Genomic DNA, 129,676 nt, shown 5'->3' on the forward strand with positions numbered 1-129,676 from the left:
TGGGACTCAGTCTTCAAGATGTCTTCTTCTTACCCCCAACATTCGTGCTAGATTTGGCCTTCAAGAAACAATTAAGCAGTCAAAACTAGTCTTGGTTAATCCTAGGGTAAGTGACTGAGAAAGTAATCAAACAAGGTGGATAGCACAGACCCATGTAGTTTTTTTCAATATTGAAAGCTAGAAAAAGGCATTGCCTAGAATAAACCCTATCACTCAGGTGGATCGGAAGTCCCTTCCAGCTGACAGCCACCATCCCAGAAGCACACCGCTTCTGCCTGCATGGTGCCTCTGAGCTTGATCTCACTAAGGTTGGTGGTGGCTATTTAATTGCCAGATCTAGTGGGTACACCAGTCACCCTCCCCTTTACTTTTCGAAATCTTTGAACACCACAGATTAGCGTTTTCTTTTAGAAAGCATTGTTGTCTGAGGTTTCTGTCCTTTCGGGTTCCTGCAATCGTTAGGTCCCAAAGAAATCACACAGAGGTCTACATTAATCGTAAACTGATTGGCCCATTAGCTCAGGCTTCTTATTAACTCTTATAACTTATATTAGCCCATTATTCTTATCTGTGTTAGCCACATGGCTCGGTACCTTTTTCAGCGGGGCAGGTCACATCTTCCTTCTTCTGTGTCTGGGCAGGATTCCAGAGGGAGTGTCCCTCTTCCCAGAATTCTCCTGTTCTCATTGACCCACCTCTACTTCCTGTCTGGTTGTCCCACCTAAACTTCCTGCCTGGCTACTGGCCAATTAGCATTCATTTAAAACATAATTGACAGAATATAGACAATTGTCCTACACCAAAGCATCAAAGAGACTTATTCCTATTATCAGGTAAGCTAAAAATCCCTGCAAATAGAAAATATATCCCACAGTGACTTCGTTAGATAAACTCTAGAAATGGGGGCAGTTCCAGGTTTATTCAGAAGCTCAATGACCCACTCATTCTACTGTTCTTATTATCCCCCAAATGCTCTCTCTATTGCTCCTCATGGCAGCTATAGGCTCGCGTCTGAATTCCTTTCTCTCAGAAAGTGGACAGATGCAGGACAAAAAGACTTTTTCTTCCGGGAAGTAGTGGCACAAGCCTTTAATACCAGCACTTGGGAGGCAGAGGCAGGCTGATCTCTATGAGTTTGAGGCCAGCCTGGTCTACAGAGGGAGTTTCAGGATTGGCTCCATAGCTACTGTGAAACCGTGTCTCAAAAAAGGTGTATATATAAAATATAAGAAAGTGTATGTATAAAATAAAAAAGTGTATATATAAAAATAAAGTGTGTATATATATACACTTTAAATGTATATTTTATGTGTATATAAATATACACAGATATGTATTATATATACATATAAATATACAGACTTTAAATATATACACATACACGGACTTTTTCCTCTCAAAGTGGTTTATTTTTTGACACAGGGTTTCATTTTGTAGCCTGTACTAACTTGATAATCACTATATAGATCAGGCTAGCCTCAGTCCTGTAGTGATTCTCCTGCCTCTGCCTTCTGAATGCCAGGATTATGGATATATACCATCAGGCATGGCCAGTGCTCCACGCAGGGTCTCACTGTGTAGTTCTGGCTGTCCTAGAACTTGATATGTGGACCATGCTGGTCTCCAACTAACATATATTTGACTGCCCCTGTTTTCTGAGTGCTGAGATTAAAAACATGCACTACCATACCCAGTTTTGACCAGTGCTATCTTTTCAGGCGAAAAAAAAAAATCTTCTCCAGGCCAGAGGTGGATCTTATACCCACATTCAGATTTAACTTAGTCTCTGAATTATATGGGGGAACTTGACTTGTCTTCCTTAAAAATCAAACGATCAGCCTGGTGGTGGTAGCACACTTTTAATCCCAGCACTTAGGAGGCAGGTGTGGGTGAACTCTGTGAGTTCAACACCAGCCTGGTCTACAAGAGCAAGTTTCAGGACAGGCTCCAATAGAGAAACCCTGTCCTGAAAAACCAAAACCCAACAAACATCAAAGGATCTTCTACCTTGCAGTTCAGGGATTAGACTGCTAGGAAAGTGCTTTTGGTTCAGAGGCTGGATTTTCCCCTTTAAAACAGTATTTCTTTCCCTGAGCACGTAGGCTCAGCTGTAACACCTTTCACATTAACAGCATCCATACCCTAGAGTTCCCACCACTGAATATGTGCAGAATAGATGTGTCTGTTCATTGCACACAGGCCTGGCCTACAAAATCTTCCCACACTGGCCTGGAGAGATGGCTCAGAGGTTAAAAGCACTTGTTGCTTTTCCAGAAGACCTGGGTTCTGGTCTCAGCACTCACATGGTGGCTCACAGCCATGTAACTGCAGTTCTAGGGGATCTAACATGTTCTGACTTCTGAGGCCATGTGGTGCACACATATACACCCAGGAAAAAAGCACAGGCATAAAATTAAATTGGGGGGCGGGGAGACAGGATTTCATTGTGTAGCTCTGGCTGTTCTGGAGCTCACTGGTGTAGACCAGGCTGGTCTCAACTCACAGAAATAATTTGCTCTGCTTCCTGAGTGCTGGGTTTAAAGACTTGGACTACCACATGCAGTTCCAAAGGAATCTTTTTTTTTTTTTAAATTAAATCCTTACAATCCACATTCTTCCTTTCCTTTTTTGTGCTCAGATAAAGGATTAGGTGGAGAAATGAAAGGCTCTAAAAATAACAAAGATACAGAATCTGGTTGAAAGGTACATGAATCTCTGAATGCCTTCTTGGAGTCAAATCCCCCTCTTACCCCTAGCTGCCCAATGTATTAAATAGAATTTGATAATCTTAAAACACCAAGGTATTTTTTTTCAAGATTGGATATCACTGTGTATCTCTAGGTGGCTTGGTTGGCTCTATATCTACCAGGTTGACCTCAACATCATAGAGGTTATTTTGTCTCTGCCTCCTTGAGCCAGGTGGTGGTGGCACACACCTTTAATCCCAGCACTTGGGAGGCAGTGGATCACTGAGTTCAAGCCCAGCCTGGTTCCAGGAGCGAGTTCCAGGACAGGCTCCAATGCAAAAGAAAGAAAAAAATATATAGAGAGAGACAAAGTCCAAGGCTGTAGTCCAGGCTGGCCTTGAATTCCTGATCTTCCCGCCTCTACCTCCCAAGAGCTGGGGCTGCAGGCCTGTGCCACTAGGTTTGGCTGCAAGTGAGTTCAGACTCTGCTTTGCCCTTCCAGCTTCTGATAGCCCCATCTCCTTTCCAGCTGCTCTGCCCTTGTCTGAGAGGGAGTGCTTCATCTCCCCTCTCCAGTTTTCCTCCACTCCAGCCAGCTGTCTTCCCTACTCCCACTTCTTTCTTATTATTCCTCTGATTAAGCCTCTTCATTAATTTTCAAAATGTGAGTCTACCTGTTTACTAATCCGGCACCCAGCGAGAGGAGCTGTAAACTGCAAGCTCCATTAGTGCATAGGCTGTGCCGTTTCATCTTTACTTTCTAGTGACGTCTGGCACACAGCAGTTACCCTAACTATAGAGATTTGGTGAATGGGTTACGGAATTGTCGCTGCACCAAACTTGGAGTTTTGTTGACTAGTGCATGCTCGAGTATGGTCTTTTCTGATGGAGCTCTCTGACTCCATTATTCAAGTCATGTATATTTGTATTCATTTTTCCTCACTAAACTGAAAACTCTGGGAGGGAAAAGACTGTATCTTACTCATCTTTCCCCTGAGCCAGTGTCTAGGGAATGTCTGGCATAAAGCGGTTTGTTGGAGGAATGAGCAAATGACATTAGCAAGGAAAATACTAGACTTTTAAAAGTTCCCTGAAGATCAGAAAACAAGCAAACAAAACAAAACAAAACAAATCTTGGAAGCTGGGTTGTAGTGGCACACACCTTTAATCCCAGCACTTGGGAGACAGAGGGAGTCGAGTCTCTGAGTTCGAGGCCAGCCTTGTTTACAGAGTTCCAGGATAGCCACGATTACATAGAGAATCCCTGTCTCGAAAAAAACAAAAACCAAAAAACCAAGCAAACAAAAGTTCCCTGAAGAATGTGGCAGATTGGGAAAAGGAGTTAAGAACAGTGAAAACAGAGACTAGTTATTGTTGGTCTAACCTCCAACGGTACAGACAACAGACAGATGACGGCACCGGATTAGACCTGGGGTCAGTCAGAAAAGGCTCTCCACAGGTAAAATCGGAGACGTTTCACACACAAAAGGGACAGCACGAGAGAGTAAATTAGAAGCTGGTTATGGAGTTCTGGTGAAGTATGGCAAAATATGCAATTCATGACTAAAGCCTGCTTTAAAAGCAGGATCTGTTCAACCCCAGGCCTCAAGTTTCTGCCTTTTTCTTGGCTTGCTAAGCAGGCATGCTCATTCATTCTTGTGTCTTGATATTTCCAGGGCCAGGCCAGTGTGGGGACTTTATGTTCTCTAAACAGTCAAGAAGGAAGTTTCTGTGAAAATAAGCAAACAAACCTGTCCTGTGGGACTGAATGCTTTTGCTAACCCTGGCTCTCCAGGGAAATGAACTTCCCTGTTCCAGTGGTAAGAAGAGAAAGTCAAATGACTTTCCTTAAAAGGTATTGTAGGATAGTCTAGAAAAATTTTGTGAGGTGAATTCAAAGAAATCAAGGATGTATATAGTAGGTAAGGTGTCAGAAACATAACAGATAGAAAAGGCTTCCGAGGTCTGCTCCCCTCCTCAGAGAGGACATGTAAATTAAATATCCATGGCAGACAGTCACTTCTTGGATTCAGACTGCTGCTGACTTTAATAATATGTGAGATGGAACACGTGGATTCTCCCCCATCCTCACTTTGTAGACCAAGCTGGCCTTGAACTCAGAGATCCACCTGCTCTGCCTCTTGAATCCTCGGATTAAAAGCAGGAGCCATCACACCCTACTCTCATAAATACTAGTCTCTAAAAATGTTCCCCATTTCAGGCGTCAACATTTTACACGGCAGAAGGCATATCTGAAGACCGACGGCATCGCTTGAGGCTGAGTTGGCAACTGTATATTAGGATAACCCAGTTTTCAGTGTCCGTTTTCTTAGAACTTTGTGCCCAGCGCTCTGTTTCCTGAGTCCTCCGCCTCTCTACCGTCTGTGGAGGTAAGAACATTTTCATTTCCTGCATGCATTTAGGAGCTGAGTTCGGAGTAGTTGTTTTCTTCTTTCCTACCATACCGCAATGGGAGCGGTTCGGTATAGGGAGGCGTCCAAATCCCGTCTGCTGCCAGAAAGTACTCTCCCTGGCAGCGAACCACTGAAGCCTAAACTGAGATAATTCTTCATCCTCGGGGGCTTCTCAGGTAGTCAGTGTCTCCTCGTGCTGCCCAATCGCTAGGATACGCCTGTGTGTGGGGGGAAAATCACACTGGTTTGGGGTGATGTCACACTGGCTGAGATGACATCTAGCAGCGGGAAACCCGACAGCCTACAGACGCCGGTAAACCACCTCGGAGAGTGCTGAGTAGAGGGGGCCGGAGAATCCGGTCCCCACACACAGTTCACGCTGGCTCCCCACGGAGGCCCACCGGCTCCTGCGGCCCGCAGCACGAAGCAATGATCCCGATCCCGACCGGCCCGCTCCTCCGCACTTCCGCCTCAGTAGGTGTCATGGCGCTAGGAGGCTGAATGGTTCCGGCGAGGCGGGGCCGGCCGGATGAGGGCGGGCGCTCGGGGCTCCACTTGTCGGGTCTGGCGACAACGGCAGCTGCGGAGCGAAGGGCCGGGCCGTGGCCCCGGACGGCAGCGGGAGGCCGAGGCGGGAGCGCGCGGCGCTGAGGCGGCGGCGGCGGCGGCGGGAAGGGGCCGGGCGGCGGGGCAGGCGGGAGGCTGGCGAGGCTCCGGCCGCGGGACGGGCGCGGGGACGGCTCCGGGGGGCGGGGGCCGGGGCCCGGGCCGGCTCGTGCGGGGGGTATGATGACCCGGCGGCGGGGCCCCGGATCGCGTCTCCTCCGCCGCCTCCTCGCGGCGGCCCCGGCTCGCGGCTGAGAACTACACACACCGGCGGTGAGTCAGGCCGGGCGAGGATGGATGGGGTCCGGGCGCCCCGGGGTGGGCGCCCCGAGGTGGCGCCGAGCGGGCCGCGGGCTGCCGGGGGGCGGGCGGCTTGCACCGGGAGCCTCTCTGGGCAGGCCCCGCGCGGCCCCGGGAGCCACGTCCCGCTGCCTGATCGCGAGCGGCGGGACGCGACCGTGTGCCCGGGAAACTCCCCCTGCCTCCTGCCACTTCCCTCCCGAGCGTGCTGTTGTCCTCAGGTGACAGGGGCCCGGCTGGCGTCTCCCCACCCTTGGGTTCCCCGCCCCTACCCCTGGCTGCGGTAGCAGGTTCCCTATGAGAAGCTTCTGCGTGTGCATGTCACCCCACTGCCTGTCGCTGTAGTTCGGGCTTATTTGTGCTTTGGGGAACCGGGAAGCCGTGTCTAGAGAACATTGTGATGGTCGGGTTGGTGTGGAAGCTTTTCTGTTCTCTTCGCTCATGTTCTGTAATCGTTGAGTTTGTAGTTTGTGATGGTGGTGAGGCTATGTGAGGACCAGCCACTCAGACGGTTTTTTTCTTTTTCTTTTTTCTTTTCAAGACAAAGCTAGAGGTCTTTTTCAAAAGAAACTTTTGCAGCCTGTCGTTACTTTCAAAGCCAAAACCAACAAAACCCCCAAACGGTTAAAGGAAAAGGTGGAAACAACCAAAATGCCTTGGGTAGGGCCCGCGCTATAAACAGCTCTGTGGGGAAGAACCCCCTTTGTGCTTGGCAGCCGAGACCTGAAACTTGGTCTCCAGGAGCGTCGGTCTAACCTCCAGTTTGTTGTGGTGACGAACCATGAGCAATGGCCTGTGTGTTTATGCTGGGCGCGCTTTCTTTCCTGTTTGGGGATGGGTACTGGGAATGGAAGGGGGGTGGGGTGGACAACCCCAAGCTCCAGTAAGTAAATCTTTACGTAACCACTGACTCGGTTGTGGATACTCATCTTAAGATGCTCATTCCTGTCTAGTTAGTGACACTGAGAAGTCTCAGTAGTGTAGTGCGGCCACATACGAGTTTCAAGAGTAGATTCTCCTGCCAGAGACCGCCGTTTTTATCTTGTTTCTTGGTAACTCAGAAAACAGCAGTATGGCTTCCTGCTCTAGATGAAGTGGGGTTAAATTAAGTGGCTGTTGTCCTCTGCAGAACCTACAATTTTGCTCTTGTTTGTGTAAAGCTATTTTTGATTCGTGGTCTGTAAAATTTTTTGTTGTTGTGCTTAAGATGAGAGAGAATGCAAACCATTGTCAGCTCTTCTTTTTTTTTTCCGTTTAAAAACCTAAAGCTTTCTGTAAAGCAAAAACTTAACTCATTTTACCTAATCATTGTTATTCACCTGGTTATTTTGGGTATTTGCATGCAATTTCCATAGGAGTCGGTGTTACCATATGATGAAGGCTTTAAGATACGCTTCTCAACTTGAAGGGTATTTTGTTTAAGTATTTGAGATCGAAGCTGGAGGCTTCCAAACTGGTAAAGCATCTAACAGAAACGGTGACTGCGATCTTGTTTGTGTGCCAGCTCTGGTGGACTAGTAGTTTGTGGTAGTCTCATGGCCAGTTGATCTCTGGACATTGTATTATATTTTACAGATTTTAGACCAAGCTGATTGGTAATGAGATTTAAAATCAAACCAGATCTTCCTCCTGAACAAAAAAATAAGTCAAAGTTCACATTTCTCCGAAAAACAGAATTCTTTCCTTCTTTGTTTTTGTTTTTATAAGCCCAGATCTACGATCCACCAGTGATTTGTTGGTAGAAATCAGTGAGCCAAACCTGCCTGTGAACTTCTTAGACTTGGAACTTGTGCAGCTTGTTGGTTATGTATTTTAACTGGGCCTTTCGTAATTTGAATAATTTTGTAAGCCTGAGCAGTCTGATCTGTCAGCTGCCCTTTTCTGGACTGTGTGACAACCATCTATGTTTTGTTAGGCCTTTCTCTACTAGTTCCTCTCCAGTTTCTTCCCTTGTAATTCATGTTATTTCGCACACAGGTTAAAATCGTTTTCCTGAACTAACTCTTAATTTTCTTCTTTTTGTTTGTTACTAATGCTTAGTTGACCAGGCTGACCTCACACTCCTGACCTGAAGGGATGGTTGGTTCTGTGTTAGCTTCACTGAAACATCATGGTGCCTGGTGTGGGTCTATTTTTGGCTTTGATTTTTGCCTTTTTGTCCTTTTTTAATTGTAGAAATTCAGCTAGTGTATGTATAATGTATTTCTATAGTACATACTTTGTTACATTTACTTATTCAGTGTGTGTGCAGGAGAGGACAAATTGCAGGAATTGGTTTTCTGTCATGCCATGCATGTTTTCAGGCTTAGCAGCAAGTGCCTCTACCCACTGAGCCATTTTGCAGGCCCTCTAGTCCCTTTTATAGTTTCTTTTTCCTTTTAGGGTGCATATTACTTCAGCAGTCTTCTAAGGTTATTGAATAAAATGTTCTATTTCTTTGGATTCTTTAAAGTCACCTGGTACCATGTTTTCCTTGCTGCTTAATGAAAAGGAACCAGGAGACCTGAATTCTTTGCCAGTATTTTGCTCATTAGCTTTGTGTAAAACTTATTTGGCCTTCTTGGGTTCCTTTTTTTTTTCCATATTAGAACTAGAGGATGTTAGAAAGATTCTTTTTAAAGTCTGTTAGCTATAAAAGTCCAGTCCTTTTTTTCTCTTTCTTTTTACTTCTCCAGTCAAATATATTTCCTTCCTCTACACAGTTTCCCATTTTTCCATAGCCCTTGGATCCTGGCAAAAGTCACCCCATTCTTCTTGAAACAACCTCATCTCCTCCCATCTGCCAAGCCATTGTTACCTTCCTTAAGCCCTCCTTCCATTTCATCTTTGCTGACTGATCTGAACTGGGCCCTCACTTGGTGGTGTTTGTGTTTTGTAGTGATCTCTTCTTTGTTCTTATGTTGGGAACTCTTTGTGCTGTTGTTTTCTTTATCTAACTTTATAAATCTTGTTGATTTTCTCTCTTACATATAAAATAATACACGTTTCTAACACAAAGGACCTATTTTCTTTTGTTCTGTTGCGATAGATTTGTTATGCAGAACCAGTCTAAGCAGATATTGAAACTCAGGAAAACATCCTACCTAGGAGGAAAGCATCCTTTTTGTTTTGTTTTGTTTTTGTTTGTGTTTGTGTTTTGAGACAAGGTTTTTCTGTAGCTTTGGTGCCTGTCCTGGAACTAGCTCTTGTAGACAAGGCTGGCCTCAGATTCACAGAAATCCGCCTGCCTCTGCCTCCTGAGTGCTGGGATTAAAGGCGTGCGCCACCACCGCCCAGCAAGGAAAGCCTCCTTTAGCTAGCTAGCTTACCAAAACTTGTCAGGGCATTTGTTTTAAATGGCTGAAGGTACACAGAGTTGTAGATGCTCTCCTGGCAGCTAACATCACCTTTCCCACACCCTGTTTTGCAACACCAGTTGGGAAACTGGTTTGTCACTGGTTTGTCTTACACAGTCCTATATGAAGGAAGGAAGTACTGCCAAGCGGTGGCAAACTTTGATTCAAATGTTGTTCTTTAGGGTTTCAAGCTTACTTTTTTACTTCAATGTTACTATGCTTAGAACAGTAATATAGTATTACTGACAAAAGACTATAATTTCTGTTACATCATGTATTTCTCTAATTCAGTCATAATTATTTCTTAGATTCCTCTACATTTATGTATGGAGCAATAGTGTGATGTCTTTATAGTTGGTCATGCTAGGAAACACTTGGCACATACAGTATGCCAGCCATTATAATGGGTGCTAGTGATAACAGAAAAGAGGAAAACTGGTGTCTCACTACCCTGATGTTCAGGATCATCCTTACAGAATGTAAACTTGAGAAAAGAAGCTGGCTTTTATTTTTAAATTATGTACATGCACATACACACATGTGTCATGACAGTTCTCTTCTAGTGTAGTTCTGGGGATTAAGCTCAGGTAGTCTTGGCTTGTGCACCAAATGCTTGTATCTGCTCAGTTATGGTGCTGAACCACTACTAGTCAACTTTAAAATATTTTCTTAGGTTTATTTATTTTATGTATATCAGTATTTTGCTTGAATGTATATGTGCACCACATGTGTGCCTAGTACCTGAGATCAGAAGAGGAGGAGATCAGAAGAGAGTGTCAGCTCCACTAAACTGGAGTTGCATGTTTGTGAGCCACCATGTGAGAGCTGGGAACTGAACCTTGGGTCACCTGCCAGAGCAATAAGCGAGCCAACCGTGGAGCCACCTGTCTAACCCTTCCCCCCATCTCCAGAGTTAACTTTTAAATAAATAAGTCTAAATAGTGATACTTAAACTGCAGAGTGGCCTCTAAGTTATGTGAACTGTCCCTACTTTCTTTGGATCCTACATTTGCTTTCTCTAGTCTTCCCTGTCGTTTGAATCTCAGTTCAGTTGCCAGCATCATACAAGGCTTTAATACGAACACCATGCAAGGCTTTTCCTGATGCCATCTCTATTATATTGTATTCTCTTCATAGCTTACCACTAGTTGCATTTCTCTCTCTCTCGTCTCTCTCTCTCTCTCTCTCTCTCTCTCTCTCTGTGTACATTAATTGCATTTCTCTTTCTTTCTTTGTGAGTGTGTAGAGAGAGAAGGGGTGGTATGGGAGAAAGAACAAACTATCCCCAGTTGAATATAAGCTCTAAGAGATAAAAGGTCATACCTATCTTTAATACCACTGTGTCCCTTGTGTCTAGAACAGTTTCTGGCAGACAGGTATCAGGTCCTCAATACATGTTTGTTAAGGGACTAAATTAAACAAGTGTAACTGTAAAGAAAGTAGCGTGTGCTTTGGGAGTATTTATCAGGAGCCTGACCTACTATAAAGTAGCCCTAGGGAAGACTTCTGAGTATTTTTGTCTGATTAAATAATTTAGTAGAAGGAAAAATGTTTTTGTTTTATGTAACAGCCTAAGGTCAATGTTCTGTGTCAAAGTGGTGTTCCAGGTTAGTAGTCTGCTCCCTGCTCCGTGGACACTTCAAACCCATGCTTCCATCTTGTTACTCTGCCATCGCTTGGATGTTGTCTCAGGGTAGAAGCTTGGGGCTCTGCAAACCTTAGCCACTCAGTGTTCTCTGCTGGTGAGGAAGACTGTTCAACATAGTCTAGTCTTGCGTCTAATAAAGGAGAAAGTAGATTGTCTTCAAATAAAAATCAACAAGCTCTAACACACTGAAGTGAGATTTAAATGGGGCCTAGGGCACGTAGACATTAGAGAAAGGAAAGGCTAGGAAAGGAAATGGAGTTCAGTTCAGAAAAGCACATTGTATATGAAGGAACTTGGACTGGAGAAGTCAAGGCCCAGGTGTCCTGGGAAAGGAGTGGGTAAAACAAGTCTATAAAAGTAACCCTAGGCCAGACTCTGCAAGGTCTACTGATAAACACTGGGGCTTTAGCTCTTTCCTGAAGCTTTAAATGGGGGCGGGAGATGTATATTGTTTTTCCAGACGTACATTTTTAAAGCAAGCTTCAGCTAGGAGGTGAAGAGTGAATTGGGGAAGTGAGCATGGGCAGGGTGCTTACAAGTACAGTTTGGGGAGACCAGTCAGAATTTAAGTTTTAAGTGGCTAGTGCAGGAGGACTGAGGAAAACGTGAGTGGAGTAGAAAGATGAGGTTTCTGGCAAAAGAATTTTCTTAAATTTTTATTTTAAGTTTATATGTGTAGGTGAACACATCCATGTATGCCAATGGGGAGACCACATTGGTGTTATGTGTCCCTGTTTACTGGTACCCATTTTATTTTTTGAGACAGGGTCATCTCTCACTGAACCTGAAGCTTAAAAATTGGGCAAAGAGCGCCAAGGACCCACCAGTTTCTGCCCTCTAGCACCGGCATGCACCCAGCACCTAACTTTTATGTGGGTGCTAGGGATCTGAACTCAGGTCCTCTCGATTGTACACTTTATTCCCCAAGCCACCTCCCTAGCGCTTGTTTTACTTTTACAAAACATGTGTTCTTGGGCCGGGAAGATGGTCAGTGGGGGAAGGTGCTTGTTGTCCATGCCTGGCCACCTGGGCTTGATCCCTAGGTCCTCCGTAAAGGCAGAAGGAGAGAACAGATTCCACAGAGTTGTTTTCTGATCTTACATCACATCATGCCACACACACTCACTAATAACAAAGATAATAAATAAAGCATGTTCTTTTACTTACCCATCTAATATTTTGATAAGAATGTATGTCAGAATGTATATTGGAGAATATACGTTCTGCAAGCCAGAACAGATACATGGGAGAACTCAGTATAAAGTATTTATTGGTTTTAGTTATTTAGGTCATCAGTTGTTAAATTGTGTCAGAGAAGAAAGATGACACTGAAAACCCGAATTTGTTATAGGTACATTGGGGGAAAATGGAAGTTATGTACGCCTCTAATCCCAGCACTTGGGAAGCAGAGGCAGGGGGATCTCTGAAACTAGTTTGGTCTACAGAGCAAGTCTCAGGACAACAAGGGCTACACAGTGAGACAAAAACTTTGAAAATGATTATCTTGCCTGTGGTCCCCAACCATTCCATGCAGTGTTATGTTTTAGTTGCTGCAGGGTCACCTGCCTGTGGTGAAAGCAGTGTGCAGTACATGCCAGGGAGTAGAGATGCTCTTAAAGAGCATGTTTGAAAGCCTTTCATTCCAGCAAGGCACCGTTCTCTTGAGTAGTAGATACAAGTACTAAACAGCCTTTGCCTATTAGTTCTAGTTTGAAATTATTGAGGGGAGCAAATTGTGTCACGTTAGTTAAGTCTTTGGAAAGTGAATTTTGAAATAAAAAACTTTGTTCATTGCTGGAGCCAAGAGGTGAAATGCTTCAGGAAGTCAAAAATATTTGATTTATCTTCATTTATATTGAAAAGATTTGTGATTTCTTTAACAGAGCATTATATACAGTAAAATACAGTCATTAATTCTGCCCCATATTTTTGTTTGACAAGTCTTGCCTAGAAAAATGATTGATCCCCATTTGCAAAGGCAGATTTGTAGGACAGTATCTGTGTCTAGAAATGGCCTTTTAAAGCCTTATTTCAGAGTGGATTTATAAATAACAGTGTTAGTTTTTCTAGGCCACTTTGATTCTGTGTTATCTTCTCACCTTGTTACTGAGGTCTGAGTGAGTGTCAGCCATATGAAGAATCCTGGTGCTAAAATATGTACGTGTGAGAAAGGCTAGTGAAATCCTGCTTGTTTTTTCCCCTTGCATGGACTAGGTTTGTTTTTCTGAGTATGTTATATTCAAAATGTCCTAGGACATGTTCTCTTTCCTCTCTTTTTTTGGGGGGTGGGGTCAAGTAACGTTGAGTGAAAATTTGAAGTCATTAGTATTTGTTATTTTGTTATAGGGTCAAAAGTTGTCAATAACATCACTCTGGCAAATGTAGTGTTTTAAAAGACTATCTGGTAATGAATGCTACAAAAAAAAAAAAAAACCCAAAAAACAAAAACAAAAAAACAGTGGCCAAGAGTGGTGGTGCACGCCTCAGAAGAGAGAGGGAGGAGGAAGGAGGGGTTCAAGATCATCTTCAACTAAATAGTTAAGTTTGAGGCTAGTCTGGACTCAGAAAGAAACTGTCTTAAAACTCAGGTAATAAACAAATGGGTATTTCATGAATTCTGATATTACTTTATGACCTTGTCTTTTGATTTTGGGTTTTGTGAGGTAGGGTCATAAAGCCTAGGCTAGTCTCACACTTCCCTAAGGCTAGCCTTGAGCTTCTGACCCCCTGTTCCTACCGTCTCAAGTGCTAATATGACAAGTGTGCCACCACTGGCCCACAACCCCTTGTCCTTTACAATTGCTTCAAACTGTACATTTTATAATAAAACTTTTTTTTTACTACTTTTAATTACATAAATATTGTGCTCCATGTTTTTTGGATGAATTGTTAAATTTATATTTCAATAGGGAAAGCAAATTTGAAACATTTCTTTTTAAGTTTGGCTCAATTTTATGATGGCAAGTAATACTTTGTATTTATTTTAATAGGCAAAATTTGTAAAGGAACTCCAAATTTAGTTTTGTTTTCTTTTAGAATTTTTTTAAAGATTTATTATTTTTATGTTCATTGGTGTTTTGCCTGCATGTATGTCTGTGTGAAGGTGACAGATCTGGAACGAGTTAGAGGCAGTTGTAAGCCGCTATGTAGGTGCTGGGAATTGAACCCAGGTCCTCTTGAAGAGCAGTCAGTGCTCTTAACTACTGAGCCATTTCTCCAGCCCCAAGACTTTTATTAATTTGGTTTTACATTGGTGATGTAGGTAGGCCAAAATACTTTGTATATTCATGACCTCCTGAGCTGAAGTGCACTGGCCTTAGCTTTTAATTTGTACTTTTTTCTCCTTGAGGTTCATATAAATTATGGAAACTTGCTTAAAGTAAAGCCAAACCACATTTTAGAAATTGAAGGTTGAAGATACATTTCTTCTTTGCAGCTGACTACAGTGCAGATAGTTTTAAGTTGTAATCAGGCACAAAGAAGTGCACATATTTCTCCCCTCCCTCTTTCCTCTAAATCAGTGCCAGGGATCAAATCCAAGGCCCTGTGCATTCTAGGCAGACACAATCTGTGACCTCCACTCCAGCCCTACACAATGCTTTTTCGTGTTCTGTAACATCCGTTGTCATGTTTCCTTCCTTTCTAATCGTATGTTTATTTCCTTGTGACTTGTAAAATTGTACTATGAGGGTTGGAGTGGAGACTTCACCCATATCTTAAGAACCATGCAAACAAAAGAGAAGGATGTGTAGAGAAAACAAAACCAAAGCCAAAGCATTTGAAAGTACTACAGTTTGTGTATTAGTGTTAGTGAGTTGTAGGTAATGAACTTGGTAGGGGTCAAGTCTTTCTTCCAACAAATGTTGTGTTTGTATTGCAAAACAGAATCTGGAAGGGGCTGGGTGATAGAAGTGAGGAAGAAAACAGATGGTACCTGTTTTATGGAATTTGTACTGTGGGAAGGGATGTGGCAGTAAATAATTTAAAATTATAGGAGAAGAACAGCAACTTCGTAATGAAAGGAACAAAGGGATGTGTGTGTGGGTGTGTGCGTGTGTGCTCGCTGAGGGAGGGAAGAGGTTTGTATTAGGGGCTGATGTTGAGAGCCTTACAGGAACTGATGAGCATATGCCTGTAGTCTCTCTCAACCCCTAGGAGGCAGAGGCAGGAGGAGATGGATCAAAGTAGGGAAGCTGGTCAGCAAGAACATTTTGAGAATATTTTGGTGAGGCTTTTGAGTCTGTGGGCATGTGAGTATGTTTGCAGGAACAGGGTATGTGTGTGTGTAGGCTACAGGCTAATGTCATATCTTTCTCAATTGTTCTCCATTTTTTTTTTTTTTTGAGACAGGGTCTCTCACTGAACTTGGAGCTTACTGATTCAGCTAGACTGGATGGCCACCAAGCCTCAGGAATTCTGTCTCCATCTCCCCAGTGTTGGAATTATAGGTGCATACTGCTGTGCCTGGCTTTTATGTGGGTGCAAGGGATCTTAACTCAGGTCCTCATGTTTGCATGGCAAACACCTACTGGTCGAGCCATCTTGCTAGCTCCTTGGTGAAGATTTTTCTCCACCCCATGTACTGAGGATTATATCAGTGCTTTGCACATGTTAAGTAACTTGTGGCTATAACATCCTACCATCGAGCTATCTCCCTAGCTACTGCCACCCCCCCCCCCCTCGGTTGTTGTTTTTTGACTTTATTTTGAAGCAGGGTCTCTCACTAAGTTATCTAGCCTGGACTTAAACTCAGCTGGCCTTCAACCTGTGGATTCTCCCATCTCTCAACAAGACCTGTTTTGAAAGTTTTTAACTTTATGCCCAAAGTAATGGAAAACTTCTTGGTGGTGGTGGGGGAGTAGGAGGAGAGATGATTAAGAAAAGAGAACAGTTATCCATCTAGTTTGCTGTTTAAAAGCAAAGATGTAAAAGTTCAAGGTCCACCTCAGCTACATAGCAAGCTTGAGGGTAGATTGGATACTAAAGGTCCTGTCTCAAAACCAAAACAACAACAAATAAAAGCAATTCTTTGGAATTGAGTGTGTTTGAGGCAGTTCTTTGGAGGCTGTTTACACTGTGAACTAGAATGCCGACTTGAACTGTAGTTAGGTACAGATCAGACAGGTAGTAGTTTGAGAAGACAGGGAGAGGTGTGCGTGCAGGTAATGAGTGTGCCAGGAGCCACCGCTTTCCCTGCGTTAATACCAAATTCTCAGAAGAGCTTCGGACATGGCTGTGTTGTTACCATTATAGAGATGAGGAAGCCGAGGCTCATTGCTCCCTGATTCTTGGCTTGAGTCGGTGGCTGTTTGGTGCCATATCCTAACTGAGATAGGAAATTGAGAGTGGAGTGGATGCTTAAATTGGATTTTGGACATGTTGAACTGAGGTGTCTTATAGTCAAGTGGGCACTTGGATCAAATGTATAGATTTGGTGGGAGGGGTGGAAGGAGGAGGAGAGAGAGGAGGGGGGGTCTCCATTTGAAATAGAAGTTTTAGGGTTGTTGTTTTTATTTTGAAGATGACATATTGGATTATAAAGAGGGAAAGTACAGAGCTAGGAAAGGAGTTTGCTGTAGAGCCCCAAGGCCTCTGAAAGGAAGACCCAGCTGGTAAGAAGAGAGCAGATAAAGATGACGTGGCATGTGTTCTGTGCTAAGTGTTTGGGCTTTATTCTTAAGAACATGGTTTTTGAGGGTTTAATCTTTTGGCTTACTGAACTTTAGGTGTCTGTGGGATATTCAGGACGGCCGGACTCTTATTTCCTCTCCCCTTATCTTTACATTTTTCCCCCTCTTTCTCCCTCTCCCTTTCTCTCTCTGCCTTATTCTGTCTCCATCTCCCTGTGTAGTCCAGCATGATTTCATGTGCACGATGTGCATGTATGTATCTGGTGTGTATGTCATATTCAGACTGTGGAGGTCAGAGGACAACTTGTGGGAGTCACCTGTCTCCTTCCTCCGTGAGCGTCTTGGAAGAAAGGTCACATTGCTGGCACTTGTCTTTGCCCACTGGGCTATTTTACCTCCTGATCCTGTCTAAGGATAGCTTTCTGTAGAAAGTCCTCTTCAGAAGATTCTTTCGCCTTGTCAACCTGGGTGACTTCTGGTCGGTGGCAGTCTCTCCAGGGCTTGTGCAGAGGAGTCAGTGAGACTTCGCTTTGGTGTGTTATGGACCCTGTATCTGTGAATGTCGGTTAGGACTGAATTAGCCTTTGAGAGGCGGGAAACAGCGCGGTTTCAGTCTTTTATCAGCTACAAGTGTTTTCATATATGCTGGTGGTCAGCTTTGCAACCCGAACCCTTGTGGTCTCATTCTTGCGTTCTTTCCATGTAGGTATGGCATCACAGCTGCAGGTGTTTTCCCCCCCATCAGTGTCGTCGAGTGCCTTCTGCAGTGCGAAGAAACTGAAAATAGAGCCCTCTGGCTGGGATGTTTCAGGACAGAGCAGCAACGACAAATATTATACCCACAGCAAAACCCTCCCAGCCACACAAGGGCAAGCCAGCTCCTCTCACCAGGTAGCAAATTTCAATATTCCTGCTTACGACCAGGGCCTCCTCCTCCCAGCTCCTGCAGTGGAGCATATTGTGGTAACAGCTGCTGATAGCTCAGGCAGTGCCGCTACGGCAACCTTCCAAAGCAGCCAGACCCTGACTCACAGGAGCAACGTTTCTTTGCTTGAGCCATATCAAAAATGTGGATTGAAAAGAAAAAGTGAGGAAGTCGACAGCAACGGTAGTGTGCAGATCATAGAAGAACATCCCCCTCTCATGCTGCAAAACAGAACTGTGGTGGGTGCTGCTGCCACGACCACCACTGTGACCACGAAGAGCAGTAGTTCTAGCGGAGAAGGGGATTACCAGCTGGTCCAGCATGAGATTCTCTGCTCTATGACCAACAGCTATGAAGTCTTGGAGTTCCTAGGCCGAGGGACATTTGGACAGGTGGCAAAGTGCTGGAAGCGGAGCACCAAGGAAATTGTGGCGATTAAGATCTTGAAGAACCACCCCTCCTATGCCAGACAAGGACAGATTGAAGTGAGCATCCTTTCCCGCCTAAGCAGTGAAAATGCTGATGAGTATAATTTTGTCCGTTCTTACGAGTGTTTTCAGCACAAGAATCACACCTGCCTTGTGTTTGAGATGTTGGAGCAGAACTTGTATGATTTCCTAAAGCAGAACAAGTTCAGCCCGCTGCCACTCAAGTACATCAGGCCAATCTTGCAGCAGGTGGCCACAGCCTTGATGAAGCTGAAGAGTCTGGGTCTGATTCATGCGGACCTCAAACCTGAAAACATAATGCTGGTTGATCCAGTTCGCCAGCCCTACCGAGTGAAGGTCATTGACTTTGGTTCTGCTAGTCACGTTTCCAAAGCTGTGTGTTCAACCTACCTGCAGTCACGCTACTACAGGCAAGTGCAAGATCCTGGAGAACTGTCCTTGTGTTTAACATGCATAGCATAGAAATCTAACTATATTACCCAGGAGTCTACTTATTTCTAGATTCCAAGATGGGAGCAGGGTTTGTTTTAGCTCCTTACATGTATATGTGCCATTCCTATAAGTAACATGCTTTTCTTGCTGAAGTCCTACTTAGTACTAGCAAAGTGAGCTCAAATTTCATTCTGAAGGTTGTTGCTAGCTGAATTGTGCTAGTATCTGGTTCATTCTTGACTACCATTACACCTGACTTCCCCCTTGAAGGACTGACTGTACAAGATGCTCCACCTGGGCAGATGCTGCAGGGTTTTCTTTAGCTTATACCTTGGCATGGAAATGTCTTGGGAGCACCTTTAGATTGAACCTAGCACAGTTTATTCTTATTAGATGATTGCTGTTATCTTCTGTGTGAACATCTCTACAATATTTTGAACTTATTTAGTTATCCTAGGATAGTCTGACCTAAGTACGTTAGTGATTTTTCTTTCTAGAGTAGTACTTCTAATACAAGGCTCTTTTATTATATTAAATTCTTGTAACAGTACTTATGTTGGTATACACAATTTTGTGTGTTTTATAACCAAGGCTTTAAAAATGTGCTCTTACTTCGTAGATCTTTATTTTACCTAGTTATTGATCTTAAGAATCTGATAATTAATTTCATAACATAAATAGCATATTGATTGTACAACCATTCAGTCAAGAAATGAAGCATGAACTAGGGTATGTAGCTCAAACACAGGACTTGCCTAGCCTGCATGAGGCTGAGTTTAATGCCTCCCCACACCAGAAATAGGTAACTATAAAATATATATTTATGTGTATTTTCTTAGGGGCACACGTGCGCGCGCATGTGTATGTTTGTGTGTGTGTGTGTTTGTGTCTTTTATTTTTGTCGGGGCGGGGACAAGGTCTTACTATATAGCCTTGTTTGGCCTGGAACTTGCTGTGTAGATCAGGCTTGAATTGAACTCACAGCCTATTAGGATTAATAGATTTGTTATCTTTTTTCTTTGAATTTTATTTATTTTATGTGTATGGGTGTTGTTAGTATGTATGTCTGTGTACCAAGAGTGTGCCTGGTCCCCACAGAAGCTAGATCCAGTCCTCTGCAATGAAGTTCCAGATGGGTGTGAGCTGCCATGTAGGAACTGGGAATTGAATCCAGGTCCTCTAGAAGAATAGTCAGGACTCTTAACCACAGAGTCATCTCTTCAGCTCCATCCCTAGATCTTAATGGTTTGTGATTTTGAGGTTAATCTATTCTGTAGCACCCAGCAAGGATATCATTCCTTCTTATGTTGAGAAATGTCTCATTGTATGTATATGCCACATTTTGTTTATCCATTTGTTGATAGGCATTTGGGTGGTTATTACCTACAGCTCTTGTGAATAATGCTGCTTTGAACACTGCTGTACATGCATCTAAATTCATATTTTTAGGCTTTTCAGTTGAAGACTTGGGGTAGACTTGCTAGGTCTTAGGGACTTGTGAGTAGCTTTAATAAGCTATTAACTTGCATGGAGGCTGTGCTCCTATATTCCTCCCAGCAGTGAAGGAAAGTTCCAGTTTCTCCATGTTTCCTCCAACACTTGTTATTTTCTATATATTTTTAAAGTAACTATCTTTATGGGTATAAAGTGGTATCTCGGGTAGTTTTGATTTATGTTTTCCTAATCAGTGATACTGACATTTTTCATGTCCTTATTTTATACCTATATTTTTTTGGAGAGATACTTAATTCAAGTCCTCCGCCCAGATTTTCAGTTGATTTTGTTACGTTTTAGAAATTAAAAAATATATATTCTAGGCATTAAGAGGTATGATTTGCAAATATCTTGTATCCTTTTATAGTTTTTGACTCTCTTGCTAGTATTTGATATACAAATCTTTTGACCCTTGATGAAGTCTGGTTTGTCTGCTTTTTCCCTTGTTTATTCTTCAGGTGTCATGAATTACAAACCCATCATTGTGGAGTTTATCTCCTGTTTTCTTCTACAGATCTTAGACTTTTAGCTTCTACATTTATCTATTTAAGTTTGAGTTAATTTATTTTTGGTACAAGGTTTTTGCTATATAACTCTGGTTGACCTGGCGCTCACTTGGTAGCTTAAGCTGGCTTTGAACTCAGCAGTCTCCTTCCTGGCTCAGCCTCCTTGGATTGCAAGCATGGGCTACCACCCCTTGTTTTTTTTTTGTGTGTGTGTGTGTGTGTGTGTGTTTTTAGGTTTTTTGAGACAGGGTTTCTCTGTAGCTTTGGGACCTGTCCTGGAACTAGCTCTTGTAGACCAGGCTGGACTCGAACTCACAGAGGCCGCCTGCTTCTGCCTTCCGAGTGCTGGGATTAAAGGTGTGCGCCACCACCGCCAACTCCCTTGTTCAATTTTTATTGTTTAAAGTAATGCCTAATTTAATTCTTTTGCATGTGACTATTTCACACAAGGTCCTTTGCTCTAAAGACTGTCGGTTCCCTCAGTGTATGGTCTTGGCACCTTAGTCAAGTTAATCGACCATATATTTAAGAGTTTATTTCTGTATCCCATACTTTTAATCTCTGTATGTCTGTCTAAGCAGTGGTTCTCAACCTGTGGGGCACGACCCCTTGGATATTCGAATGACCCTTTCACAGGGGTCATTTATCAGATAGTTTGCATATCAGAAATTTATAACAGTTGAAAAATTACAGTTGTGAAATAGCAGTGAAAATAATTTTATGGTTGGGGTCAGCACAACATGAGAAACCGTATTAAAGGTCACAGCATTAGAGAGATGGAGAATCCTGGTCTGTAGGATAGATTTTTCTGTTTTTTCCTTCTAATCATGGGATTTAATGAAAATAACATTGACATTGCAAATTTTTTTTGGGTAGTGCAGTACTGACAGCTTAATGATAGTCTTTTAATCCATCCTCATTTTAAAAAATCTTTATGGTTTTATAAAACTCTGACATGTTTTGCTTGAAATGAGGCAGAGGACTCGTAGGGCCTGTGGTTTCCAGTGTCCTTCTGCTCCTGGCAACCCAGGCGGATTTAGAAATTTTTCACTTCAGTTTACTTATTTATGACTTGGGCGATGTAGGCTCCAACTGCATTTGCTTCTGATGCTCCCCTTTGAGCACCCCTTCCCCATGTAGTACAAAGGCACCGAATGCTCAGGTGTGCTGAAGAGCTCCCAGCCTCACTTCCATTCTCTGAAGCCCGGGAGGGGAGAGCCCATCAGCTCAGGCAGGAGCTTTGCAGCCCAGCTCCTTGGTGTGCAGGTGTTCATTAACTGTTTGTGCGCCCTCTCAGAGATAGCCAGGCAGTTTTAAAACAAAAAGGCAGAACAAAAGGAGATGCAGGATATTTTATGAAATCATTTTTGATAGGATCTTTACTTAGAGATTAAAAGTGATTTTTGGGACAGATTATTCTGCCGAGCCTTCTAATTTGCAATCCATGTGATTGATTTTTAGTATTAGGCTACTAAATCTGTACACTTTTTCCTTTTGGTTTTGATCTTACAAAAAATAAACTTTTCTAAGTTTTAAAGTATTGTACAAAGCTACTTATGAATTTGGTTGTTGGTTTTAAGAATAATTTCAAGGGGAAGTAAGTGTTTTCTGTTCCCAGCTATCACTGCAAGCAGCTCGGCATCCAGGGGTTGTGGCTTGACCTAGGATTCACCTGCGTGCTGTGTTGTCTCATAGTAATACTTGATAACAAGCATGAACAGGTAGAAGAGCTGTGCAGGCGGCCCTCCCTCATCCCTGGTTTTGTCCTCAGTGGGCCTTGAGCATCCTCATATCTCTTTGTTGCCACCTTTAGCTGGGGAAGCTGCTTTCAAATCCAACCTTCTTATCATTCTTTTAAGTTTACATTGCTTTGTCCCAATGTTAAACATACCCAGATATTGCCATTTGGCAGAAATTTGCCACACTTAGCCATAGGCATGGCTAAATGATCCAGGCAGTGGAAATGTTTGAAAGCTGCTGTCTCTGGGGCTGGAGTTTTAGGGACAGAGGTCTGAGACACTTGCAGCTGCAGGGCTTTGCTCTTCTGTACAAACTAGCCAGCATTTGTTTCAAGCTTAGATCACTTTGTTATTTATGGATGGATACTGTAGAGAAGAAAAGTATAGCTTAATTTATCCTACACAAACAATCTAATTTCCTGTAACCGTGAAACTACAGTTTCAATCTAAGCCACAGATGCAGGAAGTTGGACTTTATGTAACATCTCTAATCTGGTAAATAAGTAGGTTTGGTGCCTCAGCTAAGGGAAGAAAGAAACTGAATGTTCATGAAAACAACCAAAGAATGATTTGTACTCAGCTTGCTGTGGGTGCCAGTGAACTGGGGCTTTATGACCTTGGAGGAGCTTTTCAAAATTGGGAAATGAACGCGCAGGGACTGCTGTTTCTGCCATTTGGCTATTTTAATTAGTACCTTTAGTGTTTATGCTGTAAGGATGGGGCTGTACCCTCTAAGGCAGTGGCTCTCTCTGTCCTACTGCTGTGACTAAAAATACCATTCCTCATGTGGTAGTGACCCTCAGCCATAAGATTATATGTTGTTGCAGCCTGGAGAAGTGGCTCAGCCATTAAAGGCTAGGCTCACAACCAAAAATATAAGAGTTCGGTTCCCAGCCTCCACGGTACCTTATTTTTTTTAAAAAAAATTATGTTGTTGCTACTTCATAACTATAGTCTTGCTACTGTTATGAATCATAAATATCTCTTATGCAGATATCCAACATGCAAATCCTGTAGGGGTTGAGACTCACAGGGTGAGAACCACTGTTAGAGAGACCCATTACTTCAAAGCACAATTAGTAGCATTTTCCTATTGAAATAAATACTGCCGAGTTTGGTTGGTTAGTGATGTAACTCAGTGGTAGAGCAGCTGCCCAGCGAATGCAAGGCCCTGGGTTCAGTCTTCATGGGGAGGGGCAACAAAAACAAAAAACAGTTGTGTTTTCAGGCGGATCTCTGAGTTCGAAGCCAGCCTGGTTTACAAAGCAAGTTCCAGGAGGGGCTCCAAAGCTACAGAGAGAAACCATGTCTCGAAAAACCAAAACAAACAAAATATTGCCAAGTTTGTTATCTCTAGCTTTCTCCTACACCTGTACGTAGTCTTTTTATTGCCTTATGTTTATTACAATGTCATGACTGGAAGCAGACCAGATAAGTAATTATCTAACTCATCCTTCATTTTTTCCCCTTCCTTTCTTCCTCTTTTATTTAACTTTGGGACAGCACTTCAGGTGTAGCATGGGCTGGCCATGAACCTTCAGTCTTTGTGCTTCTGTTTCTTAAGTGCTAGGGTAACAGTGTGTGCCTGGTTTGGCCTTCTTACACACATAGCAGAACCAGGGTTTCCATGTCCGTAGACTTTACCCAGTACTGAGGATCAGATTCAGTACTAACACATGTTAAAAATGCCCCCTACACCGAACTACCCCTCCAACTTCTCCAAAGACTTTATATTAAGACTGGAGAGTCTAAAGGAGGCCTAGAGGAAAATACAGTGAGAATTTCAACAATTGTAATCTCAATTTAGAGGTGCTGTCATTGTTTGGTAAAGGGGGTCATTCACTAACTAGAGGTTAAGATGAATATGTTTAGGCCCAGTGAGGAGAAGCCCCCACAGCAGCTTTCTTTTCTTTCCTCCTTACCTCCTCACCCCCTTTCTTCTTTCCTCTTCCTCCTCCTTCCGCCCCTCCATCCACTTTTTTATTTGTTTACTTGTCATTAGTTTAAATCCATGAAGTTTTCTTTAGTACTTGCCTTTGTGTAAGGGAAGAGTTGCTATCTTGTGTGAATTTTCTCTGAGAGCTGATAGATGCTTTTGTCATTCCAGAACCAGGGGACCCGAGGGAAAACAGATTGCAGCCAACCTTCACTGTTTTGTTTTGCTTTTTTTTTTTTTTTTTTTTTTAATGAGGCTGGAATTGGTGTTTTCCTTAATTTCTTTGACACTTCAAGCTGTGTTATTTTAAAGAAGTTTAAAACTGGACTGGCCCACTATTCCCTCCTGATCTTCCTTTTCAAAAAAGTCTTTCTGTAAGGTAGGGCTGCTAAAACCTCCGGGTTCTCAGTTGATGCTTTGGAATGTTCTCAGCCCAGTTTTTATTTCGGCACCAAGCCATGTGCGCTCTCCCTGCCAGCTATTTCTGGCGCTGTCGTGAACTGGGAAATTGATGTTGCTGCTCACTGAAAGTAAGACATTTTTTTCCCTTTTTTTTTTTTTCAATTTTAGAAAAGCTTTTATATTTTTTCTGGGTACTCCTATTCTCAGCTTTATTCTCCTAAGAACATGCCATAGTGGTTGGAATTTAATTGAATTTTGGAATTCCGTCAGTCGTAAACAGCTGCAGTTACTTTCAACATCACACATCACTTTTCTTCCTTCTTACTTCTTTTTCTTTTGTAAGACAGTTTCTGGAACTGCCCTGTAGACCAGGGGGGCCTCAGGTTTGCAGTGGTCATCTTGATGGATCACTGTATGAGTGCAGGTGTGACGACTGAGGGTTGAGTTCCTATCAGATGCACGAAAACTGGTAATATTTGCTCTACTCTAGCCATCTAGCGGAATGAGTCTGAACAGGCCTAAATTTTCTACTATTTCAGGGTAAGGATCAGAAAATGTTTTAGAATCTGTGGAGTCGTATAACCTACCTGTTTCCTAAGGGTGTTGATGTTTAATTACCTGTAGAAGCTATTTTTTTTGGGGGGAAAAATACCCTAGGCAAAGGCATGGTGATGCTTGCCTGTAGTTCTAGGGCTTGGGAGACCAAGATAGGAGAATCCCAAATTCAAGGTCAGCCTGAATTCAAGGCCAAGTGGGACTACCTCTGTATGAGACCCTGTCTCAGAATACTAAAACAGCAGACAGCCAAAACCCAGCAACAGTATAACCAATGAATCTTTTCTCAAGCAACTCAACACACACATACACTGCATAACAATAATCATGTATTACCTAAAACCAAAAATTGGAAAACGTAGGCAATCTGTGAGGATACATGTCCTGTTAGATGGCTCTTCGTGGAGGGATCTGCTTTTTTGTTTCCTCTTACATGAGGGAGTTGTATCATGAATATATTTTCAGACCCCAAATTCTTAGATTTATTGGAAGGAAAGGACATTTTTAGAGAAAGTGATGAAGGTATCAGAGTTCAGATTGTAGATCCAGTCTGCCCAGGTGCCATCATTTAGTAGTGTAGCCTCAGACAAGTAATTAACCTCTCAGTTTCTTCATCTGTCAGATGAAGATAGTGTTTTATCTCATCGATCCTAAAATGCTCTGATTGGCTCCAAGATGTAGCATTATGTGCCACATGACAGGACCAGCATCGCCACTCACCTAAGATATATCTTCATTTGTTAGAAAACGAAAACATAGCCAGGCAGTAGTGACACACACCCTTAATCCCAGCACTCTGGGGCAGGTGGATCTCTGTGAGTTCGAGGCCAGCCTGGTCTACTGAGCAAGTTCCAGGACAGGCTCTAAGCTACAGAGAAATCCTGACTTGAAAAAAAAAAAAAGTGAAAACATGTGCAACTTAAGAGTTGCTGATATGCAGCAATGCTTATGATTCAGCATTTCTGAAGACTTAGAAGTACACAGCGTGTAGTATGTGCTGTCGTTTATCATCGTCACTAGTATTCATGTTTCCTGTTGTCCTGCACTGCTCAGCCTTTGTTGTTTGAGAATCAAATCAACCCATTGCATATGTTCTACCCCTGAGGTCTACTCTTAAACTTTATCATGTCTTTTTACATCTATTTTCTCCTAATTTTATTTTTCAATATTTGGGAGTTGAGATTTTAGTGTTTTGTTTGTTTTTCATTTTTTTTTGTGGGGGAAATATAAATATGGAGGTCATAGGATGACTTTTTCAGGTTGGTTCTTTCCTTCTACCATGTGGATTTTGGGGTTAGAACTCAGGTCCACAGGCTTGGTTTTACCCTTTTATCCATTGCATATAGTCTTTTAGTCATATTTTGAGAAAAGACCACTTATGCATGCCACCATTCCAAATAAGTTAATGAAGGTGAGGATGTAGCTAGTGTGTGTTTAATTCGGGGGTGCGCTGAGAGCCATCCTTGCTCTATCACTTACTGTAGTTTTAGGCAAGTCTCTCCCTGTCTCAGTTTCCTATTCTATCAGTGGGAATAGTAATCTCATTTCAGATGTGTTTGCCTATAGAGTACTCTTAGTTTATGGATTATTGGACTTGAAGCATTAATGAAAGTCAAATTTCTAAGAAAAAAAAAGGAGAGTTTTAAGACTCAAAATAATGATGCTGAAATAATAATAATTTTTATTCCTAACATTTACATATTCTTTTTATGTGCCAAGTACTGACCCAAGATTTTATTCATTTATTTCAACTTTGTACCAACCTTGTGTGATAGGTACTCCCACTGTCTGCATTGTGTATCAGAAACCCAAGGCACAGAGCTGGCGTTAGATGGTGATAGTTACTAAGTAATGGGCCTGAGGGTCAAACTCCCACAGGTCGGCTCTTGAGTCTGCTGCAAATAATCAGTTTTTCAGAAGTCATTTTTGTCATGAAGGTGTAAAACAACTAAGATGCTCAGAGAAGAATATCTTCATGATCTTTTATTTGTAATTATAATATTTAAAAAGCTCTCAAAACAGACATTTTCCTCTAAGTTCAATATAAACTTCTTTATCATCAGGACCCGTCTTGAACCAATACAAGATTGCTTAATGTCTTTATTTAGCCAATTTAATATGCTTACTTAGAGTATTATCACTAATGTATCAATTGTGGGCACTATCATGAACTCTGGGGTTGTTGGATACATGGATTATGTTTTGTATTACCTTTCTGCAGTTCGAAACTTCTGAATTTTTTTTTCAAGAGGGTATTCCTCTGTTTTGTTCTGACCATCCTGGAACTCGCTCTGTAGATTAGAGACCTGCCTGTCTCTGAGTGCTGGATTAAAGACATGTGCCACCACTGCCTGGCTAAAGCTTCTGAATTCAAGTTGTGACTGAGTAGTTATGTACTGATGGTTTTCATTTCAAATCTTGTTGCTGATACTGCAGCTGATTTAGTCACCATCCATAGTTAATTTCTCCAATTAATGTCTGCTATTTTACCTTATGTCTTTGTATTTTGCTAGAGCCCCGGAAATTATTCTTGGATTACCATTCTGTGAAGCTATTGACATGTGGTCACTGGGCTGTGTGATAGCGGAGCTGTTCCTGGGATGGCCTCTTTATCCTGGTGCTTCAGAGTACGATCAGGTAAGAGTGCTTGTTTGAATGAACTTGGAGAGCAACACAAACTCAGGCTGCACAGGTCCACACACACATACACAGAGTGCTTCTGTAACAACTTGAAAAAACAGACCACACAGTGTAGAAATATTGGAAAAAAATTAAGGGTGTCGTAAATCTAAAATATAGATGTGGACAAATAGTCTATTATCGATACCTACCAAAATATGTATAAATCTATTCTTTTAAAATAGTTCTTTTATTAATAGAATTATAATCCTCCCCCTTACAAATCTATTCTGTCATTCCCTCTTTTTGGTTTTTCGAGACAGTGTTTCTCTTTGTAACAGCTTTGTAGAACAGGTTAGCCTTGAAATCAGAGAGCTCTACCTGCTTCTGCCTCTGGTGTGTGTCCTTCCTGGACCCTTCTGAGAGGCTAACGAAGCTGAGATTCCCCACCCCCGAAATATATACATGTTGGGGGCTGTGGACCCCCAGACCCCGAATTTCTTGTAAACAACTTATTTTGCTTGCAGCTGCTCTGAGCACGAGACCCTCAGGAATTCCAGGGGAATGGCAGGGGAGTGGTTTCTGGTGGTTTGGGTTGGGTATAGCTGTCCGTTAAGGATCCTTATATAAGCTGCCTGGAACACAATAAAGGGGGCATTCTTGGCATTCTTGTTTCATATGTATTTAAACCTCCAGCTGCAAATGGTCCTGTAGTACAGGTGTTATGCTACAGGCGTGGTACACGTAGTAGTACACGGACAGCACACACACATTGTCTTTATAAAACTTGAGGGGACTCATGGATCCTGCTCCAACCAATCACAGCCTCCAGGAATGCAGTTCTTAGTCCAGCTATTCAGTTGCACTGGTTCTAGCTTAGCAGCAGATCAGTGTAAATTTCCTAGGAAGTGGAAGCAAGTACAATTGGCTTTAGAAGCTGAGATAGCTATCAGAGCATTCCTTGTAAAGAAAAAGGATATGGTCCTTTTGGAAATGTGTGTGTAATATGTTGATGGGTGATAGGAGAAGTGGTTTGCCTGTGCTGAGCAGATAGGATGCTACTGGGAGCAGGACTGGGGCTAGTTTATCTTGGTGCATCTGGGTAATAAAAAAGGATTCATGCCATAGGGTCTAGCTAAGGTTTTTTTGTTGTTGTTGTTATGTTTTGTTTTTATAAAAGTAACTTTATAGAGTTAGAATTCACATACTATACATATCAACCATTTGAAGTGTACAGATTGATGGGTTTTTAGTATGTTTACAGGAATGTACAATAGTTAGCAATTTTAGAACCTTCTATAACACCTAGTATCAATGCCTGTTTCCCTCCAAACTCCTCAGTTCCTCTTACCTCTACACAAATACTAAGATATTTTTTCTCTATGTAAATTTGCCCTCTTTGGCATGTCATAATATTCACAGAAAGTGTGGCGCTCTGTGATAGACTTATTTTACTTGTATCAGAACATCACTTTTATGGCTAAATGATGTTCCATTGTGTATAAACCACCTTTTGTTTATCTGTTAGTAGCAATATACATGGTGACTTTTTTTTGCCTATCGTGAATAATGCTTCTGTGAACATTGGTATACAAATATCAAAATCTAGCGCTGAGGGGCGGCCCAGAGGTTAGGAACACTGGCTGCTCTGGCTAGAGTGGATCTCAGTATAAAAGCTTTTGATATATTTTTCCACTTGAAATTGACGTTTGATGATTTTGATTTTTCCAGATTCGTTATATTTCACAAACACAAGGCCTGCCAGCTGAATATCTTCTCAGTGCTGGAACCAAAACAACCAGGTTCTTCAACAGAGATCCTAATTTGGGGTACCCACTGTGGAGGCTAAAGGTGTGTCTTCCTTACAACTTTAAAATTAGGTTTTAGTTAATAATTTCTTGACTTAGAAGAAGGAAAATGTGGGAAGGGGGTATATTTGTAGGAGAAACCCCTTTGGAAAATGATGTTATTTTATCTATTATGCCTTATACGTGTGTAAAAATCAAGATAATGAGCCGGTTCAGCTGGTTGAGATTGTGTTGCATATTTAGGACCAGCAGTTGAGGGGAGTGCAGAGAATCATGCTCAGTAAGTGTGGGAGCTAGAGAAACATAGTGACTGTTATGGGGAAATCTCACCAGCACAGGAAGACAACCTTGTTTTCTAACTGTTCACATTCAGGCCTGAGAGATTTTCCTGAAATAAGAGTCTGCTTTTAATACTGAGCTTTCTCCTTCAGTGTGAGAAATCAATTAACCTCCTGACACTCTGCCTCTGAGCCTGTTAAACAGTATTGGGGTCTGTGTCCATGTCCAAGAATCTGTGAGAGGAAATGGTTACATCCCATTCACCTGACCGTAAACACTGTGTGGCATCACTGCCGCCATGCCTGTTTCTCACTGTTGAAAGGACTCCCCTTAGTAAGGTGGCGTCTCTCCACTGCAGGATTCTCAGGTTCTACCTTTGCCATCTATAGTTGACAAGGCAACAGTACAATCTCTTTGTATTCTGCCTTCAGATTAAAATAAAAATATGAAAATAATGTAGTTTTTAAAAAATTTGTGTTTTATAGACACCTGAAGAACATGAATTGGAGACTGGAATAAAGTCAAAAGAAGCCCGAAAGTACATTTTTAACTGCTTAGATGACATGGCTCAGGTAAGTGGACAGGGTTGGTGTGGTGTTTCAGTCAGAGACACATGTCTGAGGATTATACATGCTAACATTTTGCTACGTGTTAAATGAACATTTGAATCCTAGTAGTGCATACTCTAAAGATACTTGATTGAGCTTCTATAGCCCAAATACACCAAACTAAAACAATATTCTCAGATCTGAAGCTCTTTGTGTGCATCAAGTGATATTAAAATTGTCCAGATTTTGGATTTCAGTTGTGGTTTTGCTGTCAGGGCTGTTCAACTAGTAAAGTCTGTGCAAGTATTCCAAATCTTTTTGGTTTTTAAGACAGGGTTTCTCTGTGTAAAAGTCCTGGCTGTCCTGGAACTTGCTCTGTAGACCAGGCTGGCTTCAAATTTACAGAGATTTATCTGCCTCTGCCTCCCGAGTGCTCAGAGTAAAGGCATGCACCACTGGCTATCAATATTCCAAAATCTTAAGGCTCTAAAATAGGCCCAAGCATTGTCAGCCTGTGTCTGTTTCTCCCTTGCTTTTGCTCACTGGGTCTTGTTTCATGCCATTATTTTAGAGTAATATTTATAAAGGTTTCTTTCTTGTCCCATTTCTCTACCAAATTAAAAATTGCATAAGATCTCACATTTACTGAAAATGCTTATTATGTTCCAAATTTACACACTTTGTACTGTGCCATTTAATCTTTTCAATGATAGAAACTTGTATATTTCAATAATTTTTTGCTTAACCTATTATGAAATTTTAATGCCATGAATTAGTTCAGCTCTGTTGTACCACACACACAGAGGCGTTTCTGCCTGTGGAAATTATTATTCTGTAATCAAACTTCATTTCCCCGGGTTTTTCTTTTCTGAAATGCTAGTATTAAATATCTGTTTTCTCTGTTTTGGAGAGAAAAGCAGACACAGTAAATCTTTAATCTACTATTAAACTTAAGTGAAGGAATATGTTTCTAATTTTCTTTGGAAGGTAAATATGTCTACGGACTTAGAGGGAACAGACATGTTGGCAGAGAAGGCAGATCGGAGAGAATACATTGATCTCTTAAAGAAGATGCTGACAATTGATGCAGATAAGAGAATCACCCCTCTGAAGACTCTTAACCATCAGTTTGTGACAATGACTCACCTTCTGGATTTTCCACACAGTAACCAGTGAGTATGGTACCATCTGGGGACTTTTACCATGATGTGGCTCTTGGTTTAACTCCCATTCCATATAGGGAGCTATCAAGTTGGCTGTAACTTTGGCCTGTGTATTTGGTTCACTGATGCTTTTCTTTCATACTGAAAAGTTGTGTGGCTTAAAGAAAAGTCTTTATTTTTCTTCTTGTTACCATAAAAAGCCTTTTTTTTCTTGAAAATATTTGTAAAAAATACTTTGTTCCATGTTTGTCTTGAGTTTTTTGTTATTTAAATTTCAGCATTCATTCAATCATCTTTTAATCTTTTTCAGTGTTAAGTCTTGTTTCCAGAACATGGAGATCTGCAAGCGGAGGGTTCACATGTATGACACAGTGAGTCAGATCAAGAGTCCCTTCACTACACATGTTGCTCCAAATACAAGCACAAATCTAACCATGAGCTTCAGCAACCAGCTCAACACAGTGCACAATCAGGTACTCAGGGAATTATTGGGGAGCTCAAGCCGAAATAGGGCAGAAGGCAGTAAGGCAAAGAGTCCAGTCCTTGGGTTGTTTTTTGTTTGTTTGTTTGTTTTTTGGGTTTTTTTGTGTTTTTGTTGTTTTGTTACTTCTTAAGCATTTTCTATTTGAGGGCCTGAGCAAGGTGGCTCAGCAGGTAAAAGTACTTTCTTGCAAGCCTGTGACCTCTGTTTCATCATGAGAATTCACAGTTGAAGGAGAAAACTGATTTCCCAAAGTTTCCTCAGACTGTGGAATACACATACCCACACTCACAAGTATTACTATGCACTTACACATTCAATAATAATGAAGGTCAGTTCTGAGATTCAGTCTCCTCTATTAAAGAAGAAAAAAGAAATTTCTACTTGGCAAATGTAACAAACATCCAACTAGACTGCCTTCCTTGTCAGTCACGGGCTGATAGTATTTAACTAGGCTTACCTCGTACCCTCAAGTCTTTGCATGTATGGGCTCTGAATATTGAGTTAATTGTTGCTGCTAGTTTTACTAAGTTTAATCAGATAACCCACTCTTTCCAATAGTTTATTTTTTTCAAGGGTTCTTTGAACAATAATCTTAAAAGGGTGGTATTGTATTTGCTTGCCGATGAATACTTAGTCTTTTGTTGTTTGTAAAGACGAAAGTTTCTCCATTTCTTAGTTTGGTCTACTTTTTAAATAGAAAAGCTTATGAATTTTAGTAGAATTCCTATGAAGCAAATTTTGTGCAGAAGGAGCTGAGTTTTATATAGTTAAAACCAGTCCAGCACCTAAGAGTAACCACTTGCCCCTCTTTGTGCTTACTCACCTTTGTAGTATTTCTTTATTGTTATCTGATTTTGTTCTGGAGCTCGAAACTCAGACCTCTTGTTTGCTAGGCAAGTGCTTATTACTGACCTGTGTATTCCCAGGCCTGGAAATCTTCTTAAGTAGCCTTCCTTCCTTCCTTCTTCCATTTATTTTGAGATAGGGTTTCTCTGTAGCTTTGGAACCTGTCCTGGAAGTAGCTCTTATAGAGCAGGCTGGCCTCGAGGAGAGATGAGCCTGCCTCTGCTGCCCAAGTACTGGGATTAAAGGCATGCACCACCACTGCCCGTCTGAGAGTTATTTCAAAGATAGCTAAAGTTTTGTTCTGGGCTAGCAAGATTACTCTATCATGAGTAAGGGTGCTTACTGCCAAGTTTGAAACCCTGAGTTTGATCCCCAGAACTCATATAGTAGAAGAGCTCCAAGTCTCCCTCAAATTGTCCTCTGACTTTGCTTGCATGTGGTGCAATACATAAATTAAAACAAAACAAAAACACTGAATATAGTGGTGCACACCTTTAATCCCAGTTAAAGGTAGATAGGCCTTTGTGAGTTTCAGGCCATCCAGGACTACACAGGGAGACCTTGTCTCAAAGAACAAAAATATAAAATAAACAAACAGATCCTTTGTTCCAAGTTTCTTTTTTGAGGCTAGGGATATAGCGCAGTTGTCAGAGTGCTTGTCAATATGCATAAAGCCCCTGTGTTATATCCCCAACATTGCATAAGCAAGTCTGGTGGGACATGCCTAGAAGTCCCACACTCAGTTCATATGCCACTCTTGAATGCATAAAGAGTTTGGTGCCAGCCTGGGCTACCTGAGACCCAGCCTCTAAAGTTTTTTTTTCTTAAAAAAAAAAAAAGAAGAAGAAGAAATGAATATTGTTTATCTCTATCTTATACTGATGAATGTATATAATTTTTTTTTTTTTTAGGCCAGTGTTCTAGCTTCCAGTTCTACTGCAGCAGCTGCTACCCTTTCTCTGGCTAATTCAGATGTCTCACTGCTAAACTACCAGTCAGCTTTGTACCCATCGTCTGCTGCACCAGTTCCTGGAGTTGCCCAGCAAGGTGTTTCTTTACAACCTGGAACCACCCAGATCTGTACTCAGACAGATCCGTTCCAACAAACTTTTATAGTGTGTCCACCTGCTTTCCAGAGTAAGTGTGGAAACTCACTCCTGTTCTTACTAAGTAGGACTTTGGACTTTCCCACTGTAGGCAGGTCTAGTTGTTTAGTTCTGCTTTTTGACAAGTTTAAACTCTGATGATGAAGACAGCTGGAATTGGGAGCTGTAACAAAGTAATTTTCCCTTTACGTTGATTTTTCTCTAATAATATTCCCTAATGGATTAGAGGAGCTCAGTTTATGCTTCCTTAACTTAATTCCCTCATAATGTGTTTGTGCCACTGAAGCAGAATAATACCATTTATCTTGTAGAAGCATATATATGTCTCAGTATGTAGAATATGTACATCTTTAAATTACCGAAATCAGAATTGTTATGTATTGAATCTAACTTCATTCTATTTTAAACTAAAATAAAATGTTATTTTATTATAGGATATAAACAGTTAAGAATATAGAAACTATAAAATTTATTCAGTAATATAGACCGTTGTTTTTGAAGTGAAATTCTGCAAGCAAGCTGAAGTTCTTGTGGGGAAGGCATTAAGACATCTGCTTCAGCCTGACTCATAGTCTTCAGACTCCCATTCCAAAAAATTAATATTCACATTCCCATGCTTTCTTATTGTTTTCATTATTATTTTCTAATCCAGTCTGCTTAATTCTTTCCCACCCCCTCCCTAAAATATGGGAAATGTGTGTTGATTGTTTTGGTAAGCTATTTGGAAGGCTAAATTATTTTGAGTCTTTTGTAACAACACACTTGGCTTTCCCTTAAAAGTCTGTCAGACCAGTGTAGTGGCTCACACTTCTAATTCTGACAGGAAGATTGTGGAGCCATTCAGGCAGTATAATAAGATGGCATCTTCCAAAAAAAAAAAAGTAAAAGTAAAAATAATAAATAAGCTAGACTCACAACAAACACCACATTCTCTTATGTGTGGACCCTGGGTTTAACACATACCCTGCCCTGTCCTCACCCCACTTCTCTCCATGTAAGTGTATTTATACATGTGTTTGTAGGTCTTGAAATCAGAAAGAGGATGGTGGTGGGGAGAAGAGATCTTAGAGGAGGTGGGAAATAAAGAAGGGTAATGGAGTACATGTAATTGGAAAGCAGAAGGGAAACTAGCTGGGAGAATAAAGAGAACCACCTGCAGGGGGAGTGGGGAGGAGCAGGACCATGGAGGGGACAAGCAAGAGAAAAGCACCATGGTGTGTGTATGAGGATGCTGTACACATGTATGCAAGCCTAAAACACCATGGCGCGTATGTGAGGATGCTGTACACGTATGCAAGCCTAAAACACTAAGTTTGAAAAAAAGAGAAAGAAAAACTTGGTATCACTGTGGGAATGAACTAGGATCTAGACTTCACAGAGCTTTTTATATAGAAGCAGGTAGCATTTTTATCTTTTTACTTCGGTTAAATATTGATTGTGACTTTTGTTTGTTTGGTTTCTGACAGAGTCGGAGCAAGCGGAAGGAAATGAGGGGCTGGGGGAGACTGAGAGCTTACCGGGAGGCCAGGAGAGCGATAGCGATGTAAACCAGGGAGAGACCGCAGGGAGAGCGGAGGAGCAGATTCACAATCCGTAAATGCAAATTTAGCCTAACTTACCAAATTATTTTCTATATGTACCTTATAGGAGTAATTCTATACTTTGGGCTTTCACAAACTGATGCTTCTATAGAACTTAGCAAATTAGCCACCCCTTCTCCCACCCTTTCCAAAGTAAATTCTGCGGGAATAGCACTCAAATATGAGATTCTGAGATCCTCTGCTGCTTCTCAGATGATTCTTAGATAAAAGAACTCTTGAGTGTTTCTTTTTAATAGAATAAGATGTAAGCTAAAGCAATAGAGGGGGAGTGTGGGGGAACTCCTTTTGGTATAATTTGATAAATATAAGCTTTAGGGGAAAAATTCTGTCTAAAACTCTAGATAACTTAAGGAAACTATAAAATAGAGCAGATTTTAAATGTTTGGACCAGAGGGAGCTTACAAATAAGGTAGTGATGGTGATACCTGAAATACACCATTACATATGCCAAGCAGTCCTACAGTTATCAGTTTATCCTTATGTATATTTGGCTCTAGGAGATGGGTAATATCACCCCGATATATAAATGATGAAACCTTCTTATGACCAAAGTGTTCTAGTCATTTATGATTGACAGTTTGAAACCTAGGCAGTGGGGTCTGTCACATAGGCATTGAAATATTCCATACTGCCAGATAGTTGTTGGTTGGCTTACCAGCTTCTGCTCTGTGCTGGTTTCTACCCAGCAGTCCTCTACTTGAGGTTGCTCACATTTCTCTCTCTTTCAAAATGGCCTCAGTGGAAGTGCAGCAGTCAAGCATTTATAGCTCAGTACTGTAAATTACTTCCCGTACTGTTACAGTTGACAAGTGGTCATATTTTGCCCAGTAGTAACTAGTCTGTAATTTTTCCTTCACTTTATCTCTCTGGAGCCATAGATGAGCTACTGTAGTGAGCATCTCCTCCCAAAGTTTGCCTCAGTCCTTTCATGTTTGGGAAGCTCTTACAGCACTGCCTGGTGTTGGTCATGCACTAGAGTTTTGCATGGCTTAGCTTTCCTGTTAGATAATGAATGCATAAGGCAGCATGGCTGACAACTTTTAAATTTTAATATCGTTATTAGTTGTTTCTATATAAGTAGCATTTTTTTAAGAAAGCATTTTTTTCAGCAGTTTTAAATCTGCTTTTACTAGTCCCCCTCTTAACATTCCTAGAATGCTTTTTTCTTAGTCAACATTTGTTACTAAATTCCTCACAAATTACTCACACAGAAAATTAGAAGACTGACTGAAAATAGCATTATTATGTTCTATAAATTATGCTCACTTGACACTTCTATAGTAAAGTTAAAGCAACAGTAAGGCCAGGGATAGTGGCACACAACTGTAATCCCAACATTTGGAAGATTGAAATAGTAAGATCATAGAGTTGTAGCTAGTCAGGGCTGCATAAGAAGACATTGCTGAGTAGGAGTGGACAAAAATGCGGAGAGAGATTAAGATTGGTAATAGTTTTAGCATCTTCTAATTGAAATGTTTATGTCTTCACTTAGCAGACTGCATGTATTAGTAGACAGGAGGCATGACAGAAACTCAGAGTCTGTAGTGAGAGTGCTGATAGGAGGAGGGTAGGGCATAAGAGATCTCTGGGCTCTTTAGTCTCCACAGAAAGAACCGTGTTGGCCCTTTCCCTCAGCTCAAGACATTGCCATTTATAGGAGCCATTTGATATTTGTGCCAGCATAGTAAGTTGAGATAAGTAAGACACAGGGAGTGTTTTCCAGCAGTAGGTTCATTTTCCCAGCTGCCCCTGAACTGTAAAAGAGTCAGATGAGGAAGCTGCCAACAAGAACAGGTTTCTAGAATAAGAAGTAGATTTCTATAAGCTAACATGCCTGTTATTTTTGTATAATTTCTTCATTTTCTGTTGACTCTACTCTTATCTTTAGATACAACATGTGACTGATTTTTGAACTAGGTTGTATTTTTTTGAGTAAGAAAAGATTCTTTAAGTCATTCTACACAAGAAGGTAATGGGTTATAAATTACTGAGTTAGAGTTATGTTCAGTTATCTGTTTTTGATAGATTACAGTCTGAAAAGCACTTTCTTCCTCACCCACTTCCCTAGTGACTGAGAGATAAATGTGACTTAGAGTGGAGATTGTTTGGCTTTTGCCTGTACTGATAATAGGGATGTAATCATTTTGTGACATTAAGACTTTACATTCCCTTAAGCCACCTTCCCTATATGAAATGCCTTTGCACTAAGTTAACCTGAAGGGAATAGAGCCTCCTTTTTTTAATTTCTGTGAATGAAGGGCTTTGTCTTAAGTGTCTAGAGTGAAAACCTGAGCAATAGAATAAAGCTAGAAGTACCCCCCCCCATGACAACCCACGCACAGTATTCTTAGACCCAGTGAAGCAACCTAAATATGATGTTTTTCCTACCAGCTGGACTGCAAGCAACAACAAAACATTCTGGATTCCCTGTGAGGATGGATAATGCTGTGCCAATTGTACCCCAGGCGCCTGCTGCTCAGCCACTACAGATACAGTCAGGAGTACTTACTCAGGTAAAAGCCAGAACAACATGCTCAATATTGCTGAAGCACTATTGAGAATCAGATATTTTATCCTGAAAAAAAAAATTTGCTTTGAGTATAAAATCCTTCTTGCACATGATTCAGAGGTTTTAAAATGAAACATCTATAATAGAACAGATTACTTATTCCTGTCTTTCGTGGCTCTTCTATTACCTCCTTAGACTTACAGAGGTGACATTTTAGACCTCGAGAAATGGTTAAGGTAGTACACATGCATTTTTTTTTTTTTTTTGCTGTAAATTTAGGGTTTCATCCTTGCCCTTTGGTGTCCTTTTTTGTTTAGTCTTGGAGTTTTCTAAGAGTTAAGGCTAGGTCACACCATGCTACTTCTTCAACTATAATCCTTCATTTTATGTGTTTAGTAGAAAAACTTTAAAATGTTATTTTTCCAGATGATTGAGAAACTAAGGTCATAGACAAAATCATGAAGGTTTTGTATGGTATACAACATTATACTTTGAATTCTATATGTTAGTGTTTGTGGCCTGTGATATACAAGAAATTCTGAAATCCCAAACTTATTGTGTGAGTAGGAGGAAAATTTCTTCATAAATGAAATGCCTATGTTTTATAGAATGGATGCTCTGAATCTGGTCCAACAAAGAGTCCTATACTTTTTTTGCCTGATACCATTGACTTGACATAGTGGGCCAAAGCCATTCACAGCTGAAAGGGAAAAGTTGTGTTTGGTGTGTGTTTTAGGTGCCATGAAATTAGTTCATTGTCAGTAATAACTTGGGGGGAGTGAGAACCCTTCTGAACCCAGATAACCTGCCTCGGTGCTGATTTCACTCACCTGCCTAATCTACATTTCAGGGAAGCTGTACACCACTAATGGTAGCAACTCTCCACCCTCAAGTAGCCACCATCACACCGCAGTATGCGGTGCCCTTTACCCTGAGCTGCGCAGCCGGCCGGCCGGCGCTGGTTGAACAGACTGCTGCTGTACTGGTAATTCCCCTCACTTGATTGTGTTACTAACGGAGTTTCTTTGGTTTCTTTCTTTTTTATTTTTTTTCCTATTTGTTTTGTTCTGTTCTGGTTTTCTCATTTAAACAAAGAAACAAACAAACAAACTAGCTTAGTCTTTGCAGAGGGCATGGAAGCATGTGCCATCTTGTGGCTGTGTTCTTGCTACATCTTTAATGTCTCATTACTTCCTCCCCAACATTTGCTGAAGCACTGTTTGACTCTGAGGATCAGCCTAGTGTGGTTAAAGCTCTCTGTGTAGCCTCAGGAGAGCTTTAATACTCTCACCTTTCTGCCTTTCTTATCCTTGGCCCTTGAGATTGAAGAATATGGCCTTCCATTTGGCCCTGCCACAGGTATCCAGATGCCAAACTTTGAACTCCCTACCAAGCTAGCTGCCCCCCTTTTGTTATCTTCATCTTGTAAAACTTCTGTGTATATATATATATATATATATATGGAAATGTTTAAAATGGTCTTAAGGTATTGCTTTATCATTAATACCAACTTCTGTCTGTGATTGAAGATAGTAGTTTTGGCATTCATGATCGGTGGTACCTTTTATCTTCCATTTAAAGATATTCCCTTTAAAATACACTTAGATTATATTGTTGGTCGAAATTAAAGATGAACTTATTTGTAGGAATGTTTTTGAGAAAATATTTTACAAATAAATTCTAATACAAAGAAGGAAATATGGCTGACAAACTTGCAAATACAGTATCTTTGTTATTAGAAGTCTTGAGGGAGAAGTCAGTGCTGATAGCTGCAGTTTCCAGCGCAGAGCTGGGAAAAACAAATATGGCTTGCTTTGAAGTGTACTTCAGGATTTGTAACCTTCAGAGTGAGTTTGGATGTGTTTGGTTTGGTTTATTTGGGCAAGTTAGAATTGTTTATTTTAAATCCAGCATTTCATTATTTGAAATGTACAATTAGGTAAGCCTCTCCAAGCCAAATGATACTACTGAATTCCTTGTATTTCTTACTTTCACAGTGGATTTAAATTTCTTCACCTGTGAATTGTTTCTCATACGCATAGAACCCAAATGCTAGGGAGTCAGATATAATTCCAACGTAGTTGGTCCACATTTTAAACTTGCATACCTGTAGTTGTGAGACTGGAAATGTCAGTTGACCCCTCACCTTCGCTGCTCTCTTTAAGTTTGCTCTAGCCATTTGTTAAGCTTTGCATATTTTTTGTTTTTCCTCTGTCAAAACAGTTCGTCGCTTGGAACGCCCGATTTCTGCCTCACATTGGAATGTTATTTCTTGCTTTGTATTAAACTACATGCTTTGTCTTGTGCAGGTGTTGGCTTATGGAAAGACGCATGGTGTGACTTAACATCTTCTCTTGTTTTCTGTTCTGTTCTGTTTCGTTCTAAATTCTACGTATGGTAGCAGACGTGTTGCAGTTTCTCTGCTCAGAGGGCTTCTTGTTTGGAACCAGTATTTGTAACAGGTGGATCTGTTACTTGCAGAAATATTTTTAAAACTGTTTTGATAGCCTTTCAATTTGAAATTCATGAAATAGAACCATATGTACCCTAGTAGGTAATTGAACTACTGAACTCAGGTTTAAAAAAGAAACTTCCAAATCTTTTATATATTTTTCCAGAAATTTTTGACAACTTTTAAGAATAATGTGGTGCTTTAAAAATTATTTTGAAAAGTATTTGCTCATTGACTTAATTTTTAATTCTATCACATGACTATAAATAATGTTGTTAGCTCTTTTGCCGGCAGAAGTTTATTTACCAAGGGATTTGGTATTTGTCATCCATGTCTGCTGCGTTTTCTACCCTTCTAATAAAGGGAGCAACTCTCCCCTATATTTTAAGGGTTGAATTGATCTGGTGTCTTATCTGATTGGCCTTCAAGTTTTGGAATTTTTATTTTTCTATCTCAAGAGAGTCCTCTTAACTCTTTCTAAAGGATGTATTTTAGAGGCTTTTATTCACCAGGGTATACCTGAACCTTCAGCTTCCTTTTCTCGACACACAGAGACTCATATTGCAGGGACCCTTGTTTCTTAGTGCCCTGCTGGTCAGGTTATGGTGACAGCCAAAGGAGAGCAGTTTGCTTCTTCTCTTCCCACAACTCTTGCAGCTATGAGTAAGCCCTCTGTACTGTCTTTCTTTTTTTCTCTTATCTCTGCAAGTTAACAGTCTACAAACTTTTTTTAAGATATATATTTTTCTTTCATCTGAAAACCAAAATCAAAAGCTAAGAATGAGTCAAGTCTGGACCTTTCTATGTGTTTCCTTGCAGCAAGCCTGGCCTGGAGGAACACAACAAATTCTCCTACCTTCAACTTGGCAGCAGTTGCCCGGGGTGGCTCTACATAACTCTGTCCAGCCTACAGCAGTGATTCCAGAGGCCATGGGGAGCAGCCAGCAGCTAGCAGACTGGAGGTAGCACTCTCTCTTTCTCTGGGAAATGTGTACGGGTAGGAGCCTGTGATGTGAAGAGACTGGAAAGAAAATTAGGGAAAATTTTATATTTGAAATCCTTTGAGAAAAAGACTCATTAGTCTAGAAAAGGAGTCATAAGGAAATTTGGAATATATGAAAATGCAGGCTCTGTGGTCAGGAATCATTTACTTCCCATTTAAACAAAGCCTTAAGTGATTAGAGAGAACATAGTGAGATCTTAAAGCCTTAAAATCCCAGTGACTGGTCGTAAAAGTAAAACACAGCTGTGCTTAATCTCTTCATCTCTAATAGCAGTTCGCTCCTGAACTTCAGAGGTTTGGAGAGTCACTCTTCTGTTTCTTTATGTTGGTACAGGAATGCCCACTCTCATGGCAACCAGTACAGCACTATCATGCAGCAGCCTTCTTTGCTAACTAACCATGTAACGCTGGCCACTGCTCAGCCTCTGAATGTTGGTGTTGCCCATGTTGTCAGACAACAACAATCTAGTTCCCTCCCTTCAAAGAAGAATAAGCAATCTGCTCCAGTCTCATCCAAGTAAGTCTGTGTTACAGCTTGTGGTTAAGACTTTGAGAGTTACATTGTCCAGCATTCAGGGTGTTACAGTGTAGGTATTTTGGGTATGAAGCAAGTGCTTGCCAGATTGAACTTAAACTGACCTCCTCGTCTGGGCAGGTGCATCCTCAATGTGCTCCTCCTTCATCTCCGCTGTCACTTTGAACCCGGGCCCCTTTACATTGTTTTCATTTTTTGTTACTTTCCTTGTTTGTATGGTGTGACGTGGGGTGTGTGCTCGTGAGTGCAGTGCACATGCCTTGGCAGGTGTCTGTAGGTTAGAGGACAGTGTGCAGGAGGCAGTTCTCTCCTACCTATCAGCTCCTGCAGTTGAGCTCAGGTCATCAGGCTTGCTGAGCACCTTAACCTGGAGACAAAGGTGCATAAAAATGTAAATTCTTTTATATTTTGCTGTTCTTATCTTTGGAAGCACTAGCCAGAATCATTAATTTTTCATTAGAACTTTTATAACTAAATGTGTTATCGTAATGATTAGGTAAAAAAGAACCAGAAAGCAGTTAGAAAGTCAAAGGAAAAGATGCACAGTTGGGAGGGTAGGGGCAAGGACCAAATAATCTGAACTTGTGAACTTTCCCTACAGATCCTCTCTGGAAGTTCTGCCTTCCCAAGTTTATTCTCTGGTTGGCAGCAGTCCGCTGCGTACCACATCTTCTTACAATTCTCTCGTCCCTGTCCAAGATCAGCACCAGCCAATCATCATTCCAGACACCCCCAGTCCTCCTGTGAGCGTCATCACTATCCGCAGTGACACTGATGAGGAAGAGGACAACAAATATAAGCCCAACAGGTAAGGCTGGGCAGACGGTTGCCAGGCGTTGTCTTGTCTCTGACTGTTAATATTAGTATACCTTTGCTCAGTTTTGACTGAAAAAACAAAAAGAACAAGCAGAAAAATAATTTGTAAGCATGTCAGTCAAACTCAGAAGTGCTTGCAACTGAGCCCTGTCAAGTTTTCAGTAATGTTATTCATCAAATAAATCAGTCTTTCAGACACATTAGAGAGCAATTTGATATGGCTATCCTGAAAATAGCCATAACAGGATTATATAAAGAACAGTTCATCATAATCAATAGACAGATAAATTATTTGAAACTCAATATATATCTTAATCTGGGAAGGCTTTGTTGGGAAGGGCGGGACCCTAACCCTTATGATCTGAAAGGTGAAGAACTGAAAATCAGCTTGTTTCCTTCCATCCTAGCATTTTTGCAAGCGCATTAGTTATTTTTATGTTGTTGTATTAAATACCGTGACAGAAAGCAACTTAGGGATGAAATGGTACGTTTTGGTTTAGAGTTTTAGAGAGGATAGCTATGATCTTCCTTCATGGTGGGGAAGACATGGATGCAGGAGCATGAGTCTGGACTGACAGGAAGCTGGCTGATCATACTTGATTCACAGAGAGGAAGCAGAGCGAAACAGAGAGTAAGGCCAGGCTATAAAATCCCCAAACTGCTCCAGTGGTCTGCTTTCTCTAGCACAGCAGTACTCCTAACGGTTCCACACCCTTCCCACACATTGCCACCAACTGGGAACCAAGTGAGCTTATGGGGGACACCTCACTTAAGTCACATCATCAAGTGGGCAGCTTATACTGAGAGGGAACCCGGGAGTTTAGGAACTATGTGCCATACCTTTCTCTTAGTGTGAATGGCTAATGCCCTGGTTGGTCTGTGTTATGTTCTTCCATGAGCTTTTGGTGTTAGGTGTGACCTTTTACCTACGATTCACATGTGAAATTAAATTAAGAAGTGTTACAGAATTATAGCTGAGGGTTAAAGCTTTATTTCTGGATGTGGTGCCACATGTCTTTAATCACAGCACTTAGGAGCCAGAGGCAGGCAGATCTCTATGAGGAGTTCAAAGCCAACCTGGTCTACATTGCAATTTTTAGGCCAGCCAAAGGGCTACTACTCAGTGAGACCCTGCCTTAAAAATCTATGAATAAAAAAAATAAGTAAATGAAATAAAAATTTTATATTTCTGCTCAGGTTCCTCTGGAGGCTGGAGGAGCCATGGGACCCCTTGAAGCTAGAGTTCCAGTGGTTAAGGCTGCCTGACTTCAGTGCTGGAAACCCCCAGACCTCAGAGAGAGCAGCACTCACTCTTAATGGGCCATAGCCCCAGCCTATTAAGTGAAATTTGAATAAACTTAGAAAAGCAAAATTAGAAAGCATTTTGGGCCTTTGTTCAAAAGTACTATATGAGAGATGATAAACTTGCAAGTCTGATTTTGAAGGTGACCATTGTAATGCTTTGGGGAAGAGAAAACAGAGTAATGGCAAAAATTATGTATGAAATATAGCCAGTATGATTTCTTTGACTGAAGCCAATTCTATTAAAAAATAAGGAAGCTGAAAATGGCAAAGTGAGAATCACAAAGGAATCTTTTTCAAAAACATAGTGAAGCTGGCCATGGTAGTACAGTTCACGCCTGTTATTCCAATATTTGGGAAGCAGAGGCAAGAGGATTCTGAGTTTCCGGCTATACTCTGCTACATAACAAGACTCTATCTCAAAGAAACAAAAACAAAACCTAAAGTAAAAAGGCAGAGTAAAGATAACATCAGGAACATTTCAGTCTAAGAAAACGATAAAGGAGAAAAAGCAGTGCTTGAAGAATATTATTGAGAGAAAATAAACAAGAATAGCTAAGAAGCGTCATGGATTAGTTGTAGACTTTAAAATCTTTGCATTCTGGGTCTGAGTGCTATCTTTACCATTTATTCTTTGTGTGACCTTTATGAATCCCTGGACTATGTTTTAATTTCCATATCTACAAAATGGGGTTAATAATGCCAATTGTTGAGGGTTGGAAAGATTCGCTGGTTTGTATAGTATGCGAAAATACAGAATAAATGCTTCTTAGCCATTTGCTGCTGTGGTTACTGCTGTTACCATTAGGAGAGAACCATGTAGGACACATTGCCAAAACGAGCAGTTATAATTGTCTGCATTTTCTTCTCCTCAGCTCGAGCCTGAAGGCGAGGTCTAATGTCATCAGTTATGTTACTGTCAATGATTCTCCAGACTCTGACTCTTCCCTGAGCAGCCCGTATTCCACGGACACTCTAAGTGCTCTCCGGGGCAACAGTGGGTCACTTCTGGAAGGACCTGGCAGAACTGCCACAGACGGCACTGGCACCCGGACCATCATTGTGCCTCCACTGAAAACTCAACTTGGCGACTGCACTGTAGCAACCCAGACCTCAGGTAAAAAGGGTCTTAGCTGTTAGAGTTGAATTTTCCTTGGATGTTTATATGTTTACTATTTAGTTGAACTATGCCAGTGGTTAAGACTAAGCATAGGTATTCTTAAACAGTGATTAATTCAGAAATCAGTTATTCATAATAGCAGAGTTTGTTTGCATCAATTTATCTTCCTACATTTATTTGCTTGGATTAATATGAAAATAAGGTTGTGTTTGGTGCCAGTATAATATCTTAGATATATTCATCTCTAGTGGGAAAAGTTGATAAGACATATCTTAAGTAGCAGGAAGAACCGAGTAAATAGTTTGGCCTGCTACATGTGATTTGAATTTGATGATCTAGAATAGGTTTAATTTATAAGAATTTAGTAATACTAATGATGACCATGAGCTGGAGACGGCTTAATGGTTAAGGATATTTGCTGTTCTACCAGAATCCTGAATTTGATTCCCAGCCCCACATCAAGGAACATACAACTACCTATTTATCTCCAGCTGTAGGGGAAATCACCACCTTCTGGACTCTGGGCACCCTCAAACATAGACATACATACACATGCTTAAAAATAAAATAAATCTCTTAAAAATGACTTTAACATGCCCTTTAGACTTTCAGTCATAGCGGTGATACTTTGTTAGTTTCATTTTTACCTAATTACTTCCATCGATTTTTGCTGTTGGGTACTGTGTTAGTTGTTCAGTAACAAATCCTGATTTCATAACAGAAGCTTACTTATATTCATATGACTTCCCACTGCAAGTGTCCCTGATTGCTAGGCTTGCATGGAAATAGGACCAGAACCTTGGAATTCTTAGCATCCTATGAGAAGTTTGCAGGAGACAAACCTGTCTTAACCTCTAGATGCAGAGAGGCCCAGGAAAGGTAGTCTTGTTAGGCAACAACTTCCTATGGGCAACTTCATTGCAAAGGAAGGGTGTTGTTTTAGCTTCGGCACAGTGACTGGGCCTTAATCTATTGCTGTTTCAGCCAGCATTGCAACTCCACAGCCTGCTTCTCTAGCAGCGGCCTGGCTGCTCAGACCCAGCCTTCCGGGAAGTTTGTTCCCGCTGGCACTGGCTCTGTTGCTGCAGCTAAAGGTAGCTTTGACTAAAAATCTATCCTTCTGTTTATAAATAAGACTCAAAATTCAAAGGCTGTGGTGAAAACCTGCGAGCCCAGAGGCTGACCTTTTCTCCTTGCCAGCATCTCCGATAGCCCCTTGCTTCCACTCCACCAAACCAGAAAAACCTGTGCCACTCCAAACTCCACCCTACTACTTCCTGTATGTTTCTCTCTCTCCTGGATGCCCTCTGCTCTATGCCCTCTGTCAGCTGGTTGCTAACTCAGCCTCCTGACCCAAGGTCAATTTTATTTAATCAACACAAATGCAAACTTGAGGTTCAAAGTGTGATCAAATATCCCACAGCAGAATGGGAGGGATGGCTTTTGGTGTTAGAATAGCCATCTGTGTCCTACACACAAATAGTATTTATGGGTTATGCTACCTACTGCTTATAGGCCTTAAAAGGGTTCTAATTTAAGAACTTGTGTTAAGTCAGTATGCTTCTCCTCCATAGGGGTAGTCAGCTGCCTTGAGACAAGGTAGAACATACTGATACCAGGTTTCTGAATGTAATTATTAGGAATATAAATGCTATACATGAATAATATTAATTCCTAATAATATAATCCACAGTCCAGTTTTCCTACCAGAAACACAGAAAAAAGCCAACTTTTATATTCTATCATTCTTTAATCTCTTGCAGTGTGAAGGCAGTACATACCCCAAAGGATAGAATTTTGCCTTCATCTTAGACCCTTTGAACCTTTAAATATCTTTCTGAGTTCCCCATTGTCATTTTTATTTAACCCCATTCCTGCATAAAAGTATAGGTTTATTGTGGATACCGTGTGCGCCCTCTGTGTAATAGGAGACTAAATAATTTTACTTAAGTGACCATTTAAGGGTCTTTGTGGGCTTTGTGGAAAGACAGAGAAGGGATGGAAAGTACAGTTTGTTGTTGTGGCACAACTGTAATTGAGGAAATAAGGATACTGAGACCTTAACTCTTACAAACTACAAATGTGGACTTACAGGATACCCTAAGGTTAGGGCAATGATGCTAATGCTTGATCCATTTTTTAGGTCTCCTTAGCAGTAAGACCAAGCCAGTGGCCTCAGTGAGTGGGCAATCATCTGGATGCTGTATCACCCCCACAGGGTACCGAGCTCAACGAGGGGGCACCAGCGCAGTGCAGCCACTCAACCTTAGCCAGGTAAGCGCTAGGGGCTGCTACCTTCTGTTTGAGTTCTCCCCTGTTGTTACTCTCTGGAGAACCTTGCTTCTGGCTGGACTGCTGAATAAAGCCAAATGAAGCTCCTTTTGTGTCGACCACCTGGTGTTCTGTGCCTGCGTCATACCTGCATGTGCTGTGTCTCTCATTTGATCTGTGAGTGCGTTGGCGATGCACTGCACCACCATCCATGCTTTGGACCAAATTCTCTTCCGTGTCTCCAGGCCATATATAACTGGAGCCTTATACTGTTTACCTGAGTCAAGACAGAGAAGCCACTTAAGTCAGCTGGGTCTAACCCTGCCTGTTCCTAGAGTTTGGAACATCTCCTGCCCTGCCATGTGATCTTCTGATGGGATAGTAAGGGGTACTCTATTCCATTTCTCACCTAAAACTTTGGTGTTCATGTGGTATCAGCATGAGGTTTAGCTGTGTGTGGGAGAGAGTGGAGAACACATGGAGGTGCAAATGGAAATGGAGTCAGTGTGTGCACGCAAGGTTCCACACTTTAAGAGGCCTGTGGAGATCTTAGAGGAGAGCAAAAGAAAACAGCAAGGCAGGTTAAAGAAAAACCACTGATTCCAGGATAGGGCGTGTTAAGTTACTAACATGCAGGCATTGACACCCCTGTGAACTTGATTCTCCACTTCCTCTCATACTGTCATACGTAGGAGCAAACCGTTGCTTTCTTGAACAGAGTTAGGATCTGTTCTTCCAAAAGGCAGAGGCATAGTTGGCTATCTTCTAACAGCATTGATTGCCAGTTTGTTCCAAGGCAGTCCTGAAACAGTACACATCAGAACCTCAAGGCCTTTGGTGCCGTGAACCAGACTGACCTCAAGATTCCTCATTCCCTTCTTCCTCCTTCCAGAACCAGCAGTCATCGTCAGCTCCAACCTCGCAGGAAAGAAGCAGCAACCCTGCTCCCCGCAGACAGCAGGCATTTGTGGCCCCACTCTCCCAAGCCCCCTACGCCTTCCAGCATGGCAGCCCACTGCACTCGACGGGGCACCCACACTTGGCCCCAGCCCCTGCTCACCTGCCAAGCCAGCCTCACCTGTATACGTATGCTGCTCCTACTTCTGCCGCTGCACTTGGTTCCACAAGTTCCATTGCTCATCTTTTCTCCCCGCAGGGCTCCTCAAGGCATGCTGCAGCTTATACCACCCACCCTAGCACTCTGGTGCACCAGGTTCCTGTCAGTGTTGGGCCTAGCCTCCTCACTTCTGCCAGCGTGGCCCCTGCTCAGTACCAACACCAGTTTGCTACTCAGTCCTACATTGGGTCTTCCCGAGGCTCAACAATTTACACTGGATACCCGCTGAGTCCTACCAAGATCAGTCAGTATTCTTATTTGTAGTTGATGAGCACCAGGGAGGCTTTCATGGCTGCCTGCTCCTGGCCCTGAGTTCTTAATGGGCTCATAAACACCTCCATTGTCTTCTTATGGAGGTTCCTAGCCCGCAGCTTGTTCTGCAGGGCCCACTGGAGCAGAAGGCTTTGCTCTCGGTGTTGACTGCTTTGTTGTCATCTCCCAAGTCTGCCCTGTTTTTTAATTCTTTATTCTTGTGACAGCATTTTTGGACTTTGGAAGAGCTGAGAAGCCCATCTTCTGCAGTCACCAAGGAAGAAAGATCATTCTGATGTTATCCTCTGACATACATTTAGTCTCTTTAACTTTATTTCTATAAATGCTTTTAAAACAAGTGAAGCGTTTCTTTACTTAACTTTGTTTTATTAAGATTGCTGGTCAGAGGAAAAATACTAATAGAAAGATTTGAAATGTAACAGATGAGAAAAGTCATTACTTTTTGTTTGTTTAAAAACCAAGACTTCTTGCCTTTTATTTTACAAGCAGCCTTTTCAAGGCTGTACTTCTGTCATTTTTACTCAAAAATTGGTCTTTGCTAATGGCATATTGAAACTTAAAGTGATTTAGTTTTTTTTTTTTTTCATGTTGTATTTCATTATTGGGCAATTATTACTACTTTTGGCAAAAGTGGCTAAGTATTGAAATGTTTGCAGTTGCTTCTGTGTTCGTTGCAGAGTAATGTTAAAAAAGGCAGCCCACCACTTTCTGAACCTCGGTGTGAGAGGGCCTATGTCCACCAAGGATTCTTTTTCAACGAAGCACCATAAATTCTTTCTTGGATTATTTTTTAAAGTCCTCCTCTCTATGGTTCAACTTAATTCTTAAATTCTACTAGAAAAGCCAGTGAAATGTGCATGGTGGATTTTTTGTTTTGTTTTGTTTTGCATACAATAGTATGAAGAATCTCTCTCTAGGAAGAGATACTGGCACTGGTGAGCTTTGCCCAAGATTTCTATGAATTTTCAATAACACACCTCTGTGTTTTTCTCATCTCTTCCTTCTGTTTCATGTGACTTATCTGAGGGGAAAGCTAAAGAACTAAAATCAGATAAGTTGTGTATAGCTTTTATACTTTCAAGTAGCTTCCTTTGTATGCCAACAGCAAATTGAATGCTCTCTTACTAAGACTTATATAATAAGTGCATGTAGGAACTGCAAAAAATATTTTAAAAGTTTATTACTGAATTTAAAGATATTTTAGAAGTTTTGTAATGGTGGTGTTTTAATATTTTGCATAATTAAATATGTACATATTGATTAGAAAAATATAACAATTTTTCCTCTAACCCAAAATGTTATTTGTAATCGACTGTGTAGTGATTACACTTGAATTGTGTATTTAGTGTGTATCTGATCCTCCAGTGTTACCCCGGAGATGGATTATGTCTCCATTGTATTTAAACCAAAATGAACTGATACTTGTTGGAATGTATGTGAACTAATTGCAATTATATTAGAGCATATTACTGTAGTGCTGAGTGAGCAGGGGCATTGCCTGCAAGGAGAGGAGACCCTTGGGATTGTTTTGCACAGGTGTGTCTGGTGAGGAGTTGTTCAGTGTGTGTCTTTTCCTTCCTCTACTCCTCTCTTCCCTTATTGTAGTGCCTTATATGATAATGTAGTGGTTAATAGAGTTTACAGTGAGCTTGCCTTAGGATGGACCAGCAAGCCCCAGAGGACCCCACGCTGTTCACTGGGATTTAACAGAACAGGTTTAGTAGCTGTGTTGTGTAAATGCATTGTTCTCAGTCTCCCTGCCAACAGAGAAAAATAAAACAGCAGCCTTCCTTCTTTACTGCCACTTCTGTCCCGTTTCATTTTGGATCCTTAGCTCAGTTCTCATGGAAGCATTCCCCTATGTGGCTCTCTCTCTGTGCCTTGCTACCTGGCTTCCGTAAGAGTTCAGGGAGCAGGGGAGACAGTGAAGCCAGTACTAAATATGCATATTTGAAAGTACGTGCAATCACTTAGGATGGGATTTCTTTTTCTCTTTTCCCATGCAGTAGACCTTCCTGTGCATAGGTGACATTACTAGTAAACTAGTAAACATTACTAGTAAACTTGTTTTTTTTTTTTAAAGGATGTAACAGATGTGTTTATACCAAAGAGCCTGTTGTAATGCTTAACATGTCCCCATATTATGAGGAGGCTTTTGTAGAAACCACTGGTGACAAGAAGCTCACAGAAAGGCTTCTGAATCAGTGAAGAATATTAAATAGAAACCAAAGCCTCTTGAATCACCAAGGTTTTTGAGGTTTCTTTGTAACAACATGTACATTCTTGGGGCCCTTCAAGCTGTGAGATTGTCCTAGTATTCAACTCCTCCATGGATTAGGGTCAGGTTGAAGGTACTGGGGATGAGGACATCCCTGCCCATGAAGGATTGGCAGGGAGAAGGTTAACCCTGAGCTACAGATGTGTTCCACCTGAATCGAAGATTACATTTGAGTAATAAGTCTGGGATTGGTTCTGTAAGGAGATGGTGTCAGGAAGGTGCAGGATGGAGATGGGAGATTTCATGGAGCCTGGTCAGCAATCTCTGAACCGGGTGAAACATCGAGGAGCTGTCAGCGAATTTGGAGTTTCTTCATCATGGGGAGTAGGGGTTTCCAGGACGGGGCAGGTAGTCAGTACAGCCTGCCAGGAACATGGTGTATTTTCTGTCTGTTCTTTAGTTATCATATTAAGCTGTACATTCAGCAGTCTGTTGTTGAGACAACCACGCGTTCGTGTAGTTTGTCACTAGTGTTAAACAGTGTAAGTCAGTGTGTGTGATTTTTGTGCCTCCTTTTCCCCCAAGCATTCTGGTCTTCTTGTTTAAATACAGTTCTGGTTTCTAATCGGAACATTTTTGTACTTTATATTTCCTCTCTACAAGGGACAAAATTTATTGGTTTTATAGGAATGAGATGCAGGGGGAAAAACAGACCAACCCCCAGCCTGTCCCCTCATCCAATAAGCAGTTACTGAAGATGGGTGTCTTCAATCCACGGGAAAAGAGAACGCCTAAGTGTTCACATCATCGCCTTTAACATCTGGCTAGCAGTGTGACTTGACAGGCTTTGAGGTTGTCAGTCTGCTGAGTGTGTATGCTGGATGTGGTTTTACATCCATTCTGTCCCGGGGCTTAAACATTGACTGTCTGCCCTGCTGGCATGGAAGGAAGCCCCATGAATATAGTGAGCCTCTGACCTGGGTCAGTATTGCCTGACCTTGGACTAGCTTAAGGCTTTAAACCCTCTTTTAGAACTTGCATTTCCAGCTTCTCCCTTTCCAGATGAGAGGAATTGGAAAGGGTTCCTAGAGCCACCCAGGCACACCAGGACGCATAATCACTCCAGAGTTCCCAGTCTCTCGTTGGAGCTCGTTGTCAGGTTCCGCTGAGATGCCAAACCCAGGAAGAAGCACCCCATTTCAAACAATTCTGGCCATTCGGAGCCTGCCTTTGTGGTTGCTCATCCACCATCCTCCACTAGAGGGGCTTAGCTCGACTGCCCTTCGCCAGGCAAGCACAGAAACGTGTGCTTTATTCTGCATTATTTATTATGCAGAGATCTATTAGTTGAGATGGTTTGTTTTAGGATAGGAAATGAAGTTGCCTCTCAGTGACAGGAATGGCCAAGCCTGCTTTGTATTTTGACTTTTTTTTTTTAACTGATGGATGGTGCAGCATGTCTCCATGTCTCCATGGTTGTGTTGCTAAACTTTATATAATGTGTGGTTTCAATTGAGCTTAAAAAATAATCTCACTATATGTAGCAGTACATTATATGTACATTATATGTAATGTTAGTATTTCTGCTTTGAATCCTTGATATTGCAATGGAATTCCTACTTTATTAAATGTATTTGATATGCTAGTTACTGTGTGTGATTTAAACTTGTTTTGTTTTGTTTTCCCTTTCCTGGTTGTGTGCTTCCTTTTACAACAAGCTTCTAGAAACAGGTAGTTCTGAGAATTACTGAGCTTTGTTTGTAATGCAGGTGTACTTAGGGAGTATGTAAAATAATCATTTTAACAAAAGAAATAGCTATTTAAAATTTAATACTAACTATGGGAAAAGGGTCCATTGTGTAAAACATAGTTTATCTTTGGATTCAATGTCTGTCTTTGGTTTTACAAAGTAGCTTGTATTTTCAGTATTTTCTACATAATATGGTAAAAAAGTAGAGCAATTGCAATGCATCAATAAAATGGGTAAATTTTCTGACTGTGGCTGTTTTTACTTCCTAGTTAGGGCGTAAAGGGGTTCGATTAATGACATGTTTGGAGTGACTAAACATTCTGTTTGAGCATGAGTAGGATGCTCTTACATTAGGAAATCTTTGTACAGGACTCTGTGATGGAAATGAATACAGTTTTGTGAGAAATACTTCCCAAGAGTAAAGTGTCTCCAGGGCCCTGGACTCCTAACTCTGGCAGATGGCTTTTGAGATGAGCTACCTAACTTCTCTCCCAGTGTGTGTCACCAAACGTTTAGAGCAGGAGAGTGAAAGCAAGAGCTGCAGAAAGATTTTTTTGTTTCCCTCCCGTGGCTGGGTTGGAGCTTGACCGCTCTGTAAGAACAACCTGGGCCTTGAGAGGTGACTCAGCGGTAAAGCACTTGCTGCTCTTAGGGAGGAATGGGTTCCATTCCCAGCACCCACATCAGATGCCTCACAGTTGGTTTTAACTCTAGCTGTAGGGGTTCTGGCCTCTTTAGGCACATGCATGCACACCTATATAGAAATATAAAAATATAAATTTTAAAAACAAGGCAAACCTCTGATCAAAAACAAAAAATTTCTCTTGGATCCCAAAGTTTTCTCATGCAAAGAAATAGGAATCTGTCTAGATTAATCACTGCAGGTCCCTGAGTAAATTATGTTTATTTGTCTTCTTTTGATGTATGTTCCTGCCTAACTTTACACTGGCCCATTAATTTACTTTGGGCAGATTTGCAGTTTTAGCTGGGTAGACGTGAGAAACCCTGGGGCTGGTGAGGCGGCTTAGCAGTTGAGGGTGGAAAGCTCTTGTAGAGTTCAGTTCTCAGCACCCATGTCAGGCCCCTCTCAGTCTCCTGTAACTCAGTGCTCACAGTCTCCTGTAACTCAGCTCTGCAAGATCTGGTGCCCTCCTCTGGTCCCCACAGGCACCTGTATCACAGGCACATACCTGTATACAGCCATCCAAAAGTATACATAACATTAAAAATAAGAAAAAAAGAAATGAGAATACTTAGAAATACCCTACTGAACCCTAACCAAGAGAGGCGACTAAAAGTCTGTCTCTTCTGGTGATAGGAAAGTCAGAATGTTCTGACTTAGCTACATTGTATTTTTTCAGATTACGCTCCCTGTATCCATGAATGTAAACTAGCTTGTCCCTGCTGTACCCTCCCGTTTTGGCAAGGGAATACCTGGAAAGTCATGTTGAATAGCTCTCAGGTCTTAATTTAAGTCCTCTAGTTAAACAAAACAACCTCGGGTTTTATTGTTGCTTTATCTTCTGCATTTCTTTCCTTGGGCTAAATCAGAGACACAGTACTCTATAGAGAGTCCTGTATTCTAAAGAAAAGCCTTCAAATTCAACCCACTTGGCTTGCTTGGGTAGTTTTTCCACATGGGTGAAGTCCTACTCTGATTTTTCTATTTATCATGAACAATGGCCTTAGGTGCTTAGCACAAGGTGGCGCCAATGAGCTGTGGAAATTTGACTTCACGTTGCCCTCCTCCCCCAGCCCGGGGCCCCCCTCCCCAAACCTCTTCTGTGTTTCTGGCTTCACTGAACAAGGCAGAAAATTCATTCTGTTATTGCTGGAGAAGGGAAGGATTAATGAAGGTTGTCGGGCTCTTACTAAGCCAGCACTGGGAGCCCTCTCCTAAAACTAGTGGAGTTTGCTGAGTTTTCCCGGGGTCTCAGCCTCCCACCGCTTCCTCCTTTCCCCTGTGACTGTCCAGAAGGCCTCTGCCTTCAGATTGCCATCTCTTTCCCTTCCCGAGGAGCTTCCAAACCTAAGCTGCTGCTGGTTAAGGCTTCTGGCGACCATGCAAAGGGGCCATCTGTGTTTGATCAATCCGGGCGGGAAGGAGGGGGTGGGGGGTTGTAAAGAGACTGAACGCATTCCAGAGTAGTGAGAGACACCCGGAGATCAGAAAGAGGAGGCGCCGCCCCCCACCCCGCCCCCAAAGCTAACGGGCTGGAGGGAAAGAGGCCGAAGGCACACTCCTACTCTGGCCCCACTTAAGGCTGCCATGGGGCCCAGTGCTCCTCTGCTGCTTTTCTTCTTGTTGTCATGGACGGGACCCCTTCAGGGACAGCAGCACCACCTTGTGGAGTACATGGAACGCCGACTAGCTGCCTTAGAGGTGAGGGATACGTTTCTCTTCTAGCCTAGCCCAGAAGGATTCCACATCTGTTGGTGCAACTAGTTATCAGGGCTCCGGGAGTGACAAGATCGGGCTCTGGGAAGAGGCTGCAGAGAATACACAGCTTAGTGCCGAGGACTCTCCTAATTACAGACGCCTGTTTCCCCCAACATCAAACAGTTGCACAGCAAATAAATGCAACACTTTTCCCTCGGCACTAGATGGAATAAGGGGACAGTGGAATAAGGGGACAGAATTGGGCTACATTTCGGAACTAACTGGCTATAGTGTTCAAGTTTCCCCAGGTAAAATCTGCCTCCAACTTCCTGTCCGTCTCTTCCCGGCACCCCATGTCCACCCCCTTTAAAACAGTTTGAAGTCTGTAGCATCTTGATTTCCTGGAGGCTCAGATCACAGACAGCACAGGCTGAATGAAGACTCTTAGGTGAATTAAGCCAGGTTCCTTGGATGGGTTAGCGCCTGACGACTTTGCTGTGGGAGCACAGAGCCCGGCTAAGTGCTCCTTTTCCAAGTCTTGTCTCCCTGGTTGGGCCTCTGCTTGCCTGGGAGTTTTAACCCCGCAGCCTGCCTTCCCTCTGATTCCCCCATCCCTTCAGGAACGGCTGGCCCAGTGCCAGGACCAGAGTAGCCGGCAGGCTGCCGAGCTGCGGGACTTCAAGAACAAGATGCTGCCCCTACTGGAGGTGGCAGAGAAGGAGCGCGAAGCACTCAGAACTGAGGCAGACACCATCTCGGGGAGAGTGGACCGTCTGGAACGGGAAGTGGACTATCTGGAGACCCAGAACCCCGCTTTGCCCTGTGTGGAGCTGGATGAGAAGGCGACTGGAGGCCCTGGGGCCAAAGGCAAGAGCCGAAGAAACGAGAAGTATGACATGGTGACAGGTAAGAGATCTCAGAAGAGACCCAATCTCAGAACTCCTCTTCCCTGCTTCTCTCCTTGTCCAAAGCCGCCGTGGCTCCGTCTTCCAGAATACATTTTGAGGAAACCCCTAACGACAAGTCTATAAAGAGTTTCTAGAGGCCCATGCCTTATTGGTCCCCTACGTCTTAACCCTCCATGAGTGAACCCACACATAGGGACATGTCTCCCTGTTCTTCAGATGGCCCGCCCTCGGGTGTCCTGATATAGATTATCTAACTCTTGGCCTCTGTATCCTCCTGTGCCTCTCTTCTTTCTCACCAGACTGTGGCTACACCATCTCTCAGGTGAGGTCAATGAAGATCCTGAAGCGGTTTGGTGGCACCTCTGGTCTATGGACCAAGGATCCACTGGGGCCAGCAGAGAAGATCTACGTGTTAGATGGTACACAGAATGACACAGCTTTCGTCTTCCCAAGGCTGCGAGACTTCACTCTTGCCATGGCTGCCCGGAAAGCTTCCCGAATTCGGGTGCCCTTCCCCTGGGTAGGCACAGGACAGCTGGTGTATGGCGGCTTCCTGTATTATGCTCGAAGGCCTCCTGGAGGGCCCGGCGGGGGTGCTGAATTGGAGGATACTCTTCAGCTGATCAAATTTCACCTGGCAAACCGAACCGTGGTGGACAGCTCGGTGTTCCCTGCGGAGAAGCTGATACCCCCCTATGGGCTGACAGGAGACACCTATATTGACCTGGCAGCTGACGAGGAGGGCCTTTGGGCTGTCTATGCCACTCGGGACGATGACAGGCATTTGTGTCTAGCCAAGTTAGATCCGCAAACGCTTGACACGGAGCAGCAGTGGGACACGCCATGTCCCCGAGAGAACGCAGAGGCGGCGTTTGTCATCTGCGGGACCCTGTACGTAGTCTACAACACCCGCCCAGCCAGCCGGGCCCGCATTCAGTGCTCCTTTGACGCCAGCGGTACGCTGACCCCTGAACGGGCCGCACTCTCTTACTTTCCACGCCGTTATGGTGCCCATGCCAGCCTTCGCTATAACCCCCGTGAGCGCCAGCTGTATGCCTGGGATGATGGCTACCAGATCGTCTACAAGCTGGAGATGAGGAAGAAAGAGGAGGAAGTGTAAGCACCTTGTGCTTTTGGTTCTCCTATCCCCACACATTTATATTCTTATTAAATCTCCTGCTGGCCTTTCTTCAAATGAAGGCCAGTGGTGGCTCATACCCCCTAATTTTTTAAACAACAACAACAACCAAATTTTCCTAGCCCCCTTGTTTTATGCAGAACTCCAGATCTTGAGTAACCTTTTAGAACCAAAACAGCAAACACCCTAAAGCTTCACTCCTGCTCTGTGTCCATAAATTTTAGTCCCAAACCCAGAACCCTGACCTTTGGATAGGGTCAACCCCAGACAGGAGAATGACCCAAGGGAGAGAAGAACTCAAGGAGACAACTTTTCTCTCCTTCATTCACCCTTCCAGTGTGGGGAAGAAGGGGGCTTTCCCCAAATCACTTTGTATGGCAACATTTTGCATTAAAAGGAAAACCCACCGTTCCTCTCCTGTGTGTGTTTGGGGCAGCTCTCAGATCAGAGTCCCTGTGGCTGTTTTCTGCCTCCTGTTGCGTTAGGGATTGACTGGGCTCCCCTCGCTCCCTCGGGAACTTCTCTAGTTACACATTTTACTGTGGGGCGCTTTAGAAGGTTGGACGAAATGCCTCCTTCTCCACGCCCACCGTACAGCACAGCAGCCACAGCAAACCACCAATGGCACAGCCCCTCTGACTGCTGGACACCGGAGCCCAGGAGCAAAAGCAAGGCTTCCAGTTCCAGCTCTTGGTAGATTTTGAACCAGAAAGTGAATCTTACTGGCTTTGAAGCCTAGTGCAGGAACCTGCCTGCAGCATACAAGAGGGTCTAGTCTCACCTCTGAAGTGGGTTCTGTCTCTGAGCCCAAGTCCCCACTCCCACCTCCAGCACTGGCTCTTCCCGGGTCTGGGTTGCACAATCCTTGGTCTGAACCGCTCTGATTTTCCTGCTGCCACAGCGTCTGCGGTTTGGGCAAGGAGGAGGGGCAGTGACCATCCCAGATGTTGGTCTCACCAGTTACCCAACATATCCCTTTCTCTTCACCCTCGTCTTCCCACCCTCTTGCCCCAGTCCTGGAAGCCACTAAAGTCAGCCCTGGAGTCCTGGAAACTTAACCCTTGCTGGTCCTGATAGCTTAACTATATGCACCAGCTTGCAGGAGGCAATCCGGGAGGCACTGTAGGAACCAGACTTTGGATTGTCTCTGGGGGCCTGCCGGTCTCTGCATAAGATCCCTCTCCCAGGCCCCATCCAATGTTCAACTCACAGGCTTAAGGCTGGCTGATGGATGGAAGCCCTGGCGTCTGTGGGGGAGTTTACCTCAGGCAGCCCTCTGGATTATTTACCAGGCGGAAGGAGAGACAGGAACACAGCCGCCTCTCCAAAGTACAGCCCTCCCTCCACCCCAGAATGGGGTGGATCAGTCAGGGCCCGTGATCCTCCTTTTGTCTTTCTTCTCTCCTCAGGCAGAGCTGCTCCTGACGTAGGTTGGTTAGGAAGAGGAAAGGCAGGCAGCGAAGCACCTCACAAAGGCGCTATTGTAGGGAGCCTAAGGCGGGAGGGGGCTCTCTCCCATTCAATTCTCTCCTAATGTGGGGCTGGCAACAGTAATCACTGCCTGTCAGCCCATAGAGGGGTCTGCCCACGGAACATCTGGCTGCAATGCAGGGCACGCAGGAGGGGAGGGTTGTGGAGGAGGGAGCTAGCTCTCTGTGGAGGCCTCGAGCGCAGGACCAGGGGATGGAAGGTGCAGTGTGGTACTGTGGCTTGTGTGATGTGCTCGTGTGCCTCTCTGCATGGCTGTGAGTCTGAGCAAGTGTGAGACGGCCTGGGCTATTAGGCTGCATGCAACTGTGTGCGATTATGTGTGTGAGAGAGACGGAGGAGGGCACTGTCTGGAACTCTGTGTTGTGTAACTGTCTGCGCGTGTATAAGAAGTTGTCTCCTTCCCGGTGTGACCGTGTGCCTGGAGGGAAACCACAGAGGGTGCAGCTGGGTCTGTGGGGTTTCCTTGATATAGGAGTGGCTTTCTGATGACCCTAATGAGAATAGCTCAGATGGTGTATGTCAATATCAGCCGGAACAATTGCGTGGATTGTATTTTTAATGCTTCATCCATTTTCTACAGACTGGTCCTCCTGTCCCACACAGGTGTGTACTTGTGACATCTTTCTTTGCCCAGAATCCTTAATGGGAAAGAAAAAAAAAAGCAGCTGGCTTTTGCATTTGTTGATTTATCTTAAAATTTCCTTGGAAAAGCTTGCATAGACTTATTTGAAAGGGCAGAGGCCTCTGGGGCCTTTTCACTTGGTCCTTTTTCTTTTTCTTTCTTTCTTTCTTTTTTTTTTTTCATTTTTGTCTCTTGCACGGTGGGTGGACCTATTTTGGAAGTCTTTCAGAAGGTGAGATGTACTGCGTGGGCAGATTCTGTGAACTGACCAAATTCATTAAACTAAACTCCTGTTGCTCAAGGATACAGTCTGGCAGCTGAACCCCATCAGAAACAGCCTTACTTCCTCCCATCCCCCAGACCTCCTGGGCCTTCCCTTGGCTGGAACAGGCCATGACCTCTGTAGCTGACCAAAAGAGCATGGAGGTCAAAGACCCTAGTGGAGAAGAGCGAGGCTGCAAGCTTGCAGAGAAGTTCCACATCTTCCCATATCCCAGGACACAGGAGAGTGCCCCCTGAAAACCAGGAAGGGCTGCAGTCTCGAGACACTGTCCTTCCAACTGTTGGTCCAGCTGTGCTCTGCCACCATGAGTCGGGGTTGGGAGGGTCTTCTCATCCCACCCCAGGCCCCCAAACTCCCTGCCTTACCGGTCAAGCTCTCCTGTTTGTTTTCAATGTGCTTGCCTCCTTGGTGCCTGCCAGAGAAGTTGGAATGCTTGTCTGTTTCTGCTAATGGAGGCCCATGAGTCCCAGGTGGTGGGGAGGGGCAGGGCAAAGATAGAGGGATGACATTGATCGAGCTGTCACTGCCTCCTCCGCGATGGGGCTCTGAGCTAAACAGAGCCCCATAACAGCCTCAGATTTTCCAGACCCCTTTGTGACTCCTGTCCCTGTACAAGCGCCTGTTCCTGAGGCTTCTCACGGCTCCCTGTTTGTCTAGCTGGCTTCGTTCAAAACACATTCATTTTGAGAACTGCTGAGCCTGCCCTAGTGTGCCTCCTGGCCTTTAGATTAGGGTCTCTTGGGCTTTCTATCTGGCCTGTCTAGCTGCTTTGCAGCATGCTCTTGGCAAGCTTACCATTTCAGCAGGAGGATGAGACCTGTTCAGCTTGTTGGCATCCTCTTGGTCCCAGCAGCCTGGGAGAGGAAAAGACCATCTCTGCTGCAGCCACCAAGGCTGGTAAATGCTCTCTCTCTCTCTCTCTCTCTCTCTCTCTCTCTCTCTCTCTCTCTCTCTCTCCTTTTAATTTCTGTTGTGTGTATGTGTGTTTTGTCTGTGTGTACATCTGTGCACCAGTTACATGCCTGGTGCCCACAGAATCCAAAAGAGGGAGCTGGATCCCTGGAACCGGAGTTAGAAATGGTTCTAAGCACCCATGTGGGTGCTGGGAATTGAATCCAGGTTCTCTGAAAGAGCAGCCAGTGCTCTAACTGCGGAGGCATCTCTCCTGCCCCCTCCTCCACCTCTTTAACATCTACACTCTCGGGACAGAGCTTCAGAGATTAAGTCATTATTTATGGATTTAATAAGAGCATAGAAGGATGAAACATAGATGCCAGTGTATCATCTAAGGGGCAGCAGAGTGAGACAGGAAGGAAAAAGGAAGTGCTCCCAGCCCCAGCTCACCAGAACTACCAATAACTCTCCAGAACAGTGCATGGGGTCTCTGGCATCTACTACCCTGAATATTTGCCTCTCTGAGATTAGACTCCCTTACTCCCTGCCCACAGCTGTGATGCTCAGGGAGGAACAAGTCAGGTTCTCTTTCCTGGGCATCTTAGAAATGACGGATCAGAGAAGTTAGATCCAAGGAAGTCTTTGGACACTCTCCCTCCCCACTTAAAATGTCTTCTCTTTGGAGGCACTTTTATACAGAGAGGTGGTGAAAGCCAGACTTCAGGCCAGGTGGACATTTGTAGAGAAGCAGGCAGGGAAGAGAGGCTGTCCCTAATCAGTGTTCACAGCCTGTCTACATTCATCCCTGGGGGTCAGGAAGAGTATGACACACATTCTGCCTCATAGTTCCCATAAAATGTCAGAATCCCCACATGCCTCCTTGTTTGGGTTTGCTGGCTTTTTTTTTTTTTAACCCCGTGTGACTGGGTTTCTGTTTCCTGCAATCCAGTGACTTCTTATCTTCACCTTGGCTCCCAAACAAAACAGTTGTACCATGCCTGAGCTACTAGGAAAAGAACCATGCCCCTGTAGGGTTTTCTTCCCCGAGCACGACTCAGGAGGTGTACTAGAATGCCTGAGCTACTAGGAAAAGAGCCATACCCCTGTAGGGTTTTCTTCCCTGAGCATGACTCAGGAGGTGTACTGGAATAATGAAAGAACCCTTGCTAGGCCTGCGGCTCTTCATTGAAGCCTCCTCCTCTTCCACATTGCCCGGTCACTTCAGTTCTTTCATGGTTGATCCATCTTGTTTTGTTTTATGTGTATGGCTGTTTTTCCTGCATGCTTGTCTGTGTACACTTTTGTGCCTGCTGCCCTTGAAACCAGAAGAGGGTGTTGTATCCCCTGGAATTGAACTTATAGGAGGTTGTGAGCCACCGTGCGGGTGCTGGGAATTTGACTCCTCTAGAAGAGCAGTCACTGAGCCACCACTCTGACCCATGTTTGCACCTTGAATGCCCCTGCAAAGTGCTGAAGGCTTGGTCCCCAAGGAGTCAGTCCTTGGAGGGAGTTTAGCTCCTAGCCCCTTCCTCTCTCTTCTAGGCCACTATAGGACAGCGCTTTACTCCACCACATGCTCCCAGCATGATGCTCACCTTGTCACGGGCTCAAAGCAGCCAGGCTAGCTTATGATGGATGGAAGCCTCGTGTATTTGATCAAAGTGACAAAATCTAATACAACTGTGTGTTTTTCTGTCCCATCGTTGTAATAGGCTTCTTTTGGGGCCACCAGCCAGCTCCCAAATCATGACATAGAGACTTATTATTAGTTCCAAGTGCTCAGCCTTATCCTATGCTTGTCCCACTAGCTCTTATAACTTAGTTTGACCTGTTTGTCTTCATCTACATTTTGCCTTGGTACTTTTTTACCTTTCTTCTGTATGTCATACTCTGTGTCTGTCAGTCAACTGTCTAGCCCCTGATGCCTCCCTCTCTCCCACATTCTCTTTCTTCTTTTCCTCCTGAGCCTAGATTCTTTCTCCTATTTATTCTCTTTGCCCACCAGGCCCTCCTATCCTTCTACCATCTAGCTATTGACCATTCAGCTTTTTATTAGACCAATCAGGTGCCTTGGGCAGGCACAACACATCTTTACATCACTAAACAAATGCAGCATAAACAAATGTAACATACTTTTACATGGTGAAAGTAATATTCCACAACATTTCCCCCCTTTGTCTAAATAAGAAAGGGTTTTAATTTTAGCATAGTAAAACTATATATAATAAGAACAGTTATCAAGTAAGGATTACATTTACAATAAGTAGTTCATTTATATTTGACAAATTCAAAGAAAATACTCCATTATTTATCCTATCTTGGTGAATCCAAAGTTTTGTATTTAATATACCTTCATCATAACTAAGGAAAACTGAAGCTATAACTATCAAGTCTTCAACTCCATCAAAGAACCCAGAAGGATATAATATTACCTGAGTAAACAGGAAGTGAAATGCAAGCCACTTCCAAAACTATAGAAATGCTAGAGACATCTGGTTGCCTAAAAAGTCACCCCAGGTTCCTCTGTAGCACTGGGGCATCCATCTTCGGCCTACAGGCCTAGAATATCTGACAGCAGAAATTCTGAAGGACTGCCCCACCTTGTCTTGTACAACATACTATCAGCAGTCAAGGCAAGGGCTGTTTCTTGCCCAAATGGCTAGCTTTGCCATATTGAAAGCAAACTCGAGATAGAGGTTCTTTGATGCCAATTTTCTTTTTTGAAGTAGATTGGCGCTGCCAGGAGCAGACGTGTCTCACTGTCATGAAAAGCCTTATGTTAACAAAACATTTTAAATGCCATATTCTGTAGGTCTTTGAAGTGTTAGAAGACCATCTATTGTAGTGGGTTAGTTTTTTGTTTTTGAACTGTTTGCTCTTTAGGGCCCTACCTCTCAGCTCCCAAATAAACACACAGAGACTTTTTCTTACTTATGAATACCTGGCCTTATCTTGGCTTATTGCTAGCCAGCTTTTCTTACCTTAAATTATCCTGTCTACCTTTTGCCCTTGGACTTTTACCTTTCTCTATTTTATATACCTTTCTTTACTTCTTACTCTGAGGCTGGCTATGTGGCTGAGTGGCTAGCCCCTGACTTCCTCCTCTCCTTCTCTTGTTCTCACTCCTTCTTCTCTATTTATCCTCTCTGCCTGGCAGCCCTGCCTATCCCTCTAATGCCAAGCTATTGGCTATTCAGCTCTTTATTAGATCAATCAGGTGTTTTAGGTAGGCATAGTAACACAGCTTCACAGAGTTAAACAAATGCAACATAAAAGAATGCAACATATCTTTTCATCATTAAATAAATGTTCCATAGCAAAAACAAATTTTTTAAACAAAACAAACATCTTAAACTAATATTCCATAACAATCTTTCTAAAATATATCTGTTCGTCCTTGATAACATACCTAATATGGCTACAAGTTTGACTATTATAGATGAGTACTTGCTATCCTGTATTTTAAAATTATACATTACATTTTTTTTTGGCATGAGTGCTCTGTCTGCATGTATGTCTGCACGACAGAAGAGGGTATCAGATTCCATTATAGATGGTGGCTGGGAATTGAACCCAGAACCTCTGGAAGAACAGCAAGTGCTCTTAACTGCTGACCCATCTCTCCAGCTCCCTATACATCACATTTTAAATGAGCTACACAAGCACAATACTCCAAATAAGAGTAGAAACATACATATAGTATAACAAAAATAACTTTAAATTTTTACCACTATACCAAATTCCATACCAATGTAAAATATTTGAGGTTAATAGTGTCTTTTTTTATCCTATATTCCTATATTCCTCCCTAAATGATGATGAAAGACCTGGATAAATCCAGATCCCCCTAGCAGGAAAATAGAGCCAAAAATCTGGCAGGAAGAGAAGAATCAGAAATCTAGGATTAGCCAGTTTCAGGGTTTCAGGAACTAGCTGAAGATAAAGGTAGATTGTAATCTTGAGAGTAATCTTGAGAAACAGGGAGATTCCCCCTAGTAATTATCACCCCCTAGTAATTATCATTGGTATTTTTAGAATGGGAACTAGCTGATTATGACCTTGAGAATGATCTTGAGAGGCAGGGAGTTGCCCCCTTGTAATCATCACTGGAATTTTCGGAATTTTCTGTGGCACCCTCCCTGCCCCCCTTTCGGATTACTGGGCTGTGTGGTTTCTTCCTATAAAAACTACTTCTCCCCGGTCACTCAGGGTCGAACTCTTCTCCTGCATGGGTTCTGAGTCTCGGCCCCAGTGCACTGGTTCCCGTCTTGTCGTCTTGTCATTAAACCTCGTGTGATTGCAGCAAGGATGGTCTCTCGTGAGTTACTGGGGGTGGGGGGGTTGCGTCATCCCGAGGCTTGAGTGAGAGTCTTCCAATATCGGGGGTCTTTCAATGACATACATCCATAACCCACTGAATGACCAAAAACTACCCACCCCATCTCTTGTGAATGTAAATGTTCTGTTCTCTAGACTGCTTCCTGTTGTCTGAGGACAATGGCATCTTTAGGGAACCTTGAGAAAGTTGAGACAACGGTCAAGTTCTGGGAAAACTACTTGTAGCATTGTTGTCTAATCGCAGAACTGTTCCTATGCAGAGGGATCAGTGTATTTGTAGTTTTTCTTGGTTCATTTCTTTATGTCTATAGCCAAGATTTTCAGAATATCTCACCCAATCAAACCTGATCTCTAATAATCTTGAAGGAATCCATAGCCTTTCATTTCCTGCAGAAACAAAAGCATAACCTCTTCCCTAACGCAATACATTTTCTGAATTCTCTTTTAAAGTTAAGACATCCCTAAAGTATCTAGTCTGGTTTAATTCAACAGTTCATTTTACAGTCTCATGTCTCTCAGCAGCTGCCATTCACTCATCAGCCTTCAAACAATTCAAAGCATCTCAACACCACACACAATCCATACTCCCTGTGTCATCCATACTTCCACTTTTTATGTGGCTTTTTTTCTTTTATATTACTTCTCTCTTTAAATGCCTTAATATTTTCAACACTTATTTTTCCCTATGACTGTCTAGTGCTGTTTTCTTCCTTAAACACCTATGCATACTGTTTAAAGGGGTTTTTGTTGTTGTTGTTTCCAACCTGAACCTGTCCTTACTGCATGTTTCTAGCCCTTTGTGACCACGTGAGTCAAACCTTAAGCTGCTAGGCAGCTTTGCACTGCTGGTTGGCTCTGTTCCATTTGGTCCATGTGAAAGATCCCCGAGGGATGTCTTCCTTTCGAGAGAGGCCCCCGTACCCATGAATCAAACGAAACCACACTTACGGATGCAAACAGCAAGAGGTTTATTCGAATACACAGGTACCTGGGGCGACAAGGTCTCTCGGAAGACTTGCGCGCCCGTCAGGCTGGGGTGAGGGGTTTTTATAGGAGAGCAAAAGCGCGGGAACAGAAGCGAAAAGTGTGGTTATGGGGATTCATTCCATTGGTCAATTCAAATAAGGCTAAGAGTGTGCGCTCAGTGGCAAATTCTTGACCTTTCACCTAAATACCAAGGAGGGGGTTGTCCAGGAGCTTCACCTAAATACCAAGGAGGGGGTTGTTCAGGAGCTTCACAGGACAAAAGGCCTCCTCCCCCTTATTCTAATGCCTTTCATTCCAACATTCAGGGTGGTATCTTTTCTTTTTTTCCTTTTCACATGAAAGCTGAGCTTTACACCCTGTGAGTCTGGCTAAGAGCTGTGTTCAGCTGGGTACTGGGTCTAACCGGGAGCTGCATTCAACTCCCCAGTTCTAGGATGTTGGTGCCTGCAATGTGACAGGCTAAGTTTTACTTAGCTTTTTGTTTCTACTTAGTATGCCAGCTAGTCAAGTGCTTGCTGCATGACAAAACCTCTTAAAGGAGCCATTTTTTTTTTCCAGCTTTCTCAGGCCCTATGTGGAAATCTGGGCCCATATTGGGTGAAATGTAGTAGGCTTCCTTTTGGGCCATCAAAAATCTCCCAAATCATTAATTGGAAATTTCTTATTAGTTAAGAGTGTTCGGCCTTATCCTATGCTTGTCTCACCTACTCTTACAACTTAATTTAACCTATTTCTCTTCATCTACGTTTTACCTTGGAGCTTTTTCCATTTGTTTCATTCTGTGTGTCCTACTCTGTGCCTGCTGTCTGGCCCCAGATGTCTCCCTTTTTTTCTCCCTCATCCTCTTGCTCCTATTAATTCTCTCTGCCTCCAGCCCCACCTGTCTCTCTACTGCCTAGCTATTGGCCATTTAGCTTTCTATTAGACCAAATCAGGTGCCTTAGGCAGGCGCAACACATCTTTACATTGTTAAACAAATGTAGCATAAACAAATGTAACACATCTTGTCGGTGTCTGTGGCCCCAACATAGAAACTATTTTTCCCTAATTTGACTGGTACAGACGCGCGGGAACTAATGAGACACACTTTACACAGCAATATCGGAAGGGCATCTCAGGCTTCCCCCATTCCTGAAGACCTACTGCATTTATTCTTCAAACACCTTTTATTCCCCAAGTAAACCAAGGTAGAGGAAACTCATTAATATTCTCTTTCCAGGGGACATGGGAGACTGAAACACCTGCAACTTAAGTCACCAATTTGGAATCAACACCCCTCCCCAGGCGATCTACATTTTAACAAAAGAGAAGGAGCCATACCTCCTGAGTCTTTGTTAGGTGGCTAGCTTGTTTGGCAGGATTGCAGCTGCCTTGGAAATTAAGCATGGCCAGAGAAGCTGGCTGCAAATATCTTGTATGAAATGTGGGCCTACAACATCATCACATAGTTAAAGTAAGGTTCCACAGAACATCATAGCTGGAGTTTATTGCCTTCAGAGGCAACCTACATATTATAGAGGGTTTCAGATTCTGCCCTCTAATACGAATTATTAAATCCATAAAATAGTATCTACTCAGTAGGATTCTTACTGTTGCATAAATACAACATATGCAAACTTAGATGATCCAGACAAAATGTGGTGGTTCTCAGTTATCACCTCCTGTGGCATTTTTTCCGATCCTTTCCACGATCAGGCACACGGGGTCAGGTGCCTTGGCTACGAGCACCTATTCACCCTGAGCATGTTATCACAGCTATTTGGTTCATCTTTGTGTCCTCAAAGCCTAGTGCAGAGCCCAGAGGAGGGATCAGTAAGTACTTACTGAATGAGTAAATGTTGGTACGTATGTATTTAACATTCACAACACACCGTGAGCCTTTGAGAAGAGTTCCCCGAGGAGCATGCTGTGCCCAGAACTCAGAACCTGACTCTGAGGTGGCACACAGTGGGCTGACAGTAAATGCTCTTGATTTTTTTTTTCTGTTCAATTAGACAAAGACAAGCAGTACAGACACACTGAAAGTGGTCCTAGTTCAACTGCAGGGCTGTCCAGTCTTCCCATGGTGATGACATCTCAGGCAGGGCTAGTCTGTCTACGCTCATCTATGTCCTGTGACTCCAAAGGAGGAAAACATTGAAATGACAGAAGAGAGTGGGAAGCCTTGGCTCTAGAGGGGTTAAGCCTGGCTTCCTGGCACTCTCCTTCCCCTCGCTAGAGTATGCCTTTGGAGCAAGTTATTGCATCCGCGTCTTCTTCATCCACACAGGGAGACGTAATTCCTGCGTGACAGACTGTCGTGAGAATTGAGTGAAGCAGTCTGTGGAACAGTGAGTTCAGGACCCTGCACATAGATGTCACTTTCATTCTATATGGCTTTCTTCGTTGAGCCTCGCCATAATCCCAGGAGACAGGCAGATCCTAAGAAGCTAGGGACTATAGGAATTAACGTAATTTGTTATATAAAGATTATATGGCTGAGAACCATGGTGACTGGACTCTGTCTTGAAGGTGGTGTGGTGGAGTGTGAACATCCGGGAGCTGTGAATGTGGGTTGAACTCGTATCTTCCTCCACCATGAACTAGTCATATACTCCTGTACAAACCAGCTCTCTGAGCGTCATTGGCCATTTTTTGTCTCGGAGATTGGTTGCAAGGTGTGGATGAGATAGTATGTACTAAATATCCAGGAGATCACCTGGTAGGTGCTCAATGAGTGTTCATCCCCGGGCTTATGTCTCTTGCTGTCTCGATGCTGGGCAGTATGCTTTTGGTCATCTCTGTGTGGCATTATACACCATCTGCTTTGAGTCAGTGGCTTTCAAGTTGCTGTCCTTCTCCATTTACACACTGTTGGGTCCAAAGACAGGGTACCTGTTCCCGTCATAGATCTCTGTAACAGTGGAGGTGATGACATTTGGCGCCAGCCATCAGGGAAGAAAGCAAGGCTGCTGGGATGGCTCAGTGTTATGCTTTGAAGTGGAATGCCCTCCTCCATAAGCTCATGTTTTGAATGGTTGTTCATCAGCTGGTGATACTATTTGGGGAAAGTTGTAAAGGCTTTAGGGGGTGGGGCTTAGCTAGTGGTAGTTGGTCACCAGGGGTAGACCACTGAAGATTAAGAGCCTGCCCCCTAGTTTGGACCGCTCTCTGGTTTTTGCTCTGCTGCACTATGAACACGAGCTGATCCTACTGAAACAGTGAGCCAAGTCAGTCTTTCCAGCCTTAAGGTGTTTCTGCTAAGTATTTTGGTCACAGTAATGTAAAAGTAACTACTATATTATGTTTCAAGTCCCAGTGCCTGAAACATCCAAAACTCTTGGGAAGGGCTCTTAGGGATCATCTGCTTTGACTCCCTCATTCTTTTGTGGTTGAAACTGAAGTCCGCAAAGCCTTTGGGGGGCAGGAACCAGGCTTCAGCTATCATTCTAGCTCTAGGGTTCAGACAGAATCAGGTGCAATCAGGTGAATAGTGTTTTGTCAATGACTCGATGTCCCACTCCCTGTGACATAGCCACAATTTAACTTCTCCTGATGACTCAGTTATTGCCAAGTTCAATTACTGTCCTGTGCCACCATGCCAAAACGCCATCAGAACCAATTATACCATGCAGGATGCAGCTTCTTCCACTTCTGCTTTGCCGCTTCGAGCTTCCTCTTGCTCTCCCTGTTGCCTGGCAGCTCTCCCTGTAATCAGCAGATAAACTTTGAGGAACCTGTCTCACGGCTCTAAACCAACTGTCCACTCTAGCCTGCAGCGGAACTGAAGTGAGAAGGACTTGAAAGATTGACAGTTGGCGTGTGTGCCAGGTGCCTTTATTGGTCACAAGAAGACTGGCAGAACTTTCCAGAGACAAAGGCACCACCTGTTTTAAGCCCTCAAAGTCATCTGGTCCACCCCTTCCCACCTTGAAGTCATGGGAGTGTATCCTAGCTCTCACACCCTGTCTGGTTCCTTCTATGTGTGGCATTCATTCACTCTTGACTTATGAGGCAGGTGCATGTTTTATGAAGGCAGTGACTGAGGACACAATCGTTTCTAGGCCCTGGAATTGCTACTCAGTGACCTGAATTTGTAAGCATCTTTTCCTCCCAGCACGGGGGAGATAAATATATACAGATGTGAATTCTCCACTGGTTTCTAATTATGACCCAGCAAATTTGCTTCTCTTCCCCATTCTGTCCTTTCCAACCCTCTTTAGTCGTAATTGAAGTGAAATATTTTTACTGTCACATGTTTGTTAGACATCTATGGCAAGCTTAAAAAAAATGCAAACTGGAAACACTTAGGCTAATTAAGTAGTAAGGAGAGACATGGGGGAAATACTAATTGTGTCAGTGGATTTTAAATTGAGATAGGAATAATCTCATTTAAGCCCAACTTCACTATTCATTTGAAAGCCTGTAAATTACAGACAAATTATTGGCCGTAAGTTGTGATTTATGTTCTGAGGGTTTTTAATGAGGGCAAGCGAGGCAGAAAAACACTCTTAGCCGCTTGCATCCTGGAAAAGACCAGGCTGATTTTCCTCTCTGAGGGCTGTGTAGTTGGAGGACCACTGGAGCCTGGAGATTGTGGTCAGCCTGGGCAACATAGGAAACACTCTGCTTCAGAAGAAAAAGGAGGAGGAGGAGCAGGAGGAAGAAGAGGAAGAACAGGAGGAGGAGGAGGAGGAGGAGGAGAAGGAAGAAGAAGAAGAAGAAGAAGAAGAAGAAGAAGAAGAAGAAGAAGAAGAAGAAGAAGAAGAAGAAGAAGAAGAATCCAACACTGAATTATTGACTTCTCTCCATATCTATGGGATGTGCTAGTGGCACAATACGTCACAAAGTGTGACAGGTGTGGCAGGACAATGTGTTGCCTGAAGGGACGGAATGTATCACTGAAGGCCCCTTAGCCCAAACTGAGGAACCCACGAAGACTCTTTGTTCATGTTCACGCCATTGTTGTGAACTGGGCTACTGCAGGAGCTCCGGCTTGACCTTGCCAAGAGTTTCACCTGGCATCGACACATGAGTTCTTGTCTCATATGTCACTATTTGTTTACAGATACAATTTTGCAGACTAGACTGGGACTTTGTCCTTTTCTGTGGGGAGCCAGTCTCTTGCAGTCTGGGACAATGAAATGCTTTTCAGCCTTTGGTGCCCAGTGGTCTGGCTCATTAGAGAGTGGATAAATAGGACAGAAAAGGACTGGGTGGGGGGCACAAAGGGAGGAAGGTCTTTGGCTCCCCAGGGCTGTCCTTCCCCTCTGAGGATGCTCTCCATGAGTGTGGGAGGTGAGTGCCTGGCACCGTGTCTGTCTCCAGGTCTGTGTTCTTCCAGAAGCACTTGTTTCTCCCCTGGGCATAGAACCGTGTCAGTGGGCAGCAGCCAGCAAGCCAGGAAACAATAGGAATAGAGCCCATTTGCTGTTGCATAGTGGTTTTTTTTTCCCCTTTATTTTGTTTGGTTCTTTTTTTTCCATATTTACCGCTCCCCCTGGACATCCTGAATTCACCTGTGAATTCTTCTTTGCCTGGAGTCTACAGCTTCTGCAGGACACTCACCCCTGGCCCCAGTCACTCAGAGAGACAACGAACAACATCACTGCTGGGCTTCTGGAAATCCTGCTGTGGGCATCCTGCTGTGGGGCAGGCCTTGGCTCAATCCTCCAACCAGCAGATCCCCGGCTGCAAACGTTTGACAAGAGCCAGGCTTTGTGCGGGGCTGGGGGGGGGGTGAGGGGTGCTGAGTTCTCTGCCTTCAAAAGCCTACAGCTCACAGAGAACGGGTGGGTTCAAAGGCTCAGAGTGGGATGGTTAGAAAAAAAAATGTTGTCTCCCTCTGCTAATTAAGTCCACCTCAGTGGTTTAAGACAAGTGTCCTGAGAAAGACACGGCGTGTGGCGAGGATTCTAAGGAGGAAGAGGTTGAACACCAGGGAGGGACATTTGAAGAGGGGGGGATCTGAGGAAAGGACAGGGTATTCAGGAGGAAGGATGAGTACGTGCATGCCAGGGGGATGGGTTAGGACAGCATGGTAACTCAGGTCTGAGTTAATTTTGTGAGACTGGAAGTGGCCTCTAAGGTGGTAGAAAGAAATATCCCAGCAAACAGCAGCAAATGAACAAATAGCCATCAAGGCTGCATTGCTGTGGGGACTCACTTGAATGAAGGTAAACACATTAAAACTGAATATCAATGAATTAACAGTGAGTAACTTGCCTTGTTTAATACCACAAGCCTACAGATGAGGGTGCAGAGGTGTGAACTTGCCATATATCCAGGGCCACACATCCATTGCCTCTCACAAGGGCTCCCTCATGAGCCAGAAGCCTGGGATACTTAGCCAGCACAGGCATACAGACTACTGAGAGCTAAAGAGTGTAGGGGCCAGCCATGATAAGCTAAATATGAACAGATCACCCAAAGGAAGTTCTTTACTTCCAACCATTATCACCTGCCAGAGTAGGACTCAGCCATCGATAAATTTAACGGAGGCCTGAGTCTCAGTAGTTTACCCTGAAGTAATACCTGGTTGTAAGAAGAACCACAAACTGAGATTACCCAAGCATCACCCAAGAACAGACCATCCAAAGGAAATGCCTAACGTTCCAGCCGCTATAGATAGGACCACCTGCCAGCACACACTCACCAGAACACCCCTAGACAAATGTCAGCCAATCAGGGGTTCTGAACCTCAGAAACCCCTCACCCCCACCTTTACAACTATAAAAATCCTTCTCTAACTGAGCTCGGGGCTCTCCGATTATTCCAATACGTTGAACGTGTGGAGAGACCGAATTTGCAAACTTGCATCAAAAGAAGGTTCTTTGCTTTTACATTCGGGTCTGCTTGTTGCCTTTTGGGGGACTTTGAGGATTTGGGCATAACAAAGAGGAGGCAGAGGAGGCAGTGAAGCTATCAGGAAGAAAAGGTGATTCACGGGTGCCCAGAGAGGGCCCAGGAAGCAAGAGAGGAGAACTAGGGTGGAGTGGCGTTTTTAATTATGAACTATTTTGCATGTGCAGAAAATAACAAAATGAGACTTGGAGCCACCACTCAGCCTTATTGTGTTGGGCTCGTGATCTTGCTGCAGATCTTTATCTTAAACAGAGATAGCAATATCTAGATATAGCTAACCTCTTCCTTACTCCCACTCTCTTTGCCAAAGGTCTTTCAATCAATGTCATTTGGGGATGATACCTTTCGCATGGGGCGTGTGTGGTGTGTGAGTATGTGTCCATCAAAAGTTGACATCAGTTGCTGTAGTCCCGTATGTAAAAGCAAAGAGCCTTTATTTTATGCAAGTTTGCAAACTCGGTCTCTCCGCATGCCCAACGTATTGGAATAAACAGAGAGTCCCGAGCTCAGTTAGAATTGGGTGGGGGTGGGGGGTTTCTGAGATTTAGGATTTTTGATTGGTGGACATTTGTCTAGGGGTGTCCTGGTGAGTGTGTGCTGGCAGGAGGTCCTATCTACAGCAGTTGGAATGCTAGGCATTTCCTTTGGATGGTCTGTTTTGGGGCAAGAGTTTAACAAAAGCTCAGCACTACACTATTAGGTAGGACGAGAACCAGGAAAAACCAAAACAAAGAATATTTTTAAAAATCTGAATCAAAGTCCACTAAAATCCCTCCATATGCTCACAAGAGTATTTTCCAATGCCTTTTTTATTGGACTCCTTTTTTTCCTCTGGCCTCCAAAGGACTCAAAAGTGATGAAATCAGAGTCCACTATTAGGCACTTTTATAGCTATTGGGTTGGCTAGACTCATAGTGTGAGGCCCTTTCCCGGTGGGATACCCCCCCCCCACACACACACATGACTCAGTCAACCATGTTAAGCTTAATAGGAACAAACCACTCAAAAGAGTCTCAGTAGTTTACCCTGAGGTAATACCTGGTTGCAGGAAAGACCACAAACTGAGATTACCTAGCACCACCCAAGAACAGACCCTCCAAAGGAAATTACTAATGTTCCAACTGTTGTAGATAGGGCACACTCACCAGGAGACCCCTAGACAAATGTCAGCCAATCAGGGGTCTTGAACCTTAGAAATCCCTCACCCCGACCTTTACTGCAATAAAAACCCAGTTCTAACTGAGCTCAGGGCTCTCCGGTTATTCCAATACATTGAACACACGGAGAGATCCTGTTTGTATTATATAAAATAAAGGTTCTTTGCTTTTACATATGGGACTTGGTCTCCTTGTTGGTTTTGAGGGGACTGCGTGGATCTGGGCATAACAACATACAGTTCAGTTATTGTGCTCTGTAAGTTCACAGGCAAACCACATAACAAACACAACACAGCCAAAGTCTTCTTGTTTCGTATAGAGAATGATCTACTGTAGCTGGCTGTGCTCACCTGTTCTGTTCTCAGAGGCTTGTCTGTAGGGTCTCTTCATGGTCACATGTTACTTGACACATGGGGAGTCCCATATTGGGCACCATATGTTACCAAGGAAACTAGGGTTCTTTCTTTGCATTTTTTGGTCCCATAAATAGGCGAATTTAGAAATGGATTTGGGAGGAAGCTCAAGGAGTTTGAGAGAAAATGCAGAGGTCAGGAAAGCTGTACACCTCAGCAGCAGGGAGGAATGGGAGATGGAGAATAGCGAAAGCCCTAGCATTTGAGTTCCGCTGGTACATCCAGCAGGGGTGGTCAACAAGCAGCCCCAGGGCAGATGAGGCAGGGGTTGCTTCAGAGAAAGAGGGAGAAAACCTAGAGCCTCGGGGAGAGCATGTTCAGACTTCCAGCAAATACCTGAAAGGAAAGCATAGGAAGAAGAAAAAAGACAAGTTAGGTTTTTCCAAGCAACTCAGGAAAGTGGGCACACAGAAGTTCTGTGTGAAGAAAGCTCCGCAAGCAGTTAACAGCCCTAATTCTTGATTTCCTGCCTCTACCTCCTGGTAACACTGTGTCTTGAATTCATAGACAAAGTATTCATAAACACATTTGTGAATTTTTTTATCATGATATTTTTGAGATTACCTATAATGACACATATAGCCTGCTTCATATGTCACTTTTAAAAAACGTTATTATTACTATTATTATTATTTAGTGGTGGTAGGTGTGTGTGTGTGGGGTGTGTGTTTGCACGTGCACACGCGTGCATGTTTAGGTCAGAGGGTAACTTTCTGGAGTTTGTTCTCTCCTTCTACCTTTATGTGGCTTCTGGGACTCAAGTCCAGGTATCCAAGGACTTTTACCTGCTGAGCCATCTCTCTGGTCCCTGGTTCACTGTCTTTAGCCACCAGTGTATTAATAAACCAGCTCTCTCTTCAGCTGCCATCATTTCAGTCATTACTGTTTCTTCCGGTTCTCAAGCGCTGAATTAACCGCCTTGTCTGTCTCCAGCGCCCCCAGGGTCAATCCTCGGCCCTTGTTCAGATGGGTTTCTGTTGCAGGGATAATATACTTGGACAAAAGCAACTCACAAAGGGTTTATGCCGCCTCGCACTCCAGGGGACAGTCTGTCATGTCAGGGAAGCCATGGCAGGAGCTTGAAGCAGTTGGTCAGTCACCCTGCACCCACAATCAGGAGTAGAGAGCAATGAATGCACACTGTTGCTCAGCTTCCTTTCTCCTTTGTAGATTCAGGGGATTCCGGTGAGAGAACGGCCCCATCCCCGGTGGGTGGGTCATCCCACCTCAGTGAACATTAGATAAACTCCCCACAGACGATTCCAGATTTTGTCCAGTTGACAACCAACACTAACTATGAAAACCCCCAAGAAGTGGAAGCGAGCCTGTGGCATAGGTGTGTCCGCCTGTGGCTTCCCTGGGCACTACCACAAGATGAGAGCACCGCTGCTTGCCTGACTCTGTGCCCCCAGTCCTCCTTCACTTGGTGTTATGTGTTGATTTTCACCAACCTGGTGAATGTGACATGCTACTATTATTATTATACTAATTATCAGAAGAGGGAAAGTTTTTTTGTTGTTTTGTGTTTTGAGACAGGTTGGTCTTGAACTCATGGCAACCTTCCTGCCTCAGCCTCCCAAAGCTAGAGGACAAGCAAGGGATGCAGAAAGCACCTGGACCAGAGAGACCTTGCCTTGGAAAATCCCAGGGATGCTGGGAAAACAACAGGGAAATAACAGAACCGCTGGAGCAAAGAGGGAACAGCTCACAGTGTAAGACAGAGAAACAGCTACCTTTGGGCTGAATGGAGGGGAGAGGCTATGCATCTGCGGTGGGCCCTTCTCGAGTCTCCTCCTCCTCTTGAACTGTCAACTGGACATGCTAGCTTCATTCTCGGCCAATATCGTCTTGTGAAGGACCTGAGTTCAGTTCTCAGCACCACATGAGGCGACTCACAAATACAACATCCAGCTCTAGAGGGATCTAGCACCTCTGACTTCCATAGCCATCTACACACACATGCTCATAACTGCACATAGACATACATATTTAAAATCTTTACAAAAAGACTTAAAGCCACACATGTAATCCTGGCACTCTGGGAACATAAGTAAGAAAGATCAAGAGTTCAAGGCCAGTGTCCACCACAAAATAAGTTTGAACTACCCAAGGTCCTGTTTAATTAAGGAGAAGAGGAAGAGGAAGAAAGAAAAGAAGAGGGAAAAAAAGCAAAGAAAAGGAAAGAAAGGTAGGTTCGGTCTGTTTAAGTCAGCCGTACGCCCAGTTGCTTTGCTACATGTTGGGAGTACACCTCCTGGTGTTGGGGGTGCTCCAGCAAAGGCTGGACGAATGCTAGACAGAGCAGTATAGAGGACACACCTGTGAGTTAAGGAAGAAGTTTCAGTTGGGATTTCTATTGCTGTGATAAAACACCAGGACTGGGGGCTGGAGAGATGGCTCAGAGGTTAAGAGCACTCACTGGCTGCTCTTCCAGAGGTCCTGAGTTCAATTCCCAGCAACCACATGGTGGCTCACAGCCAACTGTAATGAGATCTGGTGCCCTCTTCTGGCCTGCAGGCATACATGGAGGTAGAATGTTGTATACATAATAAATAAATAAATCTTTAAAAAAATAAAATAAAACACTAGGACCTGAGAGCAGCTCGAGAGGAAAGAATTCATTTCATCTTACACTTCTAGAGAATCACCCATCACTGAGATAAGTCAAGGCTGGAACCCAAACAGGGCAGAATCCTGGGAGGGGTGCTGCTTACTGGCGTGACCCTCGTGGATTCCTTTACCCGCTTTCTCACAGAACCTAGGACCACCAGCCCAGGGATGGTACTGCCTTCTGTGGGATGGGCCACTCACATCAGTCATCAGTCAGACTGTACCAAAGCCTTGCCAACAGGCCAGTTTGGAGAGCCGTTTTCTTAAGTGAGGTTCCTTCTTTTAAAATAACTCTTGTTTGTGTCGAGCTGATATAAAACTGGCCAGCACAGAGAGAAACTAGATGTCCTTTACAATATTTTCCAGAAATCCGTTTTCCTCCAGCTTTCAGTAAGATGAAAAAAACTGAAGGCCAAGAGTGGAAAGGAGGCTCAGTGGGAGATGGCTCAGCTGGAAAGCATGCTTGCTCTGAGAGCAAGTCAGAGTGCATACAACCCCAGCACTGGGAGATGAGAGACAGCTAGATTCCAGGAGCCTGCTAGACAGTTGTCCTAGTTTCCTTCTACTGCTATGGTAAACACCATGACCAAAAGCAACTTGAAGAGGAGCGGGTTTAGTTCATCTCACAGTGCAGCTTACATAAAGGGAAGTCAGGGCAGGAGCTCAGGGCAGGAACCTGAAGGCAGGAACTAATGCAGACCCACAAAGGAATGCTGCTGATTGGCTCTCTGTTGATGGCTCACTCAACCAGTTTTCTGTACCACCCAGACCCACCTTCCCAGGGTTGGCACCAGGCGTGGCAATCTGAGCCCTCTCACGTCAATCTTAAGAAAAAACCTCTACAGACTTGCCTGCAGGCAATCTGATGGAAGCAATTCCTCAGCTAAAGTTTTCTCTTTCCAAAACGCTAGGTTTGTGTCAGATTGACAAACCAGCCAAGCCAATGCAGAGAGCTGCAAGCTCAGTTAGATTACCTGTCTCAAAAAAATAAGTCAGAGCTGGTGTAGTACCATACAGCTTTCATCCCAGCACCCGGGGAGAGGGGAGGAGCAGGCGTGGAGAGATCTCTGTGAGTTCAAGGCCAGCCTGGTCTACTCAGTGAGTTTCACAGCAGCAAAGTTGCATAGAGAGACCGTGCAGAGAGAGAGAGAGAGAGAGAGAGAGAGAGAGAGAGAGAGAGAGAGAGAGAGAGAGCAGGTACTAGACCACAAACCTGAACATGCTGCGGGACTATCTTCCGCTGCTTCAGCCAATAGTCGCTGAAGCACAAGCCCACAGTGCTGTGGGAGCACCCTCCGCTCTGTCAGGAAGGGAGCCTAGTCGCTGGAGCAGGAGCCAGGACCAAGCGCCGGAACCAAGAGGCCCGATCCGAGATCTGTGGCTGTTTTTAAAAGAGTGGGCTGGTATTTCAGCGGCTATTGGCTGACGGAGCAGAAGGTGCTCCCGCAGCACCGTGGGCTCGTGCTTCAGCGACTATTGACTGAAGCAGCAGAAGATACTCCCACAGCATGAACACACATGGGCATGTCTATAACACGCACACAGCAGACAGAGAGACAGAAGGAAACAGACATACAGAGACAGAGAGAGGGAAGATTCACAGGCATTGGAATGGCGGTCACCAGGCAAAACTCCAGTGTTGCCTTTAAGCAGTGATTCTCAACGTTCCTGATGTTGCAACCCTTGGTGACCTCAACCATAAAATTATTTTCATTGTTACTTCTTAGCTGTAACTTTGCTACTGCTATGTATTGTAATGGAAACATCTGTGTTTTCGGGTGGTCTTAGGTGACTCCTGTGGAAAGGTCTTTCAGTCCCCCCTCAAGGGGTCACAATCCATATGTTGAGAACCACTGTCTTTTGTTTGTTTGTTTTTTTTCTTGATAAACATTTAGCCAAATTTACTGAAAGACAGATATTCAAATTAATAAAATTAGAGATGAAAAGGGCTACATCTTAATAGACCCTGAAGAAATCCAGAGAATCTTAAAGATATACTTTAAAAATACGTACTCCACCAGACCTGGTGGTACATGCCTATTTATTTATTTATTTATTTATATTTTATATTTTATTGAACTATACATTTTTCTCTGCTCCCTTTCCTGCCTTCCCCCTCCCCTTCAACCCTCCCCCAAAGTCCCCATGCTCCCAATTTACTTGGGAGATCTTGACGTTTTCTACTTCCCATGTAGATTAGATCCATGTATGTCTCTCTTAGGGTCCTCATTGTTGTCTAGGTTCTCTGGGATTATGATTTGTAGGCTGGTTTTCTTTGCTTTATGTTTAAAATACACTTATGAGTGAGTACATGTGATAATTGTCTTTCTGGGTCTGGGTTACCTCACTCAATATGATGTTTTCTAGTTCCATCCATTTGCCTACAAATTTCAAGATGTCAGTCTTTTTTTCTGTTGTGTAGTACTCCATTGCGGAAAAGTACAACATTTTCCTTAAAACCTGGTGTGGTGGCACATGCCTTTAATCTCAGCGCTCGGGAGGCAGAGGCAGGCGGATCTCTGAGTATGAGGCCAACCTGGCCTAAAAAATGAGTCCAGAACAGAACAGCCAGGGCTACACAGAGAAACTCTGTCTTGGTTCCCTCCCCTCTCCCCGCCTCCCCCCCCCACCCGAAAGAAAGAAAGAAAGAAAGGAAGGAAGGAAGAAAAGAAGAAAGGAAGGAAGGAAGGAAGGAAGAAAGAAGAAAGAAAAAAGAAAGAAACAAAAGGAGAGAGAGAGAGGACGAGACGATTCTGGCTGTTAGGGTCAGGATAACATGGAGGCTCTGTCTGACCTGACCCTGTGCTCGACCTCAGGTGAATCTTTCTGGCGAAGCCACAGAGTAAGTCCGGTGTCCGCATTTCTGCCTAAGCATCTCCTATTCCTTTATTCCTTTCTCACCAGCCCTGGCTGGGTTTGAAGCTGATTTGTTTGCATTTCTGCAGCATGCAGTATCTCACTGGGCTGCAGAAGGAGAGATTTGCTTTGCACATGATTTAATCTAGGAGTGAGGTAATGAGTTTGCTCCCCTTAGACGAGAGTCGTCCTCCAGCCTCGCCGAGCAGGGTTAGGAGCCGGGAAGCTGCCCTCTGGACCTTGTTAGATGGCTCTCCTGCTCACGTGATCACAGCGCAGAGGTGATTTACTGGAACTCCTAATATTAAAAACCTCTCACTGAGACAACACAAATGAATAATGCTCTGTGGTGAATTTGTTAATGAATTTCTCTACTAAACACAGGGCTGGGGGTGGGGATTGTCATGGGGGAAACAAGACGGTGTTGGCCAGAAAAAGACCATGAAACTATATAGATCAAGGTTCTTGAGAACTCTGGAGAGAAAAATAATCAAACCACTTGGAAAAAAAAAAAGAAAAAAGAAAAGAAACACAGCCTGTTCTCAGCTAAAGACAGTCCTTAATTTCAAGGTAGAAAAATGACTTGACATCCTTTTGGTATTCTTAAAATAAATAAGCAACTGCTAAAAAAAAAAAAAAAAGGAGGTTAAAGCAATCTCACTGACCCAGGTTTAAGCAATCTCACTGGCTCTGATTTGCATGTATATGATAAAGCATGGCCCTGTTCTGGAGGTTGATTGCTGGAAAGTTGGTCTTGTGCCGATACAGATGTGTGCGCTAGAAATATGAGGAGGCCCTGAGGCAGCAGGTCAGCATCTCTGGATGCTGTATACACCCCATCCAGCATCTCTGGATGCTGCACCCGCCCCATCCAGCATCTCCGGATGCTGTACCCGCCCCATCCACAACCCTTGCCTGCTGGGCCAGGTTGTTCTGTGCTAGGCCAGTGGCCAAGGCTGGTTTCCTGGGAATGTGATCCACACAGTTACATGCATACAGAGCCTCCCAGCTTGCAAGGACTCCAAGCTGTTGCTGTTGGAATTCTTCGTTTCTGAACATGGAAACCCATCTTCTTACTTTGCACTGATGCTAATAGCTGGCCCTGCCAGGGCTCTTGTGTCAACATGTATCCCTTGACTTCTGCCAGCTCCAGCCTCTTCTCAGGAAGCAACGTAACGAAAAGTTTGCCTTCAAAGGATAAATATATATAGGAAAAAATTTGTCTGCTTTTTAGGAAGACAGACAAGTTATTGTTTTTTAAAAATTATATCTTAATTAGAATTACAACATGCTAGCTATGGAAAATGTAGAAGAAAAAAGTCACCCCCATACAACAATATGCCTTTCTAATCATTATATACTTATTTTTGTTTTATTTGCATATATACCATTGGATATATCCAGAAACGATGTCTTAGAAGATGTTTTTAGATTTCTCTGTACACGGGGAGAAAATTTCCCATATCAGTCATCTTCCTTTGAGAGAGTTTTATGGCTGCTTAGTGTTCTGCTGCATAAAAACCCCATCATTTCCTCAGCCCATCCCTGGTTGTCGGGGCATTTGTGTTTATTGCAAATAACACTCTGTATTAGTTACTTTTCTCATGCTGTGACAAAATGCGAACAAAAGCAACTTTGAGAAAGACAAGGTCCATCCTGGGCCCCATCCTGGAGGGGAAAGCTTGGTGGCAGGTCACACTGTGTCTGCCGTCCGGAGACAGACACTAGTGCTAGTTTTTGCTCTGGGACTCCAGCCAATGGGACGGTGGTACTCACATTTAAGATTAGCCTTTCTTTCTCAAGCCTCTCTGGAAATACCCTCCCAGAAACACCCAGAGATGAACCAGTCAAGTTGACAATGGGGAGTGAGCGCCAATGCCGAAGAGAGCACATCCATCCAAAGCAGACAAACCGGGTTGTCGACTGGGGTTAAATTCCTACAAGTCAAATCTAGGAAGGCCTCTGCCATGCATGGCCTAGCTGCCCCCTGGAAACGCTTCCCATTTGTAGTAGGAAGGAAGCTGCGGGGTTCTGCTTGGTTCTCTGAACTCTGTCAGTCAACATGGTAGTTTCTCCCTTTCTGTGGTGGTTTAGTCAATTCATCCACTAACCTCACTCTTTTCTGGGGGTGGCTTGGCCCTAGCCTGTCTCCACCAGTGCTATTGCAGGTCAACCCAGGCCCTCTGATAGGCTCCCAAGAGCAGTTCCATTCAGTAGCTGAGGGGACAGCAGCTCTGTGTCTCTGCAGAGAGTCACCACTGGGTACATTCTAGAATGCTGGGCTTGGTTGAAATCCTTTCTTTTTCTTTCTTTCTTTCTTTCTTTCTTTCTTTCTTTCTATCTTTCATTCATCCTTCCTTCCTTCCGTTCTCCTTCCTCCTCCTCTTCTTCCTCCTCCTCCTCTTCCTCTTCTTTGTCGTCATTGTTGTCCTCATTGTCTCCTGGGACGAGAGAAATAACCTTCAAGCTCTACAGCTCTGTCTACTGCATCTCCAATAGAGAAAGAGCTTCCGGGAAGCACCCCCAAGGCAAGCTGCTGCTGTCTCCCGGATTATTGCCACATGTCACCAGTCCCTGTGCATGCTTGCAGAATGACTGTGCTAATTTCCTTATGATCGTTTAGGCCTGTTCTTAGGTTTGGAAAAAAGAGAATGGTGGGAAGCTAAGTTGTTTACTACCGAGACCTGTGTGTGTGTGTGTGTGTGTGTGTGTGTGTGTGTGTGAGAGAGAGAGAGAGAGAGAGAGAGAGAGAGAGAGAGAGAGAGAGAGAGAGAGAGAAGCTGCCACATGCTACTGGTGGGAGGGAGCCCTGGAGATCTTGAAACCAACAATGGAAATATCTGGATGGTTTTTCTGGGTCTGTGGCCAGGGTGACTCCCAGGAGCTGGCTTCTGCTAGGGAAGAAGAGAGATCAGACTTGAGGTTGGAGGCTAGGCTAAAAGCTGTCTGTAAAGACAGGCTCTGCAGCAAACCCCAAAGGCTCCTCAGGTTGAACACTTTTGCCACTGTGGTCCTGGGGCAGTGGTAGAAGCAGATACAGACCATTTTTCTGTCTGACTGCTAGGTCTTGTCTGCTGGGGCTGGCCCTCTCTTGGGTAGTGATTTCCCCATCTGCTAAAGATGTAAGGTTTGGCGTTAGGTTGTTAGATTGTTTCCCCTGAACTACATCTCTCTCTCTGCCCAGAAGGCCTCCTGTTGCCACAGTCTGCTCCCCTCCATCTTGCGCAAAGCATTGTGGCTTTTGGGGAGGGGTGAAGGATGCATACAGCAACTGGCTGGCCAATACCAGGCAGAGTCACCAGGGACAAAGCCGTGGCCTCTAGCTCTACCTCACATGCCTCCCACAGACATCATGGGAGAACAAAAGTCTGAGGTCTCTGCAGCCTACCACATGAAGAAAGCCTTTTACAGGGACACTCAAGGGCCGTGAGGACAACGGCCTTTGGCCCCTGTTCATCTTCCAGCGTAGTAAACTAGAGCTTCTCCCACTGGGGGTAGAGGACATGTCTCAGGCTCTGCAAGTTCTCCAGAACTTTGCTTCAAGTTTGAATTCTCAGTGTAGGATATGCTGGGCAAAAATTCTTACACCTTTTGTAACACGAAACTTACTGCTGGCCAGGGTTTCCGTATAGGCATCCTGGGGGAGCCTAGGGAAAAACTCCCTCTTTAAGAGGACTGAATTTCACTCAAGTTTGTGGAATGTTTCACAGTGATTCTGATGGGAACAACTGCCTTTCCAGAACTTTTCATCGGTGGCAAATGCTGGGTAGCGGCTCATTTCACTTCAGTGGCACCAAGAGCTAGGCAGCATATTGCCAGCTCCACTGGGCAAAGTAAGAGAGAGAGGCCTAGAGGCCAAGTGACTAACCAATGCCACATGGGACAGTTAGCCGTGACCAACAAGCCAATCTGATCCCAAAGCCCATGCCCTTGGATCTGTAAGCATGAGAGGCATCATTGCAGATGAGGAGACAAGAACGGAATGTGGTTACACAAATGCATCCCAATGTTTTAGTTTACACACCAGGAAGGGACTTAGCTTGCACACACAGAATCAGCAAAGACTGGACTGAAGCTATGAGCAGGGAGTATGCCTGTAACCCCAGTACAGGGGAGGCTAAAGTAGGAGAACTGTGAGCTCCAGGCTAGTCTAGGCTATATAACAAGATTCTGTCTCAAAAGAATAAACCAAACAAAAAAGACCAGGCCGTGCCGATGGCCAGGGAAATGCAGAAGTGTGGTGGCAAGACCATCTCTAGTTTAATGGTTTGGATTTTACAAAGGCAAGAAAGACAGAATTCCCTCCTGAAGAGATATTTCATTGAATTTCTAGTATGTTCTTTACTGAATGCTAGCCATACCAAGAAAAAGGCACAGGCCTACTTTTCAAGAGCTCTTCTGGAGCAGTCTGGGTAACCCATGAGACATTCAGCCTGGGTCAGTGCGAGGGCTGAGAAAGCTGGGGATGCCTTGGTCCGTCTGAGAATGAGGATCGGTCCTTCGTATTTCTCAGGGCAGAGAGGGTTGCTTTGATGGTGTGTCTGTCTAAGAAAAGTCTGAACGGCCAGCCTAAGCCTACACCATAGACTTTTACAGTTTCTCCGCGAGAAACCTGCATACCTTCTGGCATCCCATGGAAGGTGTTAAGAACAGGCATTGTAGTTTTTGAAAGCTGGATCTGGCAGCTGACGGTGGGTCAGAGGCTCCAGAGAGCTGGAGAATAGTTAGTTACTGCAGCGACAGTGACGGGAATGGGATTGTGCAGCTGAGAGTCTCCCGGCTCGAGCCAGGCCACACACACAGCTTGTAAGCAGAGAGAAGTGTGATTCCTGAACCCAAGAGAAAACGCACAACTACGAACTGGTGAGGATAAAGAACGGTCTTCAGAGATATGGGGGTAAGGGCTCCCCGCCACCGTACTGCATCGGCACACACCCAGCTGTAAACGACGGTAGTTAGCCATCGGTTCATTCGCCAATCAGAAAGGAGGGAGGAGCCAGAGGGGGCAGGCCCTCGGGAAGGCCCCGCCCACTCATGCTCAGGTCTCCGCAAGTGCAGAAACTTGTGTTTTGTTTCACAAGGATGAGGCTTTGCTTCCATGGCGAAGTCCACTACTAGGCCAAAGGCCTTCCAAACAATGCTGAACTGATAAAGACTGATTGCTGGGGAAGCAACATCTTCCGGTGTATGAAGATCACAAACAAAAGACATAAATTGGGGTGGAGCAGCCGAGTCATCAAAAACAAATTAGGTCCGGGTGGGGGACCATGCAGCGCCATGCCCCAGCTGAAAGGCAGCTGTCGTCCGTAGCTTGCCAATTCGCCCCACCGGGGAATCCGGGCTCAGGGCTGTCTTATTTCCCCAAGTATTTTAAAAGCCACAAATCTGATTTTGTGTGTGTGAAATCTTCTGACTTCTAAAGGTTGGCAAACACGTCCAGTGCACAGTGAGGTCCAAACAATACCCTTGGAGGGCCACATCTAGCTTGTAGGCCGTGATTTGTGTTCCTTTGCAAAGATTTCTAACCTCCTGAGGTCCTGAGAATCTGATGGAACGCTGAGGCAGTTTTCAGAGGCACGGGAAGCAAACAGCAAACTACATGAAAATCTTTACTGTAATTTCTGGTTGTTCCCTTGCCTCTGTAACCTTCTTTTCCAAAGGTGCAGTTTACAATGACAAAAGGTACAAGGGCTTCTAGACAGGAGAGCTGAAATCCCGGAAGGTACAAGCTGAGCTGCTGGCAAGTGGCTACAGCGTGGGCTATGTTTGAAGGAGAACATGGGGTTCATGTGGGTTCAGTCGGTTTACCCGAGTCCTCTTGACACTCGCTTTTTCTTTCCTATTTGATTGTTGGTTAATTATTTTTGTGACAGGGTCCTACTAAGTGGTCCAGGCTGACCTCTAACTTAAGATCCTCCTGCCTCAGACTCCTACACACTGGTATTACTGGTGTGCAGTACCACATACAGATTTGCCTCCATGAGTCTCCTCTGTAAATAAACCCAGGCTGGAAAGGTTCCACAGGGAAGCAGGGGGTAGTCTGAGAGGCTGGGACATGGGCTTCCATGGTGAAGAACAGGGACGTGGAGGCTGTGTGAGCACCAGAGTTTGGAGGGTTCATTGAAATTAACCAGAGGGGATGAATTGGTTTTCTGTTCTTGGCTAAAGAAGAGGGGTGTGGATTTAGAGTTGGAACATCCTAAATGCCAAGACTGTCTGTATGGAAGACAGGTATTCCTTGGAAAAGGTTCTCCTGCCAGCCAAACAGATGCCCTAGCCAGGCTCCTGAACTTTCATAGATGGCTGACAGCCCATCTCCAGCTCAGTCTATTAAAGAATATTGGTCTGCCCTTAACCGCTAGCAAGGAGGAGCTGAACTCCATGTACTTGTCAGACAGCAGAACATTGAGATCCCTACAGCTCAACATTCACCAAATGCTCATTTGAAAAAAAAAAAAAAGCAGTGTTATTGGGGGTAAAAGCTATGCATTCCCATTATTCTTCTACAGTCCGTAAATTGAATCCATTAAAAAGAAGAAGACAGCCCCTAAGAGAATTGGGTGCCTATACACATACTTTGGGTCTCTGTTTAGCTGGGTCTTTTGATTACGATTTCTGTTATGTAATTGTCCTACCTCCTCATGTCATTAAGAGTGTTCAGAATGGGGGCTGGAGATGGATCAGTGGGTAAGAGCACTTGGTGCTCTTGCAGAGATTTGGTTCCCAGAGCCTGCATGGCCAGGAAACGAACATACAGTTCCTGTTTACAAAGGTTAACTGTTGTTTCAATTGCATGTTTAACTTCCACGTATTTATCACTCACGGTGGTGGTTTCAATAGGTATGCCCTCCCATAGACTCATGTGTTTGAATGTGTGGCACTTAGGGCGTGACACTATTAGGAGGTGTGGCTTTGTTGGAATGAGTGTGACCTTGCTAGAGGAAATATGTCCACTGTGGAAGTAGGCTTTGAGGTCTCACATGCTCAAGTCACACCCAGTGTGGTACACAGTCTCTTTCTGCTGCTTGTTGATCAAGATATAAAACTCTCAGCTCCTTTTCCATCATATCTGTCTGCATGCCACCATGTTTCACAATCAGGAAAACCTAAACCTTTGAAACTATAAGCCAGCACCAATTAAATGTTTTCTTTTATAAGATTTGTCATGAAGCAGGGTGTGGTGACACACACCTTCAATCACAGCATTTGGGAGGCAGAGGCAGAGGCAGAGGCAGAGGCAGAGGCAGAGGCAGAGGCAGAGGCAGAGGCAGAGGCAGAGGCAGAGGCAGAGGCAGAGGCAGAGGCAGAGGCAGAGGCAGAGGCAGAGGCAGAGGCAGAGGCAGAGGCAGGTGGATCTCTGTAGGTTTGAAGCCAGGCTAGCTTATAGATTCAGTTTCAGGACAGCCAGAGCTACACAGAGAAGCCCTGTTTCAAAAAACAAAACAGATAACAACAACAAAATAGTTGCCATGGTCATAGTGTCTCTTTACAGCAATAGAAATTCTAACTAGAACACTCACTTACGCTCAACTTTCTAAATCTGAATACTTTAATTTTATTAAATATTCTTTTTAAAAAATATTTATTTATTATGTATACTACATTCTGCCTCCATATATGCCTGCAGGCCAGAAGAGGGTACCAGATCTCATTACAGATGGCTGTAAGCCACCATGTGGTTGCTGGGAATTGAACTCAGGACCTCTAGAAGAGTAGTCAGTGCTCTTAACCACTGAGTCATCTCTCCAGACCCCCCCCCTTTTAAATATAAATGTTCTATCAGTTTCCTCCAAATGTTGGCAGCTATTCAGAGGTTTCTAGCATGGTTCTGCTGTTCAAGGACTGGGACTAATCAAGGTACTTATTCATGGGGTTTTCGGAGCTGGAGAGATGGCTCAGTGGTTAAGAACACTGGCTACTCTTCCAAAGGTCCTGAGTTCAATTCCCAGCAACCACATGGTGGCTCACAACCATCTGTAATGAGATCTGGTGCCCTTCTCTGGCGTGCGGGCATACATGGAGGCAGAATGTTGTATGCATAATAAATAAATAAATCTTAAAAAAAAATCATGGGGTTTTCCTTCACTCACACCCTAGAGGTTCTCTTTGTCTCTCTTATTTTTAATTTCCTGGTTCTTGTGTTTCAGTGCTTTAAAAAAATGTAAAGGAACTATGAACTGCATACATCACCATCTCTCTTTCCCCACAGCGCCTGTTAGGAAGCTTTGAACTCATGTAAGACTATTTAAAATGAAATGTACAGAAGCTAATGGAATGCGTTCTTGGTATTTTTACCTTACCATTGGATATATCATTTTTTTCCTTTAGTTTCGCTTTTATTTCTATTCATTATCTCATTTTTAGGAACTCTGATACCACAGTGTCTTAGGGTTACTAATGCTGTGATAAAGCACCATGGCCAAAAGCAACTTTGGGAAGAGAGGCTTATTTGGCTTACACTTCCACATCACTGCTCATGATCTAAGGAAGTCAGGACAGGAACTCAAGCAGGGCAGGAACCTGGAGGCAGGAGCTGATGCAGAGGCCATGGAGGGGTGCTTCCTGGCTTGCTCAGCCTGCTTTCTCAGAGAACCCAGAACCCCCAGCCCATGGGTACTACCACCCACAATTGACTGGATTCTACTCCATCAACCACTAACATAAAAAATGCTCTCACTTTCTTCATCGAGGTTGTATCATGTTGACATAAAACTAGCCAGCACACACAGTCAGTATTTCTTTGTTAACTAACTCGAGTCCATTTTTAAATCAGGAAGGGGCGTTTATACCCGAATGTGTCCCATGACCATCAGAAGCAATGGTATAAGACAACACAAGACAAAACTCGTAAGCAGGAGCCAAGAATGAGAACTCAGAAACGAGGAAAGGACCCTTGAGTACCAAAGTCGGTTAAGTGAATAACTGAGAGGCGAGGAGCTGGGCAGGTGGCCCCGTAGAAAAGTGCTTGCTGTATAAGTCTAAGGACCACAGTTAAGACCCCAGCACCAGTGTAAATGCTGGGCAGTTGTGGTGGCACACGGCCTATAATCCCAGCACATGAGGTAGAGATGGGATCCCCAGAGCAAGCTGGCTAGCGAGACTAGCCAACCTGGCAAACTATGGGCTTAAGCAACAAGTCATGATTCAATATAAAAGATGGAGAACAACCAAACGAGACTCAATGTCAACTCAGCCCCTGCATATGTATGCTCATGCACATGTGTCTACACACATGAGAAGATGCATACACATGTTCGTGTGAGTACACACACGTGCACGCACAGTTGAGAGGTGGATCCAGAGTTGGGAACTGGAGACAAGGAGAACAGGTTTAAACTACAAAACCAGGACAGTTTCTAGGCTAGTGGCCTCATGGTTCTGTGGAGCACTGAGTTGAATTTGGAAGGTTGTGGACACCTGTGTCCATGCAATCTGGCCTCCCTTCCCTGTTCCCACTTCTATAGCTTTCCATTTTGGCCCTCCTTCCTGGTTCCTGGGCAGACAGTGTTCTTGCCACTATTGGAGGAAGTCTGGGAGAGGAAACGGGGAAATGAGGGAGTGGAATCTCCTCAGTGGTGCCTGTCTTGTGTCAGAGTGAGTAGCTGTGGATGGAGTATTGTAAAAGGAGACCGTTCATTTCCCGGTCATCCAGACCTGAATAATCACACAGAAACTATATTAATTCCAACACTATTTGGCCAATGCTTCATGCATATTTCCAGCTAGCTCTTACATCTTAAATTAACCCATTCCTATTAATCTGTGTATCACCACGAGGATGTAGCCTACTGGTAAGGTTCCAGTGTCTTTCTGGTTTGGTAGCTACAATGGTGTCTGTTTGACTCCACCTTCTTTTTCCCTGCATTTTAGTTTTCCTGCTTAGTTCTATTCTGCCCTGCCATAGGTGGAAAAAGCTTCTTTATTAACCAATGATAATAAAACATATTCACAGCATAAAGGGGACATCCCACATCAGAGTATCATTTTAGGAAAGCTCTCATTACATCCAGGGGAGAAGAGTTCCTCTTCCGTCCACACAAATCCCTTCAGCAGGGCCATTCTGGGTTCCTTCCCAGTACCTCCTTCCATCCACCGTTCCTTCTTACCCTAGTCCTCTCCTGTGGATCGATACAAGGTATTCTCATCCTTTAAAATATCCCTTTTGGATCCTCTAGCCATGTATCTGTCACAAAGGACCCTTCTTGGAATTTTTTTTCTGCTCCTGTATCATCTACTTTGTTTCTCAACACTCTGAGATGGAAGCCACTTCCTACTGTGACTGGAGATGGAAGCCACTTCCTACTGTGACTGGTGACTTTTGAGTTCTTATAACTTTAGTCTTGATGATCGCATGGATTAAATGCATCAGTGGTTAATGCCAAGCCACCAATAATGCATCAGTGTCATATTAAAGGAAGAAATAAAAGTGCTTCCCCTTGGAGTCATTTAACCAAGTGTGAGCCCAGATTTTAAATCTCTACTTCAGGCTCCCTGTGTCTTCTGTTCTAATAAAGGACTCGGCTCTGTATCTATTGAATTGCATGGAAAGCATCACATGAGGGAGGAATGAGATACTTTACAGAAATCTTGAACTGAGGCTTACAAGGGATTAAGTCACTTGCTCCAACTGACCCAGACAGCAACCAATTTGTTATCAACCAATATCCAGATGTTGTGTTCAACATTTATGGTGGATATTCATCTTAGATTATTGCTTTCAAACTCTGCATTTGCAGCTTTCAGCAAGTGATGCACGTGCATTGTTCTAGGCCAGGGATGTGGAAGAGTAAGGAATTTAATATAACAGCTCTGCATCAATTTAGGTTGTAAAAGCTGATTACATGGGAAATCCAAGGCAGGTAAGGTTTTTTGTCACACTTGAAAGCAGGTTCAACAAGCAAGCTGAGCACACAATAAGATAGCAGTCATAAATGAATTCAAGGTGAATTATTAACTCTTGCTATGAAGTTCAGCAAAAAACTCCAGTCTCTTAGAATGTAAGAGATATTTTTTTATCCTAATGCATGCCACAGGTGTTGTCTGGCTTGTCTGTGTTACCTGTTGACCCTGGTTCCTCATTAAACCTTTCTCCTTGATCTGATTGATTAACTCATTTATTCAGTAAGAACTGGGTCCAGGCTGACCTTCAACTCTTGGACTCAAGTGATCCTGTCACCTTGTAAGTGTCAGGGTGACAAATGTGTGCAGCTCCACCTGCCTCATTCCTTCTGATTTTCTTCTCTGAATGCCTCCCTCTTCCCCCTCTTCTTTCCTTTCTTTCGAGAGTTCCTATTTCTCCATGGCTTTATGTCACAGGGCTCCAGGTTCAATTATTCCAGCGCAGAGTCCTCTCTAGTTGTACGTGTGTCTACCACCCCTGCTCTCCAAACCCAGTCCCTCCCAAACTGCTTTCAGCGTCTCACCCACACGGTTCTTCCTCCTGCATTTCTTATTCTGAGGAACATTTGGAAGACAAGCAGCCAGACACCATGAACACGATTTTAAATTCTGCTTCTTACCCTCGTGCACTTCTCTATCTCCAACCTTACACATGAGCGTGCTGGTCAGAGCTCCTACAGCTCCTAGTGGGCTCCCCAACCCCGGACTCCCCTCTTTGAATTGTTCTGCACACAGCGCCTAGAGTGGAGGCTCAATAAGCATGGCGTTTTTATTAGTTAGCTGCAACTTTCTCTGTATTTGGGGAAAATCAAACTTCCTGTCTTGTTCTCCTAGGTCCCTCCCCATGGGCTTCTGCCTGCATCCCTGGCCCAGCTTGTCTAGGTTCCATGGTGGGGGTGGGGTAGTCACGGGCCTGCTCTGAGACACCACTTTTCATCTCAGTACCCCTGGACTTGTGGTTTTCATTTTGTGGTGTTTCCCCCAGTACTGTTCAAATATCTCATTTCCCAGCCCCCTCTTTTCCCAGGCTAGGGCAGCATCTGTTCCTGTGGCTGTTTCTCTGGACCCCAGACTGTTATGGTTAGAATCTCTAATGTCTCCCATGAACTCACACATGGATGATTTCCCCCTGGTTGGTGAGGATGTTTTCAGAGACTCTGGAACCTTTCGGAGGTGGCCCTAGCTGGCAGAAATAGGTTACAGGGGGTGACCTTTATTAGCTTCCCACTCCTACTTCCCGTGCCATGCTTTCCGCTTCTAGGTCTGTTCCCACAGGAATAGCTCTTCTCCCCACAGCACCTGCCACCGTGGTCTGAGCCGCTTCTCCCTGCCATCGCCACTAAGATGGAATGAAGCCATGAGCCAAGCTAAACCCTTCCTTCGTTATGTTATTCTGTCAGGCGTTATATCACGCGGATACAAAGGACTCTACTACTGAAAACAGGCGCAGGGAATGGTTGTTAGTTAGACCCAACCATGTGATTTCTAGGTCTTTGGACCTGATGGGCAGAAAGAGTATGAAAAACTGTGGACATGTGGGTTGCGAAGCCCTTGAAGTGAAGTGGAGCTTAGAATTCCCATGGGAATTTGGAAGTCCCAGATGCCAATAGACACGTGGCTAGTTAAGACTGTTCACGAGGTTGACAGCTAAGACTATAGGAATTTTCACCCCTAATATTTATTTCTATGTTAGATATATAGGAATGCTTTCTCTGCACATATGTACATGCAACACATGTGTGCCTGGTACCTTTGGAGGCCAGAAGAGGGTGTCTGACCACCGCCCCCCTCCCGCCCCCAGAACTGGAGTTACAGACTGTTGTGAGCTGCCATGTGGGTGCTAGAAACTGAATCCAGGTCCTTTGCAAGAGCAGCCAGTGTTCTTGACCTCTGAGCATCTCTCCAGCCCCAATGGGAACTCTGTAAGTTCTACTAACTTTACTTTTTTTGCATTATAAAAAGGCTGTGAACCTTTGGGGTCAGGGGTGGACCATCAGGGCTTGGTTCCAAAATATTCCCCGCAGGCTCATGCTTGAATTCTTGTTTTTAGCTGGTGGTGCTGTTTGGGGAGGCTATGGGACTTTGGGGGAGGTGGCAGAAGTAGATCGGTGTCGGTGGTCTTTGAACATTAGCTCCCACCTCTAGTTCCTGCCAGCATTCCCCGTTTCTCGGGCTGCTGCTATGTGAACAGCTCTGCTCCACCTCATCCTCCTGCTGCCAGGGACTGAGCTGCCCCACCCTGCCTTTCCCACCACACTCAACTGTAACTTCTGAAACCACAAGGCAGAGCGACTCATCCTCCCCACACGATTCCTGCCAGGGATTCTGTCGCAGCGACGTCGTGCACACAGAGACGCTACCTTCTGCATTGTGATTTATTTGTACCTTTGTCTTCAAACAAGCAAATGTAAAGAAGGGATTTCAAAACAAAACAAAACTCCACCCTCCTGGTAGCTGGCATGCAGCCTCCTGCCCCAGATGCTGAGCAAATGTGTACTCAGTGGATAAGTAAGTGAATGGCTACATCCCAACAGACTGTCCATTCTCTCTGACCTTATAAAGCTGATATTCAATAATACAGATAGCTTTTTTCCTTGGGTCTCAGGTATGCAAGATTGGGTTAACCTGTGCTTCATGTCGCATTACGCCATTGGTCCATGCAAGACCCCTGCCATTCACTCATTCATTTTTAAACCAAGTCTTCACCCCGTCTCTATTGTATTTATTTAATGTTAAATTTTCAAAAAAAAAATGACTGTTTTATAAGCCCATGTTTTAATTCCTGTGAATAGTATTGTGATATAACTCACAGTGTTATTTTATGTGTATGAGTGTGGCTACATGTGAGTAGGTCACACGTGTGTGGGTGCCCACAGAGCCCAGACGAGAGCCTTGGACCCCTGGAGTTAGTGTTACAGGCAGCTGTTAGCTGCCCGGCGTGGGTACTGGGAACCAAGCTCAGATCCTCTAGATGAGCAGAAGGTACTCTTGACTGCTGAGCCATCTCTCCAGCTCTTTATTATGTCTTTGGAATTTTCTATTCACGGCCATACTTTTAAAACACAACTTCTTTTCTTTGGGTATGGCTGTCAGTGGGCTTCTTTGCCACTGTCACAAAACACCAACCAAAAGCAACGTGGGGAGGAAAGGGTTCAGGGTTCATTTCATGCTATGGGTATGGTCCAGGACTGAAAGAAGCCAAGGCAGGAACTTATGGCAGGAGCTGAAACAAAGACCATGGGGCAACACTGCTTACTTCCTTGTTTGCAGGCTCAAGTTCAGGGATCACTTTTAAATAGGTCAAGGTCACAGTATGCTGGGCCCTCCTCCATCAACGACCAATCAAGAAATGCTGCTACAAACTTGTTTTTGGGCCGTCTGATGGAGGCTGTTCTTCAAGTGAGGTTCCCTCTTCCAGGTGATTCGATTTGGGGTTAAGTTGACTGTAGTGAGGAGCTGCGGGCAGGCCTGCTTTTCGTCCCACACGGCTCCCGCATGGCTAGCTTAGCCCCGGAAATAACAACACACAAATTGTACTCATTTAAGCACTGCCTGGCCCATTATCTCTAGAGAGTTAGTTACTGACTAACTCTCACATCTTGATTAGCCCATTTCTAATAATCTGTTTAGCACCACAAGGTGGTGGCTTACCGGAAAAGATTCAGCATGTCTGACCTGGTGGCTGACTCCATGGCGTCTTTATTTGTGCAGGTATACCTATGGTGGCCATAACTTCCAATAAATGTGTGATTACCGAATCAGCCTTTTCTGAGCTCAGGGCAGTTGCCCATTGAAAACCTGAATATGTGTCTATGGTGTGGTGTACATATTTTAATTTACCAAATTCCATAAAGTGGAACACATCCATCTGCCAGATTTCATTCCTTTGAGTACCCTTTGGGTTACTCCCTGCAGGCAACGGTGTTTGATTATAGGACCGTTATAAAGACATCTCTTTATAATGACCGTTATAGGACATCTCTTTATAATGTCCTTAGCTTGTTGCCATGTAATGGAAAACTCTTTCTTTAAGCCTTTACTATTGACGTGATTTTTTTTATGAAATTCTGAGGCCTGCAGAACGCTTCCAATCAATAATTGGTCAATTTCAGCGTTACCTTGTGCCAGAGGGCCAGGCAGACCGGTATGGGACCGGAAGTGTGTTATGTACATTGGACAAAGCCTATTCCTAATTATGTCCTGTACCTGGATAAACAATGAAGTCAACTCTGTGTCATCTGGTATGAATTCAGCGGTTTCAATATGCAAGATAACTCTTTCTGCATATTGTGAATCTGTAACTATATTAAGAGGTTCTTTAAAATCCCTTAGCACCATAAGAATGGCATATAATTCTGCCTTCTGAACAGAATTATAAGGGCTTTTTTCCACCGTACTCAATTCTTCCGATTTATTACCTGCTTTCCCTGATTTATTTGCATCGGTATAAAATGTCCGGGCTCCAGTTATTGGAGCATCACGTACAATTCTAGGAAGAATCCAAGAAGTTCTCTTTATGAGGTTAAGTCTATCACTTTTGGGATAGTTGCTGTTAATTTCTCCCAAAAAATTAGCACAAGCTCTTTGCCATGGTTCATTATCTTCCCATAACTTTCTTATTTCTCAGTAGTAAAAGGCATTATAATTTCTGCTGGGTCTATACCTGCTAGTTGACGAAGTCTCAGTTTACCTTTTATAATTAATTCAGAGACCTTTTCTACATAAGTTTTTAATTTTTTACTTGGTTTATGAGGTATAAATATCCACTCTAAAATAATATCTTTCCTCTGCATTAAAATCCCTGTAGGAGAAATTCTGGAAGGCAGTATGACTAGGATGGAACTAAGATTTGGGTTCACCCTATCCACATGTGCCTCCTGTAATTTTTCCTCAATCATTGTCAGTTCCTTTTCTGCTTCAACTGTCAATTTTCTGGAACTATTCAAATCTTTGTCACCATCTAAGGTTTTGTTTAAATGAACTATTAGATCAGGTGTTGTCCCAACAGCTGGTCATAGACTGGAAATGTCTCCTAACAATCTTTGAAAGTCATTAAGAGTCCGTAACCAGTCTCTCCTAATTTGTGCCTTTTGCGTTCGAATTTTCTCTAACCCTATTCTGTAACCTAGGTAATTAATAGAATCTCCTGTTTGAATCTTTTCAGGGGCAATTTGTAATCCCCACCTAGGCAAGACTTTCTTTACTTCTTCAAACATACTTTCCAAAATATCTTTATTTGAATCAGATAATAAAATGTCATCCATGTAATGATAAATTATGGACTTGGGAAATTGCTTACGAATTATTTCCAATGGCTTATTAACAAAATTTGACACAATGTGGGACTATTGAGCATCCCCTGTGGGAGGACAGTCCATTGATATCTCCTAGTAGGCTGAGGTCTCCTACTTTTGTCATTCCCAGAGGAAATACTATTCCTAGAATTTCTTTGCCTGCAATCCCTTTTCAGATGTCCTAATTTACCACAATTAAAACACCTGGTGGTTTGATGTCTCCTCATAGCTTTGGAAATCGCTTCTCCTACCCAGGATTCATCATTATAGCTAAATGTCTCAACATTCATCTTATGTTGTATCCATTCTTCCATAGGTGTTGATCTAGAGCTTAAAGGCCCAATTATCTTTTTACATTCGGTATTTGCATTTTCAAAAGCTAGAGATTCAAGAAGTATTCGTCTAGCTTCTGGGTCTGTTACTCCTATGTCCAGAAAACATGCTGTACTCTATTCTTTTCCAAGCTTTCTCAAGCTTTCTGTGGATGCAGTTATCCACGTGGGCGCCATCTGTATTATGTGAGGCCAGCTTGTTGGGGTACTGGGCGGGAACAGATACCCCAACAAGCTGGCCCCACATGATACAGTTGACAAAACTAACCTATGTGTGGTGATATACTTTTTTGATAATATCTCTTGACCCCAAAGAGACTGAACTTTCTTCCTCTATCTTGTCATCAAATTAATAATCTGCCTGGAGATCATTTTAAACTATGTACTCAACATGATATCCTCCTACTGTGTGTTCGGCCTGTTTAAGTTTAACCTGCCTTGAGGAGAGCAATGTAACCAATCTCGCTGTGCCTTAGATTTCCCATGTAATCAGTCAGACTTTGCAATTTAAGCCAAATGAATGGCTTTAATCTTAAGTTATGTGCACTTAATATCCCTGACCCAGAATAATGTATGTGTGGGTGGATGTGGATGTAGCTGAGGATGGCCAATGGGTTGAAAGCAATATTAAACAAAACAAGAATCTTATAAATGTTAAAAGTAACATGTGGATACAGGTCGGTTACATCTATGTAGAATTTTGCGTGCTGTTCAGGGTCAATGAGATAACTTCTCTTGTAAAACTCTTAGAGATTTTTGTAAAGAATTCTCATACTGTGCTGTCTATGCTGTTCGATAAACACAGAGCAAAGCTCTTTGTTAGGGACAAACCCAGGTCACAGGCTTCAGGCACAGACACACACAACAGAATGCAGGCAGGACAGTAACTACAGAATCCAGACAGGAGGGAGAAGTGTTGTGGAAGATTAGCTGAAGATGTGTTCCATTTGTTTATGCTGTGGAACATTTGTTTAATGATTCAAAGAGGATTTGCATTCTTTTATGTTGCATTTGTTTAACTCAGGGAAGCTGTGTTACTATGCCTGCCTAAAACACCTGATTGGTCTAATAAAGAGCTGAATAAGCCAATAGCTAGGCAGGAAAGGATAGGCAGGGCTGGCAGACAGAGAGAATAAATGGGGGAAAGGAAAGATAGAGGAGCAAGAAAAGGAGAAGGAGGGGAGGACACCAGGGGCCAGCCACCCAGTTACCCAGCAAGCCGTGGAGTAAGAAGTAAAGGATGATATTTGAATAGAGGAAGATGAAAACCCAGAGGTAAAAGATAGACACAATAATTTAAGAAAAGTTGGAAGCTGGGAGGTGGTGGCACACGCCTTTAATCACAGCACTCAGGAGGCAGAGGTAGGCGGATCTCTGTGAGTTCTCGGCCAGCCTGGTCTACAAAAGCTAGGTCCAGGATAGGTTCCAAAGCTACAGAGAAACCCTGTCTCGAAAAACCAAAGGAAAAAAAAAGAAAGAGAGAGAGAAAAGTTGATTAGAAACAAGCCAAACTAAGCTGGGCATGCAGAAGAAAGAATAGACTCTGTGTGATTATTTGGGAGCTGGGAGGCAGTCCCCCAAAGTGCCAAAGAGCAAAAAGAATAAGAGGTGAAAAACAAACAAACAGCTACAGAGAAGCGGAGAATTCAAGTTTGGGGCAAAAAGAATTCAAGTTTGGAGCAAAAAGAATAAGAGGTGAAAAACAAACAGCTACAGAGAAGTGGAGAATTCAAGTTTGGGTCCACTGCTGCCAAGCGAATCCAAGAAGAACCTGACTTGTTTTCATCATTTAACGCATTATTGGCCCTGTACACTAGCCTGCCACTTTTATCTGTCTCACCGGTTCCCTAACACCAGACATTAAATAGCATCTTTGTTCTCAGGGTTTTTGGATTGTTCTTGTTTTAAAAGTCCATCTTCACATCACCAGCATAAGGAGGTCAGGGAAAATGGTAGTTTCTCCTTTTTACTGAGAAGGAAAATGAGGCTCCAGGAGACTGACTTGCCATAAGTGATCTGCATTTTTGTGGCAGACTGTGTTTCAGGTTGTGACTGATCTGGTTAATCTCCAGTCACATCTAATGACGGGTTATCTTGATCAGGTTCGTGGAGGTGGGAAGACTCCCTCCAGCAGTGGGTGGCACCATTCCCTAGGTTTGGGTCCTGGGCTGCACATACAGGACGAAGCTAGCTGAGTATGAGTGGTTGTTGTTTCCTGCTTCCTAACTGCCCATGGAACCTGACAGGTTACCCCAAGCTCCTCCTACCAGGGCTTCCCTGCATGAGGGACTGTACCGTGAAATATGAGCCATATTAAACCCTTTCTCCTTTAAGCTACTTTTGTCGTTTTTTTTTTTAATTAATTAATTAATTTATTTATTTTTATCATACCCATTGGAAAAGTAGCCGGGACACTGGTGTTCTAATACTAAGTTCTGGGTTAACTGGCGACCATGCTGGCTTCTGAGTATAAGTGTGGTCTGACAGGGAGCTAGGGCTGTGCAGGTCTGTGGTTACCTCTGTAGTGCAGGCTCCCAGGGCTCCTAGGCAATTCTCACTCAGTGTCTTAGTGTCCTCTTTCTACCAGCCTTCTTGCATCTCTGTGTTCAGGTTACAGGAAGTGGATGAGCCGCTGGGAATGAGCTTGGGCGTGGGATTCATGTGGGTTGGGTTGTGGGATGATTGCTGTCTCTGGTTGATGGACTCTAACCCCTTCCTCCTTCTGTTAGCTTCGTGGGTGGCCCACAGAGGATGACTCTGTCTCCACAGAGCCCAGGCCAGACTCTCGGCCTTTCACGTTTGTCTAACACCATTGCTGCCTCTTTCTCTGGTGCGCATGCCATCCTGAAATTCTGCTCAGTGATGCGTGTGGTTTTCCTGTTTTGTCTTTTTGTCGTTGTTGTTTGTTTTCTGTTTTGTTCTTTTTTGGGTTTTCAAGACAAACTCTCTGCATAGCCCGGCCTGTCCTGGGAACTCACTCTGTAGATCAGGCTGGCCTTGAACTCAGACACCTTCCTGCCTTAGCCTTCTGAGTTCTGGGAATAAAGGCATGTTCCTGCCTGCATATTTTTTCTTCTTTATTTTGATTGATGAAAACTCTGAGGGACCTTGAGTGAGTGTCCTAAAGCAAGCAGATGAGGGGCTGGAGAGATGGCTCATGTTTGAGAGCACTGACTGCTCTTCCAGAGGACCCAGGTTCAATTCCCAGTAACCACATGGCATTTTACAACTGTCTGTAACTCCAGTTCCAGGGGACCCAACACCCATGGCAAAATGCCAATGCACATCTTAAAATAAATAAATACATAAAGTTATATTAAAAAAATAGGTGTTCTGTATGTTCCACTCCAGAACATCTCCAGGGGCTCACTCCACTGGCTTTCACCTCTGTTCTCTCCCCACTACTAGAAAAAGCACACACGTAATCACAACTAATGTTTGTGATCAATCACACATTGTGTGCAAAGTACCCATTACCGAAATTCATACATCTCCCACCCATTAGTTCCGCTAGCATCTTCTTATAGATGAGAAAATCGAGGCTCAGAGAAGGTAAATCACTTTCTCAAGGTTGCAGAGCAAAACACCGCGAGTCAGATAGAGCCCTTCTGATCACAGGTGCCACGACTTTAATGCATCACACCCCACTGAGGGCAGATGTCCTAGGTCTCTGTAGAATCCCAGTTTGGTGTCCCAGACACAGCAGGAAAATGATTCCATAAAGAGAAACGGCTCCTATTTAGCCAGCGAACACTCTACCTGGAGCAACGGTGTCATTGATCATTAGCAGCCGTGCCCTGAGCCCCTGCTGGGTGTGCAGCCAGCTCTGGGTAAGTGAGAAACTTCTAAGTCTCCTTCTCGCTCCGGAGGGACAAAGTCATTTCCAGTGATTCATCGGTGACTAACTAAAATGCAGGCTCTCCTGAGCTCTCGGGTTAATCCTTTCCCAAAACAAGCACTGGCTGGGGGTGGAGTTGCTGCAGTATAAACAGAAAGAGGGGGACTAGGAAAGAGATGGGAGTGGAAGGGGGAAGGGGGAGGAAAATAAATAGAAGGGAGAAAAGAAGGAAGGAGGGAAATGGAGAGTGAGGGAGGGAAGAGAGAACCTCAAGGAGAGTAGACGTTTTGTCTAACAATTGCACGGAGTATCGCTTTGTGTTGTATGGTATTTGTGTGTGATTCTGTTCAGTCACACAAAGACTCTCTGTCCCAAGTCTATATGGCTTTTTTGTGGTCCCCACAGCCTGAAGCATGTTTGCTGCATGACCTACGGACCCACACTCCCCGTCTGGCCAAGTAAAATATTATTACCCACCCTCTTTTAAATTTTTTAATGATGGAAACAAAAATATACCTAAAATTGAAGTTTCTAGAAAAACCACTTGTTCTTCTTCTCTGTCTTTTACCTTTCCTCAAACTTGACTTTGGCCTCCTGCCTGGCTTTGGGTTTCAGAACTCTTAAAGGGTCTATAAGACATCCTTGTTGACAACGGTTTCGTCCCAGGGACTGCCCAGAGAGTACCTTGTGGGCATGAGGGGCTGGGTAGTTAGATATTTCACAAAGGATTCAATCTTCGATCTCTCGGTGGTTTTCTTCTTGCCCATGGCAGCTGTCACACTTTGGGGATAGCGGTCAGTTCCAGCCACCAGAGCATGGCTGTGAGGGCGAAGGCCTAGGGTACCATCATCCACGTTCTTCACTACAGCAGATTTGCATCTAGCAATCCAGCCCGGGACGAGCACCATTTCTCCAGGTTTCTTGAACTTGCCCATTTCCACAGCAGGTTCTGGCACCCAGCAGAAAGAAACAAAGGCTTATTTTTTAATCCCACTTTACAAACGAGGGAGCCGAGATCCTGGAGATGAAAGATTATTTAACCTTGGAGATAATAATAAGTCAGACTCTGTGATTACCAACACGACCATCCGCAGGCATCTCAAAGCTCTGTCTTCTTCCTTTGAGATGCAAAGCACTCATCCTTTGGGGTCAGGATGAGGATTAAACACAAGGCCTATAGAAAGGGCTTCATAGATGCGAGCTGTGTCTGCCTTACTGTTACAAAGCACCTGTCAGTGTTAGTTCTTAAGGCATCTAACAAACACCAGTAGCCTCTACCCAGTCTCACGCGCAGCTTGCCTAAGGGTCAGGATCAATTGCTCTCTCAGACAAGCTGGCCCCAGCATGTCGATCTGTGATCCGCACACCTCCACAGTGTCTCATCTCTCTATTTAGCATATTAAAACTGTCATTGGGTAGAGTATAGTGTGTGTCTTCATCCCAAAGTCTCTCCACCTTGAAAAGGCTATCTAGATATTTTTCTTCAAATTTTTAATCCTTTATTTTTATTTTATGTGTATGCATGTTTTGCCAGCATGCATGTCTGTGCACCCTGTTCCTGCAGTGCACAGAGGCCAGAGGAGGGTGCTAAGTCTCCTAGTACTGGGGTTACAAATGGTTGTGAGCTGCCATGTGGGTGCTGGGAATTGAACCAGGGTCCTCTGTTAGAGCAGTCACTGCTCTTAATCACTGGGTCCTCCCACCAATCCCAATATTTATGTATCTTTAGAGCTGTTCAGAATCCCCAGCTGTCCTCCCTTCTGGGGGAAGGCTGTGTGAATCATTTGTATTCTAGCCTGGTGTCTCGGGAGATGATGTTCCTCCTAATTCTTCTTAAGTTTGAGTACACAATCAATTCCGTACATACAACAAAGGAGCCTGAACCAAAAAAAAAATATGCAGAAGTTTAATGTTGAAATTAATCTTCAAGCGAAGTTAATCAACACATAATCATCTTTGTGCTACATGGTGATTAGCTATAAATGAAAGCTATTTGTGTAAATGAAAATAATCAGTAATATTTTGTATAATCAAGCTAAGCACTCACAGAAGTCAAGCCCTTCTAGGGCGATCAGCAGTCCTGAGTGTGGGTGGGTAGCACAGTTACAGCTTCCAGGGTCCCTAAATCGCTTGTGGAAAGGGTTGACCTGAGTCCCTCCGATGCTTACTGCAATGCCTTGTGACTGTGAGTGCAGTAATCCGTTCTCCTCCTCTTCCATGTCCGTTTCTTCTTTACTGTCCCTCTCACAACGTAGTAGCTTAGCCTTAATCCAGACAGTCTCAGGACCACCCGTCCAGTGCTCAGTGCCCGAGAGTAAACATTAAGATCTAGTGGCCTAGGGCCATCCGTCTTCTAGGTACTTTTAACATTAACAAGGTTAGAGGCATGGGAACAGAATAGCTATCATGGCAGAGTGAAAAAAAATAAATGGCCGAAAGTGGGGCTGGAGAAATGGCTCAGTGGTTAGGAACACTTGCTGCTCTTGCAGAGAACCAGAGTTCAGTGCTCAGCACCCAAGTCGGGTGGTTCTGTAAGACCACCTTGTAAGCCCGGCCTGCCCAAGGAGCAGGTAACTTCCTGGAAAGCTGTGAGTTTTACGAAGCCCTATGGGAAATACTGTGGCCACATGATTTTGTCCTTATAAGCCTCTACAACATGTGTCTCAGGGCCACTCACCAGGAAATCAGGAGTGGTCCTGACCAAAGTCCATCCTGGACAGTATTTAATTAAAGCTTGCTTCAGATTTGGCTCAAAATTGTGGAATCGATTTTTCTCAGGATTAATAGTTCGCCGCTGCCTGTAACTCCAACTCCAAGAGACCTACCACCTCCTTCTGGCCTCTGTGGGCATCTGCATGTATGTGTGCGTTTGTGCACGCATACACACAAACAAATAAATAATAAAATGAGGTTTTATTTAGTGGCGGTATGTCTAGCATGGTAATGCTATTCGGGAGAGTGATCTCAGTAACCTTGGCCTGAGACACCTCCCTGTCTGGTTGGTCTAGTCACTGGGAAAGCTACTGAATACATACACATGTTTGTTTACTGGGACAGCAGTGGATTAGATCAGGAGTTGATTCATACTCAAGCTGAGACCGCCAGAGTCTTCTTCCTCCGCACAGAACTGTGGTTCACAGAGAGAGACCATGGGAGGACTTAGAAACAGGACCTCTGACCTTGGGCGCTGATGCTAAAGCTGCAGGGAGAAGCACAGGCAGGAGTCCACATTACTTTTCTCACCACCTGACAAGAAACAATTTAAGGGATTAAGGATTTACATCCGCTCACAGTTTGCGGTACAGGACAGCATGGCAGGAAAGGCATGGTCACAGGGATGTGTTTTCTCATACTTCCCTGGACCAGGAAACAGAAACCAGACAGAAGCTTGGCCTGGCTACAGAATCCAAAGCCTTCATCTAAAGGCTCCATAGCCTTTACTATGTCACCAGCTACCAGGGACCTGGAATTCATACATATGAAAATGAAGGGAACATGTCATATCTAAACCCACAAAAGGGTTAATATGATCCAGCCTGAAAGACAGAGCAGGGATGGGTTGGTTGGGTTCCTGGTGGACTTCTGGAACTTTCCTGAGACGGCATTTCTTCCCTCATCCTCAGATCTATGAGGTACTCTGGTTTCTATACAGTTCATTTTTCTCTCAAGTGTAAGCTAAGTGGGTTCTGTTATTTGCTAAAAAGACAGTCCTGACCAAAAACGCAGAGAAAGGCAGATTGTTTTCTCAACACCTTTTATAAAACAAAGAAGAATTTGAGTGGTTTTGCTGAGAGGTAATATTGTCCCAAATTAACTCTGTTGCTTCTAAGAGGTGAATTCCGAGCTTAGTTCATCTTCTTTAAAGCATTTCCCCCTCCAACCGTGTTTGGAGTAATTAGACCCAAATGGGGAACGGTGAGCAGAGTAGGGCAGGAATGTAAACTCCCTGTGACGTTACAGTCTCAGAAGAGCAGCGCCCGGTGTCCAGGACTCATCATCTGAGGTTTGGCTTCTCTCCGCCCACTGCTTCCTATGGACTTTTGAAGGGCCTCGAGGAACTCGCTTCAGTGGGTCTGATTTCTGGGCCTGGACTGTATACCCAGGGTTTTTTTTAGCTGGGGACAGAGGTTTCAAAGTTAGTGACCCAGGGCTGGCAAATGGCTCAGAACGTAAAGGTGCTTACTGGCAATCCTAAAGATCTGAGTTCAATTCCTGGCACCCATGTGGTGAAGGGAGAGGACGCCGCCTGCAAATCGCCTTCTGACCTTCACACGTGTCCCTTCCAATAAATAAATAAATGTAATAAAAAATTTAAAGTCAATGGTCCATCAAAATAGAGTGCCGAGGGAAATGGAGAAATCAATTTCAGAAAAACAAACATTTCCATTGATTACAGAAGAAGCCGTGCATCTGAGAACGACACCAAATGCAGACTTAATTTTAAAATGGTCCTTGTTTTCTTTTGTTTTTTTTACTTTGTCTCCCGAGGCAAAAAAGCTCATTTTCTCCAGCTGCTTGGTGTGGTAAGAGATGCTGGATGTCTGGCAAGGGGCTCTGAACGTGTCCTCTGTGCTGGAGGTAATTAAAGATCCAGGAAGTACTTACACAGCTGAGCTTAGCTGGTCAGTCAGGTGCCACATTCGACGCAGGTCAAGGCTTCATGCACGTGGAGGATGACCCCGTTTCCTGAGGGGAGACGTCCTTTATAGAAAAGAAATCGGGGTACGTGTGTGTTTCTGGGTCTTTCCTATGTGTATGTTTCTGAATGTAAACTCCTTGAACTGCCAGAAAATTCTATATCCAAGAACAGAAACTGTAGAAGAAAGACCTCTCTGTGTGACCTATAAGGATTTGATGAATGCCTGCTTGGACCTCAGTGGTGAACAAGGAGTGGCAGACAGAAGAGAAACACCAAAGGTGCAGGCTCCAGCTGGAAATTCAAGGTTTCGTTCTTGCCAGGCAGTCTAAAGGGGCCTAAACACCCATGGAGCCAGACTGTAATCTGGGCATTAGAATAAAATGATGGATCAGGATTGAAAAGACCCCTGGTCTCATGGAGGGACATGAAGGACAAGCCAAAAAGTAAGTTTATAAAACTATGTTAATTTTCAGAGACTGAAGGAGCAAAACCAGGTAATTGGATGGATTGGGGCTAGGGGATGGGGTTAGTTTCAATCGAGGGGTCAGGAAAGATTCTGAGACCTGAATAAGGAGGAAGCAGCTAGATGAAGCTCTGGACAGGACAAGATTTTCACACCAAAGGCCCAAGAAAAGTTCCAGGACTACAGAAATGCCTGATGGTGAGGCCACAGGGTAGGGCAGAAGTCAAAGGAGTCTCAGGGACCATGAAAAGTTGTTTCTTTAGTTCTTCCCCCTTCCTTCCTTCCTTCCTTCCTTCCTTCCTTCCTTCCTTCCTTCCTTCCTTCCTTTCCTCTTTCCTTTGTCCTCCTCCTCCTCCTTCTCTCTCTCTCTCTCTCTCTCTCTCCTTTTGAGACAGAATCTCACGTGGTCCAGGTCAGCCTCAAACTCCCTGTGTAACTGAAATTGGCCTTGAATTTGTTATCCTTCTGTGTCTGCCTTTCCAGTCCTGAGATTATAGGTGTATACCACCATGCTCAGCTTCAAGCAGTGTTGGGGACTGAGTCCATACTCTCTACATGCTAGGCAAACCCTCCCCCAACTGAGCCATGCCCCCCAACCCAAGAGCTGGTTTTACTCAGACTGATGACATGGCTCTGGAAGGTTCAGGCAGGAAGATTTCATAGAGCACTGAGCTCAGAGTAGGAACACTGGAAGCTAGGGCCAGGATAGTGGCCATGGAGACTGTGAGCCATCATTGGTCTTAGTATACAGCCAGTGGGTTCAGGATTTGAGGTAGAGGGAGTCAAAGTAAAGATGATTTGTGCTAATACACAGCACCACCAACTGTGGCTGGGGGTGGGGGGAAGGGGGAAGGCAAATGTTCTAATAGGAAACTGAAGAAGATAACTAGAAGGGAAAATGAAGATTATGGTTTTGAACATGCTAAATCTGCGGCACTTTACTGTACAGTTCCAACAAACATCACAATCAAGTAAAATGAAACAGCAAGTTTGGAAAGTGTGGTGTCCAGGGAGACTTCAAATAACCAACCCTTCACACTAAGATCCTTATAATGGGATCCCAATTTTTTTAACTGATTTTATTGAGCTTTATATTTATCTCTGCTCTCCTCCCCTTCTACCCACTCCCATGGTCCCCATGCTCCCAATTTACTCAGGAGATCTTGTCTTTTTCTACTTCCCGTGTACATTGGATACGTGTCTGTCTTAGGGTTCTCGTTGTGGTCTAGGTTCTCTGAGATTGTGATTTGTAGGCTTTTTTTCTTTTTTTTTTTTCTTTTTTGCTTTATGTCTAAAATCCACTTATGAGTGAGTACATATGATAACTGTCTTTCTGGGTCTGGGTTACCTCACTCAATATGATGTTTTCTAGATCCATCTATTTGCCTGCAAAATTCAAGATGTCATTTTTTTTTCTGCTGTGCAGTACTCCATCGTCTAAATGTACCACATTTTCCTTATCCATTCTTTGGTCGAGGGGTATTTAGGTCGTTTCCAGGTTCTGCCTATGACAAACAATGCTGCTATGAACATAGCTGAGCACATGTCCTTGTGGTACGATTGAGCATCCTTTGGGTAGATACCCAAAAATGGTATTGCTGGGTCTTGAGGAAGGTTGTTTCCTAATTTTCTTAGAAATCGCCATACTGGACTCCAAAGGGGTTGTACCAGCTTGCACTCCCATCAGCAATGCAGAAGTGTCCTCTTTCCCCACAACCTCTCCAGGATAAGTTGTCATTAGTGTTTTTGGGATCCCAATTTTTAAAGATGAACTTGACCCTGGCATGGGTGGTTGTGAAGCTATTTGTATATTACCACGTGTAAAACATGGCTAAAACATTGACGTCTTTCCAAGATTTCAGCAAAGGTTGAGTGAGCAGCACTCAGAGCACTTCACGTAGCTCCTGGTCCACAGTAAGCGTCTGAATAAGTCCTAGCTGTAGGTGCTCATTCCCTAAGTCTGCTGTAACAACGGGCTACCAACTGGCTGGTTCAAACAGAGCTTTGGTGCCTCATAGTTCTAGAATTGGGAACTCGGGCACCATGCTAAGAATGAGCTCATGCCCCTCCTACAGCAGGACTTCTTCTGGCCTCTTCCAGCTTTTGGAGTTCTCTAGCAACTCTAGAATTCCTGGACTTGGAGCTGTATCCTTCAGTTCATGGCCCCGCAGGCACAGAGCGATCTCTGCCTGTGCCTTTGTCTTCATGTGCTATTCAATCTCTATCTCCTTCCTTTCTGTCAAGATACTGGTACTTTATTTAATTATTTTCCATTTTTTATTTCTTGGAGACAGGATGTGTTAATTAATTTTCTCATTTAGTGTAATAAAATACCCAAGCAAGGGGAGGAAGGACGGTTTTATTTCGGCTCACAGTCTGACAGTGCAGTTCGTCATGGTGGGGGAATGGGAGAAGGAACATGACGAGGCTGGCCACACTGAATACACCGTCTTAAAGCAGAAAGGGAAGAATTCTGGTGATCATGTTTTCTCCTGTTTTCCTTTTTATTGGCACTGGGACCTTACCTAATGAGGTGGTGCCACCCACTTCCCATTCACGGTGACTCCTCCCTCCTCAGGTAAGCCTCTCTACAAGTGTCCTTATTGACAGATGCCTATGATTCTAAGTCCACTCAACGTGACAGTAAATAAACATCAAGTATGATTTCACTCTGTGTCCCAGGCTGGCCTTAAATTCATTGTGTAGCATAGGTTAGCCTCAAACCTACAGAAACCTGCCTGCCTCAGGTCCCAAGTGCTGGGATTACAAGTGTATACCACCAGGCCCAGTCGAGACCTCGGTCATTTCAGATCAAAGACGGATCCTACTCTAATGTGGTCACATAAGCTTAACCAGTTATATCTGCGGCAGCCCTGTTCCCAGATGAGATCGCAGTCGAAAGTACTGGAGACTTAGGAGAAAGGGTCCTGATTCTACCCCTGGATAAAAGCATTAATATGACGGTCAGGATTAACTTCTGTATCTTGGTGCACAAAACCATCGACTACTGGTTCTTTCGATTTGAGTGGCAGTCTTTTTCTCTAACAGTGGACACGATCACAGGCACTCGACATTTAGTTAAAAGGTTGAGACAATCTGCTTATATTTAGAATCATGGGATTGTTTTTAAAGCGAATCTGAAGTGACTAGGATTAATTTAGTTCAGTTCCCTTATTTCATGGTTGAGAAGACTGAAGCCTAGAATTGTGATGTGATTTGACAGAGGGCACATATCTGGACAGTAGCCAGTCCAAGTCTAGAAACATTGTCTCGTGTGTGTGTGTGTGTGTGCCTGTTTGTATGTGTGTGTGTGTATGTTTGTGTGTATTTGTGTTGGTGTGCATGTTTGTGCGTGTGTGTTTGTGTCTGTGTGTGCATGTTTATGTGTGTGTGTTTGTGTGAATGCATGAGTGTGTGTGAATGTATGTGAGTGTATGTACATATGTGTGCATGTGCATGTTCGTGTATGTGTGTTTGTGTGGGTGTACATGTTCATGTGTGTGTGTTTGTGTGAGTATGTGTGAGTGTATGTGAGCGCATGTACATATGTGTGTATGTGCATGTTTGTGTATGTGTGTCTGTGTGTCTGTGCATGCTCATGCATGTGTGTTTGTGTCTGTGTGGGTGTGCTTGTTCAAGTGCATATGTGGGATGTTTGTGTGAATGTACGTGTGAGTATGTCTGAGTGTGTGTACACGTTCATGTGAGTGACCGTGTGTGTGTGTTTCCCTCCAGTGTTGAAGATGTAAACTCCAAGTCTCGGGTGCACTATCTAGGCTCTCTATCATGTCCCTGCAGCCCTAAGAAATCTTGTCTTCTCTCTGCTAAGATAATGGCTCCCAATTATTCTGACTTGGTCCTGCAGTTGAATAGAAATTACATTTCATTCCCTTCACCCATACTGAATCAAGTTCCCTCTCCCAAGCTATAGCACCCGCTTGAAGCCAACTGCATCTTGAAGAGAAAACATCAGCTGTGAAGATCCTGGAGTCAGGAGAGAAAGTACTTTCCCCTTCTCAGCTGGGTTCAGGGCGCCTGTCTTTGCTTTCTACTTGATTCTGGGAAGGTTCTGTAGCAATGAATGAGGCCAAATTCTACAAAACTGGGAACAATTGTGAAGGGCCACTCCAATGCCCTTTACAGTTCCTATAACCCTGGGGGTGGCGTCATTTCAAGCGATGAACGCATTCTCTAAAGAGCAATTCTCGTTCAAGAATATAGGTCAGAGTTAGGAAATTTAGAGTAAACTGAAGGACTAGAGATTGTCTTAGGATGCTTCCGGTAGCAGACAGTGACGGAACAGTAGAGGCTAAAGCAGGCATTTGCTAGCTCGTGGCGTGAGGCCATCAGAGGCAGGCAGTTCAGGACTGCTCAACTTGGTAGCATGACCAACGGCTTCTCAGCAGCTGGCTTCTCCCACGATCACAAAATGGTTGCAGCAACTCCGAAGGTAATTGCTGCCTTCGTGATATTCTCTCAACAGATGCCTTGTCCCCTGGGGACCTTGCTGTCTCCTGGAAAACCTCCCTTTCAGGGCCACTCAGGTACTGGTCGCAGGAAGCTGCTTGCCCAGGTCTGTGTTGGCCTTTCTTGTGCAGTTTAGTCAATACAAACAGAGTTCATGCTCCAAAGTACTTTTTATCAGGCTCTTGTGCTTCGGGCCTCTCTCCACCTGCTCTAACCACCCCGCAGTCAGCCAGGAGGCAACTAGAGACAGTCTCTAGGCTCCAGAGTTAGCCAGAATTTAGTTAGTCCTACACCTGGCTACTCCACTGTTCACACTGCAGAAGGGCTTTAGGGGAACTTTCTGTAGCTCCCATCTCTTCCTGAATGCCCTTGGAGTGTCCCCAGGTGACACCGGATAGTGTGGCACATTGCTTTCTCTAGAACACTGTGAGGACAAACTATTTTCTTTCAATGGCAACTAGAATATTAATAAAGTCTATATTTTAAAACGGACCCAAACCACGAATGGGTACATAACAAGATTAAGTCTACTCTGAGGACACTGGGCTGAATTCAAGGTACCTGGGATGTCAGGTAGACAATTTCATTCTGTCTTAAGCCCTAAAAGACTACAGCTAGAGAAAAGTGAAAAATGGAGCGGTGTAATCAAGGCAGGTTTTCTGGGATGTGTGTGCTCCCAGGAGAGCTGAGAGTCCCAGGTGGACTGGATGTGTGGCTCAAATGAGTTGGACCTTGATGGGGTGGCTAACAGGTGTACTTATGTGAGGAGAGTGGTTGACTTGCCCAGAAAAAAAAATGTGTTTGGGCCTTGGCTTGCAATCAATCATCTGTCTTGGGAATGGAACCAGACAGTCATCTCATCAAATGAAGCAACCTGACTGTGCAGAGCGCTTGGATCCCTCCCCTGCTAGGAGTCCTGGTTGCAGAAACGAGATGCTGTGACAAAGAACAGTGGCTCATACGATCTATTTCTGCCTCCTGCTAGTGACTCACTGGATGACTCAAGGTGAATCTACCAATCTCCGAGTCCCGCCCCCTTCCACGGGGGAAAGAGCTCGTCAGAGTTACCCAGCAGGCAAGGTCGGCTGTCAGGAGGGGCTGGGCAAAGACCACCAGCCTGTCTTCCCGGTGTCTCTCTCCCCTCGGGCCTTTCTGACTCCCTCTCTCTCTTCCCACTCCCCAGCTTTATTTCAGGCTTTTTCTTTTTCCCAAATAGCACTGCTCCCAAGTAACCCAGGCACGCGTCCTGGGATGACATCGCCGACAGCGCAAACTCTGAAGGCTCCCCCTGATCTGCGGGGGAGCAAGCCCATGATTGCTTGTTGTTTGCAGGATAAATAATGTGAACCTGAGTGCTGGCCCCTGCGGGTTAGGGCAAATTTCCATTTTGCAGCAGGTCAGCTTCCAAAGCGCTGGAGCTTAGAATGCTAATAGGCGGTTCTCTCCTGGCACCCCTCTCCATTCTTTACAACGGGCCCGGTCCTGGTGGGACTTTGCATTAGAATCCAACGGAGAAACTATTGCACTTCTCATTGTTTTCCTTACAAATTAGTTTTCTAGATTTAATGGCTCTGGTTGCTGAGCAGATTGAGGAAATTGGGGCGGATGGTGGGGTGGGGTGAGCTGGAGAGGCCGTTACAGGCGCTTGGTTATTGGCTGCTCCCAAAGCGGAGGGGTTTGAGATTTAGGAGGAATCAACTCTCACCAGAGTTGGGGGGGGGGGGGGCGGGTTGTGAAGTGGGGGTGAGTTTTCTCTTTCTTTGGAAGGGAATTTTATTTGTTGTTATGGCATGCTAAAAAAAAAATTGGAGAAATTGTGGTGTCACAATAGAATAGATTGAGAAGGTTCTCAGTGGGATGTGGGGGTGTGTTGTATTCTCAGTTGTGGGAAAACCTTGTTATAGTCAGACCTGGGAATTGAGCATCTCCTGAAGATGGCTTCATTAATACCACCCAGCATAAAAGTGAAAACAAAACAAGAAGGGGGGAAACCCAAGCTGGGAAGTCCTGATCTGGAAATGTGGGCTTTGGTACATTTTCGGTGGATAGAGAGGGGCACAAGATGCAACTCCAGTTCCAGGAGACCAGGGGTGGGCTGGGCTGGGCCTTGGAGGAGGTCCCCAGGTCTGGGAGAGAGTTGGCAGGAGCTGGGAACCTGGGTGATTTATCTTTGGATTTAGAATGTGTTAGTCATCTCTGCAGCGAGCTGAGACCAAACAGTGCCTTTCAGGCTGGAAATCAATGCCGAGTGGGAGGTTCCCACCCAGGGCTGAGCTTCGAAGGAGGGAGATGGAAGCAGACTGTGGGATATGCAGCAAGGTAAGTCGCTCTTCTTAAAGGAGAAAGTGAGGAGCTGCGAAGTTATACCAAGTGTTATCAGCCTCTGCTTCGGGTGGAAGCCTTTTGGGGCCAACAAGGTGGTATTTTGCAATAAAACCTAAGCTAATAAGGGGATGATAATGTCCCTGTAGGTAAGACTAGGCTAATTTCCCAAAGAGTAGGATTAAGACTGTGTTGATAGGAATACTATGTATTCCTTCTCTATCCTATACTTACTGCTGTCTTTGCAAAGAAAGAAATTTGTTGTCCTGCTTGTTTGTTTTCAGGTCTTGCAGGGAAAAGCAGACTGTAACATCTGTTCTGGAGAGAGCAGAGTGGAAACAGTTCATCATGCCCTTCCCTCAACACACAGGGGTTGTTCTCGGCTGAGAACCCGGTGGTAGGAAAATCTCACACATATCCACTCAATGAATGGTGGGACCAAGAAGAAAATGGTTGAGTCTTGCTCCATTCTGTGATGGCTAATCTTCGTTGTTAGGTTGATTGACTTTAGGATCACCATGGAAACATGCCTCTGAGTGTGTTGGCAAAAGACCTACCTTGAGTATGAGAAGGCTCATCCCTGTGGCTGAGGTGAGGAAAAAGGAGAAAGTGAATTGAGGACCACCGTTCATCTCGTTCTACTTTCTGACTGTGGATGTAATGTGACCAAATGCTATCCCACCACAACAGACTGTGTCTCCTTGAACTAAAAGCCAAAATAAATGCTTCCCAACTTGTGTTGCTTCTTGCCTGGTATTTTGGCCAGAGCAATGAGAAAAGTAACTAGTACACCAGGGGAGGGGAAGAACAGCCCAGCTGTGGTGGTTTGAATGAGAATGGCCTCCAGAGACGAATACATTTGAATACTTGGTCACCAGTTTGTGGACCGGTTTGGAAAGGGTGTGGAGGTGTGTTACTGGGGGCAGGCAAGCTTTGAGGTTTCAAAAGCCCACACCATTCCTAGTTAGCTCTCTCTACCTTGTGGTTATGGATCAAGCTGTGAGCTCTCACCTATATGCCTGCTGCCATGCTTTTGCTCTGCCACCAAGACGCTAACTCTCTAAAACAGTAAGTTCGGTTAAATCTTCCTTTTGTAAGTTGCTTTGGTCATGATGTTTTATCATGGCAATAGACACGTATCTAATACATCAGCAGAGGACAGGCTTTGAAGGAAGAGGCAGAAGGGATGGAGTGAGGCAAAGAGTTGGGAGAGCGAGGGATGCTCACTTGGTCCTTGTCTTCCTTATGTGCAAATATAGTAGCTGTCATTGATCAGAGGACCTACTGTACTCTAAGTTCCTTTACACGGAGGTCTCATTTAACTCTCATAAGAATATTAGGAAGGCACCAAAGGCTGAAAAAGTTCTCTGATACCGAGAGGTGGTAGCAAATACTTAGAATCCCAGCACTCGGGAGGCTGAGAGAGGAAGAGCACATGGTTTGTTTTGTTTAACTTTTTATTGATTCTTTATGAATTTTACATCCTGCACCCCAGTCCCACTCATCTTCCCATCCCTCCATATCTTCCCCTCTGCCTTTGCAGCCTTCCCCCGACAAAAGGAAAGAAAAGAAAACAAATCTCGCCATGGATGCTGCAGTGTGTCACTGTGTGTCACACAGCTTTACTTGCAAATGCTCATCGTTACGAATGAGTCATTGGTATTGTTTGAGGCCCCTGGCTTCTGTTACTCAATTATCAATACTGAGTCCTTACCAGGACTCCTCTTGGATATCCTGTTGTCCTGTGTAATGAGGTCCCACAGCTTTGGTTTTGCAGGACCGGTCTCTTCACATGCTCCGGCGGTTCATAAATGGGGTAGGTGTTGGGGTGGGCTAACTCAAAGCCTTGGATCTGCACTTGAGTGGTAGCTGAGTTAGTCAGCCTGCTCACTCTCTTGTGCCTGTGCCACCAGGGCCAGCTATCCCACCTTACCCAGGCAAGGGATGTGGCTGGTCTCCTACATCTATGACACCAGGGCCAGCTCTCAGTGGGGCTAGCTCTCCCATGCCCATGCCTTCAGGGCCCAGCCTTCCCACACCCATGCTACCAGGGCTAGCTCTACTGTGCTGCCTAGGTGAGGTGCAGCCCCCAAACCGACGAAAGGGCAGGGCCAGCTCTCCCATGAGAAGAGCACATGGTAAGGCCAACATGGGGTCTGTAGTGAGATACCTATTGCAAAAAAAAAAGTTCTTGTGACTTGTCCAAGGTCATTCTGGTGGATCCCAGCTCTGTCTCGGGCAGTGGGACCCTAGAACTCAGGCTTCCCACAGTATACCTATGGTCCTAGGAAACAGAATGGGAGCATGAGGCGATGTTCTCTGAAGAAGCTGTATCTAAAGATCTGGTGAACTGTTTGGCCTTGGACTTGACCTTGGAGACCATTGTGGCAGTGGAAATACGTAAAGCTATAGGTAGGGCCAAGTCAAAATTATCTGGGATTATCTTAGGGCCTCTTATAGCCAATTACTTTAACTTCTATATGTGACCTAACACTTTTATGACTGATAGATAAATTCCTCAGAATGTATTATGAGGCTTAACCTCCACGAAGCCTAAAGCGGACAGTGCTGTCAGATAGCATCTGAAGCCCACAGAGGAGGGTTATGGTTTCGTAACTGGAGTTTTTATGGAAAAAGCCTAAGCCCTGGCAGCATCCTCAGAATGCTGACTGGGCCGCCCATCATCACAGAAGCTCGATAGAGAGATGACTAATGGCCGCACAAAGCGGCGAGAAGAGATTTGGTTGTGGGGACGTTGGGAGGTGCGACCAATAGAGGGGTCTAGAGACAGCAACTTCAGGCTGAAATGGAGAAAAAAAAATAGGGTAAGTTCTGAATAATTAAGCAGTCTTGGTCAAGGGGTGGTTTCGTTGACTACTGCTTCTGTTCCGGCCGTGCGAGGCGGTGTTGAAGTTGTTCCTGCCCTCGTTGCTTGTTGGGAGCAACCTGGTTCTGGTGAGCTGCCTCCCGCTCCAGGGCTGCCTCCTCAGCCTGGAGATCGGTACCTGCTCTCCGCACCCTGCCTCCATCTTGGGCATAGCTGTTCTGGGAATCCCAGGTGTGACTCGAGAAAAGGTTAAGGGTGATGACTTATCTCTGCATTTTCTGTCAAAATAAGGAGGACAGACAAGACACAGAAATCAAGACATTGGTGTCAGATGTTTGTCCTGCTGTAGTTACTGTTGTCATCCAGGGTCACACCGACTTGGAATGCTCTTCCATTCTTGCTGAACTGTGACAATTCCAGAGACTGAAGTAATTTGATTCCTCCAGCTAAGCAACTTCCTTCTGCCCTCCCAGCCCTATCAACCCCTAGAAATGCCTTGCCAGGAAAGATGTTTATCCATCACTTGACATCCTTAAACTGCCATTCCCTGGTTACCCCTAGCAACAACCAACAGAGAGCCGAAAAAGGAAACTTCAATCTCCTTTCTCTAAATCCTATAAGAAAGGGCTTCTACTCTTGTCACAGGGGCCTGGGCTCCCCTACGGGGTCCTGCCATGCTTGTTTATCTGCCTGTCTGTGGACTAAATAACTCGCCTAGTTATCCTTTTACCCAAAGGGACAGCCTGCCTCAGTGTCCCCCTCGAATCCCAAACCTCGGAACCTTTCAAACTTGTCAGCCTGAGTGTGGAGTGTCAATGCTTTATAACAAAAGCAGTTTCTAAGAGCTATGAGTTTAGATACCAAGTGTCCTCCCATCTCCCTGCCCCAAAGACTCATGAGTTGAGGGCTTAGCAGCCAGCTAATAGGTTTTGGGGAAGCCATGGGATCCTAAGGGCTCTGGCCTAACCAATGGCTAAATTCCTTATAGATTGATAATCTATTGGTATTATCAGGAGGTAGGAGAAAGAAGGAGGCAGAGGCTGATGGCAGGAAGTAGATCACTTAGGGCATGCCCTGGAAAGATGTCTCTTTGCTTCCTGCAAGCTGTGAGGTGAACAGCTCTGCTTGTCTAGAGCCTGCTGCCACTATGGTGTTCTCGTCCCCTCAGGCCCAAAGCCACCCAGTCAGCCAGCCATGGCCTATAATGTCTACATCTGTGCATTACCTCCAATTGAGTGGCTTATGCCAGGGGTTTGTCACAGCAACAGAAAAGTGATGGAGAGAGACTCCTCCAATCCACTGCCACCCGCCGACCTGATGCTCCCACCCTGCAACTGGGAAATGAAGCCATTGATCTGTGACTTTCTCTTCTTCTGCATCTATTAAAGTGGCTCAGAACGACTTCCATGTGTGTTCCTGGATCATCATCCCTCATGGCTTAGAATAAACGTTTTTTCTTATTTGTTCTAAAGTAGGATCTTTATTGGAGGACTGGGGATTGAGCACAGGGCTTTGTGTGTGCTGGGCAAACACTGTACCACTGAGCAACACCCCCAGCCCCTGAGCTCGTATTTTAGGTCCACAGTAGTCACAACCTTCAGGGCTCTGCATCTTTCTAGCTTTGGGTTTCCCTAGTGAAGGACTGTCACCTGCCATTAGAGGTGGGATCATATAGCCTTGTAAAGAATAGATAAACTGTTAGAAAAGGGGAGTGGCCCAAACCAGTGGTCACCTGCAGACCTGGATGACAACTTCCGTTAGTCACACAGAGAAGACGAAAACAATGACAATCAATCCCTTGCTCTTTGGGGACCTGTCACATGGGTCACAGTGGTCACTGACGATTACGGCACTGGGGTGCCTCATTCCAGGGTTAACAAGACTCATTGGAACGTGGTTCAGGACAGCAAAGGTCACAGAAGAATTGAGCTCCTTGGCATTCATCTGTCCCCTAAGTCAGAGTTCTTCAGACAATTGTGTGTTGCAGGAGAATGGGACCAAGGTAGGCCTTCCAGAGAACTACCATGGACACCTGGGAGACAGATATTGAAGGACCTCTGTTTGTTCATTCATTCATCCAGTGACTCGGATAACATTCACTCTGCAGGTACTGTGTGCCAAATACATTAAGAATAGACGATCTCGGTTAGACCTTCAATGTTTTAACAGTATAGCTAGACGGACACAGACAGCTATGTGTGAAAAATAAGAGCAAGACCTGTGGGCTAACTTGGAGTAGCGGAAAATGTAAGAACCGACAGTCCTGTAGGGCCTGCAGCCGGGAACTGGCCTGGAGACTTAAAGTCACAAGCCCACACAGACAGACAGAGATACAAGGACACAGGATACAAGAATGCCAAGCTTATTATGTTGAGGGGAAGCTTCTACAGGGCTCTGGCCATGCCCCAGCTCTCAGGATCTTTCAGCTGCAGGCCTCATCAGAACCCACTCTGCCATCAGGGTCTCATGCTCAGAGCAGCTGCAGGCTGCCCAGAGCAGGGGAAAACAAGTTGTTTACAAGAAATCTAGGGTCTGGGTGGTCTACAGCTCCCAACAGGAAAGCCAGTCAGAACTCTTGAAAAAGGTACTATCTATGCTGACACCTGAGAGCCAATGGGAATGAGGCCTGGTGAGAGGGAGGCAGACAGAGGGGTGAGCTTTCCCAGGTAGAGGAAACAACATGGATGAAGATCCACAAGGGAGTAAGAACATGATAGGCTTAGTTCTCCCCATTGACTGAAAGCCCATATCAGTCTGTGTTGAGGAAAGCCTTGTGAACTTTGTCTAGACATGTGGACTTTGTGGGCAAGGTGGAGCCATTGATGGGCCTTGAGAACAAGAGCATCAAGATCAGACTATGGATTTAAGCCACTCTGGCTGAGATGTGGAAGACTCTTAGGAGGTAGACCAGTTACACAGCTATTGAAGTTTTCTGAGAAAGAAATAACATTGCTTGGCCTTCAGGTAGGACATCCACACCCCAGGGGAAAACCTTTGGGTGCTGTTTCGAGCCAAGGCTTCCTTTGCCACTATTCATGGATCAGGGTACAACCTAGAAGTGCCAGTGTGGGCAGGAGTCTAAAGTGGAATAGCGCAGAGGAATGTGGTACCTAACACTTGTAATCTCAGCACTTGGGAGGCTGATACAGGAAGATTGGGAGTTCAAGGCCAGTCAGGGCTAAATAGGGAGATCCTGTTTCAAAAATCAGAACAGTAACAACAAAAAATTGACAGGTCATAACTAGAGATGGTTCTAGAAACCAGAAATTTTATCAGATGTGGAAAAGTCAAGTAGATATCCTTGGGCTAAGGCCTCAGAAGCTCAGCAGCATATCCAGACAGGAAGTGCAGGCGAGCCCAGGAAGAGAACATCAGCAGGCACATGAAGTGAGGTCAGGGTCACAGAACCAGGACATGGGGATTCGTGAGTTTCCATCTCTGCTGTTTTGTCAGCTCTTGTGATTTTATAATTTCTTCATTTTAGCCCCCTTTGCCTCTAATTTCTGTGGGAATTGGTAATATGACCTTTTGAAAATGCAAAGGGTGGTTGCTTGTTTTGATGAAGTTGGTATGGTAGATGTTGGGGCGAGGTCTATGTCTTACTTGGTAGGAGAAAGTTTACTTGGTAGGAGGGGTTGGACAGAGGTGGTTCCTCTGGAGAAAATAAATGAATCGATTATCGATTTCTTCTTCTTCTTCTTCTTCTTCTTCTTCTTCTTCTTCTTCTTCTTCTTCTTCTTCTTCTTCTTCTTCTTCTTCTTCTTCTTCTTCTTCTTCTTCAAGGCAGGGTCTTACTGTGTAGTTCCAGCTGGCCTGGAACTCCCTATGTAGACCTGGTTGGCTTTGAACTCACAGAGACCCACCCTACCTTCCAAGTGCTAGGATTAAAGAAAGGCAGGCACTGCTTCACCTGCTTCACAAATTCTTTTAAGCCTCTCCTTTCAAGAGGTGAGGTATAGTTTTTGTCCCCTCAAATACAGGTTAGGCTGAGCAATGTGTTTCTCGTGACCTTCTAGAATATGGTGGAACCGACAGTGTGTAAGCCCGGAGGAGAGATTATCAGTGACATTTCTCACGGCTCCCCTCAGATGATTTGCTCAGGGGAAGCCAGCTGCCATTTGTGAGGCTGCTCAGCTAGCTCTGTGGAGAGACACACAGGCAGTAAACCACTTGTCAGTGCATGGGAGCAGGCAGTGTCTGCCCTCAGTCAAGCCTTTAGGGGCAATCAGGTCCTGGCTTTCGGGTTTGCTAGCTGAGATCCCAGAGTGGAGAGCAGTAAGTCAGTCATTCCTGTTGGGCTTTGTCTACAGTTGTCTCTTAGGGAAATTGCCTTATGTTTGTCAGTCATAGGGTGATCTGTTCATAATGAAAGAGACTAATCCAGAGATGGAGTTGTATCTGACTCTGTTAACTATACTACCATAAGGGAATAATAGCTTCAGTCACTTATTCATCCATCCACCCATCTATCCAATTACCTCTCAACCCACTCACCTACCAATCCATCTATTTATTCATCTATCTGTTCATCCATCCATCCATCCATCTACCCATCCATCCATTCATTCTCCAACCTATCTATCTGCCTATTAACCACTCACCCATATATTCATCCATCCATCATTCCACCCATCCACCCATCCATCCATCCAACAAATTCTGTGTAAGTTCTGGGAGAGCAAGCACTCTGCTGCCCGCCCATTCCCCTCCTACTCTCTTTTTTCCTTTTTTCTTTTTTTTTTTTTTCTTTTTTTTCTTTTTTTGAGACAGGCTTTTTGCCTAGCTCCTGAAACTGACTTCTGTCTCTGTCTGTTTAATGCCGGGACCACAGGCACATCTCTCTACTCCTGATTTTCTTTATTTGTTTTTATGTCTCCAACACCTAGCACATAATCAGAACTCAATATGTAACTGTTAAACAGACAAAAATTGTCCCTTTCAGGTAGTTCTCAAGATCAGGGTGTCAGATGAGACTATCAGCCTTCAAAGAACGCTAGAGTAGCAGTAGGTACCACAGAGGACAAAGTTGTTTAGGATGGTGGAGTCAGAAAAGGACTGTGGAGTCAGAAAAAGTGCGTTTTTAAATTTGAAGCAGGATCTCACTATGGAGTCCAGGCAGACTTCATATTCAGGGGGATCTTTTTATCTCAGCCTCCCAGGTGCTAGGATTATAGGCAAATGTCACCACACCGAGCTTTGAGCCCATTTTTACAGATAGACAATTGCATAGGAAGTTGATGCAGGCTGTCATGGGACCATGCGGTACATATGGAGTCTGATAGAGTCCTGGGTACCTGAAACCCTAACTTGGGCTCTTATTTTGGAGGGGGTAGGACTGTTGAGGGGCACACATGTAGGAGAGCCTCATACCCTGACCTCGGGAGCAGCAGCACAACCTTGTCATGGAGGTGCAGGGTGTTCTTCAAGGGAACACAGCCTTTATGTCTCGCTCCCCCGCCCACATGGGCGCTGAGTCATGTCTCTCCAGTGTGCCTTCTCCTCTTATCAGGGTGCTTCACTCACCTTCAGTTCATTTTCTTTGTCTGGTTAATACACAATCACCCTTAATACTCAGTGGAAGAATCGTTTCTTTTCCGATAGCTGTCCCCGATCAACCTGACTGCTGGTCCACTTTACCCTGGTCCCATCCTTCCTTTTCATCCTGTTGGGTTCGATGCCCGCTACTGATGGGCTGACTCATTCTCTTGGGCATTCTCAGGTCACATTTCCCAGAGAGAGAATTTGATCTCTCAGTTCTCCCAGAGAACTGATCTTTAACTAATTCCGAGCTATCAGTCAACAGCTGCTGGGAGCACAGAGGTCCTTATGCTCACAGATAACCAACAAGGGAACCAGAAATGTTAAACACACAGATTGTTCCTTCAAAGCAAAGGCTACATAATTTATGCTCCATCCAAAAGGCTGGGAGGGGGTGTGGTTAATAGCCTGGTGACATCTGCACTACCTGTATGGCCAAGACCACACTGGATCCTTCTCTGGATCCTTATTGGGAGCTTGTCAGTCTGTAGAACCTATCTTTATGGAAGGTGTCACATGTATTTTACAAAGAGTTTTGATGTAGTCATATCTTAAGCTTTATTGTGCATATGGTATTGAGTTAATTATTACCAGGAAAGTTTTCATCAAATTATGCTGCGCTTAAAAATGCCTAAGGCAAATTACACGAAGTCAGACTCTCAAAGTTTGAGCCAACACCGGCTACTGAGTGGCGATGAACTGAAACCTTTCTATCTTCCTCAGAAGGTTACTCTGTTGGCTGTGGTGGTTGCAGAGACCTTAACAAACAACCAAAATTCTTGGTTACCCTTGGGACAGCCTTGATCCAAAGCTCCAAGGAGCTGCCTCTTCAGAGTAGCTCAATGGCAGGGAAAGTTCCCTGAGGATCTAGGGGAAGATGTCTTTGTTCACTTTGTGCTGCTCTGCCAGAGTAGCACAGCCAAGGTCATTTAGAAACAATAGAAGTCTATCTGGACCATGATTTTGGAGACTTCAAAGTTCAAGATTGAGAGGCTGCATTTAATGACCACCTTGTGTTGTGTAATAACATAGTAGAAAAAAGCAAGTGATGTGTGTGTGTGTGTGTGTGTGTGTGTGTGTGTGTGTGAGAGAGAGAGAGAGAGAGAGAGAGAGAGAGAGAGAGAGAGAGAGAACTGATAAATGTCCAGCAGCCTGCCTTGTAGGTGGGCAGTTTGAGAATTGACTTGCAAGCCTCTGGTGGAATCGATCCCTCCGTTGTCTCCAACTGGCGGTGTCCCCATTGCGTTGTCTCTTCCTGTCCCCTCACTCCTCCGTTTTGAGAGTCTCACAAACTGTGTTGCATTAGAATCCTAATCTTAGACTGTTCGTAGGGGAACCGAGGATTTATTCTGAAGGCAATGAGGAATGTTCGCAGCACTCTTTCTCTGATAATATCCCACGATAAACGCGATGTACTCTTCTGGGCAGAGAGGGCACAGGCAGAGTAGGTCACAGTCCTCCAGCATAAGGAGCTTACAGCCTCCCCCTCTCTGGTAAGCGCTTCTGGTGTTTGTATTTCCCTTATCTCCTTTGGCCCTCTTGGCAACCTTTGCAGAGAACCAGTGCAAACATCATTATCCTCATCTTACAGGGAAAGCAAGAGGAGACAGAGGCAGTCAACGCAGCCTACAAGGTCACGCAGTGGTCAGTGGCCTTTTAAGCAATTAAAATCTTTAGCCAAGTATATGAATTATCTTAGTTACTCCGAGAAAGCAATGTTCAAAGCAATGCATTTGCAATAATTTAATTATCCGCTTGCCTTCATTATTTTTTCTTTGCATTCTCTGTTTCTCCTTAACTTTCCAAATATTGTACTGGCTTTTAATCAGCGCTATATAATTTCTTCCGAGAAACTAGGTCAATGTACAACGTGTTAACACAGCTTTCCTTTCGCAGTTTAAACAAAATTTTAGTAAAATTTCATCTCACAAGGAGGGAGAAAAAAAAACCCTTTGAGTGCTATTGCATAATTTGAAGCCGAATGGCATGATTGCATACGCATTTTAGACGATCAGAGGGGCGGAGGGCAGTGTGGAGGGAGCCTGGCAGGCTAGGAATCTACCTTCTCTCTGTTGGTGGTTCTGACCCGCTGGGGGCTTTAAATAACACCCTCAGGCTGGTGACTCACACATTTCCATCCCCAGCCCCAAGGAGGTCTTCTGAACTCCCAGCTGGCATATTCAGCCTGTAATTGACATTGCTACTCTACTGGATGTCTCCCAGACACTCAGACTTCACGCGGCCAGAGCGGAAACTCTCGGTTTCCATCCCCCCTACCAGGGAACTGCTTCTTTCCCAGTGTTTTCTCTCTTGGTGGGCGGCGCCACCCTGCCGCGCTGTTCCAGCTACAGGAACGTGGAAGCTGTCCCTCGGTCTCTTCTTCCCCACCATCGGTTACCATTCTATGACCAAGGCTGAGAGCTTGTGCCTCAGATCTGCGTCCTCTGCCCTGCCTGCCCTGGCCTCCTCACTGGTGGAGCCACTATCAGCTCTTGCCTGGGCTACGCCTGGGTCCTCCCAACAGGTCTCGTCCTCCTTTCACTCTTGCTTTCTGTTGAGTGAAGGGAATTTTTTCTTCCTTTGTCTTGAGTGTCCCTGTTTGATTGGGACACGTTGGACACACAGCTGGGGCTGCCCGTGGTGATCCAGGGAGCCTAGGACCTGGCTCATCTATCTGTCTTTTGTCTCTGAGAGAGACGCTGAAGCATTCAGATAGAATAACCCGCACTCCAGCAGTGTTTTAAGAGCAAGAGAACCGTCCCTCAGTCAGTCTTCGGTTGCTGTGAGGAAACATCGACCAAAAGCAACTTGGGGCAGGGAAGGGTTAATTTGGTTTACAGATTACAGCCCTTCACGGAGGGAAGCCAGGGCAGGAACTTAAGGCAGGAACCGAAACAGACCACAGAGGACCGCCCCATGCTGGCTTGTTCTCTACGGCTTACTTGACTTGCTTTCTTGTAGGGCCCCTTACCTAGGGGATGGCACTTCCCACGGTGGGCTGGGCCCTCCCGTATTGATCGCTAATCAGGAAAATTCCCTCACAGACTTGCCTAGATCCCAATCTCATGGAGGCAGTTCCTGAACTGTAGTTCCTTCTCTTAGAGAGACTCTAGTTTGTGTCAAGTTGATGAACATTAACCAGCACACCAAGAAGGACCCCCACCCCCCACCCCAGTGACTGGTCCATTCAGGAAAATTTATGTTTGGTCAGTTTGAATTGGGCCCTAAAATCGATGGTGTATGTATACGTCTGTGTGTGTGTGTGTGTGTGTGTGTGTGTGTGTGTGTGTAGGGGAAGGGGAGGGGACAACTTGCTAGAGTCAGTTTTCTCTTTCTACCTTGTAGGTTCAAGCATGGAAGTTATATCGTTAGGCTTGGCAGCAGCGCCTTTGCCTGCTCAGCCATCTTTCAGATTCCAGAATATCCCCCCTTAAGCTTATGTATCTGAACTCTTGGTCACCAGATGGTGGTGCTGTGTGAGGAGGCTGTGGGTTCTTCTGGACATGGGACCCGGCAGGCAGACATAGGGCTTTAAGGGCTTGATAAAGGATTATAGGGTGACAATTCCAGCCCAAGCTTGGCCTTCTGACTGCTTACTGGATATAACGAGCTGCTTCTGATGCTGTCACAGCCATAAGCCACTCCGTTGCCATGTCTTCTCTGCCACGATGGACTGTAACTCCTGAACAATGAGCAGACTCGCTCCCACTCCCCGGAGCTGCTTCTGTTAGGTGTCCCGTCACAGAGAGGAGAGCGATAGCAAACAGTCACCATCATGGATCAGCCAGACCAATAGGTCTTCTCTTGATGGTGCTGTTTATATTGTCGATTTGACCAGCTTGATAAAACGGGCAACCCCACAGCTAGCAGAAGTAGAGGGAGGTGACATGAAGGTGGGGACAAGAGGACCAGGCTGGCAGTTGGGCTCACAGGTCATCCCGTGCGATATGGAAGTCAGGGGAAAAATGTGTCTACTGTGAGCTGAGCAAGAGTGAGAATCTTGGGAAACTTAGAATTGAGGTTGATGGGGAAAATAATAAAAGGAACTCTCAGCTGCGGCTGCGGGTGCGGCTCAGTGGGTGGGGTGGTTGTGTAGCATGGAGAAAACCCTGGGCTTACTCCCCAGGGCTACAGAAAGCAGATGTGGTGATGCACTGCTGTAATCTCAGCACTCTAGAGGTGGAGGCAGACAGGCCAGGAGTTCAAGATCATTCTCAGCTACATAGCAAGTTTCGAAAGTCAAATCCAGCTTGGGATATATAAGGGCTCGTCTCAGAAACAAACGGGAACAAAAATTTTCCATGAATGTGATTCCCTGTGAGAATAATAGGAGAGTTTCTGGAATACAAAATCCACAAGTTTGGAAGCACCCCAAATCTCATCAAAGTAGGATGGAAATGATTGTAATCAGGGTGTAACCGAGTGGTTAGGGTCTCACCATTGCAGCTCTTTTAGGGACAATCTGTGAATGCTGAAGAGGATTGATCAGGCTTGGTCAGGATGAAAAGTTTCAAGTTTGGAGTTCAAGGAGACACTGAGGCAGATTGTCCTCTGGGGTAAGAGACTTTTTAGAGGTTATTAACTCCATAGACAGACAGGCAGACAGCTGCATATTGGAAGCGCTGAGGAGAGTTCAGGCCCCTGTGGCAGAGCGGCACTAGTGAGCAGTCCACGGCACGTGGTTCTGTGCTGCAGTGTTAGTGAGTAGTCCACGGCATGTGGTTCTGTGATGCAGTGTGTTAGTGAACAGTCCACAGCACGTGGTTCTGTGCTGCAGTGTTAGTGAACAGTCCACAGCACGTGGTTCTGTGCTGCAGTGTTAGTGAGTAGTCCACGACACGTGGTTCTGTGCTGCGGTGTTAGTGAACAGTCAACGCCACGCGGTTCTGTGCTGCGGTGTTAATGAGCAGAGCACACCACGTTCTTGCTGTCAAGCTGTCTCTGAATCAGCTATGAGGATGGGCAAGAAACTAGGAAAGTAAGTTCCTTTAGCTCTGAAAACAAAATTGCTGCAGTTTCAGAAATTGTTATGGTTCATCCAAAATGGAGGAGCCTCACAAAATGGTGTGACCCTGGCTAACTTTGAATACAGCTGGCCGCTTTTTTGTAGTTTCTGCACATAGCAAAATGCCTCAAACGCGTATCCATTTGTAACCCTTGTTCCCTACTCTCTTTGCAGAGCCCCCTCCCCTTGCTCCTTCTCCACTCCTGTGTCATCTGTAGTTGACAGAGTCAGTACCTGAGCCAGAGACAGCCATTTATGATCACTGTACTTGTACAGGACCAACAGCGCAGCAGGCGAGTTTACACTCCACAGATGCCCGAGTGTTGAGTTGAACTATGACATCACAAGTCACTGTGTATGAAAGGTCTTAGATTCGGGTTTGAGAGGGTTGTTTAGGTGGATTGTTGGGGCAAGGAATTTATTAAAGGAGTTACTAACACTATGGACAGACAGACAGAAAGCAGCATGACAGGGGCTGTGAGGAGAATTCAGTCCCTAGCACCAGAGAAAGATGATCAATGTGCTGGGGACTCTCAAGAGAGGAATCGGGGTGTGGGCGGAATCTGCGTGGCAGGAGTGGGGTCTCTTCTCTTCTCACAGCTTTCTCGTTGGGGGGCGTGTTTCACAGCAAGTGCAACCAGACTTTCTGATTCCCAAACAGGCAGCACGCAAGGGGGTGGCCACCAAACTCCCTTTTCCAGGTGAGAAATCCAGAAACCTAGAGATTCACAGACAAGGCCCTCAGGAGGCCTGTCCATGCCTGTGAGCCAGGAGGACAGCTGCAGGTGTCCTAGCCGGGGCACTCAGCTGGCCTGGATCCTAACATTTAATGTGTGTTGGCCAGGGTTTTCTAGAGGAAAGGAACTCATGGAATGAATGCATTTTAAAAGAGGATGCATTGATGTTGAATGAATGCATATTAAAAGAGGATGTATCGATCGGCTTACACGATGTGGTCTGAATAGTTCAGTCCTGGCTGTCATCACACTAGGCAGGCTGAAAACCTGATATCCGCTTGGTCAATGGGGCTGATGCTTCAGCTGTCCCAACCTGGTGCGGAAGGCCTGGGGGGTTCCTGGAGAGTTGCTGGCCTTCAGTCCATGTTGGGTATTTCTGTGAGCAAGGGAACGTGCCAGCAGCATCAGGGTAAATAAACGAGCAGCAGGACACAAAGCAAGCAGGCAAAAGCGTTCTTCCTGGGGCCTCCTGCTCTTCAAGTTGCCGCATTTAGAATGAGTCTTCCCACTTCAGATAACCTGATCAAGAAAACCTCTGTGCCCCGCAGCCTGTCTTTGAGTGGCTTCTAGATCCAATCACGTTGGCAATGGAGAGCAAGCATCAGTCTACGCAATGAGAAGTTTTCAGCTCCACTCTAACCCAATGGGCCCATCATTGTGTATATGTTCCTCCCTGGCTACAGCATCGCTACTACCTACTAATCAGGCGTCTGCAAGAGGGAAAGACGGGCAGACCTTCCTGTTCAGGTATGTGGGTCCTACCTCTAGAATAGAGGTCTCAGGCTTTTCACTGTGACCCACCAAAGAACAGCACAAACCCTGAAACTTCTCAATCACCCCAAATTTCACAGGTGAAGAAAAATTCCATGTTGCACAAATTGTCACCAGTTAATCCAACGGCACGGAGCGATGAATACACATCTGCACTCATGAGGCAGGCTGATCCTTGTTTGGAACATAATGGTTTCAGAGTTATTCACAAATTATAGGCCCGAAAGATCAAGATACACAATAACTATAACAAATTAAACTGGAACTTATAAAGGTAAATAATCATGAAGCTAAATTTATAGTGATTTATAGTGAATGCAAATTTTAATTAAAGGCCAGCATCATTAACCTATCAAAGCCGACAGTCAATTCAGAGCAGCACTGTTTAAAGCATCGACAATAATATGCCATTACCCCAAGCTGCAGGAGTTCCCGCTACCTGTGAGTCTGCACACAGGGAAAGCGCCAGCTCATCTCCAGCTGTAACCTTAGCAGAATATCAAATTAGAGTCCTTAGGAGACTCCGACCATAATCATTTTCCTTTGAGTATTCTAACTTTCAGTAGCCCTGGTGATGAGTTAGCCGGTTAAGTGAATGAAAAGAGTTCTGGCGTCTAAAGTCTGGCGTGGATACAAAGGTCATTTGCATCTAGAATGTTCCCAGACACGCTTGCGTTTAGGGAAGCGGGAGACTCTGCAGGGAGCTGCTGCCCCAGTGTGAGAATCCCTGCTCTGGAAAAAGCCCACAGACGCGCGTGTGTTACAAATGTGCAGCTCATCTTTCTTGACTCACATTTTCAGATGTCCTGATGGCTTCAGCGTTAGCCACATGCCCACTCTGGGGCAATCATCCGTGGGCCGAGGGTGGTGTGTCTCTGTGGGTGGGAAGGGCAACCCCTGAACACCACAGAGGATCTTATATGATAACAGAAAATAACAGTATAAGCTATATGAAGACTACCTTGGAAACCCACAGAGACTTGGATTCTCTAGTTTTCCTCTAGCCTCGGGGTAGCTGGCGGTAAAATCTAGATTCTGTTCACAACAAGACAACAATCTAAGCAACACCTGTAGGATACAGCTAACCTTCCTGTGTAGAAATGCATGCTTCCCCAGCCCTCTGGGCTCCATCTTGGGTCACTAGTCCTGGTCATTGTATACATTACTGAAGCTGGCAGCTAGAGGGACTGGGGACCTGATCAGGTCCTATCATTATCTCCCTCCGGGAGGGCTTCAGAGTATCTCGGGCTGGGTGCAGGGCTTCTGAATTTTCCGCTGGTCCCGTGTCCTGGCTCTGCTGTGGTCTTCTCTGCGGCATCTCCAGGAAGGATCTGGAATTGAGAGAAGTACAAGACAGCTGCCCACACTGTCCTGCGTGGCCGGCTGTGTGGCCCTCACATCCAGGCTTCATCAAATGAAGTCTCGATGTCCTTAGAGCTTGCCGTTTTCTGTCGTTGTAGTCAGCCTCAGTTCTCTGCCTCTCGGGGTAAGAGCCTGGACTCAGAGATCAGTGCTTTTCGTAGAAATCTCACTTTAAATGTCAATAGCAGAATATTAACTTCTTATTTCTTTTTGCATCATTCTGTAGCAATTTAATCTTTCCCCAGGCAAATGGATACATGGGACCAAGCATGGGAAAAGGTCAGATCCACTGAAAAGCAACTGAGAAAAAGCACATTAATCATTTTTCCAAATATTGCTCTTCTTATCATAATAACAATAAAAAGAAAACAATTACACAGACACATAAGAATTTGAGTGTGATGGGGGAAAATACACGATGCCCAACTAAACACTGAACTTTTTTTTTCTGTTTTACAATGTTGGTACATAGGGCCTTATACATGCTAGATAAGCACTCTACCACCGAGCCACAGCCCAGTTTCCAGTTCTGACCCTTGCCATTGAGATACCCTCACTGCGCTGCTCCTGATAAGAGCTCCTCAAACTATGTAGCAGGGAGATGTTATGTGAAGATGTGGAGAAGCCTCAAGAACTGCTCACCGAAGAACTTTTCTGGCCACAGGTTTCTTACCCTGGGTAGGGGAACCTATCTAACCGTTATATTTTCTGTGGTAGCTAAGCAGACCAGCACCCTCTGGTGAACAGGAGCTAATCCCAAGGGAAATCTCTTATTGATTCTGAGCTGTTGAATCCTGAATAGACACAGCTGAGAGGAATAGTGAACAAGAGCGCTCCCATGGGACACACCTGGGCAGCCAGGCGTTCGCAGAACCAGCCTCCAAATCAGCCTCCTGCTCCTCAATCTGGGTTCTCTGGTCCGAAAAGTGTCAGAAAACGGCTTCGGTGTGAGGCTCTGATTGATGGGTGCGAACTACAAAGCACAAACAAGAGCAGGGGTTGGGGGCGAACATGGATAAAAGTGAGTTTGAGTAAACAGTAGGTGGCTGAGGACTGAACGGCAGGGTTAGCAACCAGTCTATGGAAACTCTGAAGATGCGTGACGCAGGGGGTGACGAGAGAGTAGGCTCTGGCCCCAGCTCTGCACCTGACAAGCCGTGTGAGCTTGGACAAGTCATCAGCCAGCTCGGGAATCCAATCTTCCTCTAAACCTTTTTAGGGAAGACTCAGGGCTCTAGCAAGCCCGGATGTTTACACCCACCAGGGTAGGTAAAATCAAAGCAAACAAGTAGAATCAGTGCTTGGCTGCTAGTCCAGCTATGCCAGTGGATGTGATGGATTTTTTTCCTTACAGAGTGAGCATGGATGTTCTTACTGATGTAGC

General features: G+C 44.4%; 2 protein-coding genes and 1 pseudogene across 5 annotated transcripts; 2 read left to right on the forward strand and 1 right to left on the reverse strand.

Moving 5' to 3' along the window:
- Positions 1-5,826: 5,826 nt before the first annotated feature.
- Positions 5,827-53,121, forward strand: Hipk1 (homeodomain interacting protein kinase 1). 4 transcript variants are annotated; one of them, XM_085677896.2, is made up of 16 exons: positions 5,827-5,980; positions 17,327-18,404; positions 27,572-27,695; positions 29,409-29,528; positions 30,250-30,336; positions 31,300-31,484; positions 31,786-31,948; positions 33,717-33,942; positions 37,904-38,025; positions 38,872-39,006; positions 41,293-41,435; positions 41,811-41,993; positions 42,613-42,819; positions 45,005-45,246; positions 47,393-47,523; positions 48,413-53,121. In XM_085677896.2, exons 2-16 carry the CDS (start codon positions 17,329-17,331, stop codon positions 48,899-48,901), a joined length of 3,633 nt encoding a protein of 1,210 aa, XP_085534022.1. In that variant the 5' UTR covers positions 5,827-5,980; positions 17,327-17,328; the 3' UTR covers positions 48,902-53,121. The 4 variants fall into 4 exon arrangements, with proteins under 4 accessions (XP_085534022.1, XP_087753816.1, XP_048298212.1 ...); XM_087897690.1 differs by having other exon boundaries at positions 17,327-17,511; XM_048442255.3 differs by lacking the exon at positions 5,827-5,980 and having other exon boundaries at positions 48,677-53,121.
- A 1,961-nt stretch (positions 53,122-55,082) lies between these two features.
- Positions 55,083-57,711, forward strand: Olfml3 (olfactomedin like 3). Its single transcript, XM_048442256.3, has 3 exons — positions 55,083-55,261; positions 55,879-56,164; positions 56,466-57,711. Exons 1-3 carry the CDS (start codon positions 55,148-55,150, stop codon positions 57,284-57,286), a joined length of 1,221 nt encoding a protein of 406 aa, XP_048298213.1. The 5' UTR covers positions 55,083-55,147; the 3' UTR covers positions 57,287-57,711.
- A 42,966-nt stretch (positions 57,712-100,677) lies between these two features.
- Positions 100,678-101,096, reverse strand: LOC125405568 (large ribosomal subunit protein eL27 pseudogene; annotated as a pseudogene).
- Positions 101,097-129,676: the final 28,580 nt, after the last annotated feature.

The sequence above is a fragment of the Myodes glareolus genome, chromosome 17, assembly GCF_982192425.1.
Source record: "Myodes glareolus chromosome 17, mMyoGla1.1, whole genome shotgun sequence".
NCBI classification, from domain to species: Eukaryota; Metazoa; Chordata; class Mammalia; order Rodentia; family Cricetidae; genus Myodes; species Myodes glareolus.

Coding starts and splice junctions, on each gene's coding strand:
- Hipk1 (XM_085677896.2), top strand. CDS start 17,329: ATGGCATCACAGCTGCAGGTGTTTTCCCCCCCATCAGTGTCGTCGAGT. Junction 31,485..31,785: donor GATTTTCCACACAGTAACCA/GTGAGTATGGTA, acceptor AATCTTTTTCAG/TGTTAAGTCTTGTTTCCAGA. Junction 39,007..41,292: donor AACAGACTGCTGCTGTACTG/GTAATTCCCCTC, acceptor GTTTCCTTGCAG/CAAGCCTGGCCTGGAGGAAC.
- Olfml3 (XM_048442256.3), top strand. CDS start 55,148: ATGGGGCCCAGTGCTCCTCTGCTGCTTTTCTTCTTGTTGTCATGGACG. Junction 55,262..55,878: donor GCCGACTAGCTGCCTTAGAG/GTGAGGGATACG, acceptor CCATCCCTTCAG/GAACGGCTGGCCCAGTGCCA. Junction 56,165..56,465: donor GAAGTATGACATGGTGACAG/GTAAGAGATCTC, acceptor CTTTCTCACCAG/ACTGTGGCTACACCATCTCT.